The 144179-nt window shown below is 46.9% G+C and overlaps 5 protein-coding genes and 1 long non-coding RNA gene across 11 annotated transcripts; 5 read left to right on the plus strand and 1 right to left on the minus strand.

Annotated features, from left to right (window-relative positions):
- Nucleotides 1-9693: 9693 nt before the first annotated feature.
- On the plus strand, nt 9694-13705 carry LOC115117518 (uncharacterized). 2 transcript variants are annotated; one of them, XM_065003082.1, is made up of 7 exons: nt 9694-10075; nt 10745-10861; nt 10980-11101; nt 11263-11413; nt 11595-11713; nt 11814-13559; nt 13647-13705. In XM_065003082.1, exons 1-6 carry the CDS (start codon nt 9760-9762, stop codon nt 13551-13553), a joined length of 2565 nt encoding a protein of 854 aa, XP_064859154.1. In that variant the 5' UTR covers nt 9694-9759; the 3' UTR covers nt 13554-13559; nt 13647-13705. The 2 variants fall into 2 exon arrangements, with proteins under 2 accessions (XP_064859154.1, XP_064859158.1); XM_065003086.1 differs by lacking the exon at nt 13647-13705 and having other exon boundaries at nt 11878-13193.
- An 11110-nt stretch (nt 13706-24815) lies between these two features.
- Nucleotides 24816-27179, plus strand: LOC115116777 (uncharacterized). The gene is made up of 6 exons (XM_029645259.2): nt 24816-25192; nt 25864-25980; nt 26099-26220; nt 26381-26531; nt 26713-26831; nt 26994-27179. The coding sequence occupies exons 1-6, from the start codon at nt 24877-24879 to the stop codon at nt 27177-27179; spliced, it is 1011 nt and encodes a 336-aa protein (XP_029501119.2). The 5' UTR covers nt 24816-24876.
- Nucleotides 27180-27285: 106 nt separating this feature from the next.
- Nucleotides 27286-28765, plus strand: LOC135572780 (uncharacterized). The gene is made up of 2 exons (XR_010464478.1): nt 27286-28619; nt 28707-28765. It is a non-coding gene; the product is annotated as an uncharacterized LOC135572780 (long non-coding RNA).
- A 4908-nt stretch (nt 28766-33673) lies between these two features.
- LOC115143013 (transmembrane and coiled-coil domains protein 1-like) lies at nt 33674-53970 on the plus strand. 5 transcript variants are annotated; one of them, XM_065003087.1, is made up of 10 exons: nt 33674-33894; nt 36070-36174; nt 39279-39306; nt 41309-41383; nt 44174-44252; nt 45228-45994; nt 50228-50653; nt 51720-52168; nt 52470-52605; nt 52951-53970. In XM_065003087.1, exons 6-10 carry the CDS (start codon nt 45413-45415, stop codon nt 53263-53265), a joined length of 1908 nt encoding a protein of 635 aa, XP_064859159.1. In that variant the 5' UTR covers nt 33674-33894; nt 36070-36174; nt 39279-39306; nt 41309-41383; nt 44174-44252; nt 45228-45412; the 3' UTR covers nt 53266-53970. The 5 variants fall into 5 exon arrangements, with proteins under 5 accessions (XP_064859159.1, XP_064859161.1, XP_029538840.1 ...); XM_065003089.1 differs by lacking the exon at nt 39279-39306; XM_029682980.2 differs by lacking the exon at nt 36070-36174.
- Nucleotides 53971-60779: 6809 nt separating this feature from the next.
- Nucleotides 60780-63153, minus strand: LOC115131679 (protein B4). The gene is made up of 5 exons (XM_029663591.2): nt 62846-63153; nt 62481-62746; nt 62120-62234; nt 61374-61417; nt 60780-61195 (listed from the first exon to the last, which is right to left on the minus strand). Exons 1-5 carry the CDS (start codon nt 62937-62939, stop codon nt 60851-60853), a joined length of 864 nt encoding a protein of 287 aa, XP_029519451.2. The 5' UTR covers nt 62940-63153; the 3' UTR covers nt 60780-60850.
- A 17028-nt stretch (nt 63154-80181) lies between these two features.
- Nucleotides 80182-129455, plus strand: LOC115146209 (mucin-2-like). The gene is made up of 17 exons (XM_029688145.2): nt 80182-80271; nt 80910-80936; nt 83106-83417; nt 83565-83609; nt 84647-84694; nt 84896-84949; nt 85039-85095; nt 85982-86038; nt 86179-86226; nt 86400-86453; nt 87029-87055; nt 87203-87295; nt 87455-87473; nt 87596-87627; nt 87735-87839; nt 128987-129027; nt 129158-129455. The coding sequence occupies exons 1-17, from the start codon at nt 80217-80219 to the stop codon at nt 129248-129250; spliced, it is 1167 nt and encodes a 388-aa protein (XP_029544005.1). The 5' UTR covers nt 80182-80216; the 3' UTR covers nt 129251-129455.
- The last annotated feature ends 14724 nt before the right edge of the window (nt 129456-144179 follow it).

Consider the following 144179-nt stretch of genomic DNA (forward strand, 5'->3'; position numbering starts at 1 on the left):
CATCCCCACTGTCAAACATGGTGGTGGCAACATCATGGTTTGGGCCTGCTTTTCTTCAGCAGGGACAGGGAAGATGGTTAAAATTGATGGGAAGATGGATGGAGCCAAATACAGGACCATTCTGGAAGAAAACCTAATGGAGTCTGCAAAAGACCTGAGACTGGGATGGAGATTTGTCTTCGAGAATCTGTGGAAAGAACTGAAAACTGCTGTTCACAAATGCTCTCCATCCAACCTCACTGAGCTCGAGCTGTTTTGCAAGGAGGAATGGGAAAAAATGTCAGTCTCTCGATGTGCAAAACTGATAGAGACATACCCCAAGCGACTTACAGCTGTAATCGCAGCAAAAGGTGGCGCTACAAAGTATTAACTTAATTTTTTAAGTTTGAAGTATCCAATAAATGTCGTTCCACTTCATGATTGTGTCCCACTTGTTGTTGATTCTTCACAAAAAAATACAGTTTTATATCTTTATGTTTGAAGCCTGAAATGTGGCAAAAGGTCGCAAAGTTCAAGGGGGCCGAATACTTTCGCACGGCACTGTATATAAACAACTTTTGGAAAGCTTATATTCTGAGCTAGCCATTAAAAAAATATAGTCCACAGATGTAAATATATATAAACAACCTTTTAACTGGAACAGAATATGGAAAAATATGACCTTGGCATCCCGTAATCTGAACCATCAGTTTATACTTAATATTACACCAAGGAAACATTTTACGATGAAATTGCCAACTGTTCACTGTGTCCCCTAAATCCGGTACGGATCCGGTGCATCCGTTTCTGCGTTTCGCCTTCCAATGGGTGACGTACGAGTATGTGACGATGCTATTTGGGTTCGCCCTGGCACCTCACACCTTTTCCAAATGTGTGGAGGCGGCAAATGAACCGCTGAGTCGTCAGTGGATAAGGGTCTTGGCCCACCTAGATGACCTACTGGTTCTCACCCCATCAGTAGAGCTGGCGATAACACACGACACAGACGGTGATTCAGCTCACGATTCTGGGGTTTGCTGTGAATTTGGAAAAGAGCACACCTTGGCCCAGTCATCGGATTGTCTACCTGGGATTGCAGCTAGATACTGTGACTATGAAGGCTCAAATTTCGTATCCTCGGCAGGCTGCCCTGTTGCTAGCCCTACGAAGGTTTCTTCCGAATAACATAATGACGAGCGCATTCGGTCATGACACTCTTGGGTCTCATGTCGTCTGCCAACTCCGTGGTTCCGATGGGACTTCTGCACATGCACAAAACACAGCGATGGTTCGCCCAACTACGACCAGACCCAGTGCGGCATTGTCGTCAGTTGTTGGTGATTCCCCTTTCACTCAGAGCAGACCTGAACTATTGGAGGGACCCGTGCGTTCTGACGCAAGGGGTCCCAATAGGCAGAGTGTCCTCCTACACTCCAGTATTTACAGACGCTTGTCTGACTAGATGGGGAAGGACATGTCAGACTTGGGCGATCGGAGTTGTGTAGCCTCCCTCGGGACGTCACATCAACCTACTAGAGTTGGAGACAGTTCTACTGGTTCTGACCCACTTCGCGCCTACCCTGCAGGGTCACGATGTTCTGGTCTGGTCGGAAACAACCGAACCACAGTAGCCTACATAAATTGCCAAGGAGGAGTCAGGTCTCCTGCAGTCCACCGGCTGGCAGAGGAATTGTGGCTGTGGGCTACCAAGCACCTTAGTTCATTGAGTGCAGCACACATTCCAGGCTATCAGAACGTCGGAGCAGACCTCATATCTCGAGGGGGTCCCCGAGATGACGAATGTCATCTGGACCCTTACATTGTTCTCCAAATATGGGAATGGTTCGGGAGAGCCGAGGTGGACCTTTTCACATTACGCATGGACTGGCAATGCGAGTCTGGTTCTCTCTTCAAGCCCAGGACGAACCGCCACTAGGGCGGGAGGAAAAGATGAAGGGCCATTGGATATGGTTTCGATTAGACCCACTCTTTTCTATTGAGACTGACTGACTGATATTCAGTACAGTAGAGAATATGTGTTTTTTGACACGCCCACCAGTGTATCACTGAGTTGGGGCGTAAGGAAATAGTTATGTAACTATTAGACCGGTCATTGAATATTGATGGGATATTGAGGTATCATCTATCTGCTAGGCCCATGTTCTGTCTATCTGCCCACAAATCATTGGCTTGGCCTCTAGATTGAGTGTGGCGGATTTACTGAGAAATCAGTATGACCATGGTTCAGTCTGTACTCAGCATAGCTGATGGGAAGACTTGAACTAAGTGGAAAAAATGCAGGACCTATGGACTAGTTTCCTTCAGGTCTGCTTTTTACTGTTAGCCACTCTACGTGACATGACTCCTCACTGAGGGATCAGAACAGTAGAGGTCATGTATTCTAACCTGCCCACAAGTCTATGACTATGTTTGGGCGGAAGGATGAAGGAAATAGTTTCTGTAACTAGTATTACAATGCTATGAGACCAATCATTGAATATTGACAGGATATTGAGGCATCATCTATCTGCTGGTTCAGATTAGTATGGCTCATATTCTCTTTATCTGCCCACTAGCCATTGACTATGTCTCTGAACTGAGTGGGGTGGATTGTACTGAGGACACAGTATATTGTGACACAGTGTGCCATGGCTGGGCTGACATTTTCACTTGGTAGGAAGTGTTAGGCTTGGCAGGGAGTACATTTTGGAGAGTTGCACTCCGCCTTAAACCACTAGGAGCAGAGCTCCCCTATGGGGCGGAGCTCCACGATATAGAACGATAATTACCGGAGTTGTAGCTAGTTCTTTGAGTGATGCGAAGCCCCATAGGACTTAAAGCCCTGCCAATCCCCAGTCCGGCTGAAGATATTTTTGGGGGAGACTAATTGAGGGGAAGCGTCCATTGGCTACAGGTGTGTGCATCATTTTCTATCAGGTTAGTTGCTGCTTTGGCAGCAGGGTGAACCACTAGGAACAGAGCTCCCCTATGGGGCTCCACTCATGAAACTGGAGTTACAACTCCGGTAACTATCGTTACGTAATCGGATGGAAGCCCTAGTGATGGCTATTTAACAGTCTGATGACCTTGAGATAGAAGCTGTTTTTCAGTCTCTCGCTCCCAGCTTTGATACACCTGTACTGACCTCGCCTTCTCGATGATAGCGGGGTAAATAGGCTATGGCTTGGGTGGTTAATATCCTTGATGATGTTTTTGGCCTTCCCGTGACATCGGGTGCTGTAGGTGTCCTGGAGGGCAGGTAGTTTGCCCCGGTGATGCGTTGGGCAGACCACACCACCCTCTGGAGAGCCCTGCAGTTGTGGGCGGTGCTGTTTCCGTACCAGGTGGTGATACAGCCCAACAGGATGCTCTCAATTATGCACCTCTAAAAGTTTGTGAGGGTTTTGTGAGGGTTTAAGGGGCCAAGACAAATTTCTTCAACCTCCTGTTTCCTGAAGTCCATGATCAGCTCCTTTGTTTGTTGACGTTGAGTGAGAGGTTATTTTTCCTGGCACCACTCTCCCAGGGTCAGCCCCTAAGCTCACCACAATACAACAGCCAGGGACAGACATCCTTCTGCCCACCGGCAGGACGCAGGTGGCAGGAAACAAGATGACCAGTATAGAGGACTTAGCTAGGGCATTGATTGGCACATCATATGGCAGTGAAGAGTGTATGGATGGCAGTGAACCTGGAGACGTGTATATAATAGAAGGTAAACAAGAGACCAAGCCACCTGCCAGCACACTTAATTTCTGTGCCTGGAAAAGAGGAGAATAAAGCAGGGGAACTTGATGTGCACTCCTCCGCCCCAACTTCTCCCCCACTCCCTCCTTTGCCCCAAAAAAAGACCCAATAAAGTGTCAGCACAGCAGAACCAGTTGGCTCACAAATGTGAGAGGATGTACGTTCACAAGCCAAGATCACACTTATAGCAAGATCTAGAATAGATTTGTATCCCGTAGGTAACAGATCTAGAATAGATTGTCTCCCATAGGTAACGAAGACAGTGGACTCAAACTTGAACCTGAGTATTCTACTGTAGAGATCTCTGAACAAATGGAGCTAACTGTGAACTCGACACTTGCTATTTTTATTTATCCAAACTCATTCACAGCTTCCACCAATCTCCTAAACCCACAATTACAGAGGCCACTGCCGAAGAAGGGCTCAGAGCACTGGAGGAGAATGAGGAAGACCTTTTTGTGATTGACTCAATGGTTCCTTTAAGAAGCAACATACGTGCAAAACAGTCCCACTCCTCCTCCTTGTCATCTGCCATTGTGACAGAACAGTTTCAAACAGGTAACTGAGAGTAAAGCAGTTAACAACACAATCTTATTTTGTTTTATTATAATTGTTCACAAAACATCTAAGCATTTCCTCTTCCATGTGCTTGCTCTTTTTTCTTCAGACAGGGAACAAACTCAATCCAGTCCTGACATACAAACAACTGAGTCGTTGGCAGCATCGTCCCCTGACGTGAACAAAACAATCGATCAACACGTAAAAAAATGGTAAAAAAACATTTTTGTAGTGCTTAGTGTCTATTAATATATCTTAGTGTAACGATGCTTAGGCCTACTGTATCATTAACTGAGAGAATAATTTCACACTCTCTTGCTCTCTCTGACTCTGTCAGACAAGGGTAAGCTCTGGCCTGCGCTCCCTGTCCGCTATGGTGTGTTTGGCACCATAACACATCAGAACCTGAATGGAGGCCCCTGTGTGCTGGGCCTGGGCCCCTGGGTGGAGCTCATGCCAAACAACTGCGTTGGGCAGCATCACTCGAAAGCAGCTCCATATGCCGTGTCTATGATGACCCCCCCTCCACCACCACAGACAGTCTGAGAAACCATGTCATCATAAGGGTGGAGGAGGACCCACTGCCAGCAGCATCTCTCCCCTACTGTGGCAGTGAGCATCCTCTCCTTCATAGAGTTCGACATGTGTCCTCTGTCACAATCAACCTCCGCATCGACAACGTGCTCCACCGTGACCATGGACACCTGCTAGGGGTGGGCAGCCACTTCACAGCCCCACCCCCTTCTTCCTGGACACACCAAGCTGGAGCTGACCTCTCAATGCAGGACAGTGAGATCACAACCATCTCTCACACCTCTGGTGGCTATGGCTGGATGCTGCAACTCCTGACAATTTCAGAGCCAAGGAGCAACTACAGCCAAAGCCAGAGGCTCATTCAGTCATTGCAGGCTTCTGATCAGATCCTTCAGCCATCTCCAACCCCTGAGCACCAAGAGGAGGAAGTTCCAATGATGTACACATGTCTATGGTTCCAGACAAGGTGAATGAGCCAGGGGGTCACTCAGGAGGGTCCAGTATGGGCAGCAGTGACTTTTTTTATTTTTTTATTTAACTAGGCAAGTCTTTTAAGAACAAATTTGTATTTACAATGATGGCCTACCAAGGAGAAGTGGGTTAACTGCCTTGTTCAGGGGCAGCCTTTCAGTTACTGGCCCAACACTCTAACCACTAGGCTATCTGCCGCCCCATAAACGCTACAGACCTATAAGCTGACATCTTCACCTCATCACCTCAGCCAATGCCCATGTCACTTCATATCAGTACTTCCAATCCACACTGTTGACAAGGGAACTGCTCCACACAAGTTCTCCACTTGTTTGCTTTGAATAAAGTCATAATATGCTATGTTAGAATCCCCATGGGACAACTAGTGTGGTAGATGATTGGCGATTGGCTAGGTTATTTGAAAGATACAAAAATATTCTGTATTCTTTTTGAGATATTTTTGTTATATACACTGACTTTACTTCAACAATTCTCTCTTCATTATTGTGGAAGGACCACCAGAGGGCAGGCTGGGCTCATGGATAGTAGCCCAACAAGGCATGGGAGACAAGGTAACCAGAGGCAATTAAGCACAGCTGACGGTACTAATGACATACTCTCCTTCCCCTATAAGAGAGAGAATGGAACCAGCAGAGAAGTGGGGGGGAAACGATCTCTGGAAGATGGCCACTGAGAGAGAGAGAGAGAGAGAGAGAGAGAGAGAGAGAGAGAGAGAGAGAGAGAGAGAGAGAGAGAGAGAGAGAGAGAGAGAGAGAGAGAGAGAGAGAGAGAGAGAGAGAGAGAGAGAGAGAGAGAGAGAGAGAGAGAGAGAGAGAGAGAGAGAGAGAGAGAGAGAGAGAGAGAGAGAGAGAGAGAGAGAGAGAGAGAGAGAGAGAGAGAGAGAGAGAGAGAGAGAGAGAGAGAGAGAGAGAGAGAGAGAGAGAGAGAGAGAGAGGCTATCCAGGAAGAACCACTAAGACGGTGACAATCCCGTGACTTTTGTTGTAGTTTAAAGATAAGCCTATTGTGTTCCTGTTTCATCTGGAGAAGAAGATGTATGTTGTTTCTTGGAAGATTTTCATTGATTATGTTGGAGTGTTTGTGTTGACCAAATGTCCTCAATAGAGAACTGTGTTCAATCAAGAAAACCTACTCCTGACTCATTTATTCCACCTTCCCGCTTTAGTGACGCCCAATTACTTGGTCTGCTCACATTGTTTTCATGAAATAGAAATACATGATCAAGATCAAATGTTTTTTTCCGGTATGGAGTAATGTTCATTGGGATGATTTTACAATTGTATTATTAATTTCAGTGGACAATATGACACAATGATGAACAAAACTAAGTTGACCATACAGTAGAGCAAAAAGTATTTAGTCAGGCACCAATTGTGCAAGTTCTCCCACTTAAAAAGATGAGGCCTGTAATTTTCATCATAGCTACACTTCAACTATGACAGACAAAATGAGAAAAAAAATCCAGAAAATCACATTGTAGGATTTTTAATGAATTTATTTGCAAATTATGGTGGAAAATAAGTATTTGGTCACCTACAAACAAGCAAGATTTCTGGCTCTCACAGACCTGTAACTTTAAGAGGCTCCTCTGTCCTCCACTCGTTACCTGTATTAATGGCACCTGTTTGAACTTGTTATCAGTATAAAAGACACCTGTCCACAACCTCAAACAGTCACACTCCAAACTCCACTATGGCCAAGACCAAAGAGCTGTCAAAGAACACCAGAAACAAAATTGTAGACCTGCACCAGGCTGGGAAGACTGAATCTGCAATAGGTAAGCAGCTTGGTTTGAAGAAATCAACTGTGGGAGCAATTATTAGGAAATGGAAGACATACAAGACCACTGATAATCTCCCTCAATCTGGGGCTCCACACAAGATCTCACCCCGTGGGGTCAAAATGATCACAAGAACGGTGAGCAAAAATCCCAGAACCACACGGGGGGACCTAGTGAATGACCTGCAGAGAGCTGGGACCAAAGTAACAAAGCCTACCATCAGTAACACACTACGCCGCCAGGGACTCAAATCCTGCAGTGCCAAACGTGTCCAGGCCCGTCTGAAGTTTGCTAGAGAGCATTTGGATGATCCAGAAGAAGATTGGGAGAATGTCATATGGTCAGATGAAACCAAAATATAACTTTTTGGTAAAAACTCAACTCGTTGTGTTTGGAGGACAAAGAATGCTGAGTTGCATCCAAAGAACACCATACCTACTGTGAAGCATGGGGGTGGAAACATCATGCTTTGGGGCAGTATTTCTGCAAAGGGACCAGGACGACTGATCCGTGTAAAGGAAAGAATGAATGAGGCCATGTATCGTGAGATTTTGAGTAAAAACCTCCTTCCATCAGCAAGGGCATTGAAGATGAAACGTGGCTGGGTCTTTCAGCATGACAATGATCCCAAACACACTGCCTGGGCAACGAAGGAGTGGCTTCGTAAGAAGCATTTCAAGGTCCTGGAGTGGCCTAGCCAGTCTCCAGATCTCAACCCCATAGAAAATCTTTGGAGAAGTTGAAAGTCCGTGTTGCCCAGCAACAGCCCCAAAACATCACTGCTCTAGAGGAGATCTGCATGGAGGAATGGGCCAAAATACCAGCAACAGTGTGTGAAAACCTTGTGAAGACTTACAGAAAACGTTTGACCTCTGTCATTGCCAACAAAGGGTATATAACAAAGTATTGAGATAAACTTTTGTTATTGACCAAATACTTATTTTCCACCATAATTTGCAAATAAATTCATTAAAAATCCTACAATGTGATTTTCTGGAATTTGTTTCTAATTTTGTCTGTCATAGTTGAAGTCTACCTATGAATAAAATTACAGGCCTCTCTCATATTTTTAAGTGGGAGAACTTGCACAATTGGTGGCTGACTAAATAATTTTTTGCCCCACTGTATATATCATGTTATGTTTCTGATTAAATAAATAAAACATTAAATCCTGCATCCTGAGTGTTATTGCAATTATTGTGGTTTATTATATAGGCTAGTTTATATCCCTGCTCTAATAAGAGCAGAGATTAACAGTTTGTACAGTCTATAACTGGAAAGATAGCCTACATAAAGAGGACACAATAACAATTATAGTTAAAAATCAAAAGTTGATGTGCCATACTAATTGATTAACTAGCCTCTGATTGATTTAAACCAGCTAACAGTGCTTCAGGAGGTTCTGTGAGTCGAGAACGATAGAGAAATGCACTGCGAACAGACATACTTTATCGTCAATAACTATTTGTTTAGCACTTTTGAAATGTATAGCGACAGAATTCAGAACACGGGCCATTCTTACAGTGTTCTCTCTGTAACATCAAGTTAGCAGCCTAGGATAAATAAAGGGTTCTTTAAAGCAGACAATGAAAGCTCTTAGAATATTAGCGGGCCTCCAAGTTAACAGTTGTTTTGAGCGAGGCACAAATCATGCTTCATTGACAGCATGGCAAATGTTGAATGTTTATCATTTTAAACTTGGAAAAGAGCCCCTTAATTCCAGGTTTGTGACCACACAGCCACTGTCACTGATTCCTTCCAAACCACTCATTGAATTTGCAATTTCCAACTTGTTGTGTAATGTCCAATGGCTGATGAGCACCAATACTTCTTATCTATAATTTCTCTTCATTATTTATCTTCATATGACAAGGATTAAAAAGGATTTGCCAGTAGATTGTCAACTTGATTCATGATGATGACTGCTTGCTAAGATTTTGAAAGTATGATGTTGACATGATCAGCTCAATTTAAGCTAATGTACATATAACATGATTTGACTTCATTTTATCTGTGGTCAATGACCTTGAGCCATCTTGGATGGGCACTTCTATGGCAGCAGCCGAAGGGCTCGAATTTTCAATGTCTCCTCTTACACTTCGCAGTGATGTCAAATAACATTTGATTTGATTTGAAGTCCCCATGAGTGGCAGAACTCTGAGGCAATCACGGCACAACGCTCTGTATTTTCTGCTGGCTTGCCCCACCACCACAGAAAGCACTGAGCTAGGCTGAAAACCTGCATTTTGGAGTTGCCTTTCTCAAGAAAACAAAGAGACCATATTTGTATGCGTCTTTATTAACTAAATGATATATTTTTTTAAATGTTTGCAAACTGTTATGTGACACGTATTAATGCCAAAATAACATTCAAAACAGGCAAGCCCTCCCAAAAAAATAATATGTGGGGCCCACCTGCCCTGAATGACGGGTCGCGACTGCTGTCATGTACAGTGGTGATGTTTGGCACCGGCACCTCAATTGGCCTGCATTTCTATCTGCAACTTAACCGGGAACGCTAATAAGCCGTGTAAAAAATGTCACCAGCCGAGCTAAATTCTGATTGGTCTTTCAATTAGGCAAGCCGTTTAAATTTGGGGCAACTTCTACCAGAGACCTCAGTGAACTCGCGTATACGCGTAATTGCACAGACTTTTGTGTGTATCACCATGCGAAAAACGATTAGAGATGTGATGTCGTGTAAACATCCTATATTGTATTTTACGGTGATGGCAACGATTAGCTCTGTGTTAACCCCTTGCTATGGCCAGATTCCAGACGCAAGCATTTCAATGCCAAAAGCCAAAATTCATCCGACGATTGTCCGATCCGGGAGGCTTGTAGTTGGGAATAAGTTGGTCCAACTGAGAAGGGTGGGTTTCGAAGTAACCAATGATGAATCCGCCGCTTCTGACCGCATCAAGACTCAAAACGGATCTCTTGCATTTGAGGCTGGTAATCGGGCTGGACAGCCTACATCACAAGGTAAGCCACCAGGCCTCCCTTTTTTCCCAGTTTGTAAATCATGTAGCGGTAACCTAATAGTGAAATGCTATATTGCTTCAACGCATCGTTGGTCAGTCTTTGCATCCACAGCTGAACTCTGACTTAGTGGATACATTGGTTTAGCCCAATTCTAGCTACAGATAGTAACACCAGCTAATGTGATTTAACCAACACATTTGACCATTTTATACTGGTAGTTACATGTGTGGCTATACAACACGTTCCTCTGTGTTAATGTTCTCAAATGTCTCCAGTTGCAGGGTGTCTGTTAGAATTTTAGGTTTCTGCAAAAAATGTATTTTTAATGAATCCAATGATGTGTACACCTCATCTTGTCTTCTCATTGATTGAAATGGGTATATGTCTTGACATGTGGTTCCACCCCAAAGTGTCTCAATTGGTGATTTGAAATGGGTAAGATGGCTGTGTTCACTGTTGGACTACTTCATGGACCACAACATTTAGTTTAAAAAGGCTGCGTTTTCTAAATTCAGATGGACCCCCTGCAACTGCCCAGACTTCAGACTGCTGTTTTGATGAATGGAGGACTAAAATGTTAGAGCCCTTTGTTTTGTATCCCAGATTGCCCCTTAAAGGTGGCACATGTTTGAGCCTTTGCAAATCCTGTTAATTCATTCCCTCTCCCAGAATGGCACAAGTTGGATGCTAAACTCCAGCACATGGGGCCATCAGTACAGTGTAGCAATGAAACAATGACTCTTCGGGTCAAAGGGGGAAGAGCTCCACATTTTCTGGTCGACGGCGGTAAGTAGAATGTGCCCACTAAGTAAGAAAAAATATGAAACACTGATGCTGCTTATGCATTTAAGTTGCGTAGTCCTATATGAGTTGGTTTAGCCTGAGGTATTTCTGTCTTGTGCAGGTGATGGGTCTCCTGTTCTTCCCCTGTCCCGAATGCCAACTCACTGTGGCTTCTCTGTGAAGCGGTCACGCAGGGATGTGTTCTTTGTCGCACCATACCAAGGCTGCCATGTCACTCAAGAGGTGATATTTCCTCCATGGAGGCTTTCCCTTACTAAAAAATGTTAAAATTAACTCTTGAATAATCTTGTACTGCTAAATGTTGATTTGAGCCTCTATTCACATGTTGGCTATTAAAGCACATTTACATGGGTTGCATCATGATACTGTTTTCCTTCATACAGGGGGGTAACTATGTTCTGCCACTCCGTCTGTGGGGGGCACCCATGACCATGTCTTGTCCTGTTGCACCACCCCCTCCTCCCTCTGTCTCCTGCTATTTATCTGGCATGGTGGTGAAGCTTTCCATGGCAGCGAATGCTCTTCAAGTCAAAGGTGGGTAATCCTTTGACATTGTTTCAGTGTACATGGTATATTTGGTCATATGAAATGTATTCATTTGAACCTATGGTGGATGAATGCTGATCCAAAAGGAATGAATTTCTATGAATGGTTGACAGTAGACTGGTGTATGCCTATAGCCTATTCTGTTGCTCACACTGAAATTGTTTTTCAGTGTCTGGTGTGTGGAAGCCACTTCTCGCAATCACCCAGCAATGTGGCTTAACTATTGAGCCATTCTTTGGAGGAGTGGTGATCACTGCACCATACACAGGACCCTGTGTGGCGTTGGAGGTAGTTCTTAATGTCATCTTGTGGTCATGAAAGTGATCAAATGGTCACTTTTTTGGGGGGGTTATTTCCTGACTTTTGTATACCTTTTTTTAAAATTCAGGATGATGAGCGTTTGCTTTTTATGCTCTCGGTTGCTGGGGAGCTCACCCTCTCCTGTCCTGCAGGCCTCCCTCAAACTGAACCTGTACGCCTCCCTCAAACTGAACCTGTTACGTCTGGATACCCTCTGTTCTACCAGTGGTCCCAGTACCATTTCTCTCCGTATCCCCCCCAACCACCCTCGTCCCCAACAGCAGCCACTACCATGTCTAAACAAACACGTTCCCCTAAACCTTCTAGCCAGGCCATGCATATGCCACGTAAAGGAGACCCCCAGGTCCCACAAATGTCTGACTTCAACACATTTTACCCGTACCGTTTTCCTCCGTATCCTCCTCAACCCTATTTCCCAACATCAGCCCCCACTACCTCACCTAAACACACACATTCCCCTCAACCTGTCCTGCATATGCCACCTAAAGGAGACCCCCAGGTCCCACAAACACCTGAATTCCACCCGTTTCACCCATACCATTTTCCTCCATATCCCCCTCAACAACACTATTTCCCAACATCAGCCCCCACTACCTCACCTAAACACACACAATCCCCTCAACCTGTCACCCAGGTCCTGCATATGCCACCTAAAGGAGACCCCCAGGTCCCACAAACACCTGAATTCCACCCGTTTCACCCATACCATTTTCCTCCATATCCCCCTCAACACTATTTCCCAACATCAGCCCCCACTACCTCACCTAAACACACACAATCCCCTCAACCTGTCACCCAGGTCCTGCATATGCCACCTAAAGGAGACCCCCAGGTCCCACAAACACCTGAATTCCACCCGTTTCACCCATACCATTTTCCTCCATATCCCCCTCAACAACACTATTTCCCAACATCAGCCCCCACTACCTCACCTAAACACACACAATCCCCTCAACCTGTCACCCAGGTCCTGCATATGCCACCTAAAGGAGACCCCCAGGTCCCACAAACCCCTGAATTCCACCCGTTTCACCCGTACCATTTTCCTCCGTATCCCCCTCAGCCCTATTTCCCAACATCAGCCCCCACTACCTCACCTAAACACACACAATCCCCTCAACCTGTTACCCAGGTCCTGCATATGCCACCTAAAGGACACCCCCAGGTCCCACAAACCCCTGAATTCCACCCGTTTCACCCGTACCATTTTCCTCCGTATCCCCCTCAGCCCTATTTCCCAACATCAGCCCCCACTACCTCACCTAAACACACAAATTCCCCTCAACCTGCCACCCAAGCCCTGCATATGCCACCTAAAGGATACCCCCAGGTCCCACAAATGCCTGACTTAAAAATGTTTTACCCGTACCATTTTACTACACATCTCCCTCAACCTTATTTCCCATCAGCCTCTACAACCACACCTAAACAAACAAACCAGGCCCTGCATATGCCACCTAAAGGATACCCTCAGGTCCCACTGAGTTACCAGTTCCCCCAATACAATTTCCCAGGGTTTTTCCCTCAACGCTCTGTCCCAAGAGCACCCCCCATAGCCAGCCAACTGGATAACCAGAATAACCCCCAGAAATATCATTACTCAGATTCCTCCTACCGTCAAAAGTCAGCCACTCCTTCAGTAACTGCTAGCACTATCCCTGGCACCACACCCCAGGCCCAATCCAAGCAGCCCTTCATGCAATATGACCAGTACCCGATGGTTCGCAGCTGGAATCCGTATGCTTCTGCTCTGTTCCCACCCCATTATGGAACGGTGCCGTATCATTATCAAGGGCCTAGGGAGTAACTTATGGTAAGGCATAATTATCACAAATGTAATTAAGTTTAAATATATAATGTACTATTTGCAATTGAAGTTTAATCACATTACTTTCAACAGGTGGAATCTACAGTTTCCAGCCATTACTTGTGAAGTGTAAAATAAATTCACTAAATGTACTGCTTGAGTTTGTTTTTACTTGACAGTTGGAACAGTGGTACTGCTGGCCAGGGAACTAGCAGGATAGACTAGCAGAATCCAGTAAGATCAGGGGTGGTGTAACCCCTTCTGGTCTTCAATGCAGGGCCGACATAAGTTCCTTACATTTTCCCTCCATCTTTTTGCGGCAATGCTGCAATTAGTTGGTTGTAATTTTGGGTAGAGCAGACATTTTCATATATTTATATAGCTTTATAAAAATAATTTAATATAAATATTTAGTATAACCACAATATTTGTATTAATATGTTCCTTTTTTTCAGGTGGATTCAATTTAAATTGCAACACACTTTCTATGGCTTGTTTTAAAAATAGTGATATATGGGAGAATTTCAGTTTCAAATAACTGAGTGTGAGGTTGTAATTTGAATAAAGGTTAAAAGGCCATTCTTAAACATGGGGTGAGAAATTCTTACTAATTTGCTGGAGAACCAGTTCGGCTTTAAGTGTAACTTTTGTATGACTGCATTTAGTGAGGTCTAATGCTTTAATATTTAATCATTTCTGCCCTCAATTCATATTCATGATATAAATAGGCCTGTTGAATTGTCTGGCTTGCCGTTCCAAATAAAATGTTTTTTCCTCATATAATTTAAATAACTGTTCACTGGGTGTAGGAAAGACCATAAGCAAATAGGTAAACTGGGATGACTAAGTTAATCAGGATGCTTTTCCACAAATAGACAGTTCCTTTCCATGGTAGCAAGATTCTCTATTTTTGCTAACTTTCTATGAAAATGCATTAGCGTGATATTTATTTCCGTGTGTGTGTGTATATATATATACTGCGTTTCTTCACATGACATCAGATCCTTTTATTGGTATACTACACAGTAATGTAAATGGTGTATTTTTTTTGTGATCCAATATGTAATATTTGCATTACAACCAGAGGATAGAAAAAGTATCTTGATCCTCTGAGGCTGTGGAGAGATCCAAATTGTGGATTTAAAAGAAAATGAATTATCAGTGTACAATGACATCTTTGTTTTTAAGCCCTGGTTTTTTAACCCCTTTATTGTTGGAACATTTCACATGGCCATAATAAATATGCCGATAGTGGACAACCTTGTTTTACTCCTTGACAGTTTTAAGACTGAAGTAGCCATTATTTACTATTGTACACCTATGTTTACTATACATGACTTCAACCCATTTTTATAAGAGATTCTCATTGTTCCAGATATTTATATACTTAATCAAAAGCCTTTTCAAACTCAGCTATGAATCTTAAGCCTGGTTTCCCAGATTTTTCATAGTGTTCGGTTGTTTCCAGTACTTATATTATCTCCAAGGTATTGTCCATGTAAAAAAATAAAAAACTGATTAGAATGAATAATATCCGACAATACCTTTCTAATTCTATGCACTATACATTTCACAGAACACAACTGTAAGGCCTTGTCTACCATTTACATAGGAGTGGTTAAAGCTAATTGAGCATGTGTAAAAAAAAAAAGTTTACCTAACTGGTATGCCATCCAGCCCTGGAGTTTTCCAGGACTTAAATAAATGTAATTGATGCAATTAATGCCGTTAACTAGGCAAGTCAGTTAAAAAACAATCTTATTTACAAAAAGCCTGTACCGATGCTGGGCCAATTGCGCACCGCCCTATGGGACTCCCAATCACGGCTGGATGTGATGCAGCCTGGATTCGAACCAGGTACTGCAGTGACGCCTCTTGCACAGTGATGCAGTATCTTAGACCGATGTGCCACTCCTCTGTAATTTGGCCTTCTAGGGGCAGCAGGTGGTTAGAGCGTTGGACTAGTAACCGAAAGGTTGCATGATCGAATCGTCGAGCTGACAAGATAAAAATCTGGCGTTAACCCGCTGTTCCTAGGCCGTCATTGAAAATAAGAATTTGTTCTTAACTGACTTGCCTAGTAAAAAAAAAAGTATTTCTGTATAGCTATTAAATTATACATTAATAGAAAAAATTAGCTGTGATTAAATGAACAAAACCCTCACCCACATGGAAAGTCAGTAAGTGTAAGTCCTTGTATATGCCAATTATCTCATGGTCTGACTGCATTCTGTCCCCTATCATTCTGTCCCCCTTGTTTTGCTTTTGGTGCCACAGAGAATGACAGAAAGTAATCAAGATGACTAGCTTGATTAAGCCTCCGCCATGTATATCTCACTTGGTCAGGATATTTAAGCCTCCATATATCCACTAGTTCCTATATATACACTGCTCAAAAAAATAAAGGGAACACAAACAACACAATGTAACTCCAAGTCAATCACACTTCTGTGAAATCAAACTGTCCACTTAGGAAGAAACACTGATTGACAAATGTCACATGCTGTTGTGCAAATGGAATAGACAACAGGTGGAAATTATAGGCAATTAGCAAGACACCCCCAATAAAGGAGTTATGCAGGTGGTGACCACAGACCACTTCTCAGTTCCTATGCTTCCTGGCTGATGTTTTGGTCACTTTTGAATGCTGGCGGTGCTTTCACTCTAGTGGTAGCATGAGACGGAGTCTACAACCCACACAAGTGGCTCAGGTAGTGCAGCTCATCCAGGATGGCACATCAATGCGAGTTGTGGCAAGAAGGTTTGCTGTGTCTGTCCGTGTAGTGTCCAGAGCATGGAGGTGCTACCAGGAGACAGGCCAGTACATCAGGAGACGTGGAGGAGGACGTAGGAGGGCAACAGCCCAGCAGCAGGACCGCTACCTCCGCCTTTTTGCAAGGAGGAGCAGGAGGAGCACTGCCAGAGCCCTGCAAAATGACCTCCAGCAGGCCACAAATGTGCATCTGTCTGCTCAAACGGTCAGAAACAGACTCCATGAAGGTGGTATGAGGGCCCGACGTCCATAGGTGGGGGTTGTGCTTACAGCCCAACACCGTGCAGGACGTTTGGCATTTGCCAGAGAACACCAAGATTGGCAAATTCGTCACATGTGACAGTCTTTAGACACCGTGGAGAACATTCTGCTGCCTGCAACATCCTCCAGCATGACCGGTTTGGCTGTGGGTCAGTCATGGTGGGGGGTGGCATTTATTTGGGGGGCCGCACAGCCCTCCATGTGCTCGCCAGAGGTTGCCTGACTGCCATTAGGTACCGAGATGAGATCCTCAGACCCCTTGTGAGACCATATGCTGGTGCGGTTGGCCCTGGGTTCCTCCTAATGCAAGACAATGCTAGACCTCATGTGGCTGGAGTGTGTCAGCAGTTCCTGCAAGAGGAAGGCATTGATGCGATGGACTGGCCCGCCCGTTCCCCAGACCTGAATCCAATTGAGCACATCTGGGACATCATGTGTCGCTCCATCCACCAACGCCATGTTGCACCACAGACTGTCCAGGAGTTGGCGGATGCTTTAGTCCAGGTCTGGGAGGAGATCCCTCAGGAGACCATCCGCCACCTCATCAGGAGCATACCCAGGTGTTGTAGGGAGGTCATACAGGCACGTGGAGGCCACACACACTACTGAGCCTCATTTTTGACTTGTTTTAAGGACATTACATCAAAGTTGGATCAGCCTGTAGTGTGGTTTTCCACTTTAATTTTGAGTGTGACTCCAAATCCAGACCTCCATGGGTTGATACATTTGATTTCCATTGATCATTTTTGTGTGATTTTGTTGTCAGCACATTCAACTATGTAAAGAAAAAAGTATTTAAGAATATTTCATTCATTCAGATCTAGGATGTGTTATTTTAGTGTTCCCTTTATTTTTTTGAGCAGTGTATATATAATAAATTAAGAACTTTCTTCAGAAACTCGTCAGTCTATTCTTGTTTTGACTAGTTTCCTTCAGGTCCGCTTTTTACTGTTAGCCACTCTACGTGACATGACTCCTCACTGAGGGATCAGAACAGTAGAGGTCATGTATTCTAACCTGCCCACAAGTCTATGACTATGTTTGGGCGGAAGGATGAAGGAAATAGTTTCTGTAACTAGTATTACAATGCTATGAGACCAATCATTGAATATTGACAGGATATTGAGGCATCATCTATCTGCTGGTTCAGATTAGTATGGCTCATATTCTCTTTATCTGCCCACTAGCCATTGACTATGTCTCTGAACTGAGTGGGGTGGATTGTACTGAGGACACAGTATATTGTGACACAGTGTGTCAAAGTACTGTGGGACTTGGTAGCAGCCATGGCTGGGCTGACATTTTCACTTGGTGGGAAGTGTTAGGCTTGGCAGGGAGTACATTTTGGAGAGTTGCACTCCGCCTTAAACCACTAGGAGCAGAGCTCCCCTATGGGGCGGAGCTCCACGATATAGAACGATAATTACCGGAGTTGTAGCTAGTTCTTTGAGTGATGCGAAGCCCCATAGGACTTAAAGCCCTGCCAATCCCCAGTCCGGCTGAAGATATTTTTGGGGAGACTAATTGAGGGGAAGCGTCCATTGGCTACAGGTGTGTGCATCATTTTCTATCAGGTTAGTTGCTGCTTTGGCAGCAGGGTGAACCACTAGGAACAGAGCTCCCCTATGGGGCTCCACTCATGAAACTGGAGTTACAACTCCGGTAACTATCGTTACGTAATCGGATGGAAGCCCTAGTGATGGCTATTTAACAGTCTGATGACCTTGAGATAGAAGCTGTTTTTCAGTCTCTCGCTCCCAGCTTTGATACACCTGTACTGACCTCGCCTTCTCGATGATAGCGGGGTAAATAGGCTATGGCTTGGGTGGTTAATATCCTTGATGATGTTTTTGGCCTTCCCGTGACATCGGGTGCTGTAGGTGTCCTGGAGGGCAGGTAGTTTGCCCCCGGTGATGCGTTGGGCAGACCACACCACCCTCTGGAGAGCCCTGCAGTTGTGGGCGGTGCTGTTTCCGTACCAGGTGGTGATACAGCCCAACAGGATGCTCTCAATTATGCACCTCTAAAAGTTTGTGAGGGTTTTGTGAGGGTTTAAGGGGCCAAGACAAATTTCTTCAACCTCCTGTTTCCTGAAGTCCATGATCAGCTCCTTTGTTTGTTGACGTTGAGTGAGAGGTTATTTTTCCTGGCACCACTCTCCCAGGGTCAGCCCCTAAGCTCACCACAATACAACAGCCAGGGACAGACATCCTTCTGCCCACCGGCAGGACGCAGGTGGCAGGAAACAAGATGACCAGTATAGAGGACTTAGCTAGGGCATTGATTGGCACATCATATGGCAGTGAAGAGTGTATGGATGGCAGTGAACCTGGAGACGTGTATATAATAGAAGGTAAACAAGAGACCAAGCCACCTGCCAGCACACTTAATTTCTGTGCCTGGAAAAGAGGAGAATAAAGCAGGGGAACTTGATGTGCACTCCTCCGCCCCAACTTCTCCCCCACTCCCTCCTTTGCCCCAAAAAAAGACCCAATAAAGTGTCAGCACAGCAGAACCAGTTGGCTCACAAATGTGAGAGGATGTACGTTCACAAGCCAAGATCACACTTATAGCAAGATCTAGAATAGATTTGTATCCCGTAGGTAACAGATCTAGAATAGATTGTCTCCCATAGGTAACGAAGACAGTGGACTCAAACTTGAACCTGAGTATTCTACTGTAGAGATCTCTGAACAAATGGAGCTAACTGTGAACTCGACACTTGCTATTTTTATTTATCCAAACTCATTCACAGCTTCCACCAATCTCCTAAACCCACAATTACAGAGGCCACTGCCGAAGAAGGGCTCAGAGCACTGGAGGAGAATGAGGAAGACCTTTTTGTGATTGACTCAATGGTTCCTTTAAGAAGCAACATACGTGCAAAACAGTCCCACTCCTCCTCCTTGTCATCTGCCATTGTGACAGAACAGTTTCAAACAGGTAACTGAGAGTAAAGCAGTTAACAACACAATCTTATTTTGTTTTATTATAATTGTTCACAAAACATCTAAGCATTTCCTCTTCCATGTGCTTGCTCTTTTTCTTCAGACAGGGAACAAACTCAATCCAGTCCTGACATACAAACAACTGAGTCGTTGGCAGCATCGTCCCCTGACGTGAACAAAACAATCGATCAACACGTAAAAAAATGGTAAAAAAACATTTTTGTAGTGCTTAGTGTCTATTAATATATCTTAGTGTAACGATGCTTAGGCCTACTGTATCATTAACTGAGAGAATAATTTCACACTCTCTTGCTCTCTCTGACTCTGTCAGACAAGGGTAAGCTCTGGCCTGCGCTCCCTGTCCGCTATGGTGTGTTTGGCACCATAACACATCAGAACCTGAATGGAGGCCCCTGTGTGCTGGGCCTGGGCCCCTGGGTGGAGCTCATGCCAAACAACTGCGTTGGGCAGCATCACTCGAAAGCAGCTCCATATGCCGTGTCTATGATGACCCCCCCTCCACCACCACAGACAGTCTGAGAAACCATGTCATCATAAGGGTGGAGGAGGACCCACTGCCAGCAGCATCTCTCCCCTACTGTGGCAGTGAGCATCCTCTCCTTCATAGAGTTCGACATGTGTCCTCTGTCACAATCAACCTCCGCATCGACAACGTGCTCCACCGTGACCATGGACACCTGCTAGGGGTGGGCAGCCACTTCACAGCCCCACCCCCTTCTTCCTGGACACACCAAGCTGGAGCTGACCTCTCAATGCAGGACAGTGAGATCACAACCATCTCTCACACCTCTGGTGGCTATGGCTGGATGCTGCAACTCCTGACAATTTCAGAGCCAAGGAGCAACTACAGTCAAAGCCAGAGGCTCATTCAGTCATTGCAGGCTTCTGATCAGATCCTTCAGCCATCTCCAACCCCTGGGCACCAAGAGGAGGAAGTTCCAATGATGTACACATGTCTATGGTTCCAGACAAGGTGAATGAGCCAGGGGGTCACTCAGGAGGGTCCAGTATGGGCAGCAGTGACTTTTTTTTATTTTTTTATTTAACTAGGCAAGTCTTTTAAGAACAAATTTGTATTTACAATGATGGCCTACCAAGGAGAAGTGGGTTAACTGCCTTGTTCAGGGGCAGCCTTTCAGTTACTGGCCCAACACTCTAACCACTAGGCATAATAATAAAGTAATAATAAAGTCATAATATGCTATGTTAGAATCCCCATGGGACAACTAGTGTGGTAGATGATTGGCGATTGGCTAGGTTATTTGAAAGATACAAAAATATTCTGTATTCTTTTTGAGATATTTTTGTTATATACACTGACTTTACTTCAACAATTCTCTCTTCATTATTGTGGAAGGACCACCAGAGGGCAGGCTGGGCTCATGGATAGTAGCCCAACAAGGCATGGGAGACAAGGTAACCAGAGGCAATTAAGCACAGCTGACGGTACTAATGACATACTCTCCTTCCCCTATAAGAGAGAGAATGGAACCAGCAGAGAAGTGGGGGGAAACGATCTCTGGAAGATGGAGAGAGAGAGAGAGAGAGAGAGAGAGAGAGAGAGAGAGAGAGAGAGAGAGAGAGAGAGAGAGAGAGAGAGAGAGAGAGAGAGAGAGAGAGAGAGAGAGAGAGAGAGAGAGAGAGAGAGAGAGAGAGAGAGAGAGAGAGAGAGAGAGAGAGAGAGAGAGAGAGAGAGAGAGAGAGAGAGAGAGAGAGAGAGAGAGAGAGAGAGAGAGAGAGAGAGAGAGAGAGAGAGAGAGAGAGAGAGAGAGAGAGAGAGAGAGGCTATCCAGGAAGAACCACTAAGACGGTGACAATCCCGTGACTTTTTGTTGTAGTTTAAAGATAAGCCTATTGTGTTCCTGTTTCATCTGGAGAAGAAGATGTATGTTGTTTCTTGGAAGATTTTCATTGATTATGTTGGAGTGTTTGTGTTGACCAAATGTCCTCAATAGAGAACTGTGTTCAATCAAGAAAACCTACTCCTGACTCATTTATTCCACCTTCCCGCTTTAGTGACGCCCAATTACTTGGTCTGCTCACATTGTTTTCATGAAATAGAAATACATGATCAAGATCAAATGTTTTTTTCCGGTATGGAGTAATGTTCATTGGGATGATTTTACAATTGTATTATTAATTTCAGTGGACAATATGACACAATGATGAACAAAACTAAGTTGACCATACAGTAGAGCAAAAAAGTATTTAGTCAGGCACCAATTGTGCAAGTTCTCCCACTTAAAAAGATGAGGCCTGTAATTTTCATCATAGCTACACTTCAACTATGACAGACAAAATGAGAAAAAAAATCCAGAAAATCACATTGTAGGATTTTTAATGAATTTATTTGCAAATTATGGTGGAAAATAAGTATTTGGTCACCTACAAACAAGCAAGATTTCTGGCTCTCACAGACCTGTAACTTTAAGAGGCTCCTCTGTCCTCCACTCGTTACCTGTATTAATGGCACCTGTTTGAACTTGTTATCAGTATAAAAGACACCTGTCCACAACCTCAAACAGTCACACTCCAAACTCCACTATGGCCAAGACCAAAGAGCTGTCAAAGAACACCAGAAACAAAATTGTAGACCTGCACCAGGCTGGGAAGACTGAATCTGCAATAGGTAAGCAGCTTGGTTTGAAGAAATCAACTGTGGGAGCAATTATTAGGAAATGGAAGACATACAAGACCACTGATAATCTCCCTCAATCTGGGGCTCCACACAAGATCTCACCCCGTGGGGTCAAAATGATCACAAGAACGGTGAGCAAAAATCCCAGAACCACACGGGGGGACCTAGTGAATGACCTGCAGAGAGCTGGGACCAAAGTAACAAAGCCTACCATCAGTAACACACTACGCCGCCAGGGACTCAAATCCTGCAGTGCCAAACGTGTCCAGGCCCGTCTGAAGTTTGCTAGAGAGCATTTGGATGATCCAGAAGAAGATTGGGAGAATGTCATATGGTCAGATGAAACCAAAATATAACTTTTTGGTAAAAACTCAACTCGTTGTGTTTGGAGGACAAAGAATGCTGAGTTGCATCCAAAGAACACCATACCTACTGTGAAGCATGGGGTGGAAACATCATGCTTTGGGGCAGTATTTCTGCAAAGGGACCAGGACGACTGATCCGTGTAAAGGAAAGAATGAATGAGGCCATGTATCGTGAGATTTTGAGTAAAAACCTCCTTCCATCAGCAAGGGCATTGAAGATGAAACGTGGCTGGGTCTTTCAGCATGACAATGATCCCAAACACACTGCCTGGGCAACGAAGGAGTGGCTTCGTAAGAAGCATTTCAAGGTCCTGGAGTGGCCTAGCCAGTCTCCAGATCTCAACCCCATAGAAAATCTTTGGAGAAGTTGAAAGTCCGTGTTGCCCAGCAACAGCCCCAAAACATCACTGCTCTAGAGGAGATCTGCATGGAGGAATGGGCCAAAATACCAGCAACAGTGTGTGAAAACCTTGTGAAGACTTACAGAAAACGTTTGACCTCTGTCATTGCCAACAAAGGGTATATAACAAAGTATTGAGATAAACTTTTGTTATTGACCAAATACTTATTTTCCACCATAATTTGCAAATAAATTCATTAAAAATCCTACAATGTGATTTTCTGGAATTTGTTTCTAATTTTGTCTGTCATAGTTGAAGTCTACCTATGAATAAAATTACAGGCCTCTCTCATATTTTTAAGTGGGAGAACTTGCACAATTGGTGGCTGACTAAATAATTTTTGCCCCACTGTATATATCATGTTATGTTTCTGATTAAATAAATAAAACATTAAATCCTGCATCCTGAGTGTTATTGCAATTATTGTGGTTTATTATATAGGCTAGTTTATATCCCTGCTCTAATAAGAGCAGAGATTAACAGTTTGTACAGTCTATAACTGGAAAGATAGCCTACATAAAGAGGACACAATAACAATTATAGTTAAAAATCAAAAGTTGATGTGCCATACTAATTGATTAACTAGCCTCTGATTGATTTAAACCAGCTAACAGTGCTTCAGGAGGTTCTGTGAGTCGAGAACGATAGAGAAATGCACTGCGAACAGACATACTTTATCGTCAATAACTATTTGTTTAGCACTTTTGAAATGTATAGCGACAGAATTCAGAACACGGGCCATTCTTACAGTGTTCTCTCTGTAACATCAAGTTAGCAGCCTAGGATAAATAAAGGGTTCTTTAAAGCAGACAATGAAAGCTCTTAGAATATTAGCGGGCCTCCAAGTTAACAGTTGTTTTGAGCGAGGCACAAATCATGCTTCATTGACAGCATGGCAAATGTTGAATGTTTATCATTTTAAACTTGGAAAAGAGCCCCTTAATTCCAGGTTTGTGACCACACAGCCACTGTCACTGATTCCTTCCAAACCACTCATTGAATTTGCAATTTCCAACTTGTTGTGTAATGTCCAATGGCTGATGAGCACCAATACTTCTTATCTATAATTTCTCTTCATTATTTATCTTCATATGACAAGGATTAAAAAGGATTTGCCAGTAGATTGTCAACTTGATTCATGATGATGACTGCTTGCTAAGATTTTGAAAGTATGATGTTGACATGATCAGCTCAATTTAAGCTAATGTACATATAACATGATTTGACTTCATTTTATCTGTGGTCAATGACCTTGAGCCATCTTGGATGGGCACTTCTATGGCAGCAGCCGAAGGGCTCGAATTTTCAATGTCTCCTCTTACACTTCGCAGTGATGTCAAATAACATTTGATTTGATTTGAAGTCCCCATGAGTGGCAGAACTCTGAGGCAATCACGGCACAACGCTCTGTATTTTCTGCTGGCTTGCCCTGTATTTTCTGCTGGCTTGCCCCACCACCACAGAAAGCACTGAGCTAGGCTGAAAACCTGCATTTTGGAGTTGCCTTTCTCAAGAAAACAAAGAGACCATATTTGTATGCGTCTTTATTAACTAAATTATATTTTTTTTAAATGTTTGCAAACTGTTATGTGACACGTATTAATGCCAAAATAACATTCAAAACAGGCAAGCCCTCCCAAAAAAATAATATGTGGGGCCCACCTGCCCTGAATGACGGGTCGCGACTGCTGTCATGTACAGTGGTGATGTTTGGCACCGGCACCTCAATTGGCCTGCATTTCTATCTGCAACTTAACCGGGAACGCTAATAAGCCGTGTAAAAAATGTCACCAGCCGAGCTAAATTCTGATTGGTCTTTCAATTAGGCAAGCCGTTTAAATTTGGGGCAACTTCTACCAGAGACCTCAGTGAACTCGCGTATACGCGTAATTGCACAGACTTTTGTGTGTATCACCATGCGAAAAACGATTAGAGATGTGATGTCGTGTAAACATCCTATATTGTATTTTACGGTGATGGCAACGATTAGCTCTGTGTTAACCCCTTGCTATGGCCAGATTCCAGACGCAAGCATTTCAATGCCAAAAGCCAAAATTCATCCGACGATTGTCCGATCCGGGAGGCTTGTAGTTGGGAATAAGTTGGTCCAACTGAGAAGGGTGGGTTTCGAAGTAACCAATGATGAATCCGCCGCTTCTGACCGCATCAAGACTCAAAACGGATCTCTTGCATTTGAGGCTGGTAATCGGGCTGGACAGCCTACATCACAAGGTAAGCCACCAGGCCTCCCTTTTTTTCCCAGTTTGTAAATCATGTAGCGGTAACCTAATAGTGAAATGCTATATTGCTTCAACGCATCGTTGGTCAGTCTTTGCATCCACAGCTGAACTCTGACTTAGTGGATACATTGGTTTAGCCCAATTCTAGCTACAGATAGTAACACCAGCTAATGTGATTTAACCAACACATTTGACCATTTTATACTGGTAGTTACATGTGTGGCTATACAACACGTTCCTCTGTGTTAATGTTCTCAAATGTCTCCAGTTGCAGGGTGTCTGTTAGAATTTTAGGTTTCTGCAAAAAAATGTATTTTTAATGAATCCAATGATGTGTACACCTCATCTTGTCTTCTCATTGATTGAAATGGGTATATGTCTTGACATGTGGTTCCACCCCAAAGTGTCTCAATTGGTGATTTGAAATGGGTAAGATGGCTGTGTTCACTGTTGGACTACTTCATGGACCACAACATTTAGTTTAAAAAGGCTGCGTTTTCTAAATTCAGATGGACCCCCTGCAACTGCCCAGACTTCAGACTGCTGTTTTGATGAATGGAGGACTAAAATGTTAGAGCCCTTTGTTTTGTATCCCAGATTGCCCCTTAAAGGTGGCACATGTTTGAGCCTTTGCAAATCCTGTTAATTCATTCCCTCTCCCAGAATGGCACAAGTTGGATGCTAAACTCCAGCACATGGGGCCATCAGTACAGTGTAGCAATGAAACAATGACTCTTCGGGTCAAAGGGGGAAGAGCTCCACATTTTCTGGTCGACGGCGGTAAGTAGAATGTGCCCACTAAGTAAGAAAAAATATGAAACACTGATGCTGCTTATGCATTTAAGTTGCGTAGTCCTATATGAGTTGGTTTAGCCTGAGGTATTTCTGTCTTGTGCAGGTGATGGGTCTCCTGTTCTTCCCCTGTCCCGAATGCCAACTCACTGTGGCTTCTCTGTGAAGCGGTCACGCAGGGATGTGTTCTTTGTCGCACCATACCAAGGCTGCCATGTCACTCAAGAGGTGATATTTCCTCCATGGAGGCTTTCCCTTACTAAAAATGTTAAAATTAACTCTTGAATAATCTTGTACTGCTAAATGTTGATTTGAGCCTCTATTCACATGTTGGCTATTAAAGCACATTTACATGGGTTGCATCATGATACTGTTTTCCTTCATACAGGGGGGTAACTATGTTCTGCCACTCCGTCTGTGGGGGGCACCCATGACCATGTCTTGTCCTGTTGCACCACCCCCTCCTCCCTCTGTCTCCTGCTATTTATCTGGCATGGTGGTGAAGCTTTCCATGGCAGCGAATGCTCTTCAAGTCAAAGGTGGGTAATCCTTTGACATTGTTTCAGTGTACATGGTATATTTGGTCATATGAAATGTATTCATTTGAACCTATGGTGGATGAATGCTGATCCAAAAGGAATGAATTTCTATGAATGGTTGACAGTAGACTGGTGTATGCCTATAGCCTATTCTGTTGCTCACACTGAAATTGTTTTTCAGTGTCTGGTGTGTGGAAGCCACTTCTCGCAATCACCCAGCAATGTGGCTTAACTATTGAGCCATTCTTTGGAGGAGTGGTGATCACTGCACCATACACAGGACCCTGTGTGGCGTTGGAGGTAGTTCTTAATGTCATCTTGTGGTCATGAAAGTGATCAAATGGTCACTTTTTTGGGGGGGTTATTTCCTGACTTTTGTATACCTTTTTTAAAATTCAGGATGATGAGCGTTTGCTTTTATGCTCTCGGTTGCTGGGGAGCTCACCCTCTCCTGTCCTGCAGGCCTCCCTCAAACTGAACCTGTACGCCTCCCTCAAACTGAACCTGTTACGTCTGGATACCCTCTGTTCTACCAGTGGTCCCAGTACCATTTCTCTCCGTATCCCCCCCAACCACCCTCGTCCCCAACAGCAGCCACTACCATGTCTAAACAAACACGTTCCCCTAAACCTAGCCAGGCCATGCTAGCCAGGCCAAATGTCTGCATACCGTTTTCCTGTATCCTCCTCAACCCTATTTCCCAACATCAGCCCCCACTACCTCACCTAAACACACACATTCCCCTCAAATATGCCACCTAAAGGAGACCCCCAGGTCCCACAAACACCTGAATTCCACCCGTTTCACCCATACCATTTTCCTCCATATCCCCCTCAACAACACTATTTCCCAACATCAGCCCCCACTACCTCACCTAAACACACACAATCCCCTCAACCTGTCACCCAGGTCCTGCATATGCCACCTAAAGGAGACCCCCAGGTCCCACAAACACCTGAATTCCACCCGTTTCACCCATACCATTTTCCTCCATATCCCCCTCAACAACACTATTTCCCAACATCAGCCCCCACTACCTCACCTAAACACACACAATCCCCTCAACCTGTCACCCAGGTCCTGCATATGCCACCTAAAGGAGACCCCAGGTCCCACAAACACCTGAATTCCACCCGTTTCACCCATACCATTTTCCTCCATATCCCCCTCAACAACACTATTTCCCAACATCAGCCCCCACTACCTCACCTAAACACACACAATCCCCTCAACCTGTCACCCAGGTCCTGCATATGCCACCTAAAGGAGACCCCAGGTCCCACAAACCCCTGAATTCCACCCGTTTCACCCGTACCATTTTCCTCCGTATCCCCCTCAGCCCTATTTCCCAACATCAGCCCCCACTACCTCACCTAAACACACACAATCCCCTCAACCTGTTACCCAGGTCCTGCATATGCCACCTAAAGGACACCCCAGGTCCCACAAACCCCTGAATTCCACCCGTTTCACCCGTACCATTTTCCTCCGTATCCCCCTCAGCCCTATTTCCCAACATCAGCCCCCACTACCTCACCTAAACACACAAATTCCCCTCAACCTGCCACCCAAGCCCTGCATATGCCACCTAAAGGATACCCCCAGGTCCCACAAATGCCTGACTTAAAAATGTTTTACCCGTACCATTTTACTACACATCTCCCTCAACCTTATTTCCCATCAGCCTCTACAACCACACCTAAACAAACAAACCAGGCCCTGCATATGCCACCTAAAGGATACCCTCAGGTCCCACTGAGTTACCAGTTCCCCCAATACAATTTCCCAGGGTTTTTCCCTCAACGCTCTGTCCCAAGAGCACCCCCCATAGCCAGCCAACTGGATAACCAGAATAACCCCCAGAAATATCATTACTCAGATTCCTCCTACCGTCAAAAGTCAGCCACTCCTTCAGTAACTGCTAGCACTATCCCTGGCACCACACCCCAGGCCCAATCCAAGCAGCCCTTCATGCAATATGACCAGTACCCGATGGTTCGCAGCTGGAATCCGTATGCTTCTGCTCTGTTCCCACCCCATTATGGAACGGTGCCGTATCATTATCAAGGGCCTAGGGAGTAACTTATGGTAAGGCATAATTATCACAAATGTAATTAAGTTTAAATATATAATGTACTATTTGCAATTGAAGTTTAATCACATTACTTTCAACAGGTGGAATCTACAGTTTCCAGCCATTACTTGTGAAGTGTAAAATAAATTCACTAAATGTACTGCTTGAGTTTGTTTTTACTTGACAGTTGGAACAGTGGTACTGCTGGCCAGGGAACTAGCAGGATAGACTAGCAGAATCCAGTAAGATCAGGGGTGGTGTAACCCCTTCTGGTCTTCAATGCAGGGCCGACATAAGTTCCTTACATTTTCCCTCCATCTTTTGCGGCAATGCTGCAATTAGTTGGTTGTAATTTTGGGTAGAGCAGACATTTTCATATATTTATATAGCTTTATAAAAATAATTTAATATAAATATTTAGTATAACCACAATATTTGTATTAATATGTTCCTTTTTTTCAGGTGGATTCAATTTAAATTGCAACACACTTTCTATGGCTTGTTTTAAAAATAGTGATATATGGGAGAATTTCAGTTTCAAATAACTGAGTGTGAGGTTGTAATTTGAATAAAGGTTAAAAGGCCATTCTTAAACATGGGGTGAGAAATTCTTACTAATTTGCTGGAGAACCAGTTCGGCTTTAAGTGTAACTTTTGTATGACTGCATTTAGTGAGGTCTAATGCTTTAATATTTAATCATTTCTGCCCTCAATTCATATTCATGATATAAATAGGCCTGTTGAATTGTCTGGCTTGCCGTTCCAAATAAAATGTTTTTTCCTCATATAATTTAAATAACTGTTCACTGGGTGTAGGAAAGACCATAAGCAAATAGGTAAACTGGGATGACTAAGTTAATCAGGATGCTTTTCCACAAATAGACAGTTCCTTTCCATGGTAGCAAGATTCTCTATTTTTGCTAACTTTCTATGAAAAATGCATTAGCGTGATATTTATTTCCGTGTGTGTGTATATATATATATATACTGCGTTTCTTCACATGACATCAGATCCTTTTATTGGTATACTACACAGTAATGTAAATGGTGTATTTTTTTTGTGATCCAATATGTAATATTTGCATTACAACCAGAGGATAGAAAAAGTATCTTGATCCTCTGAGGCTGTGGAGAGATCCAAATTGTGGATTTAAAAGAAAATGAATTATCAGTGTACAATGACATCTTTGTTTTTAAGCCCTGGTTTTTTAACCCCTTTATTGTTGGAACATTTCACATGGCCATAATAAATATGCCGATAGTGGACAACCTTGTTTTACTCCTTGACAGTTTTAAGACTGAAGTAGCCATTATTTACTATTGTACACCTATGTTTACTATACATGACTTCAACCCATTTTTATAAGAGATTCTCATTGTTCCAGATATTTATATACTTAATCAAAAGCCTTTTCAAACTCAGCTATGAATCTTAAGCCTGGTTTCCCAGATTTTTCATAGTGTTCGGTTGTTTCCAGTACTTATATTATCTCCAAGGTATTGTCCATGTAAAAAACTGATTAGAATGAATAATATCCGACAATACCTTTCTAATTCTATGCACTATACATTTCACAGAACACAACTGTAAGGCCTTGTCTACCATTTACATAGGAGTGGTTAAAGCTAATTGAGCATGTGTAAAAAAAAAAGTTTACCTAACTGGTATGCCATCCAGCCCTGGAGTTTTCCAGGACTTAAATAAATGTAATTGATGCAATTAATGCCGTTAACTAGGCAAGTCAGTTAAAAAACAATCTTATTTACAAAAAGCCTGTACCGATGCTGGGCCAATTGCGCACCGCCCTATGGGACTCCCAATCACGGCTGGATGTGATGCAGCCTGGATTCGAACCAGGTACTGCAGTGACGCCTCTTGCACAGTGATGCAGTATCTTAGACCGATGTGCCACTCCTCTGTAATTTGGCCTTCTAGGGGCAGCAGGTGGTTAGAGCGTTGGACTAGTAACCGAAAGGTTGCATGATCGAATCGTCGAGCTGACAAGATAAAAATCTGGCGTTAACCCGCTGTTCCTAGGCCGTCATTGAAAATAAGAATTTGTTCTTAACTGACTTGCCTAGTAAAAAAAAAAGTATTTCTGTATAGCTATTAAATTATACATTAATAGAAAAAATTAGCTGTGATTAAATGAACAAAACCCTCACCCACATGGAAAGTCAGTAAGTGTAAGTCCTTGTATATGCCAATTATCTCATGGTCTGACTGCATTCTGTCCCCTATCATTCTGTCCCCCTTGTTTTGCTTTTGGTGCCACAGAGAATGACATAAGAAAGTAATCAAGATGACTAGCTTGATTAAGCCTCCGCCATGTATATCTCACTTGGTCAGGATATTTAAGCCTCCATATATCCACTAGTTCCTATATATACACTGCTCAAAAAAATAAAGGGAACACAAACAACACAATGTAACTCCAAGTCAATCACACTTCTGTGAAATCAAACTGTCCACTTAGGAAGAAACACTGATTGACAAATGTCACATGCTGTTGTGCAAATGGAATAGACAACAGGTGGAAATTATAGGCAATTAGCAAGACACCCCCAATAAAGGAGTTATGCAGGTGGTGACCACAGACCACTTCTCAGTTCCTATGCTTCCTGGCTGATGTTTTGGTCACTTTTGAATGCTGGCGGTGCTTTCACTCTAGTGGTAGCATGAGACGGAGTCTACAACCCACACAAGTGGCTCAGGTAGTGCAGCTCATCCAGGATGGCACATCAATGCGAGTTGTGGCAAGAAGGTTTGCTGTGTCTGTCCGTGTAGTGTCCAGAGCATGGAGGTGCTACCAGGAGACAGGCCAGTACATCAGGAGACGTGGAGGAGGACGTAGGAGGGCAACAGCCCAGCAGCAGGACCGCTACCTCCGCCTTTTTGCAAGGAGGAGCAGGAGGAGCACTGCCAGAGCCCTGCAAAATGACCTCCAGCAGGCCACAAATGTGCATCTGTCTGCTCAAACGGTCAGAAACAGACTCCATGAAGGTGGTATGAGGGCCCGACGTCCATAGGTGGGGGGTTGTGCTTACAGCCCAACACCGTGCAGGACGTTTGGCATTTGCCAGAGAACACCAAGATTGGCAAATTCGTCACATGTGACAGTCTTTAGACACCGTGGAGAACATTCTGCTGCCTGCAACATCCTCCAGCATGACCGGTTTGGCGGTGGGTCAGTCATGGTGGGGGGTGGCATTTATTTGGGGGGCCGCACAGCCCTCCATGTGCTCGCCAGAGGTTGCCTGACTGCCATTAGGTACCGAGATGAGATCCTCAGACCCCTTGTGAGACCATATGCTGGTGCGGTTGGCCCTGGGTTCCTCCTAATGCAAGACAATGCTAGACCTCATGTGGCTGGAGTGTGTCAGCAGTTCCTGCAAGAGGAAGGCATTGATGCGATGGACTGGCCCGCCCGTTCCCCAGACCTGAATCCAATTGAGCACATCTGGGACATCATGTGTCGCTCCATCCACCAACGCCATGTTGCACCACAGACTGTCCAGGAGTTGGCGGATGCTTTAGTCCAGGTCTGGGAGGAGATCCCTCAGGAGACCATCCGCCACCTCATCAGGAGCATACCCAGGTGTTGTAGGGAGGTCATACAGGCACGTGGAGGCCACACACACTACTGAGCCTCATTTTTGACTTGTTTTAAGGACATTACATCAAAGTTGGATCAGCCTGTAGTGTGGTTTTCCACTTTAATTTTGAGTGTGACTCCAAATCCAGACCTCCATGGGTTGATACATTTGATTTCCATTGATCATTTTTGTGTGATTTTGTTGTCAGCACATTCAACTATGTAAAGAAAAAAGTATTTAAGAATATTTCATTCATTCAGATCTAGGATGTGTTATTTTAGTGTTCCCTTTATTTTTTTGAGCAGTGTATATATAATAAATTAAGATCTTTCTTCAGAAACTCGTCAGTCTATTCTTGTTTTGAGAAATGAAGGCTATTCCATCTGGTACAACGCCGTGTACTACTCCCTTCACATTACAGCGCAAACTGTCTCTAACCAGAAAAGAAAGAGTGGGAGGCCCCGGTGCACAACTGAGCAAGAGCACAAGTACATTAGTGTGTCTGTTTCTCAAACTAGACCTCACAAGTCCTCAACTGGCAGCATCATTAAATAGTATCCGCAAAACACCAGTCTCAAAGTCAACAGTGAAGAGGCAACTCTGGGATGCTGGCCTAGAGTAGTTCCCTCTATTATAATAAAAAGTAATGTATAGGCTTACAGTGTATTTCTTGGGACCAATGAAATGGGTGGAGCAGAAAGTGCTGTTAGGTATTTAGACCACAGTCCCCCGAGAAGATAGGCACCTGAATTTGACTGAGACATTGCAGGCTCTTCATCCTCGCTCATTTGTTCCACTTGTTTGCATTTATCCGGCAGTGATTACATTGTCCATATACTTTATCCTCTTTGGGTTCATTTCTCTGACACCATGTAATTATGTATATGTGAATAACTCACGTCGGAGAGTTTGGTAAAAATGCAAGCATAATAATTTACTCAGGTGTTACAGGTCACCACATCCTACTTAGACACTTATAATGCACTTGTTTATATATCCTACTGTAGATAAGTGCCCCACTATCACAATCTCTGGGTTGGCATTATGACCATTATTTTAACTGGAGGGAAGTAGTGTTCAGTGTTGACAATGTCCTTTTTTACCTTGTGGGAGTACAGTTAGTTAATGAGAAGCAGTTGATGCATTACCAATCTTGAAGAATCCATTTGAAATATCCAAACTAATGTAGAGAGTGCTGTGTCAAGTGAACGCTGTGAAGATCACGAGACAGACTTGTCAGGCTCTCGAGTGGCGCAGCGGTCTAACATTGCATGTCAGTGCTCGAGGCGTCACTACAGACACTCTGGTTTGATTCCAGGCTGTATCACGACCGGCCGTGATTGGTAGTCCCATAGGGCGGGGCACAATTGGCCCAGCGTCGGTCGAGTTTGGCCGTCATTGTAAATAATAATTTGTTATTAATGGATTTGCCTCAAAAAAAATTGTACTTCTTGGCGGAGGAGTTGCATGGAGTAGTGTCACAAGCCAAACCATTTGGGGGGGGATTAAATTAGTTAGGATTTTCTTTTTACCTTGTTTTTTCAACCCCATCCAGTTTGTGGCGGCAATCCACTTTTTGGGGTAGTTGTCCGAAGAAGATTTCTTGAACACGCTCTTTGACGTCATCGTGGCAATGCTGTTCAATCCGGAGAAATGAACTGGCATCATCAGCACAATCCTCTCAGCGCCTATGTAAGTTGAAGCCTGTAAATGCACAATATATCATATAGTTTGATTTACGAACTATAGTGTCATTGTGGTGTGAAGAACGTCTATGTTTGTAGTATATTTCCTAAAGAGGTATTGTTTATGAACTTGTGTTCAACCTGATGCTAGCTCGATGTGGTAGCTAGCTAATGTTAGCTGGCTAACGTTACCCCCAACCAACCTGTTCTATCTCGCTAGCATTAGCTAAGCCAGATAGCCTGTAGCTTGTTAGTGTTGCTGTCTGGGTGCAAGCAATTTACAATGACTTTACTGTCTGGGCATGGAATAGCTAGCTAGCTACACGGCTTGCTTGGGTGTGTCATACAGCATTCAAATGTGATCAACCCCTCCATTATCACATTTCTAGTGAGCAGATGTTACCTACATTGTCATTAAACTAACGAGTTATCTATTAATCTTGGCTAAGTAATTAGCTAGCTAAGTAATGTTGAAGTTATTATGTGTAGTGTGAGGGTCTGCCAGGTAGGGAGTAACACGAAAGCCACTCAGTCGGTGGCGCATCGTCGGGATGTGCTGAGGTGTAAATCCACTGTCAAAAACTACAGCGTACACACACCAGGTGGGTCAACGTTTTCAGCATGTCTGTGAGATCATTAGCCATACACAACATGCAACAGACAAAAAGGAGTTGTGCATTTTTTCATGTTATTTGTCAATTGTCGGGTTTTCATTTTCATTTGGCCTGTACGCAGTAGTGCTAGTGGATGTAACATTGGCGATTCAAATCCACACATGCTAACTAACCAGCCAGCTAACGTAAACTCACCCCATTCCGTACAAATGTGCGCAACCGCAACATTCAAACGAGGCTACAAAGAAAACTAATGGGACTATGTTGACGTGAATCGGGGGTGTGAACTAGATTTCTATTCAAGTGTTGATCGACATGGTAATGGCTCTATAGTATTGGAGAACATTTAAAAAACGGACCCTCAGTTACATCTGGATGTGTCATGTCCTAACATTCAGCACTCATAAAGCAACTATTTGTCTTACAATCTCTCTCCACCAGATGTAGCACTACTCTCATCCTTTAAAAACAAGAAATGGACAGTGACAGGGTAAGGGGGGATACCTAGTCATTTTTTTCGTCGTCATTGCATGCAATCATCATTCTCAAAGCAGCTGTTTACCTCTAAGATCACTTTAGCACCGTCCTAAAAACCTGATTCAAATTCGACAAACCTTCAAATAGGTATGTAATGACACATTATATAAACTCTTTATAGTGTTTTATTTACATTTTAGAGGCGATAAGTTGGACAGATCGAGTGGGGAAAAAAGCAATTTTCCCACATCTCTCTGTCTCACTATCATGCATTAGTTTCACTTCCCCACCCGCCATTTTTAAAAAGGCCTGACTGGGCTCATTGCCTGCTTGAATTATGCCGAAAAGGGCAGTGTTTAGGTCATGTAATTGATTCTGTTGGAAAGGGGAGAATTGTACTTTACAATGGTATTGACATTACAGTTGATCTGGAAGTATTACGTTTTGGGGGCGCTAAAATAAGGGCAATTGTACGGACCAAGGTGATGTACGAGTTTACGTTAGCGGGCTCATTCTGATATTGATGGTGGTTTTGTTTGGCCACTGATAGCTGCACAACTTATTTTCAATGCTTGCCAAAAGATACCGAGCTTACCTTTACGCTGAGTTACACTGGGTTCAGAATGCAATCGTGGTTACTTTAAGACACCATGGAGCCGGCGTGAGATATGAGTCTGAAAACATACCTCAATGCATGGATGGGATATGCCACTACTCCAAATATTACCTTTATCCACCCTGCTCCATCAAAAATATTGAAGTACTGCTTGTTTTCCCAGAAAACTGGTATTTTTTTCATCATGCTAGCTATCAGTAGCCACAGCAGCCATTATGGAATGGCATGTCTGCATTGAACAATAAAGGAGCTCAAATCAAATGAAAGTTTTATTGGTCGCATACACAGTTTTGTTTATGTTATTGCAGGTGCAGCAAAATACTTGTTTCTAGATCCATCAGTGCAGTAATACCTAGCAATAATAAAATAAACTATACACATATAATCCAGAATATCAGAAGGAGCAATGTCAGATCCCAGAAAATATAGGTGTGTGCCTTTCCAAATCATGTCCAATCAATTGAATTTACCACAGGTGGACCCCAATCAAGTTGTAGAAACATCAAGGATGATCAATGGAAACAGGATGCACCTGAGCTCAATTTCGGGTCTCATAACAAAGGGTCTGAATGTAAATAAGGTATTTCTGTTTTTTATTTTGTAAAAAATTTGCAAAAATGTCTAAATCTGTTTTCGCTTTGTCATTGTGGGGTATTGTGTGTAGATTGAGAATTTATTTATTTAACTAACAAAATGTGGAAAAAGTCAAGGGGCCTGATACTTTCCCGAAGGCACTGTACATTTTAAAGTTGGTTAAAGAGTATCTAAACATTTATTGTTCAATGACTATGTATATAGAGCAGCAGTCTCTAAGGTACTGAGCAGAGGCCGGCTAGTGGTGACTGTTTAACAGTCTGATGGCCTGGAGATGAAAGCTGTTTCTCAGTCTCTCGGTCCCAGCTTGGATGCACCTGTACTGTCTCCGCCTTCTAGTCTCATCGTTGTTGGTAATCAGGCCTACCACTGTTGTCGTCAGCAAACGTGATAATTTGAGTTGGAGACGTGCATGGCCATACAGTCATGGGTGAACAGGGAGTACAGGAGCGGGCTGAGCACGCCCCTGTGTTGAGGGTCAGCGTGGGGGAGGTCTTGTTGCCTACCTTCACCATTTGAGGTTGGGAGTTCAGGATCCAGTTGCATGGGGAGGGGTTCATACCCGAGGCCCTGAGCTTAGTGACGAGCTTGGAGGACACTAGGGTGTTGAAGGCTGAGCTGTAGTCGATGAATAGCATTCTTACTAGAGGTCGACCGATTTAATCGGAATGGCCGATTTTAATTAGGGCCGACTTCAAGTTTTCATAACAATCGGTAATCTTCATTTTTGGACACCGATCATGGCCGATTATATTGCACTCCGCGAGGAGACTGCGAAGCAGGCTGACTACCTGTTATGCGAGTGCAGCAAGGAGCCATGGTAAGGTGCTAGCAAGCATTACAACTCTCCCAACTCGGTTTCAACTCGCCCAACATGCCTACAAAGTATCTAAGTTACCTGTAAACTTGGTCCAAACATTTCAAACAACTTTCCTAATCCAACCTTAGGTATCCTAAAACGTAAATAATCAATACAATTTCTAAGACGGTATAAACTGTGTTCAATACCGGACGAAAACGAAGTGAAGCACGTTCCAGGCCCGCGCGCACCAAAAGACTTGAGTCCCTCTGCGTGACACATGGAAATAACAGGGCTACTTCTTAATTTCTCAAAAGAAAAACATCAACCAATTTCTAAATACTGTTGATATCTAGTGGAAGCCATAGGAACCGCAAGCAAATTCCTATTAAAAAGAGCTTCCCATAGAAAACTAATAGAAAACACATTGACCTCAACAACAACAACATTCCCTGGATGGATTGTGCTCGGGGTTTCGCCTGCCAAATCAGTTCTGTTATGCTCAGACATTATTCAAACAGTTTTAGAAACTTCAGTGTTTTCTATCCAAATCTACTAATAATATGCAAATCCTAGCTTCTGGGCTTGAGTAGCAGGCACTTTACTTTGAGCACGCTTTTCATCCGGATGTCAAAATACTGCCCCCTAGCCTTAAGTTTTTTAAACTACACATGGTTGAGGAAATTACGAGTTTATCTAGCTTGTCCTGCGTTGCATACAATCGATGCGGTGCCTGTTAATTTATAATTGAATCATAGCCTACTTCGCCAAACAGGTGATTTAACAAGCGCATTCGTGAAAAAAGCAAAATATTTGCACCAATGTGTACCTAACCATAAACATCAACGCTTTTCTTAAAATCAATACACAAGTATATATTTTTAAACCTGCATATTTAGTTAATATTGCCTGCTAACATGAATTTCTTTCAGTTAGGAAAATTGTGTCAATTCTCTTCAGTGCTGCGCAACAGAGTCGGTATATGCAGCAGTTTGGGCCGCCTGGCTCATTGCAAACTGTGTGAAGACCATTTATTCCTAACAAAGACAGCCAACTTCGCCAAACTGGGGATGATTTTACAAAGCGCATTTACGAAAAAAGCACAATCGTTGCACGAATATACATAACCATGAACATCAATACCTTTATTAAAATCAACACACAGAAGTATATTTTATTAAACCTGCAATATTTAGTTAAATCCAGGTTAGCAGGCCATATAAAACTAGGGAAATTGTCACTTCTCTTTCGTTCATTGCACACAGAGTCAGGGTATATGCAGCAGTTTGGGCCTCCTGGATCGTTGCGAACTAATTTGTCAGAATTTGACATAATTATGACATAACATTGAAGGTTGTGCAATGTAACAGGAATATTGAGACTTATGGATGCCACCCATTAGATAAAATACGGTACGGTTCCGTATTTCACAGAAAGAATAAACGGATTTGACCATATTAATGACCTACGGCTCGTATTTCTGTGTGTTATTATGTTATAATTAAGTATATGATTTGATAGAGCAGTCTGACTGAGCGATGGTAGGCAGCAGCAGGCTCGTAAGCATTCATTCAAACAGCACTTGTGCGTTTGCCAGCAGCTCTTCGCTGTGGTTCAAGCATTGAGCTGTTTATGACTTCAAGTCTATCAACTCTCGAGCTAGTTAGCGGGGTGTGCGCTAATAGCATTTCAATCGGTGACGTCACTCGCTTTGAGACCTTTGAAGTAGTTGTTCCACTTGCTCTGCAAGGGCCGCAGCTTTTGTGGAGCGATGGGTAACGATGCTTCGAGGGTAGCTGTTGTCGATGTGTTCCTGGTTCGAGCCCAGGTAGGGGCGAGTGCCTATAAGAATATCCAATAGTCAAAGGTGTATGAAATACAAATGGTATAGAGAGAAATGGTCCTATAATAACTACAACCTAAAACGTATTACCTGGGAATATTGAAGACTCATGTTAAAAGGAACCACCATCTTTCATATGTTCTCATGTTCTGAGCAAGGAACTTAAACGCTAGCTTTTTTATGGTACATATTGGATTTTTACTTCTCCAACGCTTTGTTTTTGCATTATTTATTTGAGGCTAAATGTATTTTATTGATGTATTAAGTTAAACTAAAATGTTCATTTAGTATTGTTGTAATTGTCATTATTACAAATACATTAAAAAAAAAGTTTTTAAATTGGCCGATTTGAATCGGTATCGGCTTTTTTTTGGTCCTCCAATAATCTGTATCGGCGTTGAAAAATCATAATCGGTCGACCTCTAATTCTTACTTTTCTCTTTTCCAGATGGGATAAGTCCGTGTGCAGTGCAATGGTAATTGCATCATCTGTAGATATGTGAATTGTAGCGGGGTCTAGGGTGTTTGTTTGATGTAGGTGATATGGTCCTCTCAAAGCACTTCATGATGATTGGCTGACACTGCCATTCCAAAATGGCTGCTGTGGCTACTGCTAGCTAACAAAGGGCAGTTTTCTGGGAAAATGGGCAGTATTTAGATCTTCTCTATGGAGCAGTGTGGGTAAAGGCACAGTGGCATATCCCATTCCTGCATTGAGGTACGATTTCCAACCCATATCTTGCGTCTGCTCTTCTGTGTCTTAATGTAAGCATGATTGAGTTCTGACCCCAGTGCAGCTCAGTGTACACGAGTAACGGTAGGGTCCGTATGTTCTGGCTTAAACAGAAATGGGATAGGATAAATATGTAGTCAATTTCTTAGCGAGTAGCTTAACATTAGATTGAAGTGTGATTGCAATTAACTTGTCTTTTTGGCAAGTAATAAATCAGACTGATGCTTCTGGTTACACAGTCTGAGGTTAAAGACATGCTCTGCAACTTTGGTGACTTAAGTGTTTTTTTTAAACCTTCACTTTTGGGCTGGATATGTCAATGTGTAGTTTATGCACACATAATCTATGAGCAAAATTGCTATCTTAACCAAGAAATCCCTAGTTTAAAAGCGACTGTTTCCTGGAAGCTGTGCAGCTCCATATCCCCTACATTTTCCCCCACATGGGCCAGCCCCCTAGCAATTTGAGTTCAATCAATGAGGTTCAGCCCCTTGCCATTTGAGTAACATCTAATAAGAGGCACATCATGCACACACAGCAGAGCAAGAGAGGGCAATGACGTGGTGCACACATTTGCACATATGTGATGTAGTACGCAATTTTCAGGGAACCACTTTTGGCTCGTGAGCACTACTTTCAAAACTCCTGGCTAAAAAGCATAGGCTACAAAAGTACCATCCTCACAAGCCAGAATGTTGAATCAAATTCCAATTGAACTTACTGTACCCGTTGTCTGTGCGGTATTAAACCAACTTTCCCAAACACTGGTACCACTGAGATTTGGCACATGCGCAAAACCATGTAAACACCTGGTATGCATGCGTTGCGTGCAACGCACCCCACACATTCCATTTTGGAAAATCTATCAGTCACATCACTCTAACTAACGTTAGCTAGTTACACAACAATTCCTCCCCGGGTGCGGCAGCTCCCTGCATCTCCCGAAACCAGTGTATGTGTGTCTTTCACAGGGGTTGGGTTAAAAGCGGAAGTCACATTTCGTTTACCTTATACGCAATTGACCAATAAAGTGATCTTGATTAGCTAAGAAATATCACGCTCCCAGACATACAGTGCCTTTAGAAAGTATTCACATACCTTGACTTATTCCACATTTTTGTTGTTACAGCCTGATTTTTAAAAATGGATTCAATTTAGATTTTGTGTCACTGGCCTACACACAATACCCCATAATGTCAAAGTGGAATTGTTTTTCAAAATGTGTACACTTTAATTACAAATCAAAAGCTGAAATGTCTTTAATCAATAAGTATTGAGTATGAATACTTTCTGAAGGCTCTGTAAGCTACTCAGAGGAGACAGTTGGCAATGGTTTGCCTGTCCCAGGGCAGAGTTTGCCTGTCCCAGGGCAGAGTTTGCCTGTCCCAGGGCAGAGTTTGCCTGTCCCAGGGCAGAGTTTGCACCTGTTTGATCCTAGTTTTCATGACAGCTCACTGGATTAGCCAGAATGATATACAGTGCAATAGCTTATTGAATCTGGAGCGCATACTGTATTGAGTCTTGATAAACCACACATTAAATGAGCGAATCGCATGTATTTGAGTTGAGTCTGAAAGTACAGTGTTGAACTGCGGTGAGTCTGTCAAAAGCATAAAGATCACATTTACCAGTCAGATCATCTAAAGTCAATGGACAAACCATGGTCTTAATGGTAAATGTTTATCTTTATACCCCTGGTGATTTTGGAAACCTGCCCTGACATTTCTCCACTCTTTCCATTGCAGCATGTGATATTCCTCAACATCACTGGATACCGTTGACTGAAGAGGAAAGGACATCAGAATGAAGAATAGCTTATGGTAAATGAACAGTGGAAAAAAATAGATCGGAAGATCAATGATCAGCAGGCTGACACAGCACATTGAAGGGGAATGGAAACACTTTTTAGGACATATAGCAATGCAACAAGTTGTATTCAATCCACTACCACTAAACAGGTGTAAAGCCTAGTGTTTCCCTTCCCCTTTAAAGCTGGAAACATTAATGGTGAAACTGCCATGTCCTTTTGGGATATTACTACAACAAAGAAGTTACTGCAAACAACAAACTCTGTTTTTTACCCTCTGACGACATTGCATATGCGATAGAACAGCAGAATATGTACTGTGTTGCTCGAAGCATCTCGCCTCCATTAGGTCCACAAAATAATAAGAGGTGCTGGGGCGGACAGGGGCGCTTTCCCCCCTATTGCGGATTCAATCTTTAAGATGTTGTCATCTTGCTGGGCCTTGCTGTAGATGCCGTGTGAAAGTAGACTGTTACAGTGAATGGACACATGTACAGATGTGGTAGATACATTTGCATGCAGCATCTTATCTATGTAGGCACAGGCAGTATAGACTGTAGACATACGCACACTGGTGTGACCTTGGAAGGCTGAATGCTCGAGGCGGCGGGGGAGAGTGATAAGCGAGTGTTGGCCAACCCTCTTAAGTCAGAAAATGTAGCGGACTAGAGGAGGAAGAGAGACTGGGTGTCATGGTGTGTGTGTGTCACTGAATGTTTGCTACTATGCTCATCTATGTACTTAGCTGTGGATGCATGTTGGACTGCATCTGTGGTGGTAGGTAGTCTGATATTATAGCATTAGGCCTTGTGGTCCATTAGCCTTTCTGCTTGTGGCACAGGTGTTTTATCTATAGTGTTTTTGGATATGTTGGATGTGCCTGCTTGTTGACAGTGACACACAATATCTGTGCTGAGCCACTCCTATGTTTGTCTGCTTAATAATGTATGAACAACACCGTTTGTCTCACTTATCACTCTGTATTACCTTCAGGACACAATGGAACATACACGTCTCTGTGTGTGTGCCACATGCATGTCTCTGTGTGTGTGCCGCATGCATGTCTCTGTGTGTGTGCCGCACGCACGTCTCTGTGTGTGTGCCGCACGCACGTCTCTGTGTGTGTGCCGCACGCACGTCTCTGTGTGTGTGCCGCACGCACGTCTCTGTGTGTGTGCCGCACGCACGTCTCTGTGTGTGTGCCGCACGCACGTCTCTGTGTGTGTGCCGCACGCACGTCTCTGTGTGTGCGCCGCACGCACGTCTCTGTGTGTGTGCGCCGCACGCACGTCTCTGTGTGTGCACGCGCGTCTCTGCACGCACGTCTCTGTGTGTGTGCGCCGCACGCACGTCTCTGTGTGTGTGCGCCGCACGCACGTCTCTGTGTGTGTGCGCCGCACGCACGTCTCTGTGTGTGTGCGCCGCACGCACGTCTCTGTGTGTGCGCCGCACGCACGTCTCTGTGTGTGTGCGCCGCACGCACGTCTCTGTGTGTGTGCGCCGCACGCACGTCTCTGTGTGTGTGCGCCGCACGCACGTCTCTGTGTGTGTGCGCCGCACGCACGTCTCTGTGTGTGTGCGCCGCACGCACGTCTCTGTGTGTGTGTGTATCTGCTCAACTGTTGGCCACAGCGTCCCCTCATTGAAATCGGGCCTGCACATAGCCTATAGATGGCCATACCTTTCAGTCTGGATTGCAATAAGTCGAACGTGGGGTGAAATGAGGAGGAGGGGAATGGGCAAACACATTAGGGGACTTTCAGTGACAGACGAGGAGGATGCTGATATGACTGTTGTTGACACTTTGTTTCAGGTCAGTTGTTAGTTAGAGCAAGGGTTTGAATAGTTTCTCTTTCTCTCTGTGGGTGAGATTAGCCATAGTGGTACACCAGTGTTGGGTTAATGTTACAGGGTTAGTGTTATAGTTATGAGGATGGGACTTTGCTTCATTTGAGAATCTCTCCTATCCATTTGGGATACTTTCCCTCCATGCTAGTAGTGTTTTCTCTATGCTGTTCCTGCATAGCACAACCTCCTAATGTGAGGTAAATACAGGTGATGTATCATCATTTCAGAGTGAGTAGGGGCAGTAGGGGGGCTTGTGTGGGTAGGGGGTTGTCAGTGGTGCCAGTAAACTGGTGGTGACTGAATTTTTCACCTTTCTTAGTTTTGTGCTGATTAGGCAAATGCTGCCCCACAGGCCAGTAATTGGTGGGGTTGAGAGGCACTGACGGGCACTGTGTGTACGTGCCAATCGGCAGCCTAATTTCCTATGTAGTGCACTACCTTTGACCAGAGCCTAAATGCTGGAAACGGTAGTGCACTATTGTACGGAATAGGGTGTCATTTGGGATGCTACCAGTGACTAAGCAACAGGCTCTTAGCTCACTACATGAAAGACACTATTAGGTTATTGACATTGTCTGCTAGTCAGTGTCTCTCAAGCTTTGTGTCCCTCATTTACATACGTTATTTACAGTACCACTCATGATGCATCAATGTATCAGAGACCTCTACTGCTCTGCTCTCTGAGTAATCTGGATGGAGTCATCACTGTTAGGTGTTCCACACATCTTCATGTCATAGTTTCACATTTTGAGTGTGCACTGGGCAGTGAAGATAAGGACTGCTCCTCCTTCTAGAATACATTTTTAGAAGTAACTGAATAGCCTCAGTGTGTGTTTGTGCACATACAGCTCTCTTTGATTCTGTGCAGTTTATACATGGCTGATTGAGCGTGAGTCAGTGTGCTGCCATACCAGCCTAATTTATTTGAATCTCTTCGTTTGTTCCAATTTGATAGTGATTTTCCTCTCATGTTGACCACCTCCTCCGCAGCAGCCAACCCTGAGCTGTGAGTCAGAAGAGAAGCTGGACGGATGGTAAGCTTTTTTTCTCGCTCCATTTCTCCTCAATTTCTTGCCAACTGTTTCTCCTTTTCCCTCTCGCTTTCATCCTCCATATCTCTCTCCCTCCCTTTATGTCCCTCTCTCTTTCAATCTTTCTATGCTGTTGATAAGTGAAAGATAGTCTTTATATAATGTGCTCTCCATGAACTCAGCTCTCAGACGCTGTAGATTAGCCATAGACGGCCCCGCTAACAACTCCATGTTTGATTCTGAGGCCAAAGTTCTCTACAGGGAGAACATGGTGCAACTCTGGGTGCCTCTGGCAGATAAGACCACCTGATAAAACTATATTAATTAATATTTTAGTGCTCACTCACCATCCATTTCATATTATTTAGCTACAATAATTTGAAATCCGAAAAGGATATATGGTTTCTTTCACCCATTTGGTAAAGAAATAGTTTCTTATATTAGACGACAATGTAAAAGGACGGTCTGAGTGTCACTTAGGCCTACTGTCTGAGTGAATAATTAAGGCAATGTTTGTTTGGCTCTGCCTGACCAGGGAACCACAAAGATTAGGCTAGTTAACCCAGGTCCTGTGACACACTTCCGTCCTTTAAAAGTGAATTTGCTATTTGATATGGTCACTGTGGCACTTTAGTGTATCTATGGAAACTGTACAATGAACCCCATTTCAGAAATGTAATTATTTTTTTATAAAAAAATGTTTAGCATGACACCCAAGTAGATTAGGCTTGTGCAGTAGATTTATTTTGTAAGTGGGTTTAGACATATCAGACATTATTTTGCTTATATGGATTTCTCTGAGAACATTTACTATTAATTGCCATTAAGAATATTTGGACATCACTAATAACTCAAGTCTCAAAGCCGACCCTAGTACGACTGTATGCTCCTTTGTGTAATCAGTTTTAATTCTGCTACTTTTTTTGTCCTGTCCACTCACTGCTGCATGTCATAATCCATTTTATTTTCTTGTGTTAGACGAGCATGACTTTGAGCCAATCCGCAGATGCATGCATGTGCACAGGGCCCAGTGCCATACCCCCTGCTTCCCGGCTTTGAAGCTGCCTCTGAGAGGGGGTGTGGCGTCGGGACGTAGCTAGACCCTCGCACCCCCAGTGTTGGCCCTGTGACCCTGTGGCTGAGCGTCAGCCTGGCACCCCCTGATGGATCAGGCTAGCAGTGAGCAGAGTCCCGAGGAGCCGGAGGTGGGCCGAAGGGCGTCTGAGTCAGAGCACGGCCTGTCCAAAATCACCCACAATGCACTGGAAAACATGGGCGCGCTGGGACACGGCCTGAAGCAGCTCTTCCAACCGCAGCGCCGCCGCTCGTCCGTCTCACCGCACGACGCCGCCACCTCCTTCTCTATGGGTGGGCCCGCCCCTGAGCCCCCGGACGGTGGGGGTACAGAGGTTGGGGACTCTCCCGCCCCCGGTCCGGACTCTGACCCCCACGCTACTTCCTCCGCTCCCCCTGCAGCTCTGAGCCGCGTTCTGCAGCAGATCAGAAGCGCGCCCCCGATGATAAAGCGAGGGACCAGCCTGCAGAGCCGCCGCAGCAAGACTGGGGGGACTGGGGACCCCCCCCAGAAAGGCAGCCCCCAGATACACCGGAGGAGTACCCAGGAGGTGATGCTGCTGCAGGATGGCCGCCCGCGCTCCTCCTCCACCACGGACACGCTCACCAGCCCCACCCTGGCCGACATGCTGCTCACATCCGGGTACCACTCCACTGAGGAGCCTGACCAGGTGAGTTTAACCCCAACCGACATGCTGCTCACATCCGGGTACCACTCCACTGAGTAGACTGATTGTGTAAGATTAAACTAGGGGACCTACTCACTGGGACAGACAAGCCACTGCAAAGCTTTTTGTCCTACACTAGTTCAAAAGTTTGGGGTCACTAGAAGGCCAGCATCCCGGAGTCGCCTCTTCACTGTTGACGTTGAGACTGGTGTTTTGCGGGTACTATTTAATAAAGCTGCCAGTTGAGGACTTGTGAGGCATCTGTTTCTCTAACTAGACACTAATGTACTTGTCCTCTTGCTCAGTTATGCACCAGGGCTTCACACTCTTTCTATTCTGGTTAGAGACAGTTTGCGCTGTTCTGTGAAGGGAGTAGTACACAGCGTTGTACGAGATATTCAGTTTCTTGGCAATTTCTCGCATGGAATAGCCTTCATTTCTCAGAACAAGAATTGACTGTGTTTCAGAAGAAAGTTATTTGTTTCTGGCCATTTTGAGCCTGTAATCGAACCCACACATGCTGATGCTCCAGATATTCAACTAGTCTAAAGAAGGCCAGTTTTATTACTTTAATCAGAACAACAGTTTTCAGCTGTGCTAATAACATCAATGCAAAAGGGTTTTCTAATGATCAATTAGAAACTTGGATTAGCTAACACAATATGCCATTGGAACACAGGAGTGATGGTTGCTGATGCTGATAATGGGCCTCTGTACGACTGTGATATTCCATAAAAAATCAGCCGTTTCCAGCTACAATAGTAATGCAGAATGTCTACATAGTATTTCTGATCAATTTGATATTTTAAATGGACAAAAGAAATTGCTTTTCTTTCAAAAACAAGGACATTTCTAAGTGACCCCGAACTTTTGAACGGTAGTGTAAATTTAAGAAGCTGCTACTACTAGAGAAACAGAAGATTCGTGACTTCTTGTGCTGTTAGATTAAATTGGTCAGATTTCAGCCAACTGGTTTGCCGTCCTCTGGATGTTCTTTGATGGAGTGAAAGGAGCTGTCAGTGCTGATAGGTCAGAGAGAGAAATATTGTGTGTGTGCGTAGGTGACTATGTGCTCTAAGCTTTTCTATATTTAGCTGTGGCCTGTGGCTGCCTCTAAGTGTACTTCAGGTCAGCCAGCGAACGCTTGCCTTGCAGGCCAAAACGAGCTCAAACTTTACATCATTGACACTGTTCTATAGCCCCCAAGATCTAAAATGTTCCTCACTGGAATTTCTCACATCCATTGAAATGTGTAGTACACTGATTGAATACTGACTTGTAGCAGGTAAATGATCAAATCTTTTACATTGTTAAAATTGAGTGTTGAACTCCTAGACAACTAGTAAAGCTGGCGCCTCATTGTGTCTGAGGTATACCAATCAAGCACAGTGCATATCCTTGTCAGTTATCTCACAATGCTTGATGACACCACCAAGCCTTTTGAGAAGTACTGTATGAATCTGACTGTTAGATGGATAAGGCTAAGCTGTCTGTTGCACCAACAGACAGTGATCACCCTGTGTGTACTGCAATGAACTGTCCTTACAAGAGCAGCTATCGGACTAGGGTCTAACTAGCATCAAGACATGGCTGTGGTTGAGGGACTCAGTTGACAGTCTGTCATTCTTAGAAAGAGCAACAACTGTCCTGTCCACTGCCTCTTTTACACAAGCTGTCTGAGCTGACAGTGATGGAAAGGGGGATGTACCCGCAACCCCACTGTGGTGGCCTACGTCTTTCCCAACTCCCAAGAACAGCACAGAATCCCTCTCTGCACAAAGTTAATTATCTTCTGACCTCTAACACTTCCGTTCCAGAATCTGTTTATAGCGAATTGATTTGAGAACATAGTCCCTTCAGAAAGTATTCACACCCCTTTACTTTGAGAACATAGTGCCTTCAGAAAGTATTCACACCCCTTTACTTTGAGAACATAGTGCCTTCAGAAAGTATTCACACCCCTTTACTTTGAGAACATAGTGCCTTCAGAAAGTATTCACACCCCTTTACTTTGAGAACATAGTGCCTTCAGAAAGTATTCACACCCCTTTACTTTGAGAACATAGTGCCTTCAGAAAGTATTCACACCCCTTTACTTTGAGAACATAGTGCCTTCAGAAAGTATTCACACCCCTTTGAGAACATAGTGCCTTCAGAAAGTATTCACACCCCTTTGAGAACATAGTGCCTTCAGAAAGTATTCACACCCCTTTACTTTGAGAACATAGTGCCTTCAGAAAGTATTCACACCCCTTTACTTTGAGAACATAGTGCCTTCAGAAAGTATTCACACCCCTTTACTTTTTCCACATTTTGTTACAGCCTGCATTTAAAAATGATTACATTTAAATGTGTCACTGATCTACACACAATACCCCATAATGTCAAAGTGGAATTTTGTTTGTATAACATTTTAGAAATGAATAAAAATGTAAAGTTGAAATGTCTTGTCAACAAGTATTCAAATCCTTTATGCCAAGCCTAAATAGGTTTAGGAATACAAATGTGCTTAACAAGTCACATAAGTTGCATGGACTCATTCAGTGTTCAATAAAAGTGGTTAACATGATTGTTTTCATAACAACCGCATCGGTGTACCCTATACATACAATTATCTTAATCGATTAGTGAATTTCAAGCACAGATTCAACCACAAACACCAGGTTTTTCAATGCCTCACTAAAAATGTCAATGAAGATGTGTTAAAAAAAACAAACAGATGCTGAATATCCCTTTGAGCATGGTGAAGTTATTAATTAGGCTTTGGGTGGTGTTACTACAAAAAATACAGAGTCCTTCCTAACTCGGTTGCCGGAGAGGAAGGGAACTGCTCAGGGATTTCACCATGAGGCCAATTGTGATTTTAAAACAGAGTTTTTAATGGTTGTGATTTGAGAACTGAGGATGGATCAACAGCATTGTAGTTACTCCACAATACTAACCTAAATGACAGTGTGAAAAGGAAGCCAAAACAAGCATCCTGTTTGCAACAAAGCACTTAAGTAATATTGCAAAAGATGTGGCAAAGAAATGAACTTTTTGTCATGAGTACAAAGCGTTATGTTTGGGGCAAACACATCACTGTGTACCACTCGTCATATTTTCAAGCCTTGTGGTGGCTGCATCATGTTATTGGTATGCTTATTATCGGTAAGAACTAGGGAGTTATTTAGGATATAAATAAACGGAATACAGCTATAAGCACAGGCAAAATTCTAGAAACCTTGTTCAGTCTGCTTTCCAACAGACACAATTCACCTTTCAGCAGGACAATAACCAAATCTACACTGGAGTTGCTTACCAAGACATTAAATGTTCCTGAGTGGCCTAGTTACAGTTTTGACATAAATTATGTTGAAAATCTATAACAAGACTTTAAAATGGCTGTCTAGCAACAATCAATTTGAGAGCTTAAATAATTTTAAAAATCATAATTGGCAAATATTGTACAATCCAGGTGTGTAAAAGCTCTTAGATTTACCCAGCTCTTAAAGACTCTCAGCTGTAATCTCCGCCAAAGGTGCTTCTACAAAAAATGAATTAATTATGTTTTCACATTGTAATAATGGGGTATTGTGTGTAGACATGTGAGACATTTGTTTTTATTTAATACATTTTGAATGTAGGCTGTAACACAACAAAATGTGGAATAAGTTGTCGGTGTGTGAATACTTTAAGGCACTAACATTTTATTTTTCTGGTTGAGCCTTAAGCTTCTTCAGAGTTATGTATGAGGTGGCACACACAGTCTTTATGGCATCCCTGTCTGATGGATTACTGCTCAGATTATACACATGGATTCCTCTGCGTTAATATATGAAAGGTATGGCCCAGCTGTTTTACACATTATAGGAAACCAGTCTGAGTATAATGGTAGGTAACAGGTAACCTTATGATTATAGGGTGTTGGTATTGGCTGGTTTATTATGTTAGTGCTATAGTTTCATATACATAAAGGTCTGATGTAGGATGAAGACAAGTTTCTTCACCACATCAAATAGTGACCATAGCAACTGGAGGAAACTTGTGGTAACTGTTTTACAGTCGAATGATCATGATAGTTTATGAAATGATGAAACTCAATATTGCCCCTGTTGATATAATAGGCCTTCCCCTTCCAGTTCAATTTAGTTATTTTTACATTCTCCCTCAATCTCACACGTCAGTCTCTGATCTCTTATTTCCATCTTCCATTTATCTTCTCTTCCTCATTACACACTCCCTTTCCTTGGTCAGCTGGATCGTCTGGACGGCTCTGGCCCGGCCATATCGCCCAACGCTATTTCCTATGGAGCCGACAGCTACGGGCTGGACTCGGTGGACAGCACCCCAGACCCCCAGCGCACAAAACAGGCCATCGCCCAGCTGCAGCAGAAGATACTCAAGCTCACAGAGCAAATCAAACTCGAGCAGAGGGCCAGAGACGACAATGTGGCAGAGTACCTGAAGCTAGCTAACAACGCAGACAAGCAGCAGAGTGCCCGCATTAAACAGGTGTTTGAGAAGAAGAACCAGAAATCAGCCCAGACCATCCAGCAGCTGCAGAGGAAGTTGGAGCGCTATCAGCGCAAGCTGAAAGAGGTGGAGCACAACGGGATCCCCCGTCAGCCCAAAGACGTGCTCCGAGACATGCACCAAGGCCTCAAGGACGTGGGCGCCAAGGTCAGGGCTGTTATGAACATTTTTAATCACATTTACTTTCCCTGTGAGCTGTTTTGTTAGTCATCTCATGTATTTTTCACCACTGTCATACTAATTCCTGCCAGTGTAGTGCGCCACTGCATCTGCTAATGTGAGTAGTACCACCACAAATGTACAATTTGTCTGGTCTTAGCCACCTGTCCTTGACTTCTTTGCAGAGTGGTTAGCAGTACACAGCTTCTAACAGAGTCCTATAGAACACATGTAGAATACGTATCTCTCAGACCTGGGTTCAAAATTACTATTGAAATCATTTATAATACTTTAGCTGGGCTTGATTGGCACAATGGAACCATTAGAATAGTTGCAAAACATCATACCTGGCTTATCTGGCACTCCAGGCAGACTAAAGGAATAGCTAAAAATATTTGAACCCAGATCTAGTATATCCATGTCCCTGTCCATTAAGTAAGGGATAAACACAGACATTCTGTAGATTATCTTGGAAATAATGGATGACTTTGCAGAGTCAATTTTTCCAATGCATATTTACCGGTAGAAATGCCTTTTTTTGTTTATTTACTTATCTTTTAAATGCTAGGGACTCGACCCAGTTGTTCATTCTATATGGTCTGTTGCCATGCTCGCTGGCTAACACAGGCATGACCTCTGCAGCCAGAATAACAAGAAAGTAGCTGCATTTGCATTTATTTAAACTGTTTTCTATCAACATCCATTAAGATAACAATGAGCTGATGGTGCTAGATTTTGCCTGGCATAGCTAGAAATGTTCATTTCTGGCATATATTCAAATTAAAAAATACCTGATGCTGAAAACGGATGGTAAAACTAGAAACATGGGAGGATTTGACAGCATAGCGCCACTTGCGTAAGGACTAGAGAAATTCATCATTGCAAGGTGTCCTGATTTTATATTTTCAAACGGACCTGTTATCTGGTTTTAATGTCCATTCTAGAGCCCTTCTAGCCAATCACGAACAAGTATTCAACAATGCTGTGGTCACAATCTCCTTTAATTCACACTTTAGTCCCACCCCAGTTAGTATCTATCTGTCCTTCCCTATAGGTGACCGGTGGCCTCTCCAGCTTCTCCCACGCCACTCACTCTGCAGCTGGGGCCGTGGTGTCCAAACCCCGAGAGATCGCCTCCCTCATCCGCAACAAGTTTGGCAGCGCCGACAACATTTCGTCCCTGAGGGACTCCCTCGACGAACCCCAGGAGGATGGTCACGGTCTGGGGGGGGCTTCCAGCCCAAAGTACGGCAGTGAGGATGACTGCTCTAGTGCCAGCTCCGGCTCGGCAGGGGTCAACAGCGTCCCCGGGGGCCCGCCCAGCTCTAAGGGTCTTAACACCCTGGACCCCGGCCAGTCATTGGGCTTGGACACGCTGCTCCACGAGGTTCAGGAGCTCCGGGACAACCAGGGTCGGCTGGATGAGTCGTTCAACAGCCTGAAGAGTCACTACCAGAGAGACTACACCATGATCATACAGGCCCTGCAGGAGGAGAGATACAGGTAACCAGTCACTGCCACACACAACCTCGCAGGTACTATATACACTTTACTGAGTCCTCATTTACAAAGGACACGGACTGTCACTAATACTTATGTGATAACCTGAAATCTGCATGTATTTACCACCCCTCCTTGAACTTAGCACTTGCTCAAATCGCTCATAATTGTAAATCGGTCTTGTTATTAAACACTTTTTACGTTCAAAAGAATGTATTATTCTCACTCAGCAACAGAAAACATCTCCTCCACCTTTATGAAAGGAAGCGTTTGTGATCGGTACCTGACCTCTGTGTGTCTCTAGGTGTGAGCGTTTGGAGGAGCAGCTCAACGACTTAACAGAGCTCCACCAAAATGAGATCCTCAACCTGAAGCAGGAGCTGGCTAGCATGGAGGAGAAGATCGCCTATCAGTCCTACGAGAGAGCTAGAGACATTCAGGTAGGTTGTTTCTCCAGTACTTGAAAGAAGGATTATGGAATGATTATATTTTACTTTTAGCTCCAAAGGGCCTCAACAGTGCGTCTCCAGTGAACCCAAGGCGTATTCTTAGTCTGGGACATGTTTTTGTATTATTATCATGCTACATGGTACTGTAGTTGTCTAGTTGTTTGTGCTGAATTGTGAAAGTATTTCACACGGTGATCCATGGTCTTCTCAATGACCCCCCCGGTATGTGGTACTGTAGTTATGTCTAGTCATGTTTGTGACAAAGTGTGTTGTTGACATTCCACACTGTGTGAACCATGGCCGTCTGATAACCCTGTCTCTCCCCTCCCCCTGTAGGAGGCGTTGGAGGCATGCCAGACGCGGATCTCCAAGATGGAGCTGCAGCAGCAGCAGCAGCAGGTGGTCCAGCTAGAAGGCCTGGAGAACGCCACGGCCCGCACCTTGCTGGGCAAGCTCATCAACGTGCTGCTAGCCGTCATGGCCGTGCTCCTGGTGTTCGTCTCCACTGTGGCCAACTGCGTGGTGCCCTTGATGAAGACGCGTAGCCGCACCTTCTCAACGCTGCTCCTTGTTGTCCTCCTCGCCTTCCTCTGGAGGAACTGGGAGGTCATCTCCCAGTACTTGGACCGCTTCCTGTTGTCCCCGAGTTGATCTGCAGGGGGGCCTCAATGAACGACAACAGAGGTGCGGGGCTCTCATAACAATCAGGGATGGCGACGCAGGGCCTGGCGGGGACTAACTAACCCATGAATTGCCTCTGATGCAACTGTAGTGGTGCCAGGCCAGCCCAGTGGGTGGGGCTTAGTGGAAAGGAGGAGCCAAGATACCTTTCTCTCTCCAAGGAGTGAATTTGTTTACAGGTGGAAGATGTTTATTGCATTAGAATTGATTCAAGTGTTATTGAATTTGTTTCTTGATATTGCTATCATTAATGCAGATGATTGAGGGCTTTCTCGCGGCTGGATTTGGATAATGAACAGCTGGCATTTTGCTGATCCACATGGCTAGTGTCGTCTTTCGCTATTCCTTTTTCTTACTCTGTCTCTCTTCTCAATGACCCCAGTCTGCTTGTCTTTCTGGGAGGATTGATAGACTAACTACAGTACACTGTTGTGGACTAAATCTATCTGGATCAAGCAATTGATGGGTTCTCGAGCAGTGTGTTTTATATGGACAAGCTGAACGCAATGATAGGCCTGATTGGATAAGGACGCTGAGTTGGAATATGCTCAGCCCTGTTGGTCCTGCCCCCTGCAGAGATGAACATACTTGAAGAGCTGTAAAAATGCTCAGACTGTGCTTCCATACCGTTTCTATTAGTGACAATAAAATAGGACTTATTTAAAAAAAATGAAAGATGGACTGTTCCTTGAGTCAAACCATGACTGGGTGATGTTTTCTTTCTCAAATCCAGGTTCAAATCAAATTTATTTATATAGCCCTTCGTACATCAGCTGATATCTCAAAGTGCTGTACAGAAACCCAGCCTAAAACCCCAAACAGCAAGCAATGCAGGTGTAAAAGCACGGTGGCTAGGAAAAACTCCCTAGAAAGGCCAAAACCTAGGAAGAAACCTAGAGAGGAACCAGGCTATGTGGGGTGGCCAGTCCTCTTCTGGCTGTGCCGGGTAGAGATTATAACAGAACATGGCCAAGATGTTCAAATGTTCATAAATGACCAGCATGGTCAAATAATAATAATCACAGGCAGAACAGTTGAAACTGGAGCAGCAGCACAGTCAGGTGGACTGGGGACAGCAAGGAGTCATCATGTCAGGTAGTCCTGGGGCACGGTCCTAGGGCTCAGGTCCTCCGAGAGAGAGAGAAAGAAAGAGAATTAGAGAGAGCATATGTGGGGTGGCCAGTCCTCTTCTGGCTGTGCCGGGTGGAGATTATAACAGAACATGGCCAAGATGTTCAAATGTTCATAAATGACCAGCATGGTCGAATAATAGTAAGGCAGAACAGTTGAAACTGGAGCAGCAGCATGGCCAGATGGACTGGGGACAGCAAGGAGTCATGTCAGATGGTCCTAGGGCCCAGGCCAGTTGAAACTGGAGCAGCAGCATGGCCAGGTGGACTGGGGACAGCAAGGAGTCATCATGTCAGGTAGTCCTGGGGCATGGTCCTAGGGCTCAGGTCCTCCGAGAGAGAGAAAGAAAGAGAGAAGGAGAGAATTAGAGAACGCACACTTAGATTCACACAGGACACCGAATAGGACAGGAGAAGTACTCCAGATATAACAAACTGACCCTAGCCCCCCGACACATAAACTAATGCAGCATAAATACTGGAGGCTGAGACAGGAGGGGTCAGGAGACACTGTGGCCCCATCCGAGGACACCCCCGGACAGGGCCAAACAGGAAGGATATAACCCCACCCACTTTGCCAAAGCACAGCCCCCACACCACTAGAGGGATATCTTCAACCACCAACTTACCATCCTGAGACAAGGCCGAGTATAGCCCACAAAGATCTCCGCCACGGCACAACCCAAGGGGGGCGCCAACCCAGACAGGCTGACCACAACAGTGAATCAACCCACTCAGGTGACGCACCCCCCCCCAGGGACGGCATGAGAGAGCCCCAGTAAGCCAGTGACTCAGCCCCTGTAACAGGGTTAGAGGCAGAGAATCCCAGTGGAAAGAGGGGAACCGGCCAGGCAGAGACAGCAAGGGCGGTTCGTTGCTCCAGAGCCTTTCCGTTCACCTTCCCACTCCTGGGCCAGACTACACTCAATCATATGACCCACTGAAGAGATGAGTCTTCGGTAAAGACTTAAAGGTTGAGACCGAGTTTGCGTCTCTGACATGGGTAGGCAGACCGTTCCATAAAAATGGAGCTCTATAGGAGAAAGCCCTGCCTCCAGCTGTTTGCTTAGAAATTCTAGGGACAATTAGGAGGTCTGCGTCTTGTGACCGTAGCGTACGTGTAGGTATGTACGGCAGGACCAGAGAGATAGGTAGGAGCAAGCCCATGTAATGCTTTGTAGGTTAGCAGTAAAACCTTGAAATCAGCCCTTGCTTTGACAGGAATCCAGTGTAGAGAGGCTAGCACTGGAGTAATATGATAATTTTTTGGTTCTAGTCAGGATTCTAGCAGCCGTATTTAGCACTAACTGAAGTTTATTTAGTGCTTTATCCGGGTAGCCGGAAAGTAGAGCATTGCAGTAGTCTAACCTAGAAGTGACAAGCATGGATTAATTTTTCTGCATCATTTTTGGACAGAAAGTTTCTGATTTCTGCAATGTTACGTAGATGGAAAAAAGCTGTCCTCGAAATGGTCTTGATATGTTCTTCAAAAGAGAGATCAGGGTCCAGAGTAACGCCGAGGTCCTTCACAGTTTTATTTGAGATGACTGTACAACCATTAAGATTAATTGTCAGATTCAACAGAAGATCTCTTTGTTTCTTGGGACCTAGAACAAGCATCTTTGTTTTGTCCGAGTTTAATAGTAGAAAGTTTGCAGCAATCCACATCTTTATGTCTGAAACACATGCTTCTAGCGAGGGCAATTTTGGGGCTTCACCATGTTTCATTGAAATGTACAGCTGTGTGTCATCCGCATAGCAGTGAAAGTTTACATTATGTTTTCGAATAACATCCCCAAGAGGTAAAATATAAAGTGAAAACAATAGTGGTCCTAAAACGGAACCTTGAGGAACACCGAAATTTACAGTTGATTTGTCAGAGGACAAACCATTCACAGAGACAAACTGATATCTTTCTGACAGATAAGATCTAAACCAGGCCAGAACATGTCCGTGTAGACCAATTTGGGTTTCCAATCTCTCCAAAAGAATGTGGTGATCGATGGTATCAAAAGCAGCACGAGGACAGATGCAGAGCCTCGGTCCGATGCTATTAAAATGTAATTTACCACCTTCACAAGTGCCGTCTCAGTGCTATGATGGGGTCTAAAACCAGACTTAAGCATTTCGTATACATTGTTTGTCTTCAGGAAGGCAGTGAGTTGCTGCGCAACAGCCTTCTCTAAAAATTAGTTTTTATAGTTTTTATATTTTCTGGGTCAAGGTTTGGATTTTTCAAGAGAGGCTTTATTACTGCCACTTTTAGTGAGTTTGATACACATCCAGTGGATAGAGAGCCGTTTATTATGTTCAACATAGGAGGGCCAAGCACAGGAAGCAGCTCTTTCAGTAGTTTAGTTGGAATAGGGTCCAGTATGCAGCTTGAAGGTTTAGAGGCCATGATTATTTTCATCATTGTGTCAAGAGATATAGTACTAAAAGACTTGAGCGTCTCTCTTGATCCTAGGTCCTGGCAGAGGTGTGCAGACTCAGGACAACTGAGGTTTGGAGGAATACGCAGGTTTAAAGAGGAGTCCGTAATTTGCTTTCTAATAATCATAATCTTTTCCTCAAAGAAGTTCATGAATTTATCACTGCTAAAGTGAAAGTCATCCTCTCTTGGGGAATGCTGCTATTTAGTTAGCTTTGCGACAGTATCAAAAAGGAATTTCGGATTGTTCTTATTTTGTTTTGTTGATTGTTCTTATTTTAGGCAGAGGGAGTCTGGAAGGGCATCAAGGAATCTTTGTGTTGTCTGTGAATTTATAGCACGACTTTTGATGTTCCTTGGTTGAGGTCTGAGCAGATTATTTGTTGCAATTGCAAACGTAATAAAATGGTGGTCCGATAGTCCAGGATTATGAGGAAAAACATTAAGATCCACAACATTTATTCCATGGGACAAAACTAGGTCCAGCGTATGACTGTGACAGTGAGTGGGTCCAGAGACATGTTGGACAAAACCCACTGAGTCGATGATGGCTCCGAAAGCCTTTTGGAGTGAGTCTGTGGACTTTTCCATGTGAATATTAAAGTCACCAAAGATTAGAATATTATCTGCTATGACTACAAGGTCCGATAGGAATTCAGGGAACTCAGTGAGAAACGCTGTATATGGCCCAGGAGGCCTGTAAACAGTAGCTATAAAAAGTGATTGAGTAGGCTGCATAGATTTCATGACTAGAAGCTCAAAAGACAAAAACGTATTTTTTTTTTGTAAATTGAAATTTGCTATCGTAAATGTTAGCAACACCTCCGCCTTTGCGGGATGCACGGGGGATATGGTCACTAGTGTAGCCAGGAGGTGAGGCCTCATTTAACACAGTAAATTCATCAGGCTTAAGCAATGTTTCAGTCAGGCCAATCACATCAAGATTATGATCAGTGATTAGTTCATTGACTATAATTGCCTTTGAAGTAAGGGATCTAAACATTAAGTAGCCCTATTTTGAGATGTGAGGTATCATGATCTCTTTCAGTAATGACAGGAATGGAGGTGGTCTTATCCTAGTGAGATTGCTAAGGCGAACACCGCCATGTTTAGTTTTTCCCAACCTAGGTCGAAGCACAGACACGGTCTCAATGGTGATAGCTGAGCTGACTACACTGACTATGCTAGTGGCAGACTCCACTATGCTGGCAGGCTGGCTAACAGCCTGCTGCCTGGCCTGCACCCTATTTCATTGTGGAGCTAGATTAGTTAGAGCCCTGTCTATGTTGGTAGATAAGATGAGAGCACCCCTCCAGCTAGGATGGAGTCCGTCACTCCTCAGCAGGTCAGGCTTGGTCCTGTTTATGGGTGAGTCCCAGAAAGAGGGCCAATTATCTACAAATTCTATCTTTTGGGAGGGGCAGAAAACAGTTTTCAACCAGCGATTGAGTTGTGAGACTCTGCTGTAGAGCTCATCACTCCCCCTAACTGGGAGGGGGCCAGAGACAATTACTCGATGCCGACATCTTTCTAGCTGATATGCACGCAGAAGCTATGTTGCGCTTGGTGATCTCTGATTGTTTCATCCTAACATCGTTGGTGCCGACGTGGATAACAATATCTCTATACTCGCCAGTTTTAGCTTTAGCCAGCACCATCTTCAGATTAGCCTTAACGTCGGTAGCCCTGCCAACCGGGTAAACAGTGTATGATCGCTGGATGATTCGCTTTAAGTCTAATACTGCGGGTAATGGAGTCGCCAATGACTAGAGTTTTCAATTTGTCAGAGCTAATGGTGGGAAGCTTCGGCGTCTCAGACCCCGTAACGGGAGGAGTAGAGACCAGAGAAGACTCGGTCTCTGACACCGACCCGCTGCTTAATGGGGAAAGCCGGTTGAAAGTTTCTGTCGGCTGAATGAGCGACACCGGTTGAGCGTTCCTACAGCATTTCCTTCCAGAAACCGTGAGAAAGTTGTCCGGCTGCGGGGACTGTGCCAGGGGATTTATACTACTATCTGTACTTACTGGTGGCACAGACGCTGTTTCATCCTTTCCTACACTGAAATTACCCTTGCCTAACGATTGCGTCTGAAGCTGGGCTTGCAGCACAGCTATCCTCACCGTAAGGCGAGCACAGCGGCTGCAATTAGAAGGCATCATGTTAATGTTACTACTTAGCTTCGGCTGTTGGAGGTCCTGACGAATCGTGTCCAGATAAAGCGTCCGGAGTGAAAAAGTTGAGGAAAAAATAAATATATGAACGGTAATTAAAAAGTGAAAACCGTAAAGTTGTCAGGTAGCAAAATAGGTTGGCAACAAAACGCACAGCAACTCGAAAACAAGCCTGCAAGTTGTGACCGGAAATGACGTCTGTATAGCACTGTGTTATAGATCTCCTGGCTGACTTGAGAATTTGATCAAACTTCCAGGGAGAAAAGAACCAGCAGCACCCCAACGCCTTGATCACACCTAGTGTCACTGCCCAAAATGATACACAGCATCTGGATGTGCAACATTCACCTACCATTTAATGCATACTTTTTTATAAATGCAATGCAAATGCAGCATTCTATTGGAAATGATTGAGCTGTCGAGGTGCTCAATGGGTAAGGCTATGGTTGGAGTACCCCACAGAACATTTGGTATGATCAGTTTAAGCTCAATGTGTCCTTGCACACCCTTGTGGAGAAGAGGTGTATTTTCACTTATGACCCATGGCAAATGTATCGTTAATCCTGACTAGAGCGAACACCAACCTTGTATAACCACTCAGATTATGGATAGTGCAGTGGTAATCCAAGGCTGGGAGAACCCACTTTGGCATCAAATGTTTAACAGGATGTACTAGTAATGCAATTCACCTGGCAGAAGAGGCTACCTCTGCTGAACAGGTCTAAATGGCTATACCAATTTTGGACTCATGAAGAACTTAAATGCCCCATCACCTTATTTCAACTACTGTACACCAATGTAACTCAGTTAAGGCTATTTACAATGCCTACCCGAAAGCTTGTTTTACTCCAATCTTTGGAAATGTAGAACTACAGCCTCAGTCAATTTGAGTGGTTAATTTCTCCAGCCCCCAAGAGTTTCACCTGCCACAAGCATTTACAGTTTGAGTCAAACTTGTATCAGTGCATTTTTAACAAAACAAAAAAAATGGGCCCCCGTGCCCTATAAGGACAGATTTAGACCTGGGACACCAGGTGGGTGCAATGAATTATCACAGGGGGGATACATTAATACAAACACTCCAGCCTACCCTGCCGCTCAGAGGTGTTCATATGGCACACCGTTGCCTTGTATCATTGTTTCAGGTCAAAGTTGAATTATCAGGTACAACAATCGTTGGTAGATTTGAATTTCCCAGGGGACACTAAAATCCATAAATGTTTTTTTGCTCAGGTAAAACTCAGCCAAAAAAGAAACGTTCCTTTTTCAGTACCCTGTCTTTCTAAGAATTCATAAAAATCCAAATACCGTCACAGATCATTTGTAAAGGGTTTAAACACTTTCCCATGACCGTGGAATTGTCATTAAGACACGAACAGCTTACAGAGGGTAGGCAATTAAGGTCACAATTATGAAAACTTGACAAAAAAAAAAAAAAAAAAAGAGGCCTTTCGACAGACTGAAAGAAAAAGATGCCTAGGGTCCCTGCTCATCTGCATGAATGTGCCTTAGGCATGGTGCAAGGAGGATTGAGGACTGCAGATGTGGCCAGGGCAATAAATTGCAATGTCTGTACTGTGAGACGCCTAAGACAGCGCTACAGGTCGGACAGCTGATCGTCCTCGCAGTGGCAGACCACGTGTAAATATATACACATGTTAAGTTTCCTGAAAACAAACACTTGACAGTGAGAGGACATTTTTGTTGCTGAGTTTAGTATGCAGGTCTACACTAAAGGATACCGCAACAACTTCAAAAAAATAAGCTTTATTCAAAAACATACTGAATCTTTAAAACCCACATTTGGACGAATGGAGATCAGTCACTCAGTTGCTCCATTCTTGCCTCGTTTCCCTGTGGTTCTAGCAGCAGGAGCACCCTCGCCCTTCTTGGCTGCCCCCTCGCCCTTCTTGGCTGCCCCCTCGCCCTTCTTGGCTGCCCCCTCGCCCTTCTTGGCTGCCCCCTCGCCCTTCTTGGCTGCCCCCTCGCCCTTCTTGGCTGCCCCCTCGCCCTTCTTGGCTGCCCCCTCGCCCTTCTTGGCTGCTTTGGTAGTCTTCAGTACTTTGGGCTGGTCCTCAGCCCCTCCTTCCACTGCAGGCCTCGTCGCCTTGGGCTTCTTCGTAGGGGCCACCTTGGAGCCACCAGGAGCCTTCTTGGGTTTTGCATCCTTGAACATGAAATTGACTGTCAGATTTGCCATACAATCACCCATTGATTACAGCTAACATTTTGCCATGATAAAGCCCAAACGGAACAGTACCCATTATGACCAAGGTACATAAACTGCTTACCCACCAAAACCACTTGAACTATGCCAATAGTCATATGAAGAAAAAAAAGCTTGCCTCTGAAGTCTTCTCCTTTTTGGCTGTAGTTCTTCTCTCAGAAACTAGTGATGTAAATGGAGTGACATGCAATCATGGACACCACAAAAAGGAGAAGTGAGATACAAATAAAAGTCATGAATGAGCATTGTTCTGACAAAGAAATGTTACTGCGATATTATACCAATACCTAGACTCGAAGTAGCAATTCTTTTCTCTAGGTAGCGCATTGTTCATCCTATAGCTTGTGCGCCATCTGTTTAATTAGTGAACCAATAGGTTTCAGCACATTTCCATGGCTGATTAAGTCGCTCTGGATAAGAGCGTCTGCTAAATGACTTAAATGTAAATGTGATTAAAACTAATTTCTCATGCTCTACAGCAGACATTAGTGAGCAATATGCTCCCAGATAGCACAAATACATCTGCCCAAAGTCCTGCAGATGAATTAAAATGCCTAAATTCTTCACTCTACATTGTTTATACATCAGTTAGACAAACATTCTATTCTGATGTCTCACCGACATCTTCCCAATGTGCAAACGTGCTCCAAACGACACATTCCCCATGCAATTTCATACGTCGGCTCGTTATCTGGGTTTGGAACATCAGCACCCAAATATGTGATAACTCCTCACAAGGTCCCTGGCAATTCCCAGCCCTCCATTGCAATGTGTTGCTCAATAAGCAACAATTATCCCAACCAATTGGGCAGATGGGTTTAGACATAACCCCAAGGACTGATGATCACAATAGATTCAGTTTACCTGCTTCCTTCTCCTTGGTCTTCTTGGCTCCAGCCTTGGAGGCCTTCGCCACATTGGGATCAGTGTTCTCAGTGGCCTTAAGCTTGGGCTCCTTCAATTTACCCCTGACTGCAAGCTGGAAAGGGAGGGTGACGACGCACTACATTTTAGAAACAGCAAACCCATATTCAACGCAATGTTTTGATGTAACAACTTGTATAATAAACACTGATGCTCAAATGTGCATTCAAAAGGTTGTACCAAATCCAATAGGCACATTTGGCAGGTACGCTACCACACAGGAAAATATTTAATTGGTTGACATCTGTAGTCCTAGTTAATTATCCTAACAAAAAAATATATATAGTTATGGGTCACTTACCCGAAACCTCCCCTGTGCGCCGCTTGCAGTGGAGTTAGGTGGCCTCGCTAATACCCCGCTCTCGATTCCTTTGTTCAGGGCCTTGCGCATCATGTACTTCAACCTCACCTGGTCCAAAGATGGATATTTCTCTGTTATGTAACTACGAATGGCCTGTGAGGAAACACCCTTTCGAGAGTCCAATTCCTTCAGCGCTTCTTTGACCATTATCATCGTTGGTGGATGAAGGTGGGTTTTCCTTGCCACATCAGGTGTTTTGCTGGACTCTTAACAAAATGAAAAATAACAATTTATAACCGTAAACTAACAAAATATCAGTAATATTAGGATACCCTTATTTGCCAAAACAACACATGGTTACAAACCGGATTTAGCTTTTCCCGACACTTTCTCATCTTTATTGGGTGATTCAGAAGATGCGATTCCTTCTTCGGAGGTTACCGTTTTTTTAGGTGCCATTTTCTAACGATAAATCTTAAATTAACTTAAAAACAGAACGCCTATTTTCTCACCTTTAAAACCGGATTGGATTCCAATTTTATGCACTTCAAACAACTCAGCCGCAAACCACGTGGTTCATCAAACAGGTGCTCACAGTTATTAGGTAGGCTACCACTCAGGACACATCCCACTAGTGTGAAGTCGATTCCTTTCCTCGCCTCTGTTCCTTCTTTGCATCCGTTCCTTTATTGCTCTGATCAGCTGCTTACATTTACTGTTCTGGCATATTAAACACGATTCAACAAACATAAATAAAATATGAAAACATTTATGCTTCGATCATACTGACTGTTATTGCATTTTGGTACACCAGAAGTACATTCATTTCCAATGGAACACTGCATTTGCCTTGCAGCATTGTGTTGCGGAGGCAGTTGCAGTGTGTTCTGTGTGGTGCATATGTTGGATTTATCGTACTGTATGCTTAGACGGCTTGAAGGAAATAGTAGCAGAAGATGAATGTTGAACTTTTGTTGCACACGTATCCAGAGGATGTTGCATACCATTTTGCATAATAACACGTGTGATGAAGACGTTACACCTAGATCACACGGACTGAGTCATTGCGTTTTGGTTACACCAGAAGTACATTCATTTCCAATGGAACGTTGTGTTTGCCTTGCAGCGGCAGTTGCAATGCATTCTGTGTGGTCCATATGTTGGATTTATCAAACATATGCATCGAACGAATGCATCAAATTGTATGCCTAGACTTGACAGAAAGTAGCAAACTGTGAATGTTGAACTTCACACATATCTAGTAAAAAATATTGTGGGATTACATAATTTTAAAAAAGTGTGACTAGAATTTTTTATAAAAATGATTTACAAAGTAAAAAACATTATTTATTCGATGATATCTACACATTTGTGACAGCCTATAATATAATTTACCTTAAAAATGCATAGTTGGAGGAAATTACAATAATAAATAGTCAAGATAGTAGAGAGTAGGCTCTTTCAACAATGAGACCAATGTTGTGCAAGCTGGTCTTGATTGTGCTGTTGGACTGGGACCAGCCCCTCCGAAAGCGCTGGTCTGTGTGGGTCCAGGGATGGTTGAAGTCCCAAAAGCAGGCAAGGGAGTTCCACCGTCTCATTCAAGAGTTTTGACTGTTTGCAAAGGAATTCCAAAGCTACTTTTGTCTGGACCGAAGCCAGTTCGATCACCTGCTCCAGATGGTTGGAGACAGGATCGCCAGGATGGATACCAACTACCGGGAGTCCATCAGTCCAATTGAACGCCTGGCAATTTGTCTAGAGTAAGGAAAATTCAAATGACTTTTAAAGCATTTGATACCGTAATTGATTGATATTAGATATACAGTGCTTTCGGAAATTATTCAGACCCCTTCACATTTTATTACCTTACAGCAGTGGTCACCAAACTACGGCCTGCGGGCCGGATACGGCCCGTCAGCACATTTGGCCCGGCCCTCTGAACAATACCAGAGACGCTATCGAATTTTTTTCCTATTTGGCCTCCAGAAAAAAAATCCTAGGCCCGGCCCTGTCAAAGAGAGAACGGAATAATGGCGAAAACGTTAGGTAAGAGAAAAATTGATTCAGAATGCAGGGTATTTAACCTGCAGTGGACAAACGATTTTTTTTTTGTTCAATGCAAAGAAAAGGCTGTTTGTCTCATCTGTCAAGAGACGGTGGCGGTATTCAAAGAATACAATCTTCGCCGACACTATTGTAGCGACCCGCACAGACAGCTGTGTGTTATGTGCTAGGCTAGGAGGTGGTTGTGTTGTACTGACCAGTACCCGGTGTTCGCGGGGTCCGACATGTCAATCAACCTGCTATCTGCCAATCACGGGAATGCCTGGAATGTTCTGATGCCGGGCATCCTGGTGGTTGGCGGAGTGGCGTGGAGGGGGGTTGGGCATTGGAAGTTAAGACCAGGTTCAGCCTTTGTTCTCTCTCTCTTACGTCTGGGCTTCACAAGAGAAGGTCACGATTGGCTTGTGGGTTATCTGTCATCTATTTGGCGTGTGCTACGGCCCAAACAGTAGCCTGTGTAAAGTTGGTTCAATAAACCGTCAATTCGCAAACTCAAGCCTCTGTCTGGACAATTGTTCATTTATGATCTAGTCAGGTCATTACATTGGTGTCAGAAGTAAAAACGTTGATACAAGTTAGCCAGCTAGCTAGCTGACTTATGTGGCTAGCTACCGTAGGTGAGAACGGGGATTGAAAATGCTTCGAGGGAATCCGAAAGTGAAGGTGGAGGTAGGGGACGATTATGGCCAAGGAGGTGCGTGTGAATGGACGTCGGGGGTTCTGTCTGAGGAGATCGCCAGGGCGTCGGAGCGCAGAGGCCGCTTGAGGGAGGACGTTAGAGTGATGGTGGCTGAAGCGGGCAGGAGTGCTTCGTCGAGTGTATTTCGCGCGGATTCTGGTGGGCGGACCGAAGTGGCGACGTCGACGCGGCGTGACGAGGAATCTGGGGCTCAGGATGTAAACAAACATGGCGGCGCCCAGTTCCCGGCTGCGTCCGTATCTGTTAAGACCCCGAAGTATTCCGGTAAGGCGGATTGGGAAGCTTTTCATGCTCAGTTTGAACTGTTAGCTCATGTTAGGGGGTGGTCGGATGAAGAAAGGGCACTGCAGTTGGCTTTATGCCTCACGGATGAAGCTCTGGCCTGTTTGATATTGATTAGCCCCGAGGACAGGCATGATTATGGTGCTCTAGTGGGAGCACTGAGGAGGCGCTATGGACAGTGTGTACAGCCCGGGCTACTGCGCTCCGAACTGAGGAATAGACGCAGGCAGCCTGGAGAGCCTCTACGGGTGCTAGCTAATGACATTGAGAGCCTCTCTCGGCGGGCATATGCTCACATGCCCCCCTCCGTGCAGAGCGAGCTAGCACGGGACCATACAGACCGCATACAGACCCAGCTGGCTCATCCTGAGTCATTGCAGACAGCCTTGGAGATGGCTTTGGAGAGGGAGCTGGTGTGGGGTGGGGCTTCAGCTGGGGCTTTGGTGGGGGTGCAGGGAGACACACCCTCTGTGCGAGCTGGGGGGCAGAGCAGCCCGGAGCCGGAAAAGCCTGCTTGGGTGGCCGAAATGACAGAACTCATTCGGGCTGTGTCGCTACAGGCGGCACGAAACACAAGCCCTGGTCCCAGGGTCTGCTGGGGTTGTGGCCAGCCAGGCCATCTGCGCCGAGATTGCCCCATGTCCCCCAGAGCTCAGGGAAACGGCTCGGGGTCCGCATAGACCGGGTAGTGCGGACCCCTGGCTTTCTATCCCAACCACCACCATCATCTTCAGGAGGAGCCCACCGGCACAGACGGGGAAGCAAGGCTCCACTTCCCCCAGAAGCAGACGAGGGCAAGCGGATGGAGCCTGTTGTTGTGGTGGGCCGGACCTGTGTTGGGGACTTTTGTCATGTCCCTGTCACTGTGGAGGGGGTGCCCTGCTCCGCCCTGGTGGACACTGGGTCCACAGTAACCCTGGTGAGGCCAGATATTGTGCCAGGTTGGACTCAGTGTGAGCCTACAGCTGTGCAGCTCCGCACAGTCACAGGTGAGCTGGCACCCATGAAAGGGAAGGGAATAATGACTCTGACAGTAGGGGGCAGGACTGTGCGTCATCCTGTGTGGGTGGCGGCTGTGCAGGACCCTTGTATCCTGGGGTTGGACTTTCTTAGGAGCACAGGCTGCCAGTTAGACCTAAATAGGGGCACACTGAGCTTCCAGGGAGGGACGGAAGTCACCATGGCCCCCCCCCTAATGTCACATTCACTCAACCCAACAAACCCTTTACTCCAACAGTTAAAGCAGCAGAGACTCATGGCTGCGCCCCCTCCCCAGCAGCTGTGTGTGACTTTTCCCCAGTCCCCCTGTCACCTACGGCGGTGTGTTACATTCCCCCAGCTACCTCCATGACACAGCCCTCTGTGAGCCCGGGCCGCACCCCCCCAGCCCAGCTACCCCAGATGGGAGAGGAGAGGACACTGTCTGCAGTGAGGGAGATATGGGGGAGGAACTGTGTTGGTCTTGACCCTGAGCAGCAGGAACGGTTGTGGCAGTTGCTGTTTGAATTCAGAGACAGCTTTGCGTTGAGTGAGGAAGAGGTGGGTCAGACTCTTCTGGTGCAGCATGAGATCGACACAGGTGATGCTCGACCCATCAAGATGCGTCCCCGCCGTATCCCGCTGGCACGCCAGGAGGCGGCAGACAAGGCTGTGTTGGAGATGCAGCGGGCAGACTTCATTGAGCCCTCAGACAGCCCCTGGGCGGCGCCAGTCGTCATGGTTCCGAAGAAGGGGGCAAGCTGAGGTTCTGTGCGGACTACAGGCGGCTGAATGAGGTAACCAGGAAGGACTCATACCCCATACCACGTATCGATGAGTCGCTGGACCTGGTTAGGGGTCCTCCTGGTTCTCCTCACTAGACCTCCGCAGTGGCTACTGGCAGGTGCCCCTCTCCCCAGAGGCCAGAGCCAAAACTGCGTTCTCCACTAACAGAGGACACTGGCAGTTCAAGGTCCTGTGCTTTGGCCTGTGCAACGCTCCAGCTACTTTTGAGCGTTTGATGGACAGGGTGCTGGATGGCATCCCCCGACAGCAGTGTCTGGTATACCTCGATGACATCCTGGCCCATGGCAGCTCCTTCCAGTCAGCCCTGGGGGCGCTACGGCGTGTGCTGGAGAGGGTGGCTGCCGCAGGTCTGAAGCTCCACCCCGAGAAGTGCCACTTCATGAGGAGAGAGGTGTCCTTCTTGGGCCACCGAGTGGGGAAGGAGGGGATCAGCACCATGGAGGACAAGGTAGGGGCTGTCAGAGACTGGCCCACCCCCACCGACCAGCGTCAGCTGAAGAGCTTCCTGGGCCTGGCCTCGTACTACAGGAGGTTTGTACGGGGCTTCTCAAGCGTTGCTGCTCCACTGAACCGCCTGCTGCCGAAGGACAAGGCTTTCACTTGGACAGTGGAGTGTGAGGAGGCGTTCAACACCCTCAAACGTGCACTGATCGAGGCCCCCGTGCTCGCCCCCCCCTCACCTCACCTTGCCCTTTATCCTGGACACAGACGCGAGCAATGTGGGCATGGGTGGGGTGCTGGCCCAGGTGGAGCCAGAGGGGGAGAGAGTGGTGGCGTACTTCAGCAAAACATTTGACAAACATGAGCGCCGCTACTGTGTCACCCGGCGGGAGCTCTTGGCTGTTGTGGCTTCCGTCAAACACTTCAAGTACTACCTGGGTGGTCTTCCCTTTACTGTAAGGACTGACCACTCTGCTCTCCAGTGGCTCATGTCTTTCAGAGAGCCAGAGGGGCAGGTGGCACGCTGGTTGGAGGAGCTTCAGCCGTATGACTTCACGGTGGTGCACAGGGCAGGGGCACGCCACTCCAACGCCGACGCCATGTCCCGTCGGCCCTGTACTGCAGACGGCTGCCGCCACTGTGAACGGAGAGAGGGACGGGAGAGAGAGCTGCGGGCAGAGGAGGGTGTCTGTGCCACAGTGTGTCGGGCGAGCGGGCCTGTCTGCTGTGAGCTGCAGACTGTCGACGTGGCTGAATGGCGGCAGCAGCAGGGACGGGACACAGACCTACAGCCAGTGCTACAGTGGGTAGAGGCGCAGGTGAGGCCACCATGGGAAGAGGTGACAGCGCTCTCACTCGCGACCAAAGGGTTGTGGTCGAAGTTTGAGAGACTGCGGCTGGCTGATGGCGTGCTACAGCGGGCATGGAAGGAGTCAGCTACGGGAGAGGAGAGGTGGCAGGTGGTGGTCCCAAAAGCATTGCGGGAGGCTGTGCTCCAGAGTACTCATGGGGGGGTGGGGACTGGACACTTTGGGGTCACAAAAACACTGCGCCGTCTCCGTCAGGGCTTCTACTGGGGGCAGCACAAGAGGGATGTGGAGGACTTTTGTCGCCGCTGTGACAACTGCACAGCGAGAAAGGGCCCCCCAGGCCGCTCTCATGCTCAGCTCCAACAGTTCCCAGTGGGGGCTCCCATGGAGAGGGTGGGAGTGGATGTAGTTGGGCCGTTCCCCACCACAGACAGTGGAAACCGCTGGGTGCTCACGGCCATGGACTATTTCACAAAATGGCCCGAGGCCTATGCTCTGCCTGACCAGGAGGCAGAGACCATCGTCGACGCCCTGACAGCGGGGATGTTCAGCAGGTTTGGAGCTGCAGAGTCCATCCACAGCGACCAAGGCAGAAACTTTGAGTCCCGTGTGTTCGCCACCATGTGTGAGAGGCTGGGTATGCACAAGACCCGCACTACTCCTCTCCATCCTCAAAGTGATGGCCTTGTGGAGCGCTTCAACAAAACGCTTGGACAGCAGCTGGCCATCGTCTCTTCCAAACACCAGCGTGACTGGGACAAGCACCTGCCTATGGTCCTCATGGCATGCCGCTCCGCTGTCCAAGACTCCACCTCCTGCACGCCTGCCCTCCTCATGCTGGGGAGAGAGATCCGCACCCCTGCGGAGATGGCGTTTGGTCGGCCCCTGGATAGCCCTCATGTTCCTCCGGGGCCGGAGTATGCCCGGAGACTCCAGGACCGCCTGGAGACAGCCCACACCTTCGCCAGAGAGCAGCTGGTGAATGCAGGTGTGAGGCAGAAAAGGAACTATGACGTGCACATCCGGGGAAGGCACTTTGTGGCTGGGGAGCTGGTCTGGGTCTACAGCCCCTAAGGAAAAAAGGCAGATGCCCCAAGTTGGACAGTCACTGGGTGGGACCCTGCAGTGTCCTGGAGAGGGTAGGGGAGGTTGTGTACCGGGTGCAGCTTCCTCCCAGGGGAGAAAGGTGGCACTGCACCGGGACAGGTTAGCCCCATACAGAGGGGCCTCTTCTCCCCAAACCCCAGGAACCCCCACAATTCCCCTCTCTGGCAATGACATTCTCCAGGCACCCACCCTCAGGTGCCGCAGACAAGGCTCCAGACAGCCCACTCCCCTGTCTCCCCCTGTGTCACCGCGTGGTTCCCCAGAACCACGGACTGTATTACCCGTTCCCGCTTCCTTGTCCCCCATATCCCTGCCTTCATCCCCTGGTTCCCAGAGGGGCACTCTGCGACCATCACGGCCACGCAGGCAAAGGAGACCTCCGGGTCGCTTCAGAGACTTTGTTTGTTCCCTCGGGGACGAGGGACTTTGTGGTGGGGGGCTGTGTAGCGACCCGCACAGACAGCTGTGTGTTATGTGCTAGGCTAGGAGGTGGTTGTGTTGTACTGACCAGTACCCGGTGTTCGCGGGGTCCGACATGTCAATCAACCTGCTATCTGCCAATCACGGGAATGCCTGGAATGTTCTGATGCCGGGCATCCTGGTGGTTGGCGGAGTGGCGTGGAGGGGGGTTGGGCATTGGAAGTTAAGACCAGGTTCAGCCTTTGTTCTCTCTCTCTTACGTCTGGGCTTCACAAGAGAAGGTCACGATTGGCTTGTGGGTTATCTGTCATCTATTTGGCGTGTGCTACGGCCCAAACAGTAGCCTGTGTAAAGTTGGTTCAATAAACCGTCAATTCGCAAACTCAAGCCTCTGTCTGGACAATTGTTCATTTATGATCTAGTCAGGTCATTACACTATGAATCCCGTCACAAAGACAAGTACGATAGCTTGCAAGGCCAAATACGAGCAGACAAACTCTCAAAGCTAAAAAGTGGACTACTATCTCAGCAGAATACATTTGTACGCCAAGCTCAGCTGAACCAGGCATCCGTTCGGGCCAGCTTTCGGGTTGCTAAACTGATAACAAGAAGCGGTAAGCCTTTCACTGACGGAGAGTTTGTTAAGAAATGTATGGATGCTGTCGCGGAGGAGGTGTGTCCCGAGAAGAAAGATGCATTTAATGCCGTAAGTCTGTCGGCGAGTACAATCACCAGACGCGTTGAAGAAATCGGGAGTAATGTATATGCCCAGCTGCAGCAGAAGACGAAATAATTTGACTTTTTTTCATTAGCACTGGATGAGAGCACGGACGTGCAAGACACAGCGCAACTGCTCATTTTTATTCCCAGCCTTCATATCAGTTTGAGTTGGCTGAGTTACAGAACTGTGATGTTCTGAAAGACGCATTCAAGCCCAACAGTCTCATTGACTTCTATGCCGCCCTCCCAAACGACACATATCCAAACATCAAAAAACACGCAATGAAAATGTCCACAGTTTTTGGCAGCACGTATATCTGCGAGAAAACCTTCTCGCATGAAACTGCTGAAAACCCCGATGAGATCAAGATTGACAGATGAACATTTGCATCAGTGCTTGAGACTGGCTGTAACTAGAATGGAACCTGATATTCAACTTCTCACCAGCCAGATGCAGGCCCACAGTTCACACTGATGAACATACATAGGTAAGCTCACTTTTCTGACTTGAATGAGTCATTCTGAGCATAAACAAATATAATCATAATAAAATCTACTGGGATAAAATCCATCTTTACAACCATACTGGTAGTGAAATGTATTGTGCTGTGTAGGTGCTGTATCACTTAGTTCAGTTTCTCAACCTGCTTCTTTTGTGGTTTTCACAGGGAAGTTGATGAGAGAGAGCTGCAAACAGCGGTGTCTACAAGCCTACTGGAACCTACAAAAGGATTATAAGGAAGGAACACAAGAACTTTAAGAGACTGCTCATATGTGTCAGAGAGATTCTGCTCTGACAACTGAGCTGAACTTTTATCTGTTAAGATTGTGCATGGCACGACAGAAAGTTAATGTTCCATGGCTATTTTTTCTATGAAGAACCCAGAGAGAGTTATTTAGTTATTATTTATTTCCTGTTTTTTCTGTGAAGAACTCAGAGAGGATTATTTAGTTATTATTTATTTCATTAATAGTGTTATTATTTGTTTCCTGACTTTTTTTCTGTAAAGAACCTGGAAAGGGTTATTTGGTTATGTGTGGCTTTCTGGAAAACAATAAATTTTTTAAGCTCCCCTACGATCGTCACACTTTTTCTGTTACAAACTGACACCGGCCCCCCATCAGAGAAGGGAAAAGTTGTGTGGCCCTCACAGGAAAAAGTTTGGGGACCCCTGCCTTACAGCCTTATTTTAAAATGTATTTAAACACAAAAACAGGTTTAGAATTTTTGGCAAATTTATACAAAATAAAAAACAGCAATATCACATTTACATAAGTATTCAGATCCTTTACTCAGTACTTTGTTGAAGCACCTTTGGCAGTGATTACAGCATCGAGTTTTCTTGGGTATGACGCTACAAGCTTGGCACACCTGTATATTGGGAGTTTCTCCCATTTTTCTCTAAAAATCCTCTGAAGCTCTGTCAGGTTGGATGGGGAGCGTCGTTGCTCAGCTAATTTTAGATCTCTCCAGAGATGTTCGATTGGGATCAAGTCCGGGCTCTGGCTGGGCCACTCAAGGACATTCAGAGACTTGTCCCGAAACCACTTCTGTGTTGTCTTGGCTGTGTGTTTAGGGTCATTGTCCTGTTGAAAGGTGAACCGTCGCCCCAGTCTGAGGTCCTGAGCGCTCTGGACCAGGTTTTCATCGAGGATCTCTCTGTACTTTGCCCCGTTCATCTTTCCATCAATCCTGACTAGTCTCCCAGACCCCGCCGCTAAAAAACATCCCCACAGCATGATGCTGTCCCCACCATGCTTCACCATAGGGATGATGCCAGATTTCCTCCAGACATGACGCTTGGCATTCAGGCCAAAGAGTTCCATCTTGGTTCAGAGAATCTTGTTTGTCATGGTCTGAGAGTCATTTAGATGCCTTTTGGCAAACCTCAAGCGGGCTGTCATGTGCCTTTTCCTGAGGAGTGGCTTCCGTCTGACCACTCTACCATAAAGGCCTGATTGGTGGAGTGCTGCGGAGATGGTTGTCCTTCTGGATGGTTCTCCCATTTCCACAGATGAACTCTCGAGCTCTGTCAGAGCGACCATCGGGTTCTTGGTCACCTCCCTGCCCAAGTCCATTCTCACTTGATTGCTCAGTTTGGCCAGGTGGACAGTTGTAGGAAGAGTCTTAGTGGTTCCAAACGTCTTCCATTTAAGAATGATGGAGGCCACTGTGTTCTTGGACCCTTCCCCAGATCTGTGCCTTTACGCAATCCTGTCCCGGAGCTCTACGGACAATTCCTTCGACCTTATGGCTTGGTTTTTTCTCTGACATGTACTGTCAACTGTGGGGCCTTGTATAGACAGGCGTGTGCCTTTCCAAATCATGTCCAATCAATTGAATTTACCACAGGTGGACTCCAATCAAGTTGTAGAAACATCTCAAGGATGATCAATGGAAACAGGATGCCCCTGAGCTAATTTTCGAGTCTCATAGCAAGGCTCAAAATACTTACGTAAGTAAGGTTTATTTTATTAATGTGCAAACATTTCTAAAAATCTGTTTTTGCTTTGTCATTATAGGGTATTGTGTGTAGATTGATGACGGAAAAAAAGATTTACTCAATTTTAGAATAGGGCTGTAACGTAACAAAATGTGGAAAAAGTCAGGGGGTCTGAATAGTTTCCGAATGCACTGTATTTTATGCTAGCTAAAGGGCTCTCTAGTTAATAGCCCCTATGTGATATCAGATGTACTTTTACAGAATGTTCATTAGGTCTATTACTTTTCCCAAAGTTTGTTTAAAATCCCTTTTTAATGATTAAATGTTACCAAATGAAAATAATGTTGGGGTGCCTTCTGCCCTGATGAAGGTAGGCTAGTCTTCTCCAGGACCACTTGTTCAAGACAGTTACAGTCATTCATTGCATTCTTATTGGAATCATGTACACTCTTAGAAAAAAGGGTTCCAAAAGGGTTCTTCGGCTGTTCCCGTAAGATAACCCTTTTTGGTTCCAGGTAGAACTGTTTTGGCTTCCATGCCTGTCCCCAAGGAGGAAGACTGGAGGGACATCACTGCTGAGATCCTTGTTACCCAAACTGTTATAGACCTACATGTATATCCATCCTGCCCTGCCTTTCTAAAATCTTTGAAAGCCAAGTTAACAGATCACTGACCATTCAAATCCCACCGTAACTTCTCCACTATGCAATCTGGTTTCAGAGCTGGTCATGGGTGCACCTCAGCCACGCTCAAGGTCCTAAATGATATCATAAGCGCCATCGATAAAATACAGTACTGTGCAGCCATCTTCATCAACTTGGCCAAGGCTTTCGACTCTGTCAATCACCGTATTCTTATCGGCAGACTCAATAGCCTTGGCTTCTCAAATGACTGCCTCGCCTGGTTCGCCAACTACTTCTCAGACAGAGTTTAGCATGTCAAATTGGAGGGCCTATTGTCCGGACCTCTGGCAGTCTCTATGGGGGTGCCACATGGTTCAATTCTCGGGCCAACTCTTTTCTCTGTATACACCCTCTTGCTGCTGGTGATTCTCTGATCCACCTCAACGCATACGACACCATTCTGTGTACATCTGGCCCTTTTTTGGACACTGTGCTAACAAACCTCCAAATGAGCTTCAATGTCATACAACACTTCTTCCGTGGCCTCTAACTGCTTTTAAATGCTAGTAAAACTAAGTGCATGCTCTTCAACCCGATCGCTGCTCGCACCCTCCCGCCCGACTAGCGTCACTACTCTGGACGGTTCTGACTTAGAATATGTGGACAACTACAAATACCTAGGTGTCTGGTTAGACTTTAAACTCTCCTTCCAGACTCACACGAAGTATCTCCAATCCAAAATTAAATCTAGAATTGGCTTCCTATTTCAAAACAAAGCGTCCTTCACTCATGCTGCCAAACATACCCTCGTAAAACTGACCATCCTACCGATCCTTGACTTCGGCGATGTCATTTACAAATTAGCCTCCAACACTCTACTCAGCAAATTGGATGTATATATCACAGTGCCATCCGTTTTTGTCACCAAAGCCCCATATACTACCCACCACTGCGACCTGTATGGTCTTGTTGTCTGGCCCTCACTACATATTAGTCTCCAAACCCACTGGCTCCAGATCATCTATAAGTCTATGCTAGTTAAAGCCCTGCCTTATCTCAGCTCACTGGTCACCATAGCAACACCCACCCGTAGCACTCGCTCCAGCAGGTTTATTTCACTGGTCACCCCAAAGCCAACCCTTTCTTTGACAGCCTTTCCTTCCAGTTCTCTGCTGCCAATGACTGCAGAGAATTGCATAAATCATTGAAGCTGGAGTCTTTTATCTCCCTCTCTAACTTTAAGCATCAGCTGTCAGAGCAGCTTACAGATCACTGTACCTGTACACAGCCAATCTGTAAATAGCACACCCACTACCTCATCCCCATGTTGTTAATTATCCTCTTGCTCTTTTGTACCCCAGTATCTCTACTTGCACATTATCATCTGCACATCTATCACCCCAGTGTTAATGCTAAATTGTAATTATTGTGACTCTATGGCCTATTTATTGCCTTGCCTCCCTATTTTTCTACATTTTCACACACTGTAGATTTTTCTATTGTGTTATTGACTGTACGTTTGTTTATGTGTAACTCTGTGTTGTTGTTTTTGTCGCACTGCTTAACTTTTTCTTGACCAGGTCGCAGTTGTAAATGAGAACTTGTTCTCAACTGGCCTACCTCGTTTAATAAAGGTGAAATAAATTCAATAAAACCGTTGACATTGCATGTCACATCAAAAACCAAGCTATGAGGTTGAATGAATTGTCCGTAGAGCTCCGAGATAGGATTGTGTCGGCACAGATCTGGGGAAGTGTACCAAAAAATGTCTGCAGCATTGAATGTCCCCAAGAACACAATGACCTCCATCATTCTTAAATGGAAGAAGTTTGGAATCACCAAGACTCTTCCTAGAGCTGGCCGCCGGGCCAAATTGAGCAATCAGGGGAGAAGAGCCTTGGTCAGGGAAGTGACCAAGAATCCGATGGTCACTCTGACAGAGCTCCAGAGTTCCTCTGTAGAGATGGGAGAACCTTTGAGAAGGACAACCATCTCTGCAGCACTCCACCAATCAGGCCTTTATGGTAGAGTGGCCAGACGGAAGCCACTCCTTAGTAAAAGGCACATGACAGCCCGCTTGGAGTTTGCCAAAAGGCTCCTAAACACTCTCAGACCATGGGAAAGAAGATCCCTCTGGTCTGATGAAACCAAGATTAAACTCTTTGGCCTGAATGCCTAGCATTTGAAGGAAACATGGAACCATCCCTAAGGTGAGGCATGGTGATGGCAGCATCATGCTGTGGGGATGTTTATCAGCGGCAGGGACTGGGAGACTAGTCAGGATCAATGCAAAGATGAAAGGAGCAAAGTATAGAGAGATTCCTGATGAAAACCTGCTCCAGAGCGCTTAGACTGGGGCGATGGTCCATCTTCCAACCGGACACCGACCCTAAGCACACATCCAAGACAACACAGGAGTGAGCTTTGGGACAAGTCTCTGAATGTCTTTGAGTGGCATAGCCAGAGCCCGGACTTGAACCCAATCGAAACATCTCTTGAGAGACCTGAAAATAGATGTGCAGCAATGTTCCCCATCCAACCTGACAAAGCTTTAGAGGATCTGCAGAAAAGAAGGGGAGAAACTCTCCAAATAGAGGTGTGCCAAGCTTTTAGCGTCATACCCAAGAAGTAAAGGGTCTGAATACTTACAGTTTAAGTCTGAAGTTTACATACACTTAGGTTGGAGTCATTGAAACTTGTTTTTCAACCCCTCCAATAATTTCTTGTTCACAAACTATAGTTTTGGCAAGTCGGTTAGGAAATCTACTTTGTGAATGACACAAGTAATTTTTCCAACTATTGTTTAAAGACAGATTCTCTTATAATTCACTGTATCACAATTCCAGTGGGTCAGAAGATTACATACACTAAGTTGGCTGTGCCTTTAAACAGCTTGGAAAATTCCAGAAAATGATGTCATGGCTTTAGAAGCTTCTGATAGGCTAATTGACATCATTTGAGTCAATTGGACGTGTACCTGTGGATGTATTTCAATGCCTACCTTCAAACTCAGAGCCTCTTTGCTTGACATCATGGGAAAATCAAAAGAAATCAGCCAAGACCTCGTAAATAAATTGTAGACCTCCACAAGTCTGGTTCATCCTTGGGAGCAATTTCCAAATGCCTGAAGGTACCACATTCATCTGTACAAACAACAGTACGCAAGTATAAACACCATGGGACCACGCAGCTGTCATATCGCTCAAGAAGGAGACGTGTTCTGTCTCCTAGAGATGAACGTACTTTGGTGCGGAAAGTGCAAATCAATCCCAGAACAGCAAAGGACCTTGTGAAGATGCTGGAGGAAACAGGTACAAAAGTATCTATATCCACAATAAAACGAGTCCTATATCGACATGACCTGAAAGGCCGCTCAGCAAGGAAGAAGCCACTGCTCCAAAACCGCCATAAAAAAGCCAGACTTTGGTTTTCAACTGCACATGGGGACAAAGATTGTACTTTTTGGAGAAATGTCCTCTGGTCTGATGAAACAAAAATAGAACTGTTGGCCATAATGACCATCGTTATGTTTGGAGGAAAAAGGGGGAGGCTTCCAAGCAGAAGAACCCCATCCCAACCGCGAAGAACGGGGTGGCAGCATCATGTTGTGGGGGTGCTTTACTGCTGGAGGGACTGGTGCACTTCACAAAATAGATGGCATCATGATGAGTGAGGAAAATTTGGTGGATATATTGAAGCAACATCTCAAGACATCAGTTAGGAAGGTAAAGCTTGGTTCCAAATGGGTCTTCCAAATGCACAATGACCCCAAGCATACTAAGTTGTGGCACAATGGCTTATGGACAACAAAGTCAAGGTATTGAAGTGGCCATCACAAAGCCCTGACCTCAATCATATTGAAAATTTGTGGGCAGAATTGATAAAGTGTGTGCGAGCAAGGAGGCCTACAAACCTGACTCAGTTTTTTTAACCTCATAGTTCTGTTTTTTAATGTTTTGCTTTATCATTATGAGGTATTGTGTGTAGATTGATGAGGGGGAAAAAACAATTTAATCACTTTTAGAATAAGGCTGTAACAAAATGTGGGAAAAGTCAAGGGACCTGAATATTTTCTGAAGGTACTGGAGAACAAGCTTACTACTATACTGACCTGGCAATCCTACTATCGTGGATACTTGTCTCCAAGCAGCATTTTTGTGTTTATGTCCCTGTAGCTGTCAGCAGTTGTGTCAAAAAGGCACTGTTTTGAGGATACTGCGAAAATGATTATTCCCTCAATGTGTCCAACAACCGCATGCGACCGTCTGCAACACCTGTGTAGGTACATGCATTCAGTATAGTTGCATTGCTGCACAAAATGTTATGCAGCATTGATGCAAAGACGCTGTCGGTGTGATCAAGGCGTTACACTTTAGAGACTATTTTTTTTTGGGGGGGGGGGGGTCAATGTAAATACACTGGGTGGCAATTTTATTAATTGTTCAGCAGTCTTATGGCTTGGGGGTATATCTGTTAAGGAGCCTTTTGGACCTAGACCTAGACTTGTTGGTGATACCAACAAACTTGAAACTCTCGACCCGCTCCACTACTGCCCTGTCGATGTTAATGGGGGCCTGTTCGGCCCTCCTTTTCCTGTCGTCCACGATCAGCTCCTTTGTCTTGCTCACATTGAGGGAGAGGTTGTTGTCCTGGCACCACACCTCCAGGTCTCTGACCTCCTTCCCGAAAGGCTGTCTCATCGCTGTCGGTGATCAGGTTGTTGTTTCGTCAGCAAACTTAATGATGATGTTGGTTGTGCTTGGCCAAGCAGTCATGGGTGAACAGGGTGTACAGGAAAAGTTTAAGCACACACCCCTTAGGGGCCCCACTGTTGAGAATCAGCGTGGCAGATGTGTTGGCAGATGTGTTGTTGGCAGATGTGTTGTTGCCTACCCTCACCACCTAGGGGCAGTCCATCAGGAAGTCCAGGATTCAGTTGCAGAGGGAGGTGTTTAGTCCCAGGGTTCTTAGCTTAGTGATGAGCTTTGTGGGAACTATGGTGTTGAACACTGAGCTGTAGTCAATGAACACCATTCTCACATAGGTGTTCCTTTTGTCCAAGTGGGAAAGGGCAGTGTGGAGTGTGATTGAGATTGCGTCATCTGTGGATCCGTTGGGGCGGTATGTGAATTGTAGTGGGTCTAGGGTTTCCGGGATGATGATGTTGATGTGAGCCATATCCTGTTCAAAGGCACTTAAATATTTTGTCTTGCCCATTCACCCTCGGATTTGCACACATACACAATCCTTGGCAAACTACCTGCCCTCCAGGACACCTACACCACCCGATGTTACAGGAAGGCCATAAAGATCATCAAGGACATCAACCACCCGAGCCACTGCCTGTTCACCCCGCTATCATCCAGAAGGCGAGGTCAGTACAGGTGCATCAAAGCTGGGACCGAGAGACTGAAAAACAGCTTCTATCTCAAGGCCATCAGACTGTTAAACAGCCACCACTAACATTGAGTGGCTGCTGCCAACACACTGACATTGACACTGACCCAACTCCAGCCACTTTAATAATGGGAATTGATGGGAAATAATGTAAATATATCACTAGCCACTTTAAACAATGCTACCTTATATAATGTTACTTACCCTACATTATTCATCTCATATGCATACGTATATACTGTACTCTATATCATCGACTGCATCCTTATGTAATACATGTATCACTAGCCACTTTAACTATGCCACTTTGTTTACTTTGTCTACATACTCATCTCATATGTATATACTGTACTCGATACCATCTACTGTATGCTGCCCTGTACCATCACTCATTCATATATCCTTATGTACATATTCTTTATCCCCTTACACTGTGTATAAGACAGTAGTTTTGGAATTGTTAGTTAGATTACTTGTTGGTTATTACTGCATTGTCGGAACTAGAAGCACAAGCATTTCGCTACACTCGCACTAACATCTGCTAACCATGTGTATGTGACAAATACATTTTGATTTGATTTGAATGGAATTGTCTTTAAAAAAAAACATTTTCCTCCCTTTCAATTGTACTGTATTTAACAAGTGACATCAATAAGGGATCAAAGCATTCACCTGGTCAGTCTATGTCATGGAAAGAGCAGGTGTTCTTAATGTTTTGTTCACAGTGTATATGACTGAGACATTATTCTGATTGTTCAGATGCCATGGCCTCCGCAACATTTGCCCACACTTGCTGCATGAGCCTGGTTTTTGCTCTCTGTGGTTTTCCTGTGCACATGCTCCACATCTACTTCTCCATTCAAACACTCCCACTGTCTCAGTCACATACACCCTACCTTGTGAAATCATACTTACAGTCTGAAACACTCTGTATAATTACAATGTTCATCCCTGATATGGGAGCTGGTCGTCTGTTTTTGGTCATCGTCCTTCTATGTGAGTAATTCCTTTGATCCAAATGACATGATCTGTTTTTGGTCATCGTCCTTCTATGTGAGTAATTCCTTTGATCCAAATGACATGATCTGTTTTTGGTCATCGTCCTTCTATGTGAGTAATTCCTTTGATCCAAATGACATGATCTGTTTTTGCTACAGGTTTCTCTCTCTTCATCTTTTACTTTAGGAACGCTTGACATTTCTGAATTTCATGGCTATAATAAGTGTGTCTTATTTCATTGATTATCCTACTGATTTATTTTTCTAGATCAGTATTGTACGTTTTGTTCAGATAAGAATAACTACTGCTTGATAACATAGCCATGAATGCATTTACAGCAGGAGTGTCAAACTCATTCCACAGAGGGCCGAGTGTCTACTGGGCTTTTGTTTTTTCCTTTCAATTAAGACCTAGTCAACCTAGTCAACCAGGAGTTCCTACTAATTAGTGACCTTAATTCATCAATCAAGTACAACGGTGGAGCAAAAACCCTGCAGACACTCTGCCCTCCATGGAATGAGTTTTACATGTTTATTTCAGGCTATTCAACTTTACCGACTTGTGCCAGTCTCATGTCTTCTCATTTTTTAGAATGGCAAAATGTGCATGATAATGACACATTTTATTATTTATAGATACCTTTCAATACATCAAAGCCCAAGGTCAGTATCATTATTATGATTTAAACTGCTACTATTTTCAGTTTTTCCAATTTAGTTAACTATTTTAACTAAATAATATTACACAGTACCATCAATCTAAATGATCTTTTTCCAATGTAAATCAAATGCAACTTTGTATCTCTAATTACCATGTTAACCTCAATCAAATACATATTTTATAAACTCTGTTACTAACAGATAACAGTGACTTAATAGTTCTTTTTTCTGATTTGATTTGATTTTGAATAGAACTTTATAGTTTTTTTCTTTCAAACTGATATACAGTGCTTTCAGAAAGTATTCCCTCTCCTTAACCAATTCCACATTTAGTTGTTTTACAAAGTGGGATTAAAATGGATTTAATTGGCATTTTTTGGCAACAATCTACACAAAATACTCTAATGTTAAAGTGGAATAAAAATGTGAATATTTGTAAACGATGAATGAAATTTAAAACACTAACTTGATTAGAGAAGTATTCAACCTCATGAGTCAACAATACATGTTAGAATCACCTTCGGCAGCGATTACAGCTGTGAGTCTCTCTGGGTAAGTCTATAACAGCTTTTTTTTTTTACCTGGATTGTGCAATTATTGTACAAATATGGGGCAGGTCATGATCTGCCCACTGAGCTCAAAGTGAGCTGTATCTACTATGCAGCAGGGAGGTCTAACCCATCTCCTCTCAGTGACATTGTCTCAGTCACTTTTCAAGGTAAGCAGGTGGTTTATAGTAGGCAGGTCAAAGTTCACCTGCTGAAGAGATCCCAGAAGAGACACACTTTCCATCGACATACATTGAACCTGTCTCTTTTACGAGTCTGGGTACGAGATTATTATTTAAATGAATACACTGATCTGATTGGCTAATTGTAACCCAAATTACTTTTTTAAACATCTTCAGCTGGCACCATAAAACAATACATTTCTCATTATTTCAGTCATTTATAAAGAGGTGTGTATTGTTCTTTTTATGCTACTGTACAGACAGAATATTGCTGCTTTCTCCTCTCAAGTGAACTAAAGAAACCAGAGATTGGTGTCAATGACATGACATCACCGTCATCTGTGTACTTCCTGAGTCTGTCAGTGATGGTAGCAGCTGTAACCTGTACACTGGAGACTGGCTCAGCCTTACAAAGAGGCTCAGGCCGCGAGGATGATGTGGAAGTCAACCATAAGAATACTCTGTAGCTTCAATGTGACTAAGATTGAATACAAATTTGACATTTTAGCCACAACACATTAATGGGTATGTATCAGGGGTTAGAACTGGTTCAGTGAACAGAACAGAAAACCGGGAAAGAACAACATTTTTTGAGGAACAGAATCAGAACTGGGAATGAAAATGATCTTTACTGTTCCGGAACAGAAATGTTACGCTGAAAGCAATGGAACCGGTTAATAACATTATTTTACGTTCCAGGCATTTTTTTCAGTCACGCAAAAAAACGCAACAAGGCGCTTATTGTAAATGAGAACTTGCTTACCTGGTTAAATAAAGGTGAAATAAAACATTTAAAAAATAAAAAAGCCCTAACTTTTTCAATGCTAATAAAGGATACTATAGTTATCATGGTTCACATCGGATTTATTAACTACAACAAGGTTAGATGTGTTTTTAATTCTGGTGCCGCTCTGCACACACATGCTTGTTAGCTAGCTAGCGCTGGTCCAACATTAAGTCAACTCAGAAGTTCAAAGACATTCAGTTCCTCAATAGAAGCCGCTCCTCGGTAGGTATAATTATGTTGACCAGATAATGCATGTCATAACAAGACGCCCAGCGCTTCAAGCCACCCTCTCCTGTTCTCTCCCCACCTGCAAAATTTCAGTCACATCTCGTGCCCTACACTTGTCTGACCATCGCACATGTAAACAACTATAGCTTGCCCTCACCATAGCAAGCTCCTCTAACCACACTGATAGGTGAAGTCATTTAATGTTGAGCTAATGTAAATTTAAGCTTTTAAAAAATAACTTTTTCTGAGGTTTAAAAATAAAAATAAAGGAACGATTTTTATATACTTTTATATTTTTTCAGATTTTTATAGAAACCATATATCCATAATGTTTTATGAAAATCTGCATTTTATGTTTTGTTGTGAAAATGGAACTTATAAAATAATAAACAGAATGATATGCATAGAAGTGTGTTCTACTTCACAGTTCAGAAACCAGTGATTAGTACCAGTCATAATGAGGAGGATTTCATCATCACCTGTTTGATTCCTGGACTTGCTGATAGAGACACCACCTGTAACCTGTATATTGGAGAGAAGAATAAGCCATTCTGGAAAACACGGATATGGAAAAAGAAAACCCAAAAAACCAAGCAATGGTACTGTACATTCTCTGTGACCGAAGACGATCTGATCAGACATCTACAGTCAGTGAGGAGTAAGGAGGTGAGCTGTGACTACAGAGTGAGCTCAGGACCAAACTTTCTCTCTCCACGTAGTGATGTGTACAGCTTTACAGGTGAGTCATGATTTATACAAATCTATCAGTGCTGCAGGTCTTCATGATCTGACATCCCTTTGATTTTACAATCTTCTTAGTATTACTGTATTCATTCTGACCCACAAACTAAAACAGGTATTTACTGTAAATCCCAAATACTTTTAGATCTGGTGGAAGTTGACATCAGTGACCCAGCAACTATTACAGCAGGTAGGCCTAAACATATTGTTTTGTTTATTTGAACAACAACAAAAATGACTGAGGCGCTGCTGTTATTTTATAGCAGAGTGGGTTTCAGTAGCAAGATACAGTATAATAGCTGATGTTATTTTGTAGCAAAACACATTTCAGCATTAAAAAAGATCCTGGCTCTACTTTGCTTCTGAGCAGAACAGTGAGTCCTACAACAGACTACCTTTTCAAATAGTTTCCAATTATACATTCATTCAAGGATGTAGGTTTTAACAATAACATGCCATCTTTCTACTGACTGAGTTGTGTTGTTAATACCTTTATTCTTTGGTAATCAGATACAGAATCAACTTTTATTGCTTCCCAGCAGGTTTGACTGATAGTTCTACTTTGACCCTCCAAAACGTTTGACTTTGTTTGCAATTAAAATATTTTTCTCATATTTATTTACTAATGCTCGGACTGGCTTTGCAGTAATATACCTATTCATAGATGCTTGTCATTTTATTTCAGATATTTTTACTTTTACATCTGATTTGTAGGGAATGTATAGTGTAATTATCTCTTTCTGCGTAATGGATAACCTTTTTTTTTATTTATTTCACCTTTATTTAACCAGGTAGGCTAGTTGAGAACAAGTTCTCATTTGCAACTGCGACCTGGCCAAGATAAAGCATAGCAGTGTGAACAGACAACACAGAGTTACACATGGAGTAAACAATTAACAAGTCAATAACACAGTTGAAAAAAAGGGGCAGTCTATATACAATGTGTGCAAAAGGCATGAGGAGGTAGGCGAATAATTACAATTTTGCAGATTAACACTGGAGTGATAAATGATCAGATGGTCATGTACAGGTAGAGATATTGGTGTGCAAAAGAGCAGAAAAGTAAATAAATAAAAACAGTATGGGGATGAGGTAGGTGAAAATGGGTGGGCTATTTACCAATAGACTATGTACAGCTGCAGCGATCAGTTAGCTTAGACCTTAGACCTTAGACATTAACACATGTACATTTGCTCTTGTATAATATGGGTTCTCTCTTCTTACAAGGATTGACCTCTCCTTTGACCCCCAGCACAGCAGTGAATCCTACGTCAGGTGTGTTGGACATCTTCATCTAGAATCTAGATTCTAGATCATGGTTTCCCAAACTCAGTCCTGGGGCTCCCCCTGGGTGCACGTTATGTTTATTTGCCATAGCACTACACAGATAATTGAATTAATCAACTAATCATTGAGATCCCATTTAGAAACCTTTATTCTTGTATAATTAGATCCAATTACTTTTCTGTGCACCAGGTTGGACTGTTCTTTCTACTTTGACCACTGACACCGCAAAGATTTCAACTGAAGGTAAGTATGGCCGCTAGATTTTGCATAGTATTCTAAGTTGTGTTGTATGTTAACTGTTAGTAAGTTGTCTCTCTCTGGCATGTGCACAGGAGGTCAAAGCTACACAGAAAGTGAGGTTTTTTCAAACAGTCAAGAAAGCGTTAAAGGTATGCATCCTTCTCTAGGTACCTAACTGTTTTTTCTCACACAAACGAGACAATCGAGACATGTAATGCCACATTTTCTGAGATCACATCATGAGATGAAGTATTGACCCTGGGAATAGAAGCTAATGACCTCTCCCAATGTCACCAAACAGCTGAGTAACTGTGGCAGGCAGCAGTAGTTGTGGCTTCTGGAGGGGGCGTGCAAATAATAGTCCTCATTTCCCGATTTTATACTCAACAAAAATATATGTGCAATATGCAACCATTACAGTTCAAATAAGGACATCAGTCAAATTAAATAAATACGTTCATTAGGCCCTAATCTATGGATTTCACATGACTGGGAATAAAGATATGTGTCTGTTGGTCACAGATGCCTTAAAAAAGACCATAACCCGACCGCCACCATGGGGCACTCTGTTCACAACATTGACATCAGCAAACCGCTCACCCACAGAACGCCATACACGTGGTCTACGGTTGTGAGGCCGGTTGGACGTACTGTCACATTCTCTAAAACGACAGTGGAGTTGGCTTAAAGTAGAGAAATTAACATTAGATTCTCTGCAAGCTCCCTCAAAACTTAGATACATTTGTGGCATTGTGCTGTGTGACAAAACTGCACATTTTAGTGTGGCTTTTTATTGTCCCCAGCACAACGTGCACCTGTGTAATGACCATGCTGTTTAATCAGATTCTTGATATGGCTCAGGTGGTTGTTGTCCTTGATGATCTTTTTGGCTTTCCTGTGACATCGGGTCATGTGCTTTCAGTTTTGCGCGAAAGCTGCCATCTATCTACGGTTCCTCTCTACTGACTGAGTTGTGTTGTTTATTAAAATAAATAATTAATACATTTATTATTGTGTAATCATATTGCTTCCCAGCATGTTCAACTGTTGCTTCTACTTTGACCCTTGACATCACAGTGAGACCAACTACCAGTAAGTAGGTCCTAAGTTTAGCTTAGTTTGCAATTACAATACTTTTGTACACATTAATTCAATAACACTCCAACTGGTTTACTAGAGTAATAGATATATTAATAGCTGCTTGTGTAATATGACTTCTCTCTTCTCCCCAGGTTTGACCTCTCCTTTGACCCCCAGCACAGCAGTGACTCCTACATCAGGTGTGTTGGACATCTTTATCCAGTTAGTAGATACAACTGAAACAAATAGACTAGCTTTTTTCCATCACAAATTTGTGTCATTACAAAAAGAGATTGATTTGATTGATTAAATCATCCCAGTTAGATACCTTTATTCTTGTATAATCAGATCCAATGACTTTGCATTGCGCCAGGTTCGACTGTTCGTTCAACTTTGACTACTGACACCACACTGAGTCCAACGGAAGGTGAGTATGGCCACTATATTTTTGTTTAATGGTTTAACTTTTCTCAAACAATTTGTCACATTATAGAAGATGTGAACATGTTATCACTCTATACTGATTTGTGTTGAGTGTTAAGCATTAAAGGTCCAATGCAGCAGTTAAAAAAAAAAAATCTCAATCTCAAATAATTTCTGGGTAACAATTAAGTACCTTACTGATTTTTTTTATATTAAAATTGTCAGAAATAAACCAAAATAGCTTCTTAGCATAATTTCTCAAGCAATAATTTTGCTAGGACTGTCTGGGAGTGGTCTGAGAGGAGCTCTTATTGGCAGGGAGAGGGCAAACTCTCCTTTTTATTAGTCTAAACTTACACCGCCTGGTGATGTCACCAGGCAGTCCAAAAACACACCTAGCTAAACAAGCTGAAATTTGAAGCAGTCTTTTCAAACAGTTCCTACACTAAAAGTGCATTATCCACATTTTTCACAATTTCACAGTATTATCCAACCTCAGTGTGAAAAAACTGTATATGTATATACAACCCAGGAAAATCACGTCTTTGACTGCTCTCTCTCTCTCTTGCATGTGCACAGGAAAAAGCTCCACAGAAAGTATTCTGTGTATGTATCCTTCTCTAGCTGACTACCTTTCTTTTAAAATACATATGAAAACAAACAAATGTATCAGACAAATAATAATGTGGTCTTTAAAACGTAGTCTTGATGTACTGACCCTGGGTAATAACCTCTCCTACTGTTCCCAAACAGTGGGGCAGGTTTGGCAGGCAGCAGTGGCTGTGGTTTCTGGAGTGAGTGTGTTCCTGGTGGGATTGACCGCTGTCTGTCTCTGCAGGAGCACCAGTAAGTACTTCTGATTCTAAATAACAAATAATTAACACATTTACCTTCCTCACATTAATGTAAGTGCATTTAACATGGGTCATCTATCAACTCCTTTTGGTCATATTGTATAGATCAGGCTATATTCAATATAATGAATTAAGCGTACATTTTTTTCAGAGAAAAACAATTCTCCGAGGTAAGTATTCCCCTTGTTTTTAATATTTGACAGTATGATGCAGTTTCTATCAACCTTTAGTTGTGTGTTGTCATGACGAGGTCTTACCACAACCTTTTTGTTGTCCTTTTCTTTTCCTCTAGACCTACAGCCAGACAGGATGATGACAACCAATGTATGTTCCAAACACAATACATAAAACACCACCACACTACTAACACAACGACACACATGCATGTACAAACACATTGTAATTACATTTACATTTAGTTTCTGTTGTAGATGATTTGGTGTTGGGAGCCACGAGCAGTGCAGCCATGGTGGATTCTGGGGAAGCTGGGATATACAGTCTGATCACCTCTGTTTCGGCCACGTTTTTGCCCTCAGGTGAGTCCATTCTGTTCATAACAAAATGTCTTCTGTCCCTATCTTCCCGACCTTAGATGTGATTTCGGCATCCGCAGAATAACCACACTCAATGTCGACTGTATTAACTTAAAGCAGAAAATAATGTGTCAGTCAGAGCATCTGGGTAGCATGAGAACAGAGCTGGAAGTTAAACTCATTCCACGAGTGTCAAACTTATTCCACGGAGGACCGGGTGTCTGCAGGTTTTCGCTTTTCCCTTCACATAATTGATGAATTAAGGTCACTAATTAGTAAGGAAGTCCCCTCACCTGGTTGTTTAGGTCTTAATTTAAAGGCAAAAACAAAAATCCTCAGACACTAGGCCCTCCATGGAATGAGTTTGAAACCCCTGGTCTACAGGATGGTTTGAGTAAGGAGGAGAAGTGTGAAGTGACATTATTACATGTTACTTTCACTTCTGTTCTGCTGTTACTAATGCACTGGGGCAAATTTGGCAAAGTAATGTACACACGGACCCAATACCCCCTCCCCCCCACGCACACATGTATAAGCCCACGCTCCTCTCCCCACCCTTGTATAAGCCCACGCTCCTCTCCCCACCCTTGTATAAGTCCATGCTCCTCTCCCCACCCGTATATAAACCCATGCTCCTCTCCCCACCCGTATATAAACCCATGCTCCTCTTCCCACCCGTATATATACCCATGCTCCTCTCCCCACCCGTATATAAACCCATGCTCCTCTCCCCACCCGTATATAAACCCATGCTCCTCTTCCCACCCGTATATATACCCATGCTCCTCTCCCCACCCGTATATAAACCCATGCTCCTCTCCCCACCCTTGTATAAGCCCATGCTCCTCTCCCCACCCTTGTATAAGTCCATGCTCCTCTCCCCACCCGTATATAAACCCATGCTCCTCTCCCCACCCGTATATAAACCCATGCTCCTCTCCCCACCCGTATATAAACCCATGCTCCTCTCCCCACCCGTATATAAACCCACGCTCCTCTCCCCACCCGTATATAAACCCATGCTCCTCTCCCCACCCTTGTATAAACCCATGCTCCTCTCCCCACCCGTATATAAACCCATGCTCCTCTCCCCACCCTTATATAAACCCATGCTCCTCTCCCCACCCTTGTATAAACCCATGCTCCTCTCCTCCGTATATAAACTCTTCCCACCCGTATATAAACCCATGCTCCTCTCCCCACCCTTGTATAAGCCCATGCTCCTCTCCCCACCCGTATATAAACCCATGCTCCTCTCCCCACCCGTATATAAACCCATGCTCCTCTCCCCACCCTTGTATAAACCCATGCTCCTCTCCCCACCCGTATATAAACCCATGCTCCTCTTCCCACCCGTATATAAACCCATGCTCCTCTCCCCACCCTTGTATAAGCCCATGCTCCTCTCCCCACCCTTGTATAAGCCCATGCTCCTCTCCCCACCCTTGTATAAGCCCATGCTCCTCGCCCCACCCTTGTATAAGCCCATGCTCCTCTCCCTACCCTTGTGTAAGTCCATGGTCCTCTCCCACCCTTGTATAAACCCATGCTCCTGTCCCCACCCGTATATAAACCCATGCTCCTCTCCCCACCCGTAAATAAACCCATGCTCCTCTCCCCACCCGTATATAAACCCATGCTCCTCTCCCCACCCTTGTATAAGCCCATGCTCCTCTCCCCACCCGTATATAAACCCATGCTCCTCTCCCCACCCGTATATAAACCCATGCTCCTCTCCCCACCCGTATATAAACCCATGCTCCTCTCCCCACCCGTATATAAACCCATGCTCCTCTCCCCACCCGTATATAAACCCATGCTCCTCTCCCCACCCTTGTATAAACCCATGCTCCTCTCCCCACCCGTATATAAACCCATGCTCCTCTCCCCACCCGTATATAAACCCATGCTCCTCTCCCCACCCTTGTATAAACCCATGCTCCTCTCCCCACCCGTATATAAACCCATGCTCCTCTCCCCACCCGTATATAAACCCATGCTACTCTCCCCACCCGTATATAAACCCATGCTCCTCTTCCCACCCGTATATAAACCCATGCTCCTCTCCCACCCTTGTATAAGCCCATGCTCCTCTCCCCACCCTTGTATAAGCCCATGCTCCTCTCCCCACCCTTGTATAAGCCCATGCTCCTCTCCCCACCCTTGTATAAGTCCATGCTCCTGTCCCCACCCGTATATAAACCCATGCTCCTCTCCCCACCCTTGTATAAACCCATGCTCCTCTCCCCACCCGTATATAAACCCATGCTCCTCTCCCCACCCTTGTATAAACCCATGCTCCTGTCCCCACCCGTATATAAACCCATGCTCCTCTCCCCACCCGTATATAAACCCATGCTCCTCTCCCCACCCGTATAAACCCATGCTCCTCTTCCCACCCGTATATACCCATGCTCCTCTCCCCACCCGTATATAAACCCACGCTCCTCTCCCCACCCGTATATAAACCCATGCTCCTCTCCCCACCCTTGTATAAACCCATGCTCCTCTCCCCACCCGTATATAAACCCATGCTCCTTCTCCCCACCCGTATATAAACCCATGCTCCTCTCCCCACCCTTGTATAAACCCATGCTCCTCTCCCCACCCGTATATAAACCCATGCTCCTCTTCCCACCCGTATATAAACCCATGCTCCTCTCCCCACCCTTGTATAAGCCCATGCTCCTCTCCCCACCCGTATATAAACCCATGCTCCTCTCCCCACCCGTATATAAACCCATGCTCCTCTCCCCACCCTTGTATAAACCCATGCTCCTCTCCCCACCCGTATATAAACCCATGCTCCTCTTCCCACCCGTATATAAACCCATGCTCCTCTCCCCACCCTTGTATAAGCCCATGCTCCTCTCCCCACCCTTGTATAAGCCCATGCTCCTCTCCCCACCCTTGTATAAGCCCATGCTCCTCTCCCCACCCTTGTATAAGCCCATGCTCCTCTCCCACCCTTGTGTAAGTCCATGGTCCTCTCCCCACCCTTGTATAAACCCATGCTCCTGTCCCCACCCGTATATAAACCCATGCTCCTCTCCCCACCCGTAAATAAACCCATGCTCCTCTCCCCACCCGTATATAAACCCATGCTCCTCTCCCCACCCAGCCCATGCTCCTCTCCCCACCCGTATATAAACCCATGCTCCTCTCCCCACCCGTATATAAACCCATGCTCCTCTCCCCACCCGTATATAAACCCATGCTCCTCTCCCCACCCGTATATAAACCCATGCTCCTCTCCCCACCCGTATATAAACCCATGCTCCTCTCCCCACCCTTGTATAAACCCATGCTCCTCTCCCCACCCGTATATAAACCCATGCTCCTCTCCCCACCCGTATATAAACCCATGCTCCTCTCCCCACCCTTGTATAAACCCATGCTCCTCTCCCCACCCGTATATAAACCCATGCTCCTCTCCCCACCCATATAAACCCATGCTACTCTCCCCACCCGTATATAAACCCATGCTCCTCTTCCCACCCGTATATAAACCCATGCTCCTCTCCCCACCCTTGTATAAGCCCATGCTCCTCTCCCCACCCTTGTATAAGCCCATGCTCCTCTCCCCACCCTTGTATAAGCTCCATGCTCCTCTCCCCACCCTTGTATAAGTCCATGCTCCTGTCCCCACCCGTATATAAACCCATGCTCCTCTCCCCACCCTTGTATAAACCCATGCTCCTCTCCCCACCCGTATATAAACCCATGCTCCTCTCCCCACCCTTGTATAAACCCATGCTCCTGTCCCCACCGTATATAAACCCATGCTCCTCTCCCCACCCGTATATAAACCCATGCTCCTCTCCCCACCCGTATATAAACCCATGCTCCTCTTCCCACCCGTATATATACCCATGCTCCTCTCCCCACCCGTATATAAACCCATGCTCCTCTCCCCACCCTTGTATAAGGCCATGCTCCTCTCCCCACCCTTGTATAAGTCCATGGTCCTCCCCACCCTTGTATAAGCCCATGCTCCTCTCCCCACCCTTGTATAAGTCCATGCTCCTCTCCCCACCCGTATATAAACCCATGCTCCTCCCCCACCCATGCTCCTCTCCCATATAAACCCATGCTCCTCTCCCACCCTTGTATAAACCCATGCTCCTCTCCCCACCCGTATATAAACCCATGCTCCTCTCCCCACCCGTATATAAACCCATGCTCCTCTCCCCACCCGTATATAAACCCATGCTCCTCTCCCCACCCGTATATAAACCCATGTCCCCACCCGTATATAAACCCATGCTCCTCTCCCCACCCGTATATAAACCCATGCTCCTCTCCCCACCCTGTATATCCCCAAACCCATGCTCCTCTCCCCACCCTTGTATAAGCCCATGCTCCTCTCCCCACCCTTGTATAAACCCATGCTCCTCTCCCCACCCTTATATAAACCCATGCTCCTCTCCCCATGATATAAACCCATGCCTCCCCACCCTAAACCCCCCACCCGTATATAAACCCATGCTCCTCTCCCCACCGTATATAAACCCATGCTCCTCTCACCCTTTGTATAAGCCCACCCTTCCCCACCCTTGTATAAGTCCATGCTCCTCTCCCCACCCGTATATAAACCCATGCTCCTCTCCCCACCCGTATATAAACCCATGCTCCTCTCCCCACCCGTATATAAACCCATGCTCCTCTCCCCACCCGTATATAAACCCATGCTCCTCTCCCCACCCTTGTATAAATGCTCCTCTCCCCACCCGTATATAAACCCATCTCCCCACCCGTATATAAACCCATGCTCCTCTCCCCACCCTTGTATAAACCCATGCTCCTCTCCCCACCCGTATATAAACCCATGCTCCTCTTAAACCCACTCCCCACCCGTATATAAACCCATGCTCCTCTTCCACCCGATATAAACCCATGCTCCTCTCCCCACCCTTGTATAAGCCCATGCTCCTCTCCCCACCCTTGTATAAGCCCATGCTCCTCTCCCCACCTTTGTATAAGCCCATGCTCCTCTCCCCACCCACCCTTGTATAAACCCATGCTCCTCTCCCCACCCGTATATAAACCCATGCTACTCTCCCCACCCGTATATAAACCCATGCTCCTCTCCCCACCCGTATATAAACCCATGCTCCTCTCCCCACCTTTCCCCACCCGATATAAACCCATGCTACTTCTCCCCACCCGTATATAAACCCATGCTCCTCTCCCCACCCGTATATAAACCCATGCTCCTCTCCCCCCACCCATGCTCCTCTCCCCACCCTTGTATAAGTCCATGCTCCTCTCCCCACCCTTGTATAAGTCCATGCTCCTCTCCCCTTGTATAAGTCCATGCGCCTCTCCCCACCCGTATATAAACCCATGCCTCCCCACCCGATATAAACCCATGCTCCTCTCCCCACCCGTATATAAACCCAACCCTTGTATGCTCCATGCTCCTGTCCCCACCCGTATATAAACCCATGCTCCTCTCTCCCCACCCTTGTATAAACCCATGCTCCTCTCCCCACCCGTATATAAACCCATGCTCCTCTCCCCACCCTTGTATAAACCCATGCTCCTGTCCCCACCCGTATATAAACCCATGCTCCTCTCCCCCACCCGTATATAAACCCATGCTCCTCTCCCCACCCGTATATAAACCCATGCTCTCTTCCCACCCGTATATATACCCATGCTCCTCTCCCCACCCGTATATAAACCCATGCTCCTCTCCCCACCCGTATATAAACCCATGCTCCTCTTCCCACCCGTATATATACCCATGCTCCTCTCCCCACCCGTATATAAACCCATGCTCCTCTCCCCACCCTTGTATAAGCCCATGCTCCTCTCCCCACCCTTGTATAAGTCCATGCTCCTCTCCCCACCCGTATATAAACCCATGCTCCTCTCCCACCCGTATATAAACCCATGCTCCTCTCCCCACCCGTATATAAACCCATGCTCCTCTCCCCACCCGTATATAAACCCACGCTCCTCTCCCCACCCGTATATAAACCCATGCTCCTCTCCCCACCCTTGTATAAACCCATGCTCCTCTCCCCACCCGTATATAAACCCATGCTCCTCTCCCCACCCGTATATAAACCCATGCTCCTCTCCCCACCCTTGTATAAACCCATGCTCCTCTCCCCACCCGTATATAAACCCATGCTCCTCTTCCCACCCGTATATAAACCCATGCTCCTCTCCCCACCCTTGTATAAGCCCATGCTCCTCTCCCCACCCGTATATAAACCCATGCTCCTCTCCCCACCCGTATATAAACCCATGCTCCTCTCCCCACCCTTGTATAAACCCATGCTCCTCTCCCCACCCGTATATAAACCCATGCTCCTCTTCCCACCCGTATATAAACCCATGCTCCTCTCCCCACCCTTGTATAAGCCCATGCTCCTCTCCCCACCCTTGTATAAGCCCATGCTCCTCTCCCCACCCTTGTATAAGCCCATGCTCCTCGCCCCACCCTTGTATAAGCCCATGCTCCTCTCCCTACCCTTGTGTAAGTCCATGGTCCTCTCCCCACCCTTGTATAAACCCATGCTCCTGTCCCCACCCGTATATAAACCCATGCTCCTCTCCCCACCCGTAAATAAACCCATGCTCCTCTCCCCACCCGTATATAAACCCATGCTCCTCTCCCCACCCTTGTATAAGCCCATGCTCCTCTCCCCACCCGTATATAAACCCATGCTCCTCTCCCCACCCGTATATAAACCCATGCTCCTCTCCCCACCCGTATATAAACCCATGCTCCTCTCCCCACCCGTATATAAACCCATGCTCCTCTCCCCACCCGTATATAAACCCATGCTCCTCTCCCCACCCTTGTATAAACCCATGCTCCTCTCCCCACCCGTATATAAACCCATGCTCCTCTCCCCACCCGTATATAAACCCATGCTCCTCTCCCCACCCTTGTATAAACCCATGCTCCTCTCCCCACCCGTATATAAACCCATGCTCCTCTCCCCACCCGTATATAAACCCATGCTACTCTCCCCACCCGTATATAAACCCATGCTCCTCTTCCCACCCGTATATAAACCCATGCTCCTCTCCCCACCCTTGTATAAGCCCATGCTCCTCTCCCCACCCTTGTATAAGCCCATGCTCCTCTCCCCACCCTTGTATAAGCCCATGCTCCTCTCCCCACCCTTGTATAAGTCCATGCTCCTGTCCCCACCCGTATATAAACCCATGCTCCTCTCCCCACCCTTGTATAAACCCATGCTCCTCTCCCCACCCGTATATAAACCCATGCTCCTCTCCCCACCCTTGTATAAACCCATGCTCCTGTCCCCACCCGTATATAAACCCATGCTCCTCTCCCCACCCGTATATAAACCCATGCTCCTCTCCCCACCCGTATATAAACCCATGCTCCTCTTCCCACCCGTATATATACCCATGCTCCTCTCCCCACCCGTATATAAACCCATGCTCCTCTCCCCACCCTTGTATAAGGCCATGCTCCTCTCCCCACCCTTGTATAAGTCCATGGTCCTCTCCCCACCCTTGTATAAGCCCATGCTCCTCTCCCCACCCTTGTATAAGTCCATGCTCCTCTCCCCACCCGTATATAAACCCATGCTCCTCTCCCCACCCGCATATAAACCCATGCTCCTCTCCCCACCCTTGTATAAACCCATGCTCCTCTCCCCACCCGTATATAAACCCATGCTCCTCTCCCCACCCGTATATAAACCCATGCTCCTCTCCCCACCCGTATATAAACCCATGCTCCTCTCCCCACCCTTGTATAAACCCATGCTCCTCTCCCCACCCGTATATAAACCCATGCTCCTCTCCCCACCCGTATATAAACCCATGCTACTCTCCCCACCCGTATATAAACCCATGCTCCTCTTCCCACCCGTATATAAACCCATGCTCCTCTCCCCACCCTTGTATAAGCCCATGCTCCTCTCCCCACCCTTGTATAAGCCCATGCTCCTCTCCCCACCCTTGTATAAGCCCATGCTCCTCTCCCCACCCTTGTATAAACCCATGCTCCTCTCCCCACCGTATATAAACCCATGCTCCTCTCCCCACCCGTATATAAACCCATGCTCCTCTCCCCACCCGTATATAAACCCATGCTCCTCTTCCCACCCGTATATACCCATGCTCCTCTCCCCACCCGTATATAAACCCATGCTCCTCTCCCCACCCTTGTATAAGCCCATGCTCCTCTCCCCACCCTTGTATAAGTCCATGCTCCTCTCCCCACCCGTATATAAACCCATGCTCCTCTCCCCACCCGTATATAAACCCATGCTCCTCTCCCCACCCGTATATAAACCCATGCTCCTCTCCCCACCCGTATATAAACCCATGCTCCTCTCCCCACCCTTGTATAAACCCATGCTCCTCTCCCCACCCGTATATAAACCCATGCTCCTCTCCCCACCCGTATATAAACCCATGCTCCTCTCCCCACCCTTGTATAAACCCATGCTCCTCTCCCCACCCGTATATAAACCCATGCTCCTCTCCCCACCCGTATATAAACCCATGCTACTCTCCCCACCCGTATATAAACCCATGCTCCTCTTCCCACCCGTATATAAACCCATGCTCCTCTCCCCACCCTTGTATAAGCCCATGCTCCTCTCCCCACCCTTGTATAAGCCCATGCTCCTCTCCCCACCCTTGTATAAGCCCATGCTCCTCTCCCCACCCTTGTATAAGTCCATGCTCCTCTCCCCACCCTTGTATAAGTCCATGCTCCTCTCCCCACCCGTATATAAACCCATGCTACTCTCCCCACCCGTATATAAACACATGCTCCTCTCCCCACCCGTATATAAACCCATGCTCCTCTCCCCACCCTTGTATAAACCCATGCTCCTCTCCCCACCCGTATATAAACCCATGCTCCTCTCTCCCCACCCGTATATAAACCCATGCTACTCTCCCCACCCGTATATAAACCCATGCTCCTCTTCCCACCCGTATATAAACCCATGCTCCTCTCCCCACCCTTGTATAAGCCCATGCTCCTCTCCCCACCCTTGTATAAGCCCATGCTCCTCTCCCCACCCTTGTATAAGCCCATGCTCCTCTCCCCACCCTTGTATAAGTCCATGCGCCTCTCCCCACCCGTATATAAACCCATGCTCCTCTCCCCACCCGTATATAAACCCATGCTCCTCTCCCCACCCGTATATAAACCCATGCTCCTCTCCCCACCCTTGTATAAGCCCATGCTCCTCTCCCCACCCTTGTATAAGTCCATGCTCCTGTCCCCACCCGTATATAAACCCATGCTCCTCTCCCCACCCTTGTATAAACCCATGCTCCTCTCCCCACCCGTATATAAACCCATGCTCCTCTCCCCACCCTTGTATAAACCCATGCTCCTGTCCCCACCCGTATATAAACCCATGCTCCTCTCCCCACCCGTATATAAACCCATGCTCCTCTCCCCACCCGTATATAAACCCATGCTCCTCTTCCCACCCGTATATATACCCATGCTCCTCTCCCCACCCGTATATAAACCCATGCTCCTCTCCCCACCCTTGTATAAGGCCATGCTCCTCTCCCCACCCTTGTATAAGTCCATGGTCCTCTCCCCACCCTTGTATAAGCCCATGCTCCTCTCCCCACCCTTGTATAAGTCCATGCTCCTCTCCCCACCCGTATATAAACCCATGCTCCTCTCCCCACCCGTATATAAACCCATGCTCCTCTCCCCACCCTTGTATAAACCCATGCTCCTCTCCCCACCCGTATATAAACCCATGCTCCTCTCCCCACCCGTATATAAACCCATGCTCCTCTCCCCACCCTTGTATAAACCCATGCTCCTCTCCCCACCCGTATATAAACCCATGCTCCTCTCCCCACCCGTATATAAACCCATGCTACTCTCCCACCCGTATATAAACCCATGCTCCTCTTCCCACCCGTATATAAACCCATGCTCCTCTCCCCACCCTTGTATAAGCCCATGCTCCTTCCCCACCCTTGTATAAGCCCATGCTCCTCTCCCCACCCTTGTATAAGCCCATGCTCCTCTCCCCACCCTTGTATAAACCCATGCTCCTCTCCCCACCCGTATATAAACCCATGCTCCTCTCCCCACCCGTATATAAACCCATGCTCCTCTCCCCACCCGTATATAAACCCATGCTCCTCTTCCCACCCGTATATATACCCATGCTCCTCTCCCCACCGTATATAAACCCATGCTCCTCTCCCCACCCTTGTATAAGCCCATGCTCCTCTCCCCACCCTTGTATAAGTCCATGCTCCTCTCCCCACCCGTATATAAACCCATGCTCCTCTCCCCACCCGTATATAAACCCATGCTCCTCTCCCCACCCGTATATAAACCCATGCTCCTCTCCCCACCCGTATATAAACCCATGCTACTCTCCCCACCCGTATATAAACCCATGCTCCTCTTCCCACCCGTATATAAACCCATGCTCCTCTCCCCACCCTTGTATAAGCCCATGCTCCTCTCCCCACCCTTGTATAAGCCCATGCTCCTCTCCCCACCCTTGTCTAAGCCCATGCTCCTCTCCCCACCCTTGTATAAGTCCATGCTCCTCTCCCCCACCCTTGTATAAGTCCATGCTCCTCTCCCCACCCGTATATAAAACCATGCTCCTCTCCCCACCCGTATATAAACCCATGCTCCTCTCCCCACCCGTATATAAACCCATGCTCCTCTCCCCACCCGTATATAAACCCATGCTCCTCTCCCACCCTTGTATAAGCCCATGCTCCTCTCCCCACCCGTATATAAACCCATGCTCCTCTCCCCACCCGTATATAAACCCATGCTCCTCTCCCCACCCTTGTATAAACCCATGCTCCTCTCCCACCCGTATATAAACCCATGCTCCTCTTCCCACCCGTATATAAACCCATGCTCCTCTCCCCACCCTTGTATAAGCCCATGCTCCTCTCCCCACCCTTGTATAAGCCCATGCTCCTCTCCCCACCCTTGTATAAGCCCATGCTCCTCGCCCCACCCTTGTATAAGCCCATGCTCCTCTCCCTACCCTTGTGTAAGTCCATGGTCCTCTCCCCACCCTTGTATAAACCCATGCTCCTGTCCCCACCCGTATATAAACCCATGATCCTCTCCCCACCCGTAAATAAACCGATGCTCCTCTCCCCACCCGTATATAAACCCATGCTCCTCTCCCCACCCTTGTATAAGCCCATGCTCCTCTCCCCACCCGTATATAAACCCATGCTCCTCTCCCCACCCGTATATAAACCCATGCCCCTCTCCCCACCCGTATATAAACCCATGCTCCTCTCCCCACCCGTATATAAACCCATGCTCCTCTCCCCACCCGTATATAAACCCATGCTCCTCTCCCCACCCTTGTATAAACCCATGCTCCTCTCCCCACCCGTATATAAACCCATGCTCCTCTCCCCACCCGTATATAAACCCATGCTCCTCTCCCCACCCTTGTATAAACCCATGCTCCTCTCCCCACCCGTATATAAACCCATGCTCCTCTCCCCACCCGTATATAAACCCATGCTACTCTCCCCACCCGTATATAAACCCATGCTCCTTTCCCACCCGTATATAAACCCATGCTCCTCTCCCCACCCTTGTATAAGCCCATGCTCCTCTCCCCACCCTTGTATAAGCCCATGCTCCTCTCCCCACCCTTGTATAAGCCCATGCTCCTCTCCCCACCCTTGTATAAGTCCATGCTCCTCCCCACCCGTATATAAACCCATGCTCCTCTCCCCACCCGTATATAAACCCATGCTCCTCTCCCCACCCTTGTATAAACCCATGCTCCTCTCCCCACCCGTATATAAACCCATGCTCCTCTCCCCACCCGTATATAAACCCATGCTCCTCTCCCCACCCGTATATAAACCCATGCACCTCTCCCCACCCTTGTATAAACCCATGCTCCTCTCCCCACCCGTATATAAACCCATGCTCCTCTCCCACCCGTATATAAACCCATGCTACTCTCCCACCCGTATATAAACCCATGCTCCTCTTCCCACCCGTATATAAACCCATGCTCCTCTCCCCACCCTTGTATAAGCCCATGCTCCTCTCCCCACCCTTGTATAAGCCCATGCTCCTCTCCCCACCCTTGTATAAGCCCATGCTCCTCTCCCCACCCTTGTATAAACCCATGCTCCTCTCCCCACCCGTATATAAACCCATGCTCCTCTCCCCACCCGTATATAAACCCATGCTCCTCTCCCCACCCGTATATAAACCCATGCTCCTCTTCCCACCCGTATATATACCCATGCTCCTCTCCCCACCCGTATATAAACCATGCTCCTCTCCCCACCCTTGTATAAGCCCATGCTCCTCTCCCCACCCTTGTATAAGTCCATGCTCCTCTCCCCACCCGTATATAAACCCATGCTCCTCTCCCCACCCGTATATAAACCCATGCTCCTCTCCCCACCCGTATATAAACCCATGCTCCTCTCCCCACCCGTATATAAACCCATGCTCCTCTCCCCACCCTTGTATAAACCCATGCTCCTCTCCCCACCCGTATATAAACCCATGCTCCTCTCCCCACCCGTATATAAACCCATGCTCCTCTCCCCACCCTTGTATAAACCCATGCTCCTCTCCCCACCCGTATATAAACCCATGCTCCTCTCCCCACCCGTATATAAACCCATGCTACTCTCCCCACCCGTATATAAACCCATGCTCCTCTTCCCACCCGTATATAAACCCATGCTCCTCTCCCCACCCTTGTATAAGCCCATGCTCCCTCCCCACCCTTGTATAAGCCCATGCTCCTCTCCCCACCCTTGTATAAGCCCATGCTCCTCTCCCCACCCTTGTATAAGTCCATGCTCCTCTCCCCACCCTTGTATAAGTCCATGCTCCTCTCCCCACCCGTATATAAACCCATGCTACTCTCCCCACCCGTATATAAACCCATGCTCCTCTCCCCACCCGTATATAAACCCATGCTCCTCTCCCCACCCTTGTATAAACCCATGCTCCTCTCCCCACCCGTATATAAACCCATGCTCCTCTCCCCACCCGTATATAAACCCATGCTACTCTCCCCACCCGTATATAAACCCATGCTCCTCTTCCCACCCGTATATAAACCCATGCTCCTCTCCCCACCCTTGTATAAGCCCATGCTCCTCTCCCCACCCTTGTATAAGCCCATGCTCCTCTCCCCACCCTTGTATAAGCCCATGCTCCTCTCCCCACCCTTGTATAAGTCCATGCGCCTCTCCCCACCCGTATATAAACCCATGCTCCTCTCCCCACCCGTATATAAACCCATGCTCCTCTCCCCACCCGTATATAAACCCATGCTCCTCTCCCCACCCTTGTATAAGCCCATGCTCCTCTCCCCACCCTTGTATAAGCCCATGCTCCTCTCCCCACCCTTGTATAAGTCCATGCTCCTCTCCCCACCCTTGTATAAGTCCATGCTCCTCTCCCCACCCGTATATAAACCCATGCTACTCTCCCCACCCGTATATAAACCCATGCTCCTCTTCCCACCCGTATATAAACCCATGCTCCTCTCCCCACCCTTGTATAAGCCCATGCTCCTCTCCCCACCCTTGTATAAGCCCATGCTCCTCTCCCCACCCTTGTATAAGCCCATGCTCCTCTCCCCACCCTTGTATAAGTCCATGCGCCTCTCCCCACCCGTATATAAACCCATGCTCCTCTCCCCACCCGTATATAAACCCATGCTCCTCTCCCCACCCGTATATAAACCCATGCTCCTCTCCCCACCCTTGTATAAGCCCATGCTCCTCTCCCCACCCTTGTATAAGCCCATGCTCCTCTCCCCACCCTTGTATAAGTCCATGCTCCTCTCCCACCCTTGTATAAGTCCATGCTCCTCTCCCCACCCGTATATAAACCCATGCTACTCTCCCCACCCGTATATAAACCCATGCTCCTCTCCCCACCCGTATATAAACCCATGCTCCTCTCCCCACCCTTGTATAAACCCATGCTCCTCTCCCCACCCGTATATAAACCCATGCTCCTCTCCCCACCCGTATATAAACCCATGCTACTCTCCCCACCCGTATATAAACCCATGCTCCTCTTCCCACCCGTATATAAACCCATGCTCCTCTCCCCACCCTTGTATAAGCCCATGCTCCTCTCCCCACCCTTGTATAAGCCCATGCTCCTCTCCCCACCCTTGTATAAGCCCATGCTCCTCTCCCCACCCTTGTATAAGTCCATGCGCCTCTCCCCACCCGTATATAAACCCATGCTCCCTCCCCACCCGTATATAAACCCATGCTCCTCTCCCCACCCGTATATAAACCCATGCTCCTCTCCCCACCCTTGTATAAGCCCATGCTCCTCTCCCCACCCTTGTATAAGTCCATGCTCCTGTCCCCACCCGTATATAAACCCATGCTCCTCTCCCCACCCTTTGTATAAACCCATGCTCCTCTCCCCACCCGTATATATAAACCCATGCTCCTCTCCCCACCCTTGTATAAACCCATGCTCCTGTCCCCACCCGTATATAAACCCATGCTCCTCTCCCCACCCGTATATAAACCCATGCTCCTCTCCCCACCCGTATATAAACCCATGCTCCTCTTCCCACCCGATATATACCCATGCTCCTCTCCCCACCCGTATATAAACCCATGCTCCTCTCCCCACCCTTGTATAAGGCCATGCTCCTCTCCCCACCCTTGTATAAGTCCATGGTCCTCTCCCCACCCTTGTATAAGCCCATGCTCCTCTCCCCACCCTTGTATAAGTCCATGCTCCTCTCCCCACCCGTATATAAACCCATGCTCCTCTCCCCACCCGTATATAAACCCATGCTCCTCTCCCCACCCTTGTATAAACCCATGCTCCTCTCCCCACCCGTATATAAACCCATGCTCCTCTCCCCACCCGTATATAAACCCATGCTCCTCTCCCCACCCTTGTATAAACCCATGCTCCTCTCCCCACCCGTATATAAACCCATGCTCCTCTCCCCACCCGTATATAAACCCATGCTACTCTCCCCACCCGTATATAAACCCATGCTCCTCTTCCCACCCGTATATAAACCCATGCTCCTCTCCCACCCTTGTATAAGCCCATGCTCCTCTCCCCACCCTTGTATAAGCCCATGCTCCTCTCCCCACCCTTGTATAAGCCCATGCTCCTCTCCCCACCCTTGTATAAACCCATGCTCCTCTCCCCACCCGTATATAAACCCATGCTCCTCTCCCCACCCGTATATAAACCCATGCTCCTCTCCCCACCCGTATATAAACCCATGCTCCTCTTCCCACCCGTATATATACCCATGCTCCTCTCCCCACCCGTATATAAACCCATGCTCCTCTCCCCACCCTTGTATAAGCCCATGCTCCTCTCCCCACCCTTGTATAAGTCCATGCTCCTCTCCCCACCCGTATATAAACCCATGCTCCTCTCCCCACCCGTATATAAACCCATGCTCCTCTCCCCACCCGTATATAAACCCATGCTCCTCTCCCCACCCGTATATAAACCCATGCTACTCTCCCCACCCGTATATAAACCCATGCTCCTCTTCCCACCTGTATATAAACCCATGCTCCTCTCCCCACCCTTGTATAAGCCCATGCTCCTCTCCCCACCCTTGTATAAGCCCATGCTCCTCTCCCCACCCTTGTCTAAGCCCATGCTCCTCTCCCCACCCTTGTATAAGTCCATGCTCCTCTCCCCACCCTTGTATAAGTCCATGCTCCTCTCCCCACCCGTATATAAAACCATGCTCCTCTCCCCACCCGTATATAAACCCATGCTCCTCTCCCCACCCGATATAAACCCATGCTCCTCTCCCCACCCGTATATAAACCCATGCTCCTCTCCCCACCCTTGTATAAGCCCATGCTCCTCTCCCCACCCGTATATAAACCCATGCTCCTCTCCCCACCCGTATATAAACCCATGCTCCTCTCCCCACCCTTGTATAAACCCATGCTCCTCTCCCCACCCGTATATAAACCCATGCTCCTCTTCCCACCCGTATATAAACCCATGCTCCTCTCCCCACCCTTGTATAAGCCCATGCTCCTCTCCCACCCTTGTATAAGCCCATGCTCCTCTCCCCACCCTTGTATAAGCCCATGCTCCTCGCCCCACCCTTGTATAAGCCCATGCTCCTCTCCCTACCCTTGTGTAAGTCCATGGTCCTCTCCCCACCCTTGTATAAACCCATGCTCCTGTCCCCACCCGTATATAAACCCATGATCCTCTCCCCACCAGTAAATAAACCCATGCTCCTCTCCCCACCCGTATATAAACCCATGCTCCTCTCCCCACCCTTGTATAAGCCCATGCTCCTCTCCCCACCCGTATATAAACCCATGCTCCTCTCCCCACCCGATATAAACCCATGCTCCTCTCCCCACCCGTATATAAACCCATGCTCCTCTCCCCACCCGTATATAAACCCATGCTCCTCTCCCCACCCGTATATAAACCCATGCTCCTCTCCCCACCCGTATATATAAACCCATGCTCCTCTCCCCACCTTATATAAACCCATGCTCCTCTCCCCACCCGTATATAAACCCATGCTCCTCTCCCCACCCTTGTATAAACCCATGCTCCTCTCCCCACCCGTATATAAACCCATGCTCCTCTCCCCACCCGTATATAAACCCATGCTACTCTCCCCACCCGTATATAAACCCATGCTCCTCTTCCCACCCGTATATAAACCCATGCTCCTCTCCCACCCTTGTATAAGCCCATGCTCCTCTCCCCACCCTTGTATAAGCCCATGCTCCTCTCCCCACCCTTGTATAAGCCCATGCTCCTCTCCCCACCCTTGTATAAGTCCATGCGCCTCTCCCCACCCGTATATAAACCCATGCTCCTCTCCCCACCCGTATATAAACCCATGCTCCTCTCCCCACCCGTATATAAACCCATGCTCCCTCCCCACCCTTGTATAAGCCCATGCTCCTCTCCCCACCCTTGTATAAGTCCATGCTCCTGTCCCCACCCCGTATATAAACCCATGCTCCTCTCCCCCACCCTTGTATAAACCCATGCTCCTCTCCCCACCCAGATATAAACCCATGCTCCTCTCCCCACCCTTGTATAAACCCATGCTCCTGTCCCCACCCGTGTATAAACCCATGCTCCTCTCCCCACCCGTATATAAACCCATGCTCCTCTCCCCACCCGTATATAAACCCATGCTCCTCTTCCCACCTCGTATATATACCCATGCTCCTCTCCCCACCCGTATATAAACCCATGCTCCTCTCCCCACCCTTGTATAAACCCATGCTCCTCTCCCCACCCTTGTATAAGTCCATGGTCCTCTCCCCACCCTTGTATGCCCATGCTCCTCTCCCCACCCTTGTATAAGTCCATGCTCCTCTCCCCACCCGTATATAAACCCATGCTCCTCTTCCCCACCCTTGTATAAACCCATGCTCCTCTCCCCACCCGTATATAAACCCATGCTCCTCTCCCCACCCTTGTATAAGCCCATGCTCCTCTCCCCACCCTTGTATAAGCCCATGCTCCTCTCCCCACCCTTGTATAAGCCCATGCTCCTCTCCCCACCCTTGTATAAACCCATGCTCCTCTCCCCACCCGTATATAAACCCATGCTCCTCTCCCCACCCGTATATAAACCCATGCTCCTCTCCCCACCCGTATATAAACCCATGCTCCTCTTCCCACCCGTATATATACCCATGCTCCTCTCCCCACCCGTATATAAACCCATGCTCCTCTCCCCACCCTTGTATAAGCCCATGCTCCTCTCCCCACCCTTGTATAAGTCCATGCTCCTCTCCCCACCCGTATATAAACCCATGCTCCTCTCCCCACCCGTATATAAACCCATGCTCCTCTCCCCACCCGTATATAAACCCATGCTCCTCTCCCCACCCGTATATAAACCCATGCTCCTCTCCCCACCCTTGTATAAACCCATGCTCCTCTCCCCACCCGTATATAAACCCATGCCTCTCCCCACCCGTATATAAACCCATGCTCCTCTCCCCACCCTTGTATAAACCCATGCTCCTCTCCCCACCCGTATATAAACCCATGCTCCTCTCCCCACCCGTATATAAACCCATGCTACTCTCCCCACCCGTATATAAACCCATGCTCCTCTTCCCACCCGTATATAAACCCATGCTCCTCTCCCCACCCTTGTATAAGCCCATGCTCCTCTCCCCACCCTTGTATAAGCCCATGCTCCTCTCCCCACCCTTGTATAAGCCCATGCTCCTCTCCCCACCCTTGTATAAGTCCATGCTCCTCTCCCCACCCTTGTATAAGTCCATGCTCCTCTCCCCACCCGTATATAAACCCATGCTCCTCTCCCCACCCGTATATAAACCCATGCTCCTCTCCCCACCCGTATATAAACCCATGCTCCTCTCCCCACCCTTGTATAAACCCATGCTCCTCTCCCCACCCGTATATAAACCCATGCTCCTCTCCCCACCCGTATATAAACCCATGCTACTCTCCCCACCCGTATATAAACCCATGCTCCTCTTCCCACCCGTATATAAACCCATGCTCCTCTCCCCACCCTTGTATAAGCCCATGCTCCTCTCCCCACCCTTGTATAAGCTTCCATGCTCCTCTCCCCACCCTTGTATAAGCCCATGCTCCTCTCCCCACCCTTGTATAAGTCCATGCGCCTCTCCCCACCCGTATATAAACCCATGCTCCTCTCCCCACCCGTATATAAACCCATGCTCCTCTCCCCACCCGTATATAAACCCATGCTCCTCTCCCCACCCTTGTATAAGCCCATGCTCCTCTCCCCACCCTTGTATAAGCCCATGCTCCTCTCCCCACCCTTGTATAAGTCCATGCTCCTCTCCCCAATAAGTCCATGCTCCTCTCCCCACCTGTATATAAACCCATGCTACTCTCCCCTGTATATAAACCCATGCTCCTCTTCCCACCCGTATATAAACCCATGCTCCTCTCCCCACCCTTGTATAAACCCATGCTCCTCTCCCCACCCTTGTATAAGCCCATGCTCCTCTCCCCACCCTTGTATAAGCCCATGCTCCTCTCCCCACCTTGTATAAGTCCATGCGCCTCTCCCCACCCGTATATAAACCCATGCTCCTCTCCCCACCCGTATATAAACCCATGCTCCTCTCCCCACCCGTATATAAACCCATGCTCCTCTCCCCACCCTTGTATAAGCCCATGCTCCTCTCCCCACCCTTGTATAAGCCCATGCTCCTCTCCCACCCTTGTATAAGTCCATGCTCCTCTCCCCACCCTTGTATAAGTCCATGCTCCTCTCCCCACCCGTATATAAACCCATGCTACTCTCCCCACCCGTATATAAACCCATGCTCCTCTCCCCACCCGTATATAAACCCATGCTCCTCTCCCCACCCTTGTATAAACCCATGCTCCTCTCCCCACCCGTATATAAACCCATGCTCCTCTCCCCACCCGTATATAAACCCATGCTACTCTCCCCACCCGTATATAAACCCATGCTCCTCTTCCCACCCGTATATAAACCCATGCTCCTCTCCCCACCCTTGTATAAGCCCATGCTCCTCTCCCCACCCCTTGTATAAGCCCATGCTCCTCTCCCCACCCTTGTATAAGCCCATGCTCCTCTCCCCACCCTTGTATAAGTCCATGCGCCTCTCCCCACCCGTATATAAACCCATGCTCCTCTCCCCACCCGTATATAAACCCATGCTCCTCTCCCCACCCGTATATAAACCCATGCTCCTCTCCCCACCCTTGTATAAGCCCATGCTCCTCTCCCCACCCTTGTATAAGTCCATGCTCCTGTCCCCACCCGTATATAAACCCATGCTCCTCTCCCCACCCTTGTATAAACCCATGCTCCTCTCCCCACCCGTATATAAACCCATGCTCCTCTCCCCACCCTTGTATAAACCCATGCTCCTGTCCCCACCCGTATATAAACCCATGCTCCTCTCCCCACCCGTATATAAACCCATGCTCCTCTCCCCACCCGTATATAAACCCATGCTCCTCTTCCCACCCGTATATACCCATGCTCCTCTCCCCACCCGTATATAAACCCATGCTCCTCTCCCCACCCTTTGTATAAGGCCATGCTCCTCTCCCCACCCTTGTATAAGTCCATGGTCCTCTCCCCACCCTTGTATAAGCCCATGCTCCTCTCCCCACCCTTGTATAAGTCCATGCTCCTCTCCCCACCCGTATATAAACCCATGCTCCTCTCCCCACCCGTATATAAACCCATGCTCCTCTCCCCACCCTTGTATAAACCCATGCTCCTCTCCCCACCCGTATATAAACCCATGCTCCTCTCCCCACCCGTATATAAACCCATGCTCCTCTCCCCACCCTTGTATAAACCCATGCTCCTCTCCCCACCCGTATATAAACCCATGCTCCTCTCCCCACCCGTATATAAACCCATGCTACTCTCCCCACCGTATATAAACCCATGCTCCTCTTCCCACCCGTATATAAACCCATGCTCCTCTCCCCACCCTTGTATAAGCCCATGCTCCTCTCCCCACCCTTGTATAAGCCCATGCTCCTCTCCCCACCCTTGTATAAGCCCATGCTCCTCTCCCCACCCTTGTATAAACCCATGCTCCTCTCCCCACCCGTATATAAACCCATGCTCCTCTCCCCACCCGTATATAAACCCATGCTCCTCTCCCCACCCGTATATAAACCCATGCTCCTCTTCCCACCCGTATATATACCCATGCTCCTCTCCCCACCCGTATATAAACCCATGCTCCTCTCCCCACCCTTGTATAAGCCCATGCTCCTCTCCCCACCCTTGTATAAGTCCATGCTCCCTCTCCCCACCCGTATATAAACCCATGCTCCTCTCCCCACCCGTATATAAACCCAACCCGTATATAAACCCATGCTCCTCTCCCCACCCGTATATAAACCCATGCTACTCTCCCCACCCGTATATAAACCCATGCTCCTCTTCCCACCTGTATATAAACCCATGCTCCTCTCCCCACCCTTGTATAAGCCCATGCTCCTCTCCTCCCCTTGTATAAGCCCATGCTCCTATCCCCACCCTTGTCTAACCCATGCTCCTCTCCCCACCCTTGTATAAGTCCATGCTCCTCTCCCCACCCTTGTATAAGTCCATGCTCCTCTCCCCACCCGTATATAAAACCATGCTCCTCTCCCCACCGTATATAAACCCATGCTCCTCTCCCCACCCGTATATAAACCCATGCTCCTCTCCCCACCCGTATATAAACCCATGCTCCTCTCCCCACCCTTGTATAAGCCCATGCTCCTCTCCCCACCCGTATATAAACCCATGCTCCTCTCCCACCCGTATATAAACCCATGCTCCTCTCCCCACCCTTGTATAAACCCATGCTCCTCTCCCCACCCGTATATAAACCCATGCTCCTCTTCCCACCCGTATATAAACCCATGCTCCTCTCCCCACCCTTGTATAAGCCCATGCTCCTCTCCCCACCCTTGTATAAGCCCATGCTCCTCTCCCCACCCTTGTATAAGCCCATGCTCCTCGCCCCCACCCTTGTATGCCCATGCTCCTCTCCCTACCCTTGTGTAAGTCCATGGTCCTCTCCCCACCCTTGTATAAACCCATGCTCCTGTCCCCACCCGTATATAAACCCATGATCCTCTCCCCACCCGTAAATAAACCCATGCTCCTCTCCCCACCCGTATATAAACCCATGCTCCTCTCCCCACCCTTGTATAAGCCCATGCTCCTCTCCCCACCCGTATATAAACCCATGCTCCTCTCCCCACCCGTATATAAACCCATGCTCCTCTCCCCACCCGTATATAAACCCATGCTCCTCTCCCCACCCGTATATAAACCCATGCTCCTCTCCCCACCCGTATATAAACCCATGCTCCTCTCCCCACCCTTGTATAAACCCATGCTCCTCTCCCCCACCCGTATATAAACCCATGCTCCTCTCCCCACCCGTATATAAACCCATGCTCCTCTCCCCACCCTTGTATAAACCCATGCTCCTCTCCCACCCGTATATAAACCCATGCTCTCTCGATATAAACCCATGCTACTCTCCCCACCCGTATATAAACCCATGCTCCTCTTCCCACCCGTATATAAACCCATGCTCCTCTCCCCACCCTTGTATAAGCCCATGCTCCTCTCCCCACCCTTGTATAAGCTCCATGCTCCTCTCCCCACCCTTGTATAAGCCCATGCTCCTCCTCCCCACCCTTGTATAAGTCCATGCGCCTCTCCCCACCCGTATATAAACCCATGCTCCTCTCCCCACCCGTATATAAACCCATGCTCCTCTCCCCACCCGTATATAAACCCATGCTCCTCTCCCCACCCTTTGTATAAGCCCATGCTCCTCTCCCCACCCTTGTATAAGTCCATGCTCCTGTCCCCACCCTTGTATATAAACCCATGCTCCTCTCCCCACCCTTGTATAAACCCATGCTCCTCTCCCCACCCGTATATAAACCCATGCTCCTCTCCCCACCATTGTATAAACCCATGCTCCTGTCCCCACCCGTATATAAACCCATGCTCCTCTCCCCACCGTATATAAACCCATGCTCCTCTCCCCACCCGTATATAAACCCATGCTCCTCTTCCCACCCGTATATATACCCATGCTCCTCTCCCCACCCGTATATAAACCCATGCTCCTCTCCCCACCCTTGTATAAGGCCATGCTCCTCTCCCCACCCTTGTATAAGTCCATGGTCCTCTCCCCACCCTTGTATAAGCCCATGCTCCTCTCCCCACCCTTGTATAAGTCCATGCTCCTCTCCCCACCCGTATATAAACCCATGCTCCTCTCCCCACCGTATATAAACCCATGCTCCTCTCCCCACCCTTGTATAAACCCATGCTCCTCTCCCCACCCGTATATAAACCCATGCTCCTCTCCCCACCCGTATATAAACCCATGCTCCTCTCCCCACCCGTATATAAACCCATGCTCCTCTCCCCACCCTTGTATAAACCCATGCTCCTCTCCCCACCCGTATATAAACCCATGCTCCTCTCCCCACCCGTATATAAACCCATGCTACTCTCCCCACCCGTATATAAACCCATGCTCCTCTTCCCACCCGTATATAAACCCATGCTCCTCTCCCCACCCTTGTATAAGCCCATGCTCCTCTCCCCACCCTTGTATAAGCCCATGCTCCTCTCCCCACCCTTGTATAAGCCCATGCTCCTCTCCCCACCCTTGTATAAACCCATGCTCCTCTCCCCACCCGTATATAAACCCATGCTCCTCTCCCCACCCGTATATAAACCCATGCTCCTCTCCCCACCCGTATATAAACCCATGCTCCTCTTCCCACCCGTATATATACCCATGCTCCTCTCCCCACCCGTATATAAACCCATGCTCCTCTCCCCACCCTTGTATAAGCCCATGCTCCTCTCCCCACCCTTGTATAAGTCCATGCTCCTCTCCCCACCCGTATATAAACCCATGCTCCTCTCCGTATATAAACCCATGCTCCTCTCCCCACCTATATAAACCCATGCTCCTCTCCCCACCCGTATATAAAATGCTCCTCTCCCCACCCTTGTATAAACCCATGCTCCTCTCCCCACCCGTATATAAACCCATGCTCCTCTCCCCACCCGTATATAAACCCATGCTCCTCTCCCCACCCTTGTATAAACCCATGCTCCTCTCCCCACCCGTATATAAACCCATGCTCCTTCCCCACCCGTATATAAACCCATGCTACTCTCCCCACCCGTATATAAACCCATGCTCCTCTTCCCACCCGTATATAAACCCATGCTCCTCTCCCCACCCTTGTATAAGCCCATGCTCCTCTCCCCACCCTTGTATAAGCCCATGCTCCTCTCCCCCACCCTTGTATAAGCCCATGCTCCTCTCCCCACCCTTGTATAAGTCCATGCTCCTCTCCCCACCCTTGTATAAGTCCATGCTCCTCTCCCCACCCGTATATAAACCCATGCTACTCTCCCCACCGTATATAAACCCATGCTCCTCTCCCACCTGTATATAAACCCATCTCCTCTCCCACCCTTGTATAAACCCATGCTCCTCTCCCCACCCGTATATAAACCCATGCTCCTCTCCCCACCCGTATATAAACCCATGCTACTCTCCCCACCCGTATATAAACCCATGCTCCTCTTCCCACCCGTATATAAACCCATGCTCCTCTCCCCACCCTTGTATAAGCCCATGCTCCTCTCCCCACCCTTGTATAAGCCCATGCTCCTCTCCCCACCCTTGTATAAGCCCATGCTCCTCTCCCCACCCTTGTATAAGTCCATGCGCCTCTCCCCACCCGTATATAAACCCATGCTCCTCTCCCCACCCTATATAAACCCATGCTCCTCTCCCCACCCGTATATAAACCCATGCTCCTCTCCCCACCCTTGTATAAGCCCATGCTCCCTCTCCCCACCCTTGTATAAGTCCATGCTCCTGTCCCCACCCGTATATAAACCCATGCTCCTCTCCCCACCCTTGTATAAACCCATGCTCCTCTCCCCACCCGTATATAAACCCATGCTCCTCTCCCCACCCTTGTATAAACCCATGCTCCTGTCCCCACCCGTATATAAACCCATGCTCCTTCCCCACCCGTATATAAACCCATGCTCCTCTCCCCACCCGTATATAAACCCATGCTCCTCTTCCCACCCGTATATATACCCATGCTCCTCTCCCCACCCGTATATAAACCCATGCTCCTCTCCCCACCCTTGTATAAGGCCATGCTCCTCTCCCCACCCTTGTATAAGTCCATGGTCCTCTCCCCACCCTTGTATAAGCCCATGCTCCTCTCCCCACCCTTGTATAAGTCCATGCTCCTCTCCCCACCCGTATATAAACCCATGCTCCTCTCCCCACCCGTATATAAACCCATGCTCCTCTCCCCACCCTTGTATAAACCCATGCTCCTCTCCCCACCCGTATATAAACCCATGCTCCCTCTCCCCATGTATATAAACCCATGCTCCTCCCCACCCGTATATAAACCCATGCTCCTCTCCCCACCCTTGTATAAACCCATGCTCCTCTCCCCACCCGTATATAAACCCATGCTCCTCTCCCCACCCGTATATAAACCCATGCTACTCTCCCCACCCGTATATAAACCCATGCTCCTCTTCCCACCCGTATATAAACCCATGCTCCTCTCCCCACCCTTGTATAAGCCCATGCTCCTCTCCCCACCCTTGTATAAGCCCATGCTCCCTCCCCACCCTTGTATAAGCCCATGCTCCTCTCCCCACCCTTGTATAAACCCATGCTCCTCTCCCCACCCGTATATAAACCCATGCTCCTCTCCCCACCCGTATATAAACCCATGCTCCTCTCCCCACCCGTATATAAACCCATGCTCCTCTTCCCACCCGTATATATACCCATGCTCCTCCCCACCCGTATATAAACCCATGCTCCTCTCCCCACCCTTGTATAAGCCCTCCTCTCCCCACCCTTGTATAAGCCCATGCTCCTCTCCCCACCCTTGTATAAGTCCATGCTCCTCTCCCCACCCGTATATAAACCCATGCTCCTCTCCCCACCCGTATATAAACCCATGCTCCTCTCCCCACCCTTGTATAAACCCATGCTCCTCTCCCCACCCGTATATAAACCCATGCTCCTCTCCCCACCCGTATATAAACCCATGCTCCTCTCCCCACCCGTATATAAACCCATGCTCCCTCTCCCCACCCTTGTATAAACCCATGCCTCTCCCCACCCGTATATAAACCCATGCTCCTCTCCCCACCCGTATATAAACCCATGCTACTCTCCCCACCCGTATATAAACCCATGCTCCTCTTCCCACCCGTATATAAACCCATGCTCCTCTCCCCACCCTTGTATAAGCCCATGCTCCTCTCCCCACCCTTGTATAAGCCCATGCTCCTCTCCCCACCCTTGTATAAGCCCATGCTCCTCTCCCCACCCTTTGTATAAACCCATGCTCCTCTCCCCACCCGTATATAAACCCATGCTCCTCTCCCCACCCGTATATAAACCCATGCTCCTCTCCCCACCCGTATATAAACCCATGCTCCTCTTCCCACCCGTATATATACCCATGCTCCTCTCCCCACCCTTATATAAACCCATGCTCCTCTCCCCACCCTTGTATAAGCCCATGCTCCTCTCCCCACCCTTGTATAAGTCCATGCTCCTTCCCCACCCGTATATAAACCCATGCTCCTCTCCCCACCCTTATATAAACCCATGCTCCTCTCCCCACCCGTATATAAACCCATGCTCCTCTCCCCCCCGTATATAAACCCATGCTCCTCTCCCCACCTTGTATAAACCCATGCTCCTCTCCCCACCCGTATATAAACCCATGCTCCTCTCCCCCCGTATATAAACCCATGCTCCTCTCCCCACCTTGTATAAACCCATGCTCCCTCCCCACCCGTATATAAACCCATGCTCCTCTCCCCACCCGTATATAAACCCATGCTACTCTCCCCACCCGTATATAATGCTCCTCTTCCCACCCGTATATAAACTCCATGCTCCTCTCCCCACCCTTGTATAAGCCCATGCTCCTCTCCCCACCCTTGTATAAGTCCATGCTCCTCTCCCCACCCTTGTATAAGCCCATGCTCCTCTCCCCACCCTTGTATAAGTCCATGCTCCTCTCCCCACCCTTGTATAAGTCCATGCTCCTCTCCCCACCCGTATATAAACCCATGCTACTCTCCCCACCCGTATATAAACCCATGCTCCTCTCCCCACCCGTATATATAAACCCATGCTCCTCTCCCCACCTTGTATAAACCCATGCTCCTCTCCCCACCGTATATAAACCCATGCTCCTTCCCCACCCGTATATAAACCCATGCTACTCTCCCCCTGTATATAAACCCATGCTCCTCTTCCCACCGATATAAACCCATGCTCCTCTCCCCACCCTTGTATAAGCCCATGCTCCTCTCCCCACCCTTGTATAAGCCCATGCTCCTCTCCCCACCCTTGTATAAGCCCATGCTCCTCTCCCCACCCTTGTATAAGTCCATGCGCCTCTCCCCACCCGTATATAAACCCATGCTCCTCTCCCCACCCGTATATAAACCCATGCTCCTCTCCCCACCCGTATATAAACCCATGCTCCTCTCCCCACCCTTGTATAAGCCCATGCTCCTCTCCCCACCCTTGTATAAGTCCATGCTCCTGTCCCCACCCGTATATAAACCCATGCTCCTCTCCCCACCCTTGTATAAACCCATGCTCCTCTCCCCACCCGTATATAAACCCATGCTCCTCTCCCCACCCTTGTATAAACCCATGCTCCTGTCCCCACCGTATATAAACCCATGCTCTCTCCCCACCCGTATATAAACCCATGCTCCTCTCCCCACCCGTATATAAACCCATGCTCCTCTTCCCACCCGTATATATACCCATGCTCCTCTCCCCACCCTTATATAAACCCATGCTCCTCTCCCCACCCTTGTATAAGGCCATGCTCCTCTCCCCACCCTTGTATAAGTCCATGGTCCTCTCCCCACCCTTGTATAAGCCCATGCTCCTCTCCCCACCCTTGTATAAGTCCATGCTCCTCTCCCCACCCGTATATAAACCCATGCTCCTCTCCCCACCCGTATATAAACCCATGCTCCTCTCCCCACCCTTGTATAAACCCATGCTCCTCTCCCCACCCGTATATAAACCCATGCTCCTCTCCCCACCCGTATATAAACCCATGCTCCTCTCCCCACCCTTGTATAAACCCATGCTCCTCTCCCCACCCGTATATAAACCCATGCTCCTCTCCCCACCGTATATAAACCCATGCTACTCTCCCCACCCGTATATAAACCCATGCTCCTCTTCCCACCCGTATATAAACCCATGCTCCTCTCCCCACCCTTGTATAAGCCCATGCTCCTCTCCCCACCCTTGTATAAGCCCATGCTCCTCTCCCCACCCTTGTATAAGCCCATGCTCCTCTCCCCACCCTTGTATAAACCCATGCTCCTCTCCCCACCCGTATATAAACCCATGCTCCTCTCCCCACCCGTATATAAACCCATGCTCCTCTCCCCACCCGTATATAAACCCATGCTCCTCTTCCCACCCGTATATATACCCATGCTCCTCTCCCCACCCGTATATAAACCCATGCTCCTCTCCCCACCCTTGTATAAGCCCATGCTCCTCTCCCCACCCTTGTATAAGTCCATGCTCCTCTCCCCACCCTTGTATATAAACCCATGCTCCTCTCCCCACCCGTATATAAACCCATGCTCCTCTCCCCACCCGTATATAAACCCATGCTCCTCTCCCCACCCGTATATAAACCCATGCTACTCTCCCCACCCGTATATAAACCCATGCTCCTCTTCCCACCCGTATATAAACCCATGCTCCTCTCCCCACCCTTGTATAAGCCCATGCTCCTCTCCCCACCCTTGTATAAGCCCATGCTCCTCTCCCCACCCTTGTCTAAGCCCATGCTCCTCTCCCCACCCTTGTATAAGTCCATGCTCCTCTCCCCACCCTTGTATAAGTCCATGCTCCTCTCCCCACCCGTATATAAAACCATGCTCCTCTCCCCACCCGTATATAAACCCATGCTCCTCTCCCCACCCGTATATAAACCCATGCTCCTCTCCCCACCCGTATATAAACCCATGCTCCTCTCCCCACCCTTGTATAAGCCCATGCTCCTCTCCCCACCCGTATATAAACCCATGCTCCTCTCCCCACCCGTATATAAACCCATGCTCCTCTCCCCACCCTTGTATAAACCCATGCTCCTCTCCCCACCCGTATATAAACCCATGCTCCTCTTCCCACCCGTATATAAACCCATGCTCCTCTCCCCACCCTTGTATAAGCCCATGCTCCTCTCCCCACCCTTGTATAAGCCCATGCTCCTCTCCCCACCCTTGTATAAGCCCATGCTCCTCGCCCCACCCTTGTATAAGCCCATGCTCCTCTCCCTACCCTTGTGTAAGTCCATGGTCCTCTCCCCACCCTTGTATAAACCCATGCTCCTGTCCCCACCCGTATATAAACCCATGATCTCTCCCCACCCGTAAATAAACCCATGCTCCTCTCCCCACCCGTATATAAACCCATGCTCCTCTCCCCACCCTTGTATAAGCCCATGCTCCTCTCCCCACCCGTATATAAACCCATGCTCCTCTCCCCACCCGTATATAAACCCATGCTCCTCTCCCCACCCTTATATAAACCCATGCTCCTCTCCCCACCCGTATATAAACCCATGCTCCTCTCCCCACCCGTATATAAACCCATGCTCCTCTCCCCACCCTTGTATAAACCCATGCTCCTCTCCCCACCCGTATATAAACCCATGCTCCTCTCCCCACCCGTATATAAACCCATGCTCCTCTCCCCACCCTTGTATAAACCCATGCTCCTCTCCCCACCCGTATATAAACCCATGCTCCTCTCCCCACCCGTATATAAACCCATGCTACTCTCCCCACCCGTATATAAACCCATGCTCCTCTTCCCACCCGTATATAAACCCATGCTCCTCTCCCCACCCTTGTATAAGCCCATGCTCCTCTCCCCACCCTTGTATAAGCCCATGCTCCTCTCCCCACCCTTGTATAAGCCCATGCTCCTCTCCCCACCCTTGTATAAGTCCATGCGCCTCTCCCCACCCGTATATAAACCCATGCTCCTCTCCCCACCCGTATATAAACCCATGCTCCTCTCCCCACCCGTATATAAACCCATGCTCCTCTCCCCACCCTTGTATAAGCCCATGCTCCTCTCCCCACCCTTGTATAAGTCCATGCTCCTGTCCCCACCCGTATATAAACCCATGCTCCTCTCCCCACCCTTGTATAAACCCATGCTCCTCTCCCCACCCGTATATAAACCCATGCTCCTCTCCCCACCCTTGTATAAACCCATGCTCCTGTCCCCACCCGTATATAAACCCATGCTCCTCTCCCCACCCGTATATAAACCCATGCTCCTCTCCCCACCCGTATATAAACCCATGCTCCTCTTCCCACCCGTATATATACCCATGCTCCTCTCCCCACCCGTATATAAACCCATGCTCCTCTCCCCACCCTTGTATAAGGCCATGCTCCTCTCCCCACCCTTGTATAAGTCCATGGTCCTCTCCCCACCCTTGTATAAGCCCATGCTCCTCTCCCCACCCTTGTATAAGTCCATGCTCCTCTCCCCACCCGTATATAAACCCATGCTCCTCTCCCCACCCGTATATAAACCCATGCTCCTCTCCCCACCCTTGTATAAACCCATGCTCCTCTCCCCACCCGTATATAAACCCATGCTCCTCTCCCCACCCGTATATAAACCCATGCTCCTCTCCCCACCCGTATATAAACCCATGCTCCTCTCCCCACCCTTGTATAAACCCATGCTCCTCTCCCCACCCGTATATAAACCCATGCTCCTCTCCCCACCCGTATATAAACCCATGCTACTCTCCCCACCCGTATATAAACCCATGCTCCTCTTCCCACCCGTATATAAACCCATGCTCCTCTCCCCACCCTTGTATAAGCCCATGCTCCTCTCCCCACCCTTGTATAAGCCCATGCTCCTCTCCCCACCCTTGTATAAGCCCATGCTCCTCTCCCCACCCTTGTATAAACCCATGCTCCTCTCCCCACCCGTATATAAACCCATGCTCCTCTCCCCACCCGTATATAAACCCATGCTCCTCTCCCCACCCGTATATAAACCCACGCTCCTCTTCCCACCCGTATATATACCCATGCTCCTCTCCCCACCCGTATATAAACCCATGCTCCTCTCCCCACCCTTGTATAAGCCCATGCTCCTCTCCCCACCCTTGTATAAGTCCATGCTCCTCCCCACCCGTATATAAACCCATGCTCCTCTCCCCACCCGTATATAAACCCATGCTCCTCTTCCCACCCGTATATAAACCCATGCTCCTCTCCCCACCCTTGTATAAGCCCATGCTCCTCTCCCCACCCTTGTATAAGCCCATGCTCCTCTCCCCACCCTTGTATAAGCCCATGCTCCTCCCCACCCTTGTATAAACCCATGCTCCTCTCCCCACCCGTATATAAACCCATGCTCCTCTCCCCACCCGTATATAAACCCATGCTCCTCTCCCCACCCGTATATAAACCCATGCTCCTCTTCCCACCCGTATATATACCCATGCTCCTCTCCCCACCCGTATATAAACCCATGCTCCTCTCCCCACCCTTGTATAAGCCCATGCTCCTCTCCCCACCCTTGTATAAGTCCATGCTCCTCTCCCCACCCGTATATAAACCCATGCTCCTCTCCCCACCCGTATATAAACCCATGCTCCTCTCCCCACCCGTATATAAACCCATGCTCCTCTCCCCACCCGTATATAAACCCATGCTACTCTCCCCACCCGTATATAAACCCATGCTCCTCTTCCCACCCGTATATAAACCCATGCTCCTCTCCCCACCCTTGTATAAGCCCATGCTCCTCTCCCCACCCTTGTATAAGCCCATGCTCCTCTCCCCAAAGCCCATGCTCCTCTCCCCACCCTTGTATAAGTCCATGCTCCTCTCCCCACCCTTGTATAAGTCCATGCTCCTCTCCCCACCCGTATATAAAACCATGCTCCTCTCCCCACCCGTATATAAACCCATGCTCCTCTCCCCACCCGTATATAAACCCATGCTCCTCTCCCCACCCGTATATAAACCCATGCTCCTCTCCCCACCCTTGTATAAGCCCATGCTCCTCTCCCCACCCGTATATAAACCCATGCTCCTCTCCCCACCCGTATATAAACCCATGCTCCTCTCCCCACCCTTGTATAAACCCATGCTCCTCTCCCCACCCGTATATAAACCCATGCTCCTCTTCCCACCCGTATATAAACCCATGCTCCTCTCCCCACCCTTGTATAAGCCCATGCTCCTCTCCCCACCCTTGTATAAGCCCATGCTCCTCTCCCCACCCTTGTATAAGCCCATGCTCCTCGCCCCACCCTTGTATAAGCCCATGCTCCTCTCCCTACCCTTGTGTAAGTCCATGGTCCTCTCCCCACCCTTGTATAAACCCATGCTCCTGTCCCCACCCGTATATAAACCCATGATCCTCTCCCCACCCGTAAATAAACCCATGCTCCTCTCCCCACCCGTATATAAACCCATGCTCCTCTCCCCACCCTTGTATAAGCCCATGCTCCTCTCCCCACCCGTATATAAACCCATGCTCCTCTCCCCACCCGTATATAAACCCATGCTCCTCTCCCCACCCGTATATAAACCCATGCTCCTCTCCCCACCCGTATATAAACCCATGCTCCTCTCCCCACCCTTGTATAAACCCATGCTCCTCTCCCCACCCGTATATAAACCCATGCTCCTCTCCCCACCCGTATATAAACCCATGCTCCTCTCCCCACCCTTGTATAAACCCATGCTCCTCTCCCCACCCGTATATAAACCCATGCTCCTCTCCCCACCCGTATATAAACCCATGCTACTCTCCCCACCCGTATATAAACCCATGCTCCTCTTCCCACCCGTATATAAACCCATGCTCCTCTCCCCACCCTTGTATAAGCCCATGCTCCTCTCCCCACCCTTGTATAAGCCCATGCTCCTCTCCCCACCCTTGTATAAGCCCATGCTCCTCTCCCCACCCTTGTATAAGTCCATGCGCCTCTCCCCACCCGTATATAAACCCATGCTCCTCTCCCCACCCGTATATAAACCCATGCTCCTCTCCCCCCGTATATAAACCCATATCCCCATAAACCCATGCTCCTCTCCCCACCCTTGTATAAGTCCATGCTCCTGTCCCCACCCGTATATAAACCCATGCTCCTCTCCCCACCCTTGTATAAACCCATGCTCCTCTCCCCACCCGTATATAAACCCATGCTCCTCTCCCCACCCTTGTATAAACCCATGCTCCTGTCCCCACCCGTATATAAACCCATGCTCCTCTCCCCACCCGTATATAAACCCATGCTCCTCTCCCCACCCGTATATAAACCCATGCTCCTCTTCCCACCCGTATATATACCCATGCTCCTCTCCCCACCCGTATATAAACCCATGCTCCTCTCCCCACCCTTGTATAAGGCCATGCTCCTCTCCCCACCCTTGTATAAGTCCATGGTCCTCTCCCCACCCTTGTATAAGCCCATGCTCCTCTCCCCACCCTTGTATAAGTCCATGCTCCTCTCCCCACCCGTATATAAACCCATGCTCCCTCTCCCCACCCGTATATAAACCCATGCTCCTCTCCCCACCCTTGTATAAACCCATGCTCCTCTCCCCAACGTATATAAACCCATGCTCCTCTCCCCACCCGTATATAAACCCATGCTCCTCTCCCCACCCGTATATAAACCCATGCTCCTCTCCCCACCCTTGTATAAACCCATGCTCCTCTCCCCACCCGTATATAAACCCATGCTCCTCTCCCCACCCGTATATAAACCCATGCTACTCTCCCCACCCGTATATAAACCCATGCTCCTCTTCCCACCCGTATATAAACCCATGCTCCTCTCCCCACCCTTGTATAAGCCCATGCTCCTCTCCCCACCCTTGTATAAGCCCATGCTCCTCTCCCCACCCTTGTATAAGCCCATGCTCCTCTCCCCACCCTTGTATAAACCCATGCTCCTCTCCCCACCCGTATATAAACCCATGCTCCTCTCCCCACCCGTATATAAACCCATGCTCCTCTCCCCACCCTTATATAAACCCATGCTCCTCTTCCCACCCGTATATAATACCCATGCTCCTCTCCCCACCCGTATATAAACCCATGCTCCTCTCCCCACCCTTGTATAAGCCCATGCTCCTCTCCCCACCCTTGTATAAGTCCATGCTCCTCTCCCCACCCGTATATAAACCCATGCTCCTCTCCCCACCCGTATATAAACCCATGCTCCTCTCCCCACCCGTATATAAACCCATGCTCCTCTCCCCACCCGTATATAAACCCATGCTCCTCTCCCCACCCTTGTATAAACCCATGCTCCTCTCCCCACCCGTATATAAACCCATGCTCCTCTCCCCACCCGTATATAAACCCATGCTCCTCTCCCCACCCTTGTATAAACCCATGCTCCTCTCCCCACCCGTATATAAACCCATGCTCCCTCTCCCCACCCGTATATAAACCCATGCTACTCTCCCCACCCGTATATAAACCCATGCTCCTCTTCCCACCCGTATATAAACCCATGCTCCTCTCCCCACCCTTGTATAAGCCCATGCTCCTCTCCCCACCCTTGTATAAGCCCATGCTCCTCTCCCCACCCTTGTATAAGCCCATGCTCCTCTCCCCACCCTTGTATAAGTCCATGCTCCTCTCCCCACCCTTGTATAAGTCCATGCTCCTCTCCCCACCCGTATATAAACCCATGCTACTCTCCCCACCCGTATATAAACCCATGCTCCTCTCCCCACCCGTATATAAACCCATGCTCCTCTCCCCACCCTTGTATAAACCCATGCTCCTCTCCCCACCCGTATATAAACCCATGCTCCTCTCCCCACCCGTATATAAACCCATGCTACTCTCCCCACCCGTATATAAACCCATGCTCCTCTTCCCACCCGTATATAAACCCATGCTCCTCTCCCCCTTGTATAAGCCCATGCTCCCCACCCTTGTATAAGCCCATCCCCCTCTCCCTTGTATAAACCCATGCTCCTCTCCCCACCCTTGTATAAGTCCATGCTCCTCTCCCCACCCGTATATAAACCCATGCTCCTCTCCCCACCCGTATATAAACCCATGCTCCTCTCCCCACCCGTATATAAACCCATGCTCCTCTCCCCACCCTTGTATAAGCCCATGCTCCTCTCCCCACCCTTGTATAAGTCCATGCTCCTGTCCCCACCCGTATATAAACCCATGCTCCTCTCCCCACCCTTGTATAAACCCATGCTCCTCTCCCCACCCGTATATAAACCCATGCTCCTCTCCCCACCCTTGTATAAACCCATGCTCCTGTCCCCACCCGTATATAAACCCATGCTCCTCTCCCCACCCGTATATAAACCCATGCTCCTCTCCCCACCCGTATATAAACCCATGCTCCTCTTCCCACCCGTATATAAACCCATGCTCCTCTCCCCACCCGTATATAAACCCATGCTCCCTCTCCCCACCCTTGTATAAGGCCATGCTCCTCTCCCCACCCTTGTATAAGTCCATGGTCCTCTCCCCACCCTTGTATAAGCCCATGCTCCTCTCCCCACCCTTGTATAAGTCCATGCTCCTCTCCCCACCCGTATATAAACCCATGCTCCTCTCCCCACCCGTATATAAACCCATGCTCCTCTCCCACCCTTGTATAAACCCCCTCTCCCCACCCGTATATAAACCCATGCTCCTCTCCCCACCCGTATATAAACCCATGCTCCTCTCCCCACCTTGTATAAACCCATGCTCCTCTCCCCACCCGTATATAAACCCATGCTCCTCTCCCCACCCGTATATATAAACCCAATCCGTATATAAACTCCTCTCCCCACCCGTATATAAACCCATGCTCCTCTCCCCACCCTTGTATAAGCCCATGCTCCTCTCCCCACCCTTGTATAAGCCCATGCTCCTCTCCCCACCCTTGTATAAGCCCATGCTCCTCTCCCCACCCTTGTATAAACCCATGCTCCTCTCCCCACCCGTATATAAACCCATGCTCCTCTCCCCACCCGTATATAAACCCATGCTCCTCTCCCCACCCGTATATAAACCCATGCTCCTCTCCCCACCCGTATATAAACCCATGCTCCTCTCCCCACCCTTATATAAACCCATGCTCCTCTCCCCACCCTTGTATAAGTCCATGCTCCTCTCCCCACCCGTATATAAACCCATGCTCCTCTCCCCACCCGTATATAAACCCATGCTCCTCTCCCCACCCGTATATAAACCCATGCTCCTCTCCCCACCCGTATATAAACCCATGCTCCTCTCCCCACCCTTGTATAAACCCATGCTCCTCTCCCCACCCGTATATAAACCCATGCTCCTCTCCCCACCCGTATATAAACCCATGCTCCTCTCCCCACCCTTGTATAAACCCATGCTCCTCTCCCCACCCGTATATAAACCCATGCTCCTCTCCCCCCGTATATAAACCCATGGTACTCTCCCCACCCGTATATAAACCCATGCTCCTCTTCCCACCCGTATATAAACCCATGCTCCTCTCCCCACCCTTGTATAAGCCCATGCTCCTCTCCCCACCCTTGTATAAGCCCATGCTCCTCTCCCCACCCTTGTATAAGCCCATGCTCCTCTTCCCACCCTTGTATAAGTCCATGCTCCTCTCCCCACCCTTGTATAAGTCCATGCTCCTCTCCCCACCCGTATATAAAACCATGCTCCTCTCCCCCACCCGTATATAAACCCATGCTCCTCTCCCCACCCGTATATAAACCCATGCTCCTCTCCCCACCCGTATATAAACCCATGCTCCTCTCCCCACCCTTGTATCAACCCATGCTCCTCTCCCCACCCGTATATAAACCCATGCTCCTCTCCCCACCCTTGTATAAACCCATGCTCCTCTCCCCACCCGTATATAAACCCATGCTCCTCTCCCCACCCGTATATAAACCCATGCTCCTCTCCCCACCCTTGTATAAGCCCATGCTCCTCTCCCCACCCTTGTATAAGTCCATGCTCCTGTCCCCACCCGTATATAAACCCATGCTCCTCTCCCCACCCTTGTATAAACCCATGCTCCTCTCCCCACCCGTATATAAACCCATGCTCCTCTCCCCACCCTTGTATAAACCCATGCTCCTCTCCCCACCCGTATATAAACCCATGCTCCTCTCCCCACCCGTATATAAACCCATGCTCCTCTCCCCACCCGTATATAAACCCATGCTCCTCTTCCCACCCGTATATATACCCATGCTCCTCTCCCCACCCGTATATAAACCCATGCTCCTCTCCCCACCCTTGTATAAGGCCATGCTCCTCTCCCCACCCTTGTATAAGTCCATGGTCCTCTCCCCACCCTTGTATAAGTCCATGGTCCTCTCCCCACCCTTGTATAAGCCCATGCTCCTCTCCCCACCCTTGTATAAGTCCATGCTCCTCTCCCCACCCGTATATAAACCCATGCTCCTCTCCCCACCCGTATATAAACCCATGCTCCTCTCCCCACCCTTGTATAAACCCATGCTCCTCTCCCCACCCGTATATAAACCCATGCTCCTCTCCCCACCCGTATATAAACCCATGCTCCTCTCCCCACCCTTGTATAAACCCATGCTCCTCTCCCCACCCGTATATAAACCCATGCTCCTCTCCCCACCCGTATATAAACCCATGCTCCTCTCCCCACCCTTGTATAAACCCATGCTCCTCTTCCCACCCGTATATAAACCCATGCTCCTCTCCCCACCCTTGTATAAGCCCATGCTCCTCTCCCCACCCTTGTATAAGTCCATGCTCCTCTCCCCACCCTTGTATAAACCCATGCTCCTGTCCCCACCCGTATATAAACCCATGCTCCTCTCCCCACCCGTATATAAACCCATGCTCCTCTTCCCACCCGTATATAAACCCATGCTCCTCTCCCCACCCGTATATAAACCCATGCTCCTCTCCCCACCCTTGTATAAGCCCATGCTCCTCTCCCCACCCTTGTATAAGCCCATGCTCCTCTCCCCACCCTTGTATAACCCATGCTCCTCTCCCCACCCTTGTATAAGTCCATGCTCCTCTCCCCCCCCGTATATAAACCCATCTCCCCACCCGTATATAAACCCATGCTCCTCTCCCCACCCGTATATAAACCCATGCTCCTCTCCCCACCCGTATATAAACCCATGCTCCTCTCCCCACCCGTATATAAACCCATGCTCCTCTCCCCACCCTTGTAACAACCCATGCTCCTCTCCCCCACCCGTATATAAACCCATGCTCCTCTCCCCACCCTTGTATAAACCCATGCTCCTCTCCCCACCCGTATATAAACCCATGCTCCTCTCCCCACCCGTATATAAACCCATGCTCCTCTCCCCACCCTTGTATAAGTTCATGCTCCTCTCCCCACCCTTGTATAAGTCCATGCTCCTGTCCCCACCCGTATATAAACCCATGCTCCTCTCCCCACCCTTGTATAAACTCATGCTCCTCTCCCCACCCTTATATAAACCCATGCTCCTCTCCCCACCCTTGTATAAACCCATGCTCCTCTCCTCACCCTTGTATAAACCCATGCTCCTCTCCCCACCCTTGTATAAGCCCATGCTCCTCTCCCCACCCTTGTATAAGTCCATGCTCCTCTCCCCACCCGTATATAAACCCATGCTCCTCTCCCCACCCGTATATAAACCCATGCTCCTCTCCCCACCCGTATATAAACCCATGCTCCTCTCCCCACCCGTATATAAACCCATGCTCCTCTCCCCACCCGTGTCTAAACCCATGGGCCTCTCCCCACCCTTGTATAAGCCCATGCTCCTCTCCCCACCCGTATATAAGCCCATGCTCCTCTCCCCACCCGTATATAAACCCATGCTCCTCTCCCCACCCGTATATAAACCCATGCTCCTCTCCCCACCCTTGTATAAACCCATGCTCCTCTCCCCACCCGTATATAAACCCATGCTCCTCTCCCCACCCGTATATAAACCCATGCTCCTCTCCCCACCCTTGTATAAACCCATGCTCCTCTCCCCACCCGTATATAAACCCATGCTCCTCTCCCCACCCGTATATAAACCCATGCTCCTCTTCCCACCCGTATATAAACCCATGCCCCTCTCCCCACCCGTATATAAACCCATGCTCCTCTCCCCACCCTTGTATAAGCCCATGCTCCTCTCCCCACCCTTGTATAAGCCCATGCTCCTCTCCCCACCCTTGTATAAGCCCATGCTCCTCTCCCCACCCTTGTATAAGTCCATGCTCCTCTCCCCACCCGTATATAAACCCATGCTCCTCTCCCCACCCGTATATAAACCCATGCTCCTCTCCCCACCCGTATATAAACCCATGCTCCTCTCCCCACCCGTATATAAACCCATGCTCCTCTCCCCACCCGTATATAAACCCATGCTCCTCTCCCCACCCTTGTAACAACCCATGCTCCTCTCCCCACCCGTATATAAACCCATGCTCCTCTCCCCACCCTTGTATAAACCCATGCTCCTCTCCCCACCCGTATATAAACCCATGCTCCTCTCCCCACCCGTATATAAACCCATGCTCCTCTCCCCACCCTTGTATAAGTTCATGCTCCTCTCCCCACCCTTGTATAAGTCCATGCTCCTGTCCCCACCCGTATATAAACCCATGCTCCTCTCCCCACCCTTGTATAAACCCATGCTCCTCTCCCCACCCGTATATAAACCCATGCTCCTCTCCCCACCCTTGTATAAACCCATGCTCCTCTCCTCACCCTTGTATAAGCCCATGCTCCTCTCCCCACCCTTGTATAAGCCCATGCTCCTCTCCCCACCCTTGTATAAGTCCATGCTCCTCTCCCCACCCGTATATAAACCCATGCTCCTCTCCCCACCCGTATATAAACCCATGCTCCTCTCCCCACCCGTATATAAACCCATGCTCCTCTCCCCACCCGTATATAAACCCATGCTCCTCTCCCCACCCGTATATAAACCCATGCTCCTCTCCCCACCCGTGTCTAAACCCATGGGCCTCTCCCCACCCTTGTATAAGCCCATGCTCCTCTCCCCACCCGTATATAAGCCCATGCTCCTCTCCCCACCCGTATATAAACCCATGCTCCTCTCCCCACCCGTATATAAACCCATGCTCCTCTCCCCACCCTTGTATAAACCCATGCTCCTCTCCCCACCCGTATATAAACCCATGCTCCTCTCCCCACCCGTATATAAACCCATGCTCCTCTCCCCACCCTTGTATAAACCCATGCTCCTCTCCCCACCCGTATATAAACCCATGCTCCTCTCCCCACCCGTATATAAACCCATGCTCCTCTCCCCACCCGTATATAAACCCATGCTCCTCTTCCCACCCGTATATAAACCCATGCTCCTCTCCCCACCCTTGTATAAGCCCATGCTCCTCTCCCCACCCTTGTATAAGTCCATGCTCCTCTCCCCACCCTTGTATAAGTCCATGCTCCTGTCCCCACCCGTATATAAACCCATGCTCCTCTCCCCACCCGTATATAAACCCATGCTCCTCTCCCCACCCGTATATAAACCCATGCTCCTCTTCCCACCCGTATATAAACCCATGCCCCTCTCCCCACCCGTATATAAACCCATGCTCCTCTCCCCACCCTTGTATAAGCCCATGCTCCTCTCCCCACCCTTGTATAAGCCCATGCTCCTCTCCCCACCCTTGTATAAGCCCATGCTCCTCTCCCCACCCTTGTATAAGTCTATGCTCCTCTCCCCACCCGTATATAAACCCATGCTCCTCTCCCCACCCGTATATAAACCCATGCTCCTCTCCCCACCCGTATATAAACCCATGCTCCTCTCCCCACCCGTATATAAACCCATGCTCCTCTCCCCACCCTTGTAACAACCCATGCTCCTCTCCCCAATTTATTTGCAAATTATGGTGGAAAATAAGTATTTGGTCACCTACAAACAAGCAAGATTTCTGGCTCTCACAGACCTGTAACTTCTTCTTTAAGAGGCTCCTCTGTCCTCCACTCGTTACCTGTATTAATGGCACCTGTATGAACTTGTTATCAGTACAAAAGACACCTGTCCACAACCTCAAACAGTCACACTCCAAACTCCACCATAATTTGCAAATAAATTCATTAAAAATCCTACAATGTGATTTTCTGGATTTTTTTTCTCATTTTGTCTGTCATAGTTGAAGTGTACCTATGATGAAAATTACAGGCCTCTCTCATCTTTTTTAGGTGGGAGAACATGCACAATTGGTGGCTGACTAAATACTTTTTTGCCCCACTGTATATACTGCTTTTTATAGGACATAAAGTTGTTTATGCCTGGATTTAGTTCTGAATGTAGTCATATCAGCAAGCATGTATTATAAGTTATACATGCATCAGAACATGTGTTAGTCTGAGCATCTTGAAAGTGTTTGAAACAGAGCTGTAAGTCTTCAGGGTGGTTTGACTCTGGAGGAAAAGTGTAAAGTGACATCAAGCACAGCAAAGAAACACAGCCACAACAACAACTGGAGGCACGCACACACATTCTCACTCAGGCTCTCTCTGTGTTGTACAGGCCCTATCGAAGAGAATGGACAGTCATTTGAAAACTACACAGTAAGTAGAATCACCAACTGTGTTATGTTCAGATATGTGTTACATCCATAAAATATGCCTATTCCCAGAGGATTAGTTTTACAGCACTGTAGATTTAAAGGTCTAAAGTGAAACTGTTTCTTTTCTCTAGACTGATACGTACCACATATACTGCTCAATCCCTGACAAACTAGCAAACTCAGCCCAGCCGGATGGGTTGTACAGTCTTCTACAGGCACACTGAAACTACACCACTGGCTGTCTGTAGCTATGTCTCACACAAATACCCTCTTTGTCCCATGATGTGCTTTGTTTATTACATATCAAGTTACTGAGCGTATCCATAACATCTGTTACTGTGTTAGCAGTTTTATTTTGGAGGGGTCTGGTGGCATACTCCTGAGTATTTGTCTGATTTTGTTCTCGTAGTAAACACAAAATCTACTGTGTATCTGTTCTTTCAGCTGTGTCATTCCATAACGGTCAGATCAAAATCAACAAATACGGACATTTCAAAATGATATCAATAAATGTGTAGCATATTAACACAATGCTACCATGCAACAACGCAAATAGTAAATGAAGCGACATTCATTGAAATTAAGAACAAAAGAGTAGTATCTTAAAGAAAAATAACACAAATTCCCCAATATACAACAATCTTACATTTTCCTTTGTGAAATGAATCTTGCCACTAACATTAAAATATGCTTATTAGCTAGATGCTAGATGCACCAAAAAAGCTTGGGAAAAGTCTGAAAATGTAATAGACTTTTCCTCTTTTTATAGCAGGAGTATTCATATTTATATTAACCATACATGTTGCTTCAGGCTACAAATTATATTTCAACTTTAAAATGTTTACGTTGTTGGCAACAGATCATAAAAATGGAAAATATAGATTTCCTAAATGCTACTCAAATATCCCCATCTGCCCACATTTACCTGTTATTTAATTTCCCAGTTTAAATTAAACTTACTCTGCCTCCCCTTCAATGTGCAGTGTTGTAGACACATTCTAGCTTTTTAGTTCAATGACCTCTGAGCAGTTAAGATGTAAATGGTGTTGGTGCCATAACTTTGATGACAATTTATTTTCAAACTAAAATGGGGAGGGGGATTAGCCTCATTCAACCATTCTGATCTTGCCAGTTTACATTCTGTTTCGCTGCACACGAGAGTTCAGCAGATATGGAGGAGAGGGGGGGGGGGGGTGTCACGATCGTTGTATGAAGGAGACCAAGGTGCAGCGTGGTATACGTACATTCTCTTTATTAAAAGAATGAACACCGAACAAACTAACAAACGAAATGTGAAGCTATACAATAGAGTGCTGAAAGGCAACTACACATAGTCAAGATCCCACACTAGAAAGTGGGAAAAAAAGGCCTGTCTAAATATGATACCCAATCAGAGACAATGATAAACAGCTGTCTCTGATTGGGAACCATATCAGGCCAATATAGACATACATAATCTCTAGACATACAGTGGGGAGAACAAGTATTTGATACACTGCCGATTTTGAAGGTTTTCCTACTTACAAAGCATGTAGATGTCTGTAATGTTTATCATAGGTACACTTTAACTGTGAGAGACGGAATCTAAAACAAAAATCCATAAAATCACATTGTATGATTTTTAAGTAATTAATTTGCATTTTATTGCGTGACTTAAGTATTTGATCACCTACCAACCAGTAAGAATTCCGGCTCTCACAGACCTGTTAGTTTTTCTTTAAGAATCCCTCCTGTTCTCCACTCATTACCTGTATTAACTGCACCTGTTTGAACTCGTTACCTGTATAAAAGACACCTGTCCACACACTCAATCAAACAGACTCCAACCTCTCCACAATGGCCAAGACCAGAGAGCTGTGTAAGGACATCAGGGATAAAATTGTAGGCCTGCACAAGGCTGGGATGGGCTACAGGACAATAGGCAAGCAGCTTGGTATGAAGGCAACAATTGTTGGTGCAATTATTAGAAAATGGAAGAAGTTCAAGATGACGGTCAATCACCCTCGGTCTGGGGCTCCAAGCAAGATCTCACCTCGTGGGGCATCAATTATCATGAGGAAGGTGAGGGATCAGCCCAGAACTACACGGCAGGACCTGGTCAAGGACCTGAACAGAGCTGGGACCACAGTCTCAAAGAAAACCATTAGTTATACACTACGCCGTCATGGATTAAAATCCTGCAGCGCACGCAAGGTCCCCCTGCTCAAGCCAGCGTATGTCCAGGCCCGTCTGAAGTTTGCCAATGACCATCTGGATGATCCAGAGGAGGAATGGGAGAAGGTCATGTGGTCTGATGAGAAAAAAATAGAGCTTTTTGGTCTAAACTCCACTCGCCGTGTTTGGAGGAAGAAGAAGGATGAATACAACCCCAAGAACACCATCCCAACCATGAAGCATGGAGGTGGAAACATCATTATTTGGGGATGCTTTTCTGCAAAGGGGACAGGATGACTGCACCGTATTGAGGGGAGGATGGATGGGGCCATGTATTGCGAGATCTTGGCCAACAACCTCCTTCCCTCAGTAAGAGCATTGAAGATGGGTCGTGGCTTCCAGCATGACAACGACCCGAAACACACAGCCAGGGCAACTAAGGAGTGGCTCCGTAAGAAGCATCTCAAGGTTCTGGAGTGGCCTAGCCAGTCTCCAGACCTGAAAACAATAGAACATCTTTAGAGGGAGCTGAAAGTCCGTATTGCCCAGCGACAGCCCCGAAACCTGAAGGATCTGGAGAAGGTCTGTATGGAGGAGTGGGCCAAAATCCCTGCTGCAGTGAGTGCAAACCTGGTCAAGAACTACAGGAAACGTATGATCTCTGTAATTGCAAACAAAGGTTTCTGTACCAAATATGAAGTTCTGCTTTTCTGATGTATCAAATACTTATGTCATGCAATAAAATGCAAATGAATTACTTAAAAATCATACAATGTGATTTTATGGACTTTTGTTTTAGATTCTGTCTCTCACAGTTGAAGTGTACCTATGATAAAAAATGATAGACCTCTACATGCTTTGTAAGTAGGAAAACCTGCAAAATCGACAGTGTATCAAATACTTGTTCTCCCCACTGTACATAAACCCCTAGACATACAAAAACCTAGAGTACCCACCCTAGTCACACCCTGACCTAACCAAAATATATAGAAAACAGAGATATCTAAGGTCAGGGTGTGATAGGGGGTGGCTCCCCCTCTTTTATAAGCCCCTCTATAAAACCTTTGTGGTACAGTAAATACACAGTAAATACACAGTAAATACACAGTAAATACACAGTAAATACACAGTAAATACACAGTAAATACAACGTCCTATGCTTTTCTTTGCTCTGTATGAAATGCTCTCTTCTGTAAAAAGAAAAACCAAACACAATAAATGGACTCCAACCTTTGGCAACACTGGGTGTTATTGACTACAAGTAGTCACAGACATTGATATTTTGCTCTTGTTCTGTGGTTCTGTGTTGTAGTCAGTGCTACTGTGAGGGGGGCAGAGAGGCCTGCATTCTCCTGCAGCAGTCAGACAGTCTACAGGTCACATACCGGTACATGGACTGTATGCTGCCACTTATCCACACAAACAGGTGCACCAGTGTAGATGTGCACACACAGCAGGATGGAGAGGATGACATGAGTCAGGTCGCTTCCTGTCCATATGATACTTCAGCCTATCACATTTCAGACACTCGTTGTGTTCAGAGGGGTTAAGGATGGAAATGCAGATGAACCAAAATTCAGATACATTCAATCACATACAATATTTACCAGATTTGAGCAAAACCCAATTCACCCTCCAAAAATACTAATATGAGCAATGTATTAAGGCATCTGACAATTACTGTAATTGTCACAGTTTAGGGTGAGCCCCTTGATACTCCAACACATGACTGTTTTCAGCACACCCCCAACACAGACCAGGACATTTAAGTATGCCCAGGGTAAGTTTTTATTTTAAATTCATGGGTTACCATGTATCGGGCCCCGTTTCCCTACCCCCAATGGCAGACTGCACAATTTTCCCAGACTGTGTCCCCCTGGCTCCCTCAGGTAGGTTACACTCCCCCTGACTCCCTCAGGTAGGTTACCCTCCCCCTGGCTCCCTCAGGTAGGTTACACTCCCCCTGACTCCATCAGGTAGGTTACCCTCCCCCTGGCTCCCTCAGGTAGGTTACCCTCCCCCTGACTCCCTCAGGTAGGTTACCCTCCCCCCTGGCTCCCTCAGGTAGGTTACACTCCCCCTGACTCCCTCAAGTATGTTACACTCCCCCCTGGCTCCCTCAGGTAGGTTACCCTCCCCTGACTCCCTCAGGTAGGTTAGCCTCCCCTGACTCCCTCAGGTAGGTTAGCCTCCCCTGGCTCCCTCAGGTAGGTTACCCTCCCCTGGCTCCCTCAGGTAGGTTACACTCCCCTGACTCCCTCAGGTAGGTTAGCCTCCCCTGACTCCCTCAGGTAGGTTACCCTCCCCTGACTCCCTCAGGTAGGTTACACTCCCCCTGACTCCCTCAGGTAGGTTACACTCCCCCTGACTCCCTCAGGTAGGTTACCCTCCCCCTGACTCCCTCAGGTAGGTTACCCTCCCCCTGACTCCCTCAGGTAGGTTACCCTCCCCCTGGCTCCCTCAGGTAGGTTACCCTCCCCTGACTCCCTCAGGTAGGTTACACTCCCCTGACTCCCTCAGGTAGGTTACCCTCCCCTGACTCCCTCAGGTAGGTTACCCTCCCCCTGACTCCCTCAGGTAGGTTACCCTCCCCCTGACTCCCTCAGGTAGGTTACACTCTCCCTGACTCCCTCAGGTAGGTTACCCTCCCCCTGACTCCCTCAGGTAGGTTACCCTCCCCCTGACTCCCTCAGGTAGGTTACACTCCCCCTGACTCCCTCAGGTAGGTTACACTCCCCCCCCTGACCCTCCCCTGACTCCCTCAGGTAGGTTACCCTCCCCTGACTCCCTCAGGTAGGTTACACTCCCCTGACTCCCTCAGGTAGGTTACCCTCCCCTGACTCCCTCAGGTAGGTTACCCTCCCCCTGACTCCCAGGTAGGTTACACTCCCCTGACTCCCTCAGGTAGGTTACCCTCCCCTGACTCCCTCAGGTAGGTTACACTCCCCTGACTCCCTCAGGTAGGTTACCCTCCCCTGACTCCCTCAGGTAGGTTACCCTCCCCCTGACTCCCTCAGGTAGGTTACCCTCCCCCTGACTCCCTCAGGTAGGTTACCCTCCCCCTGACTCCCTCAGGTAGGTTACACTCCCCTGACTCCCTCAGGTAAATAGCGGGCATGCAATCGTAACACTGCAACACACTGCACACTGAATTGTTCTGATATGGCACTGAATCAAGATAGTTATTGTCAGTGGCAACCTGTCATTGCCTGTTTTGCATGTTATTTTGGCATTAATACGTGTCACATATCAGTTTGCAAACAATGTAAAAAATCGATAAATAATAATTTACTTAATAAAGCCGCATACAAACTAGGTCTTTTTTTATTTCTTGAGTAAGGCAGCTCCAAAATGTAGGTGTTTCAGCCTAGCTCGGTGCTTTCTGTGGTTGTGGGGCAGCCAGTGGAAAATACAGACCGTATAGGTTGGTAATGTTCTCTAGTTGTGCCGTGATTGGCTCTGTGTTCTGTCACTCATGGGGACAGTAGTCACCCTAAATTCAAGGCCCTTGGTTGCTGCCATAGAGTTACATTAGAAGTGCCTGTCCAAGAAGGCTCAAGGTCATTGGCCACAAATAAAATGATGTCAATTCATGTTATATCTACAGTAGCTTTGATTGGACCGAGCATCTCAACATCGTACTTGCAAAATCTTAGCTAGAAAGCTAGCAGTCATCATCATCAATCAAGTCGACAATCTACTGGCAAATCCTTTTCAATCCTTGTTATATGAAGAGAAATAATAAAGAGAAATTATAGATAAAACGTATTGGTGCTCATCGGCCGTTGGGTATTAACATTACACAGCAAGTTGGAAATCGCAAATTCAACAATGAGTGGTTTGGAAGGAATCAGAGGCTAACTGCAAGCATTGCAAAGCCATCACTAGCCTGCTTGTCAGTTGAGTGGGTGTGTGGTCCCAAATCTGGGTTTAAGGGTCTCTTTTCCAAGATTAAAAGGATAATCATTCAACATTGGCCACTCCAACTGGGAAAATACCTTTTGAATGGTCATCCAACTCGGAATTGCAAGTCGGGAACTCGGGCCTCTTTCTAGAGCTCTGACCTGAAAATCATCAAGATTCGACCTTGTTCTTTTCTGAGTTCTCAGTTGTCTTGGATAAACAAAAATCCAGAGAATGCCAGACATTAATGACAACATTTTCCCATGACGGACCGCCGCACCACCTTTCTGTTCAAGTGAGCACAGCAAAACAAGGTGAGTCCAAAAATGTTTTGTATGCTGCTGCATAAATGATGTAATATACCAGGAGATATGTATACTGTAGCTAATAAAGTAATATTAAGTGTATTAAGCAAGGTGGCAGGTAAGCTGTTAGCAGCCCGTGTGCCTCACCCTAATAATTTAGTCCCTTTTCCACACTTAATTTCACCTACTTTTCTGACTTGGTGGTGCACGTGTAGCCTATAGCCTGTTTTAGATAAATGTAATCATTGACCATGGTAAGCGCTTTCATTGTCTGCTTATATGCCCAATTAACTGAAAGGTTGCTGGATTGAATCCCCAAGCTGACAAGGTAAAAATGTGTCGTTCTGCCCCTGAACAAGGCAGTCAACTCACTGTTCCCCAATAGGCCATCATTGTAAATAAGAATTTGTTCTTAACTGACTTGCATAGGTAAATAAAAAAGGAATGATAATTCATCCTATGGTTCTGACTTGGTGTACAGGGAGAACACTGTAAGAACGGCCCATGTTCTGAATTCTGTCGGCTGTACATTTCAAAAGTGCTGAACAAATAGTTATATTGACTTCGTCCATCCTAGCTCGCTCATTAATGTCTTAATCGGAATTACAGATTGCCTCTTATCCGCTCGTCATCCTCTTATGCCATAGTTTGTACATCTCAATTGTCAGTAGAAACCACATTTGTTTAAGCAAGTCAGCCATATCAGCTATGTTTTTTTAAAGGCAGTAAATGAGGCTGAATAAACTGTATTGCTGCCACACAAGGCTCCGCTGATAGCCAGGTGTAGCAGTGGTAAGGTGTTGGGTCTGCTGTTGGGACTCTGCTGTTGGGACAGCTTTATTTAGGCCCTAACAGTTTGTGGGCACTGTTTTTCACTTTTATAGTGAAATTAATGTATTGTTTAGTGTTGTGTTGTGTAGTGGCTTTGCTGGCATGCATCTAAAAAACATGTTTTGGGGTTTGCCCCACCAAGATTTACATGCTAAAACCACCACTGGTCATTCTAAGGGAAGGCACTGCAAACAATATGGTGAAAGGCACTACAATCTCGCTCTATTGCTGCACACAATATGAGACCCATCCTTGGCCCTGCTCTACTCTGCCAACCCCTCTAAAGGACTACTGCTATGGGACAAATAGAGAGGGGGAAAGACACACAAGAGAACATATAGAAAGGGTGGGGAAAGGTTCTAGATTTCTAGGGTCCGATGAGAACCATTTCCCCACAAAATCAAAATAAACGTCTCCCTGTTCTGGAACGTGCCCGGTCTGAGACTGCTTGCCGATGTCACCGATAGCCCCGCCTCCGGTACTAAACGAGAGGAAGACAGATGGCAGGGAAACCTGCCGACAATAGTGGCTTCTAGTGGAGTGGCAAAACAGCCCAGAGAGAGTAGTGTGAGGGGACCACAGGAAGAATCACATCCCTTACTTGGTGGAGCTAAAGCTCCTAGATGTCCTTTATACCAATGCCTCTCTCGGTCCATTGCTCTCCAATCACCACGCAGCTCCACAGCCCCATTTCGTCGTCAACTCAGACGCCCACTTCCTCACTCAAATTCGCCAGTAAGACTTCTCGTCCCACATACACTGGTCCAGTGCGATCACCACAAACAAGACATGGACACTTGCATGGGAGACTGATCCCCACAGAGAGACATTCTCTGCTCAACTCCCAGCCCCGAACACCACAAAACACAAGGATTTTAAAGGAAATTACAGACAATCCTCAGCTACCTGTCTGATTAGCTAATCCGCTGCAGGTGGGTCTGATCACACCAGCCCCGCCACCCTCTCCCCCCCTTTCTCTACAGTCGTCCTGACTATCCTGAACTAGCCAACTGTGCCCAGTACGTGTCTACCCATCTAGGGGCCCAACCACCTTACCTCTAGCATCCTGAACCGCTGGGGGAGCAGCAGCCTCTTCTCTGTCCAGAGGAACGGCAGTGCGCCTGACTGGATACCATGTGTAGTTGTACCAGTCCGGCCTAGGGACCTGGCTCAGCTGAACATTGTTTGATTGGCTAGTTGGGGGGAGAGTTGAATCTGGGTGCGGCCTGAAGGTTGGGTAGGGGCAAGGCCGCACATGGTTCCTATGAATTGTCACTATTGGTCCCCTTCCCTCTGGTCAGACACGAAGGACTGGCAGTCCAGGCCGAAGGTGTCCTAGAATGACAAAAGGCTGCGTTTGCCATTGGGGGGCTAGTTTACCCTGATCACATTGTGTATGTGAATTGAAGGGGGTCTAAGGTTTCTGGGATGATGGAAACCCTAGACCCTGGGGCAGGCTTGGCAGGCAGCAGTGGGTGTGGCTTCTGGAGTGGGCGTGTTCCTGATAATTTGCAAACATTTACTTTTCTCATAATGTGTCTTTGACATGGGATAATCTATCAACTCCTTTTGGTCATATTATATACACCAGGCTATATTAATTCATTTAGCCTATTTTGTTTTTCGGAGAAAAACAATTCTCAGAGGTAAAATTTCCCCATGTGGATATTTTATGATGCATCATGACGAGGTCTTACCAGAACCTTTTTGTCTTACCAGAACCCCTTTGTTCTCTTTTATAGACCTACAGCCAGTAAGTCCTTGTCAACACCACCACACTACTAACACAACTACACACATGTACAAACACATTTTGTAATTATCTTTTCATTGTGTTTCTGTTGTAGATAACTTGGTGATTGGAGCTGTGAACAGTGGAGGCATGGTGGATTCTGGGGATGCTGGGATGTATAATCTGAGCATCTCTGTACCGTCCACATTTTTGGCCTCAGGTAAGTCCATTCTGTTTCTAAATAAACGTCTTCTGTCCATGTCTTCCCGACCTGGAACGTGAATTTGAGACCCTCAGCACAACAAAACTTTGTCACTCAATATCAACAGTACTAACTTTTAACAGAAAATGATGTGTTAGTCAGAGCATCTGGGTAGCGTGAGAACAGAACTGGAAGTCTACAGGGTGGTTTGAGTCAGGAGGAGAAGTGTGATGTGACATTATCACATCATGCTTTCACTTCTTCTGTTCTGCTGTTATTAATGCACAGGGGCAAAACTTGGTAAAGTAACACACACATGACCCGACCAGCAGTCACAACCTCTTGGCATTGTCTCTCTGTGATGTACAGGACCTGTTGGTGTGGATACACAGGGATCTGCAAATTAAGATATAAGTACAACAAATATAATTATATTACTTTGTCTAAATAATTGTTTGCGAACAGACAGCCGAGGAGGATAAAAGGTCTCTCTCTCTCTATACCAATCACATTCATGCTCACAGGTGAGTTAATTCAGACTGCTTATACATTATTAATAATAATATATTGGATTCATATAGCTCAAGTTGTACTTAAAACAGGAAGGAATATGTCAGAACATCTTGGGAGTGTGAGAACTGAGCAGTACACTCCGGTGGTTTGATGTCATGAGGAGAAGAGTGAAGTGACATGACATCAGACCTTACTTTCACTTCTGTTCTGATGTAATGCACTGTCACTCACTCACTCACTCACTCACTCACTCACTCACTCACTCACTCACTCACTCACTCACTCACTCACTCACTCACTCACTCACTCACTCACTCACTCACTCACTCACTCACTCACTCACTCACTCACTCACTCACTCACTCACTCAGGCTCCCTCTGCGTTGTTCAGGCCCTGTTAAAGCCAATCGACAGTTACCTGAAAACAACGTAAATTCATAATCTGTAGCTTTGTCTCACACGTCTCACAAATACCCTCACACATGATGTCCTTTGTTTAACCATAACAACACCGGGGGCAAACTACCAGCCCTCCAGGACACCTACAGCACCCAATGTCACAGGAAGACCAAATATCATCAAGGACATCAACCACACGAGCCAAGGCCTATACACCCCGCTACCATCCAGAAGGCGAGGTCAGTACAGGTGCATCAAAGCTGGGGCTGAAAATCAGCTTCTATCTCAAGGCCATCAATCACTTTGGCACTAATTTCAGAACCTTGATGTCATTTTTCAAAACTAGACACAAAACTCACATCCGATGATCAAAATGAACATTTTTCAAAACTCTAACACTTTTCCCAATTGCTTGGATACAACACACATAAAGCTAAGATCATTTGTTCATTGAACTGAAATCACCTGTTCAAAATGACACAACTTGACATCAAAGTGTTACCATTTCAAAATGCAATTCACACATTACATCTGAGATTACTGTCTATTAATTTAAATACAATGATCTAACTATCAATTGATACAACTGCTCAAAATGATAAGTAACTGTTGCATTACTCTTAATGTATAGTTTTATGGAAACTGACGAACAATATTCCATGTTTAGATCATGAACATTTCCGGATAACGAGATACATTGACACCAATTACTGTGGAACATGAACCAATTGGACTTCATTATCTATGGATGTAATGTTTCATCATCATTCTTTATCGGACACTGTTCTAATATCCATTTAACACTTTTCCAGACCATGTTTTCAGGTTTGACATTACTGTACACTCACCGGCCACTTTATTAGGTACACCTATCTAGTACAGGGTAGGACCCCCTTTTAACTCCACAACAGCCTGAATTATTCACGGTGTTGTACGTTAAGAGATGCCCTTCTGCACACCACTGTTTTAAACAGATGTTATTTGAGCATGTGGCCTTTCTGTTAGCTTGAATGAGGACATTCTCCTCTGACCTCTCTCATTAACAAGGTGTTTTTTTCCCACAGAACTGCCGCTCACTGAATGTGTTTTGTTTATCGCACCATTCTCTGTAAACTCTAGAGACTGTAGTGTGTAAAAATCCCAGGAGGGCAGCTGTTTCTGAGATGCTGAAACCACCATGTGTGGCATCAACAATCATACAACGGTCAAAGTTGCTGAGATTACGCATCTTGCCCGTTCCAATGTTTGGTCGAACAACAATTAAAGCTCTCTACTCTATATACTCTATATGTTGAGTTGCAGGCTGCCACATGATTCTCTGTTCAAAGGAGCAGGCTATTTGCATTAACACGCAAGTGGCCAGTGAGTGTATGTATGCAGGCCCTTGTAATTGCTTTTTCAATACTGCCAACTCGTTACTGATGATTGATTTCACATTGTGGTACGAGTACATAGTGAAATGAGTGATATTCACCTACAACAACATAGTGATAACATGGAGCCGGCAGGTGATCCAGGTCACAACAGAGGTCAAGCAGTGAGAGGAGGAAGACGAGGAAGACGTATTGGTCAAACGAATTTCAGGGGACAAGCACCCCTTCTGAGAGGTGGTCGTGGGCATCGTTTGAGAGGTGTGGGGGAACGTGGTAGAGGACAAGGCCAGGGACCAAGACAGCGGCAGCAACAGCAAAGAGTGTCCAGTGAAATCTGAGCACAGAGTAGGTGATGTGACTAAATGTGTTCTTACTGTAATTTTCCCTGCAGAATTGAGACTAGGCCAAATAGGGGACGCAGAGGCAAAATTCTGACTGACTAACAAGAGCGGGCTGTGGTCAATTTGGTTCAGGCCAGAAATAATATTCACCTTACAGAAATTTGGCAGCACATCTTGGACAATAACGACATGTTCAACAATGTGGAAGCCATAAGTTTGCCGACTATTGCACAGATGCTGAAAAGGCACCAGGGGTCTCTAAAACAGCTATACAGTGTGCCTTTTGAAAGAAAAACAGCTATATCGTGTGCCTTTTGAAAGAAAAACAGCTATACCGTGTGCCTTTTGAAAGAAAAACAGCTATACCGTGTGCCTTTTGAAAGAAAAACAGCTATACCGTGTGCCTTTTGAAAGAAAAACAGCTATATCGTGTGCCTTTTGAAAGAAAAACAGCTATACCGTGTGCATTTTGAAAGAAAAACAGCTATACCGTGTGCCTTTTGAAAGAAAAACAGCTATATCGTGTGCCTTTTGAAAGAAAAACAGCTATATCGTGTGCCTTTTGAAAGAAAAACAGCTATACCGTGTGCCTTTTGAAAGAAAAACAGCTATACCGTGTGCCTTTTGAAAGAAAAACAGCTATACCGTGTGCCTTTTGAAAGAAAAACAGCTATACCGTGTGCCTTTTGAAAGAAAAACAGCTATATCGTGTGCCTTTTGAAAGAAAAACAGCTATACCGTGTGCCTTTTGAAAGAAAAACAGCTATACCGTGTGCCTTTTGAAAGAAAAACAGCTATATCGTGTGCCTTTTGAAAGAAAAACAGCTATACAGTGTGCCTTTTGAAAGAAAAACAGCTATACCGTGTGCCTTTTGAAAGAAAAACAGCTATACCGTGTGCCTTTTGAAAGAAAAACAGCTATACCGTGTGCCTTTTGAAAGAAAAACAGCTATATCGTGTGCCTTTTGAAAGAAAAACAGCTATACCGTGTGCCTTTTGAAAGAAAAACAGCTATACCGTGTGCCTTTTGAAAGAAAAACAGCTATACCGTGTGCCTTTTGAAAGAAAAACAGCTATATCGTGTGCCTTTTGAAAGAAAAACAGCTATACCGTGTGCATTTTGAAAGAAAAACAGCTATACCGTGTGCCTTTTGAAAGAAAAACAGCTATATCGTGTGCCTTTTGAAAGAAAAACAGCTATACCGTGTGGCTTTTGAAAGAAAAACAGCTATACCGTGTGCCTTTTGAAAGAAAAACAGCTATACCGTGTGCCTTTTGAAAGAAAAACAGCTATACCGTGTGCCTTTTGAAAGAAAAACAGCTATATCGTGTGCCTTTTGAAAGAAAAACAGCTATACCGTGTGCCTTTTGAAAGAAAAACAGCTATACCGTGTGCCTTTTGAAAGAAAAACAGCTATATCGTGTGCCTTTTGAAAGAAAAACAGCTATATCGTGTGCCTTTTGAAAGAAAAACAGCTATACCGTGTGCCTTTTGAAAGAAATGCAGACAGGGTGAAGCAACTGAGGACTGAGTATGTTCCTGATGCCTGTTGTGAAAAATCCCCCCAAAATTCTACATCATTGTAATTATCTTTCCAAAATGTATTTCTAGAGGGTGATGGAGCTGGATGCTGATGAAAACTTTCACAAATTCCTCTTTTTGGATGAAGCAGGCTTCAACCTGGCCAAGACAAGGAGGAGAGGTTGGAATTTCATTGGCCAGCAGGCAACCAACCAAGTACCTGGACAACATGGGGCCAACATCACCATGTGTGCGGCTATATCGGAAGACGGTGTGGTGGGACGCAGACCTCGTATTGGATCATATAAAGCAGCTCTCCTTGTGTAACCTTCTTGATGAGATAAATCAGGTCTGTAGAGCTGATGTCGTGGTGGGACGCAGACCTCGTATTGGATCATATAAAGCAGCTCTCCTTGTGTAACCTTCTTGATGAGATAAATCGGGTCTGTAGAGCTGATGTCGTGACCTATGTCATTGCGTGGGATAATGTCAGGTTCTACCATGCTCAAATGGTGCAAGCACGGTTTCAGGCCCATCCACAAATTATCACCCTGTACTTACCCCTATACTCTCCTTTCCTTAACCCGATTGAGACATTTTTCTCCAAGTGGAGGTGAAAGGTATATGATAGGCGCCCTCAGGAACAAGCCACCCTTCTCCAGGTCATGAATGATGTATGCAATGATATCAGGACAGACATTACATTTACATTTACATTTAAGTCATTTAGCAGACGCTCTTATCCAGAGCGACTTACAAATTGGTGCATTCACCTTATGACATCCAGTGGAGCAGCCACTTTACAATAGTGCATCTAAATCTTTTAAGGGGGGTGAGAAGGATTACTTTATCCTATCCTAGGTATTCCTTAAAGAGGTGGGGTTTCAGGTGTCTCCGGAAGGTGGTGATTGACTCCGCTGTCCTGGCGTCGTGAGGAGTTTGTTCCACCATTGGGGGCCAGAGCAGCGAACAGTTTTGACTGGGCTGAGCGGGAACTGTACTTCCTCAGTGGTAGGGAGGCGAGCAGGCCAGAGGTGGATGAACGCAGTGCCCTTGTTTGGGTGTAGGGCCTGATCAGAGCCTGGAGGTACTGAGGTGCCGTTCCCCTCACAGCTCCGTAGGCAAGCACCATGGTCTTGTAGCGGATGCGAGCTTCAACTGGAAGCCAGTGGAGAGAGCGGAGGAGCGGGGTGACGTGAGAGAACTTGGGAAGGTTGAACACCAGACGGGCTGCGGCGTTCTGGATGAGTTGTAGGGGTTTAATGGCACAGGCAGGGAGCCCAGCCAACAGCGAGTTGCAGTAATCCAGACGGGGATGACAAGTGCCTGGATTAGGACCTGCGCCGCTTCCTGTGTGAGGCAGGGTCGTACTCTGCGGATGTTGTAGAGCATGAACCTACAGGAACGGGCCACCGCCTTGATGTTAGTTGAGAACGACAGGGTGTTGTCCAGGATCACGCCAAGGTTCTTAGCGCTCTGGGAGGAGGACACAGTGGAGTTGTCAACCGTGATGGCGAGATCATGGAACGGGCAGTCCTTCCCCGGGAGGAAGAGCAGCTCCGTCTTGCCGAGGTTCAGCTTGAGGTGGTGATCCGTCATCCACACTGATATGTCTGCCAGACATGCAGAGATGCGATTCGCCACCTGGTCATCAGAAGGGGGAAAGGAGAAGATTAATTGTGTGTCGTCTGCATAGCAATGATAGGAGAGACCATGTGAGGTTATGACAGAGCCAAGTGACTTGGTGTATAGCGAGAATAGGAGAGGGCCTAGAACAGAGCCCTGGGGGACACCAGTGGTGAGAGCACGTGGTGAGGAGACGGATTCTCGCCACGCCACCTGGTAGGAGCGACCTGTCAGGTAGGACGCAATCCAAGC

Source organism: Oncorhynchus nerka, linkage group LG2, assembly GCF_034236695.1.
Source record: "Oncorhynchus nerka isolate Pitt River linkage group LG2, Oner_Uvic_2.0, whole genome shotgun sequence".
In the NCBI taxonomy this organism is placed as follows: domain Eukaryota; kingdom Metazoa; phylum Chordata; class Actinopteri; order Salmoniformes; family Salmonidae; genus Oncorhynchus; species Oncorhynchus nerka.

Excerpts from the sequence above, each read along its gene's own strand:
- LOC115143013 (XM_065003087.1), top strand. The coding sequence starts at position 45,413 with ATGGATCAGGCTAGCAGTGAGCAGAGTCCCGAGGAGCCGGAGGTGGGC. Across the intron at positions 50,654-51,719 it reads TCAAGGACGTGGGCGCCAAG|GTGACCGGTGGCCTCTCCAG; the intron begins GTCAGGGCTGTT and ends CCTTCCCTATAG. Across the intron at positions 52,169-52,469 it reads CTGCAGGAGGAGAGATACAG|GTGTGAGCGTTTGGAGGAGC; the intron begins GTAACCAGTCAC and ends GTGTGTCTCTAG.
- LOC115131679 (XM_029663591.2), bottom strand. The coding sequence starts at position 62,939 with ATGGCACCTAAAAAAACGGTAACCTCCGAAGAAGGAATCGCATCTTCT. Across the intron at positions 62,235-62,480 it reads GCGCACAGGGGAGGTTTCGG|CTTGCAGTCAGGGGTAAATT; the intron begins GTAAGTGACCCA and ends CTCCCTTTCCAG. Across the intron at positions 61,418-62,119 it reads GACCAAGGAGAAGGAAGCAG|TTTCTGAGAGAAGAACTACA; the intron begins GTAAACTGAATC and ends TTACATCACTAG.
- LOC115146209 (XM_029688145.2), top strand. The coding sequence starts at position 80,217 with ATGTTCATCCCTGATATGGGAGCTGGTCGTCTGTTTTTGGTCATCGTC. Across the intron at positions 84,695-84,895 it reads AGCAGTGAATCCTACGTCAG|GTTGGACTGTTCTTTCTACT; the intron begins GTGTGTTGGACA and ends TCTGTGCACCAG. Across the intron at positions 87,840-128,986 it reads GGCCACGTTTTTGCCCTCAG|GCCCTATCGAAGAGAATGGA; the intron begins GTGAGTCCATTC and ends TGTGTTGTACAG.
- LOC115117518 (XM_065003082.1), top strand. The coding sequence starts at position 9,760 with ATGCGAAAAACGATTAGAGATGTGATGTCGTGTAAACATCCTATATTG. Across the intron at positions 11,102-11,262 it reads GCTGCCATGTCACTCAAGAG|GGGGGTAACTATGTTCTGCC; the intron begins GTGATATTTCCT and ends TCCTTCATACAG. Across the intron at positions 11,414-11,594 it reads GAATGCTCTTCAAGTCAAAG|TGTCTGGTGTGTGGAAGCCA; the intron begins GTGGGTAATCCT and ends ATTGTTTTTCAG.
- LOC115116777 (XM_029645259.2), top strand. The coding sequence starts at position 24,877 with ATGCGAAAAACGATTAGAGATGTGATGTCGTGTAAACATCCTATATTG. Across the intron at positions 25,981-26,098 it reads ACATTTTCTGGTCGACGGCG|GTGATGGGTCTCCTGTTCTT; the intron begins GTAAGTAGAATG and ends TGTCTTGTGCAG. Across the intron at positions 26,832-26,993 it reads GACCCTGTGTGGCGTTGGAG|GCCTCCCTCAAACTGAACCT; the intron begins GTAGTTCTTAAT and ends CCTGTCCTGCAG.